Below are 144,179 nucleotides of genomic sequence, written 5' to 3' on the forward strand. Positions count from 1 at the left end.
ACGTGAAGTCATAGAAACTACTTTTAAAATAAAATTATCTGTAAAAGACTAATAGTAGGACATTCAGTGTAATAAATTAAATAACACATAGCTGAGAGGGTGATAGAGCAGATTGGTACCCATTGAAAAAGCATTGTCAACCTTGGCTTCGCCGCGGTTGACAATGTTTTCTCGGGGTAACAATCTGCTCTATCACCCTCTCAGCTATGTGTTATTTATATAATGATTATGTGTTGTGCAATCATAAATTAAAGTGATAAAGTGAAACAGTAATTCACAGTAGCAGCCAGGATAGTTCAAGCTTTGAATTTTTGAAATACTAAGGCTTTTCTACCTCAGGAATAGATTACCGTAGCTGTATTTGGCAAAAATTTTAGGAATTTTCGGTCATGAATGCTCTTCAACTTCGTACTTTATTTGGCCTTTTTAACGTGTTTTGATTCGAGCGTCACTGATGAATCTTTTGTAGACGAAACGCACGTCTATCGTTTATATAAAATTTAATCCTGGTATCTATGATGAGTTTATTTATTGTCAAAATAAGCTAAGAAACATCGCTGATAAGTGATGAAAGTGAATAATTCGACCTCTTTGAATCCGTATTTATGTGACCTCCAATTTAACCCATTAGCTAGAGATTTGTTAAGCATGTATAAGTCGTCTTCAGATATAAAAGAAAACAAAGTCAACATTGGAAGAAAACAAGAACCATTTCGTTAAAGGGGCATTAGCTTTCAAATTTATGTTCACCTACTAGTATGTAACTAAAATTCTCATATTTGATTTATAACATACTAAAACTTATATATAAGTCGGAAATAAACAGTAAGCAATGCATGTTCTCAATAATATATATCAGAATTTCATGTGTGTTTTAGTCTAGAGGCTATCTAATTAACTATCGAAATGAGCTCCGGAGACTACCAACGGTCACACAATCCGATATAAACAAACATATGAAAAGATAGCGATATGGTGCAATTGGATTGTTCTAGGTCTAATTGACTTCATGTTATAGGTTAACAAATAATTTAATTGTCGTTTTTATATGAATAAGAATACTATTTGTGGCTCCAATCAGTCAATGAAATGGTTTACCTTTGTTTACATTCTTTTCTTAAATTATATTGGCTGAACACGACTTAAGCATACATGAACAATCTCTAGCTAATGGATTGAACTGAAGGTCACATAAATATGAATTCAATAAGGTCGAAATATTCACTTGCAAGTGAATTATTCATCATAGATTTTTCTTGTCTTACATCTAGAAATTGACAATGAGGGTCGGTTGAAAACAAAACAAAACTTTACGACAAAAGAGATGATTTCAGCTTTCCAATTGTGAACTTTTCATTTCTAAGTAGCAACATTCCAGCAGCACCTGCATACGGGGTATATATCTCCCAATCATGATTTTCTTGATAGGGGTTTGCTGCTCACAAGGAAGCTATTAAACCAAGAGTTCCAAATGGTGAAGTTGAAATAATCCCTACGTAAATTTTACGGACACCAACACGAGTTGGCTGACCGTTATAGAATAATCGTTTCAAAAATGATATCGGATATGTTCCTTACGCCGTAACTACAATCCCCTTCCTTTTCATAAATGTGACCTACCGAATTAGACTATTTACCTGATTTGTTATCACATAAGCAACACGACGGGTGCCACATCGGCTTACTCTTCCGGAGCACCTGAGATCACCCCTAGTTTTTGGTGGGGTTCTTGTTGCTTATTCTTTAGTTTTTTTATGTTGTGTCATGTGTACTATTGTTTGTCTGTTTGTCTTTTTCATTTTTAGCGATGGCATTGTCAGTTTATTTTCCATTTATGAGTTTGACTGTCCCTTTGGCATCTTTCGTCCCTCTTTCATTGATTAGTTTGACAAAATTGAACCCAATTGACTGTTAAAAGCGGATTATAATTTCATTATTTCTCTTTTATAAATGATTGCAACAAACAAAATCATTTTTTTTTCATACCTCGTAGCTAGTGTCCCTTTAACTGATTCGATTTACCAAAATCATACTTATACAGGTAAAAACGATGATTAACTTATATTTAACCTAAAACATGAAATTAGCAGTGGTATAATGAAACAGACCTAGAAAAGTACAACTGTACGAGGTCATTATCCATTTATGTCTAGGTTTATTTTGGGTTATGTGACCATTGGAAGTCTTTAAAGGTCATCTTGATGGTTAATTAGATGGCATCTAGACTAAAATACACACCGGCGACATGCTCATGAAGTTTATTGAGTCTATGCATTCTTAGCTGTTTATTTCAGACTTGTTTTAATTTGGATATATATTTTAATATGTTATAAAAAATCAAATATGAAAATTTGAGTCAAATCGGTGAACATGAATTTGACAGCAAATGCTCCTTTAATAGATTTATGAGATTTCAATATCGATTCACAACTGTTAACTTCATATGTACAAATAAAAACTTAATGCTTACTGATGAACCATAAAAAAGGAAGACAGTTGACATCCTTCATGACAAACATTTACTGCATACAGAGTATATATCTCCAAATTGATACGATATTCCCGGCCTTGTATTTCCTATCATGATTTCCCTAATAGAGGATTGCTGCTCACAAGGAAGCTATTAAACCAAGATTCCAAATGGTGAAGTTGAACTCATCCCTTCGTAAATTTTACGGACGCCATCACGAGTTGGTTGACCGTTATAGAATAAATGTTTCACAGATGATATCGGATATGTTCCTTATGTCGTAACTACAATACCCTTCCCTTTTCATTATTGTGACCGAATCAGACTTTTTACCGGATTTGTAATAACATAAGAAACATGTTGGGTGCAACATGTGGAGCAGGATCTGCTTACCCTTCAGGAACACCTGAGATCACCCCAAGTTTTTGGTGTGGTTCGTGTTGCTTAGTCTTTGGTTTTCTATGTTTTGTCTTCTGTACTATTATTTGTCTGTTTATCTTTTTAATTTTTAGCCATGGCCTTGTCAGTTTATTTTCGATCTATGAGTTTGACTGTCCCTCTGGTATCTTTTGTCCCTCTTTTAATTAATAATTATTGAGATTTCAATATCGGTGCACCACTGTTAACTTCATATTTACATATCATGAAAACTTAATGTTAACTGATAAACCATGTAAAGGAAGTCAGTTGACATCCTTCATGACAAACATTTATGTCTTTTAATATTTTTGGGTATATAGGATCATTTCAATGTGTAAAGGTCCAGCTGACAGGGTTTACCTCAACTAAACCTCATTTCATTGTTTATTATTTAACAGTACATAAAGGGTCGATTCCTCAGTAAGAATAAGAAGTAGGTCTATAGAATAATCCCTATAGTGCATTGACAATGATTAAAATTTTAGTGTTTGTCATTCTATTTAGTCTCTTTGACCATAAAAATGCTTACAATATCTGACAGTAGTCTTTTTTAAGGGTTCTAGCATACTGTATACAATATAAGTTTTGCTAATCTTTTAAGACTGTATGTTGACGTGTAGGTGCTTCATCACTTAGCCTCATTGTCTCATTGGCAAACCACATCTTCTTTCTTTATATTATTTGTATAAGGAAGGTAGCATAGAACCAGCTACCTCTTTTGTTGTTAGTCACTTGAAAATAAAAGCAATAAAATGTTCTTTGAGATTCATATTTTATTACAATATTGATGTTCAGCATAAAGATATATATTTGTGTCAAGCCTTCCCAAGTTGATTATTTGTGACCATACTAATTTTACAGGACTGTCAAAATAACTGTGGCCTGCTGCTGCCATTTAAAGCAAAATACTTGTTCCTTCATAAAAAATTAAGTCTGTTTATCCTAAGTACATCACTTGTTTGCAACATCTTCATCCTGAATTAATTTCATGAAAAGTTCAGCAACTCTCATAGGATTCACTATGCTATTACTTGTTTTATGTTCTGGCTTCTTTATAGAAGTTAACTTACTTTTAATATCACTTTTATATTTTTGAAGAACACCATGTTTTTGAAGCCAACTTTGGAAACCAGACTTTTTAGAATCATCTCCATGAAACTTGCATGGAAATTTTTCAAAATTTAGAGCCATCCACACAGATAGAATTGCCCAATAGTTTACCTGCCCATTTGTATCAAAGATTGTCATTGGTTGATCCTGGACAAGTAATAAATCTTTTTCAACATTATAAAAATTTACATACAGATGTTTTGAAGATACAAAAAAAGATGGGATAAAACAATTTCTTAAGTCTTTGTTTAGTTTCACAGCCAAAAATGAATTTAAAATTGTCTGACTTATTGCTTGTACATAAATATTAGTCTCAAGAAGGTCAGCAGTCACTGAATTCTCCATTTCAGGTTTTATGTCTTCAGGATTATCCTCATCTATCAATTTTGATCTTTTTGATTCAGGTTCATCTTCATTCTCTTCAACATCTTCAGTAATAATTTGAACTATTTCCCGAAAAGAACCATTATTCCCTTCAATGACAATATCTGCCTTTCCATGCCACAAATCTGCACATCCTGAAACCAGAAAAGAACATTAATAAGAAAGAAAATTACTTTCCTATGCATTGAATGGTATAATAACAACAAACTGTTAAACCCTTTAAACAGTTTGTGATTGTTAAATGTATACCCTGCAATGCATTATCATAAAAATCACTTTACTCTATAAATCCATTTAAAATAAATCATTATCCATCCCTTGTTCCACTAGTCCATTCTGTGTCATGTTTAAGTTATAGTCTAAGGCATTTTACCCTCAAGTTCTGGTCTTGTCCAGTTGAAACTTAGTTCAAGAGGTTGGTCATTTAAAAACGTACCAACCATATCCTTTACGTTGAGGTATCCACATCTGCAGATTTATCAAAAAATATTATGTGATCCCGAGCTTAAAGTCATATGAAACGAGTGAGCCGATGTTTACCGATTGTCATCTTATAGTAAACAAATAACAAAAAGCATGGGTATTGAGCACATATTTAACATGTACAATCAGATAATTGTTTATTTTAATGACAGATCCATGCGTATTGTAACCACCAGATTTTTACGAGGAGGGTTACGCTCAGGTCACTATGCATACGGAAAATATGTTAGCGAATTGCTTCTCTTTTCTCAGAATTTCGTCATCTTTCTCAGATTTCTATTCTCTTTTCTCAGTTCTGTCATCCTTTACGTTCAAAACAATCAAACATTCACTTTCAAAATTTGCAAAAGTGGTGTTTTGTAAAAATAATAATAATGGGGTTTATCAACTACTTTTACATGCCCTTAAAAAAGAGCCAATTTAGGGCAGGCACACGAATATCGTACACAATCCTTTAATAATCTAGCTAAAAAATATTTCAAGATCTTACATGAATAAACACACACAATAAAACAAATGTACTACTTATAGACATGTAAGGAACTTTGAATATTGTTGATTTGAAATGTTATCATAAGCATGATAAGAGGTAATAGAAACACGAGTTATCTTCAGATGTCATACATGTATAAATACATTTAAAAAACACAGTACTGAGTATCACTCTATTTGTCAAATAACAGTTTGGTTCTACGTGAGCACAAGTTAGCACACCAATAAACGATTTTACAGTATTTACTCCTATCATGCCTGTAAACTGTTCCAACTATTCGGAATACATGTATCTTTAAAAGTCGGATTACATGTTCCACAAAAACTTGATATTTCCTAATTGTTTTGTTAATTTTTGCATTAGAAATTAATCAGTTGCTCATTAAAATTTGCATTATTGAAAGTACATAAAATTAAAGCTCGAGATCAAATACTGTTTTTTGGTATATCTGCAGATGCAGATACGTCAACGTAAACGATACGGTTGATAAATTTTTACGTCTTTAAATGACCTACCTCTTATACTATATATATGTTTATTTTTGTGTGAACTTAAATATATATGGATTGAAAATCTTTCAAAATTCACTGACATGGAAATATGATTATGAGCTTTATTGATTTATTCAGGAGATGCATTCACAAGGTGAGGGAATCAATACTATCTCAAAGAATGCTGGTAGTTACTGAAACCATGTTCATGATGAACTATATTTACCCTGCTGAAATGAAATGAATGCAATCTAATTAAATAACAAAAGAAATTGAGGAAGGATGATCTTGTCGTCAGGAGGGGTACTTTTTTTTATTTATCAAAATGAACTTTATAAAATAATGAAATGCAACTTTTTTTTAACTTTTAACTTCTTAATATATGTTCCAAAATTTCAGTGTTTCAAACTCATAATTATAATACTGCATGTTCAAAACATGAACTATGTCATAACTATTTTAAACGGGTACCATTCTATAAAAATGTCAAGACAATATGTTGAGTAGACCATTAGTTTAACCAATAGAAATGTACATAACACATAGTATTTGTTTTGTACCAAAAATTAAGAAATACGAAAAGGAGATAATGTTAAGACATTACCAAATTAAATATTTGACAAATTATAGAACAGATATACACAACTTAGATGTACATGTATTAAACTTGAAATTTTATAGAAATACACCTGATATACACAATACATGTAGGTGCATGTGGTATATTGAAAATCACCCTCTTCAAAATTTAATTTAATAAGTCTAATAAAAACATCATATAAGGTATTATGTACATGTATTTACCAAAATTAGTGTTGTCTGCTTTTACGCTAGTCTGTTTACAGAATGGACAATTAACCTCTAATACACTGCTTTTTGACCTAGATCTGGAATCATCATTATCACCATTAGTAGCTTCCTGGGAAGTATCCTTGAAGTTCCCATTTGTATGATCAACAAATACTTTGCCATCAGATAACAGAGGAGCAAAAAGATGACATGCTAAAACTGTCTGAATGGTTTCTTTATCTTGATGATCCAATTTACCAAGACATTGGACATGTTTTTTACCTGAAAAATAAGTAAATTATAGTTTGCAAGTAATTATTTTTGCGCAATGTGGTTTGGATGTATGCCCCTCCACCTTGATTGGTAAACATGGTAAATGTATCATTTGTAACATGAATTCATCCACAAAAAAATACTTCGACATGCTCTACTTGTTGAAATTGTTTGCCTTCTTTAGAATTACATACAACTTTGAAAAAAAAACCAGGATAATCACATGACACTGCAGATTTTGAAGATTTTTGTTCTCTGTTTAAGTTTTTTTTCTTATCAGGGATAGTTACTTATTTCATGTATTTGGGGAACTATTTCCAAATTTGTGATTGTCCCCAAACTGTAACACAAAGTTCAATAAAGATTAAAAAAAAAATTTCGGTTCAGAAGAACATGTACATGTACATGTACCAGTCAGGGGACTTACTGAAATAAGTGATTTTTAAATCACTTATTTGAGTAGAAATTTGAGGTTTTGTCACAAATTGGGATTTTGTAGTTTTTTCAAAATTTTCAACACATAGGTTTAAATAATATCTTTTAATTAGTAAAATTCAAAAATATGAACTTTTTGCTTCTTTAAAGTAGCAAGGTTTATGCCTTTGATGCTATCATTTAGCTGGAAATTCTATTTTAGTTGAAAAAATGCTATAATAATGGCTTTACATAATGAACTGATACTTTCTTAAAAGATTTTTCACAGCAGTGGGAGTATTTTTCCTGTGAAGTTCAAGGTTTCATCTTTCAGATTATGTAATAAAATTCTACCGTTCCCGATAAAAATTTCAGTTTGGGGGTGTTGAAATTGGCTGTTTCAGAATCTAAAGCATCATGGGTAATTTCATTGTTCGTACCCCAAAGTGAAAATAACGTTACGTCATTGGTTGAATTTCGATTGTTTATGACGTTTTAAACCAATCAAAACGCTTTGGTGTACGCTATTGAAAATATTACCCAGGATGCATTAGATTCTGAAACGACGAATTAGTGGGGGTTATTAAAAGAATAATACTTAAAGAAGTGATTTTTGGGAAGGAAATTGAGGTCTGATACTTAAACAAGTGATTTTATGTCATTATCCTAGATTCAGTACAAGGTCATCGCCTGAAATGACCTGGTCATCCTAGACAACACAGATGTTGGTTCTGATAAGTTTAGAAACATAATTAGTCCCTGGATCATTAGTATTCTATATTTAAAGCTACAATAAAATTAAATCACTTCTTCTAGTGATTAATTTGTATTACTTAAATAGGTGATTATTAAAGTAAGACTAACTTTCAACCTTTATGGAAATAATGTTACTTGAATCAGTGATTTAAAAAATCACTTGTTTAAGTAAGTCCCCTGACTGTGAACCAAACTTTTTGGCCAAATTGACAAGATGTCTAGTTGACAAGGAGCCACATTTGTCTTTTTTTAAATACAGGTTTTACTTTTCATGCTTATAGTATAATTAGATGACTTTCACATTCAAGTACATGTACTTTCCTGTACAAGCTGAATAACAATGCAAACAAACTATATGTTTTAAACAGACACAGGTACATGTAATAATCAATTCTTTAATGACATGAATGATGTCAAATGCCTATACATTACGCTGGGGCCTTTTAAATCTGACTATGCAGTATGGGCATTGCTCATTATTGAAGGCCGCACGGTGACCTATAGTTGTTGATTTCTGTGTCATTTTGGTCACTTGTAGAGAGTTGTCTCATTGGCAATCATACATGTCATACCACATCTTTTTTTTTATATATATACATGTATGTAGCTTGTTGTTCGGTGTGAGCCAAGGCTCCGTGTTGAAGGCTGTACATTGACCTATAATAGTTTACTTTTTTTTAAATATTGGCAATCATACATGTCATACCACATCTTTTTTTTTTATATATATACATGTATGTAGCTTGTTGTTCTGTGTGAGACAAGGCTCCGTGTTGAAGGCTGTACATTGACCTATAATAGTTTACATTTTTTAAAATTGTTATCTGGATGGAGAGTTGTCTCATTGGCACTCACACCACATCTTCCTATATCTATGTACATGTATATGCCGATTGACCACATACAATGTATCAATTGTGGAAACTCTTTTACGTTATTATAATTACATTAAATGTATGTTTCACTATAATACGTTATTCTGATTGGCTAACTGTACAACACATGTTATTCCTTAAGCAGTTGTATCACACTATAAAACTTTTCATTCATGATGACACGAGGTCCCACAATAAAGTGCACAGGTAAATGAAATAAAAACTTGATAAAAGGTGTGTTTTCATGATCCTATAGGTAAAAATGTAATTATAAGTATTGAATGCTTTTTTTTGTAACTTTGTAGGGTTGTAAAAGCGTTGACCGTGCGCACATTTTTAGTATGAAGCGCTTCCTACAAAATGTACTTCGGTCAACGCTTTTACACCCCAATAAATTTACAAAAAAGAGCATTCAATTCTTAACATAAAATGTTGATATTGGTGTATGGTTGACATCATGTGATCTTGTATTACAGGTCTCTGATCTCATTTACAGATAAAGACTGTAACCTACCCTCCTCTATGTTGATAACATATTCATTTAGTTTTTCTACTGCTTTTCTTTGACCTTCATTTACAATAGATCTAACATCCCCATTAGATTTCATTAGTACTTCTGATGTTCCTTGATAAATGTCAAATAATGGGTCTCCGACATAGAGGTTATTTTGAAGTTTATCAGACAGAGTGTGCAATGCTAAAATTAGGTTTTTCGAAAAGGATTTATTTAAATGGGCATTGCAATAAGTTAGTCCAAGATAAATAAAAGGCTTATTCCACACATCCCCATAAGGAACACGTTGGCGTTTCTGTTCAAGTAAGTGATTCATTTCGATTCTGTTCAAGACAACCAGACCAACAATTACATCAATAATAAAATTTCTGTTGTCCAAAATAAAGGGGGTTACACTAAAGACCTGAAAGTGGACCTGAAAAGACCTGAAAAGACCTGAAAAGACCTGAAAATATACGACTGAAATTATTCAAATTGCAATAACTTTTTTATTATTGGATGGAATTTCTTCAAGTTGGAATTTTATTAATTGTAAATATCCTTATTTCATTAAAATTAAAATGTTTTAAATTAAAAACAAGTTTTTGATGCCAAAAGTTGGACCTGAACGGAGAAATGAAAAGACCTGAAGGGACCTGAAAATCTATGGTCGGACTAATTCTAACTTCAATAACTTTTTTAATATTCAGTGGATATCTTTCAACTTTTGATTTTGTGAAACAAAAAGTTCAATATAATGATAATATGAAAAAAAAATATATAAAAAAAATCGTTGGGGTGTCAAACATGTCAAAACTCGGACCTGAACGGAAAATTAAAAATCTGAATGAGCCAAAAATTCCGCTAATATTTTTTAAAATAGAAAATAATAAACATAGAAGAAAAATATGGTTGTTTACTTTTCATGTTCGATGTCATTTGGTCTCTTTTTGAGATCTGTCTCATTGGGATCACACCACATCTTTTTTCTATTTTTTTTTATTGACGGGTACCAAAGATGATAATCAAAACTTGCATGCCAAAACTTATAAGTCAAAGAGACATAATATACCATAGAAATAAATAATTCAGAAAAAGGTTTGGTGCCTTTAAACTATGATAACCCCGTCACATTCTTTATACGTGTCCCAAGTCTAGAACCTGCACTTTGTGACAAACGTCGGACCTGATGAATTAAAAATGAAGTCCTGAATGAACCTGGATATATAATAGTTAATACAACATAGCTTATAAATCATTTGCATTTATTTTCATTCAAGAAGAGTCCAAACCAACTTGTGAAAAAAAAAATTATTTAAGTTTAACGATTAGCATGAAAAGTTTATAGTTGAATTTGTTTAGTTACTGCGTCTGAGTTTGATTAATAAAGTTTGAAGTTTTGTTACAAGATATAGTGATAATCCAATTAAAAGATTAAAGTGAAATGTTTATTTAGACTAATGATCCAATTATCACCTTATATCAATACAAGGTGTGAATTACAACCAGCACACGTTCATGTAGTTAAAACATTCCAATCGCCGGACGAACACGCGTCTTTAAATTACATATGATTTATGGGGAAGCAATACTATCATTTTCATTTTATAAATAAAACAGTTTAAGACCTGCTTTAATATTTATTAATAGAGATTAAGCAAGTTGAATAGTTTGGATAAATTTAACGGGGATCTTCTTTTTTTTCAAGTCTCTTTAGGTCCAGGATTCATCATCAACAAGGTATTTTGTATTCAAATATGTTCCTGTATAAATATAAAGTCATACGTTCTCTTCAATAGACGCTTGTCTAAAATAAAAACAAATAGAAAAAAAAACCAATGTTGTGAGAGTTTGAATACATCTACCCCTATAATTCATGTCTTTTATTTCCCTGACAAGGTCCGAATTTTCTAACTCACCCATTATATTTTCGATAAAAATCTTTATCATTTCAATGATCTATTATACCTTTCCTATAACAAAATTCATATTTCAAGGAGATTGATTGAAAAAAGTTAAAGAACTTAAATAAATCTGACCGCAGTCTTTTCAAGCTTTATATTATTTAATTTTCCGTTCAGGTCTGAGTTTTCACACCCCAACGATATTTTTCATATATTTTTTTTAATTTTTATCATTATATTGAAATTTTTGTTTCACAAAATCAAAAGTTGAAAGATATCCACTGAATATTAAAAAAGTTATTGAAGTTAGAATTAGTCCGACCATAGATTTTCAGGTCCCTTCAGGTCTTTTCATTTCTCCGTTCAGGTCCAACTTTTGGCATCAAAAACTTGTTTTTAATTTAAAACATTTTAATTTAAATGAAATAGGGATATTTACAATTAATAAAATTCCAACTTGAAGAAATTCCATCCAATAATAAAAAAGTTATTGCAATTTGAATAATTTCAGTCGTATATTTTCAGGTCTTTTCAGGTCTTTTCAGGTCCACTTTCAGGTCTTTAGTGTAACCCAAATAAAGGGCCTAAAAAGTAGGGGACGGTAACGACAAAATTGGCAATCTAGCTCTCTGTTCCATATGAGCACGATAAAAAGTTATGTTTGATTTATGGTAATCATACTTTTGCAAAAAATAAAGCAAGCCATTAGAACACAATTTGAAATATTAGCTAAAAATTAACAAACACAGTACGAGAAAATAGACATAAGCAGGCTTAAAATTAAAATTAGAAATGCTTGTCCGTCATCGGTTTTCTACTTATGTTATAATTTTTCAACGATGTAAGCGATTTAAATTCGTCTGCAATGCGTTGTGCATGATTAGTGTCAAGTGTGACTGTATTAGCAGATCAGGTGGCTGTAAAAGCAACGATATTTAAAATGGCAACTCACCTCGGTGATGTTATTATGTCTGCAAAGCCTTATGTTCACACTTTAAGTCAGAGTAATCGAACAGTAAACTGTAGTTCATGTGTAAAAAGGTAAAAGAAGCTGTGCATTTTGTATGTCTTACATTTGTACATGTCGTTATGAGGTCTATAGATACATTCCTTCTCCATTTAACACATGGTTATTCTTAAATAATCATATTAATATGTATGTTTCATGCAATTCTATGAAAGCAATCAAACAAAAACATTTGTTTTTCTTACAGGCACTCATCTCAGAAAAAAAAATTCCTACATGTTTATACATATACCTTTATATGGTAACAAGACATATCGGCACCCAAGTGCGAAGACATTTCGGCACCCATTTGGACACTTTGGTATCCAGACATTTCCGTACCAAGACAATCTGGCACCTCGTTTTTAAAAATAAATTTATTACATGTATTATGAAAAATTCAAGAATTGTTGCATAGATATTTTAAGTTGTATATGAAATATGCATTACAAAAAGAATAATCACAATTAAGGTATATATTTATTTATATTATTAAATTATGAAACATCAGATACTTTTAACATAAGAATTAAATGTGGAGGTGAGGTATGGTTACCATGAGACACTCACCATAGGCCAAATAGCATAACAACTTTAGGTCATTGTACTGCCTTCAACAATGAGCATATCCTATACTGCATAGTCGGCTATAAGAAAGTATCTGCTATTATTAACTTTTATTGCGATTGTGTATATGTCAATGGAACAGCAACAGAGTATCGAAGTGACTTTAAGTGTTAGAACTTATGGTGCTTGCTTTCTGTATAAATGTTATATGTTATGTTATACATGTAATTATAGTATTTAAACTTTGTGTTCATACCTATAGTATGCTTTTGGCTTTAACATCTAGCTTATCATGCTTATGTAACCAGAGAGCACGAATTTCATTACAAAATTGCTTGTCTCCACCGGGACTCGAACCCGGGACTTCTACAAGGCAGCGCGTATACCGACTGAGCTAAAGAAGTACTTCCTTAGCTCAACCGCTTACGGCTGACTAAGTATCTACCAAATGTTCTAAGGGAAGCAATCCCGTCACACTTATTACAACAATGAACCATGCTTTTAGTGCTTCATTTTGTGCTGATGATTTATTGCATGTGTATTAAGTGTCTAAATATTAAAACTTATTCACCCGGCCACCATCATTTTTATGAAGCCCAGGTGGTTGTGTGGTCTAGCGGGACGGCTACAGTGCAGGCGATTTGGTGTCATGATATCTCAGTAGCATGGGTTCGAACCCCGGTGAGGGAAGAACAAAAAAATTGCGAAAGCAAATTTACAGATCTAACATTATTGGGTTGATGTTTAGACGAGTTGTATATGTATATATATATATATATATATATAAAGTGCCTAGAAAATCAACTTAACGATGTCGGCGCCGTGGCTGGAACCTTTACTTTTTATTTCTGACTTCTACAACAACACTGCCTAGCATTGCGCAGAGACCTTAAGTATCCCCTCCTCTAACTCTAACTTATTTTGATGACACAAGATCCAACAATATTAAGAGTGCACAGGTAAATTAAATAAAAAATAAAAAAATTGATAAAAATCGTGTTTTCATGATCCTAGCTAAAAAATGTAATTATAAGTATTGAATGCTTCTTTTTGTAACTTCATAGGGTTGTAAAATCGTTGACAGTGCACACATTTTTAGAATGAAGCACTTCCGGGCTTTATACAAAATGTAATTGGGTCAATGCTTGTACACCCCAATTAAGTTACAATTAAAAAGCATTCAATTCTTAAATGTTCTTACCAACTATATCATGTATGTCTGAAAATAATTATAACTCTAATTAACATCTTTTTGTGGTTTTTAATAACATACTAATATTCAGTAATTTCACTTATTATTTTAAAAATTTCAGCTGTGATGCTTTAAAGAAATGCTCTAAATGTGGTGTGTTGAAATACTGTAGTGTCTCATGTCAGGTGAGAATTTTAGTGTATTTTTATATAAACAATATTTCCACTGATTAAATCTCTATTTTGTTGGTGCCTGCTTTAATGCTGACATTTCTTTTCACATTTATATAACATTTCATTAGTAATGTCTGAAAATATTTTAAAAAAATCAATGCTGATCAACTATTTTTACAAATTACAGGAGTAATTTCCCTTGGAAATTTGAATTACATGGAACATTTTAATGTGCAATGTACATGTATGTGCTCTCATATATTAAATAAGAAGATGGGATGTGATTGCCAATGAGAGAACTCTCCACAAGAGTCTAAATGACACAGAAATAAACAACTACAGTTCACCCACAGGCTTCAACAATGATTTACCCATACTGCATAGTCAGCTATTAAAGGCCCCAAATGACAAATGTAAAACAATTCAAACTTCTTATTTTTATATTGTTCTAAATGTCAATTTGTTTTTTAGCATCTATACTTTTAAACGAGAAGACCTCATTTTGTGTGTCACTTCTCTCCCTCCCACAATAAATTAATCATTGTGCCTCTGTGTCCTATAGGTACCATGTAAAGTTGCATTTGTCATCCATTCTTATTCACGTTTTTTGATTGAGTTAGGCCTGCCAATTGATATTTTATCGTGTGTTTTTCTATGTTGTGATGTTATGCAATTGTTTTCGGAAAAAGGGAAAAGGTTTGGATCCATTAAAACGTTTAATCCCGCTGCAAATGTTTGCACCTGTCCTAAGTCAGGAATCTAATGTACAGTAGTTGTCGTTTGTTTATGTAATTTATACGTGTTTCTAGTTTCTCGTTTTTTTATATAGATTAGACTGTTGGTTTTCCCGTTTGAATGGTTTTACACTGGTAATTTTGGGGCCCTTTTTAGCTTGTTGTTCGGTGTGAGCCAAGGCTCCGTGTTGAAGGCCGTACATTGACCTATAATGGTTTACTTTTTTTGAAAATTGCTATTTGGATGGAGAGTTGTCTCATTGGAACTCACACCACATCTTCCTATATCTATTATGATTTTTTAATTTGGGTTATTTTGGGAGTCAGACTAGACTTCCGGTTTGCGTTTTTCTGTACTTTGAACATACAAATAATCATGATAATATGACCTATAATGGTCTACTTTTATAAATTGTTATTTGGATGGAGAGTTATCTCATTGGTACTCATACCATATCTTCATATATCTATCTAAAGACTATGAATTAGTGTATTTGCTATCTGCTATCATTTTCAAGTTTACTATCCATGGCGGTCACAGAGTTTATTAAATAGAGAGGGGGGATAGGACCCTTATCGGGACTCCGGGATCGGATGTTTTGAAGCTCGGGATTTTTCGGGATTGACCCTTTCAGGATCCGGGAATTCTTTTTTTGAATTTTCGGGATGTCGGGATTTTAATTTATATAATATCGGGACCTCAGGATTTCTAGTATTTAAGATCATTAAAGCATGGGATTTCGGGATCAGGACCCCTCCTACCCTCCCCCTCTATATAATATGTCAATGACCGCCATGATCGATTAGTAAACTGAAAATTGATAGTAAAAAGCAAATACACTTTATTTTTAGTAATGAATGTTCATAATATTCAGATAAACGCTAACATTATTGAAATGAATAAAAAACAAAAAAATGGGAATTTTTGAGGAAAAAAAATGAGGAACCGGACTATAAAAAACAATTTTCATGTTCCAAAGTACCTATGACTTTTGATACCCTTTCTGAAATTCTCCAGTCATAAAATCTTTTACAAAACTTCATCAGGTTTATTAAATAGAGAGGGTCTATATAATACATGAATGACTGCTGTGGATTGATTAGTAAACTGAGAATTGATAGTAAAAAGCAAACACACTTTAATTATAGTAATGAATGTTCATAGTATACTAAACATATGTTCATAATGAAATAAATAGAAAACAAAAAAATTGAGAATTTTTGGGAAAAAAGGAAGAGGGGTTGTAAAACAATTATCCTGTCCCCAAGTACCTATAACTTTTGATACCTTTCCTATAAATTCCAATGGTTTACTGGGGGGCTCTTTACTATTCACGGCGGTCACTGATAATAAATATACAAATATATCAGTGACCGTTTATAGTAATTATAGTAAATATGTATGTTCAGAGTATACAGAAAAACAGAAGGAATAAAATTCAGTATTTGGAAAAAAGGGGGAGGGCAAAAAAAATGTGGCAAGTCCCCAAGTACCTTTGACTTTTGATAACTCTCCTGAAATTCTCCAGTTATAATTAATTTTTTTTCAGTTTACATATATGCTATTTCCACGCGATTTCGCGGGTGTGTTCTAGTTTGATTTAAATGTTTATTTACATGTTATTTGTTTTACATGTACAGTTTTATATACATTTTATCACAGAGAGAAGATTGGACTGTTCACAAAGAAGAATGTAGCTATTTACAGCGTGTGTCTCCTAATATTCCAGTGGATAGTGTAATGTTGATGTTAAGACTGATAATTAAACACAAGGTAATTTTTACTAAAATAAAACTGTGGTCAAACATTTTCTAGTGTCAAATTTGCTAAAGCCGTGATTATTTATCTTTGATATTAACAGATTTCTGCTTATAAGAACCACTCTTTTTTGGAAAGAACTTTGGAGTGATGTTAAAATTCTTGGGAAAATTCAGTATTCTAAGTTAATAATAATAGTAACTTGTTATTAGAATTGATTCCTGCTTTCTATTTGAAAACATAATTGATCCATACGTTGCTATAAAGGTTATGTTCATTAAATCATTTAAAAATAGCACCAACTAGTTCCATTTTATAGATTGTAAACTTTACCATTTCTTCTCTGAAACTCCTAACTGTTTAGAAGTGATGATTGGGGAATATGTGCAAATTAATTTTTTTCTGTCAATATGGACAAATTAATTTTGAAAATTTATAAGCAAAATTTTTCAAAAGAAATTGATTTCCTGATTGAACTTGTTTTTATACAACGTGTCAGCTGGTAATCCTATTTCATCCTTTCTCTGTAACATTGATGTCAATACATGTATTGTAATTTATTTTAATATGGTCCTTTTTAAAAAGTTGTTTGTTTTTAAAAAGCAAAGAAAAAGCATGGTTGTATGAGGCAATTCTTGAATCTGAATATTCAGTTTTGAAATTATATATTCTAAAATTGCAAGGCCAAAACATTACAGGATTAATAATTGTGATTTATTTGCTTAATAACTTTACTATAGTCAAAAGGTGTAAATGGTGGCTAATATAGCACTTTTCATATTTTTAGCTCACCTGGCCTAAAAGGCCATGTGAGCTTTTCTCATCACTTGGCGTCTGTCGTCGTCGTCGTTGTCGTCGTCGTTAACAATTTTTCAAACATCTTCTCCTCTGAAACTACTGAATGGATTTGGATGAAACTTAGCATGATAGTTCCTTAGATTATCCTGCACAAAGTGTGTGCTTCGATTTTTGATCCGTCAAAAAACATGGCCGCCCTTACTTTAAATAGAACATAGGGGTCAAATGCAGTTTTTGGCTTATATCTCAAAAACGAAAGCATTTAGAGCAAATCTGACAGGGGTAAAAATGTTCATTAGGTCAAAATCTATCAGCCCTGAAATTTTCAGACGAATCAAACAAACTATTGTTGGGTTGCTGCCACTTAATTGGTAATTTTAAGGAAATTTTGCAGTTTTTGGTCATTATCTTGAATATCATTATAGATAAAGATAAACTGTAAACAGCAAAAATGATCAGCAAAGTAAGATCTACAAATAGGTTAATATGACCAAAATTGTCAATTGACCCCTTAAGGGGTAAATGTCCTTTAATGACAATTTTTCACAATTTGTTCATCATATTTGCTAACTTTAAAAAATCTTCTCCTCTGAAACTACTGAATGGATTTGGATGAAACTTAGCATGATAGTTCCTTAGATTATCCTGCACAAAGTGTGTGCTTCGATTTTTGATCCGTCAAAAACATGGCTGCCCTTGCTTTAAATAGAACATAGGGGTCAAATGCAGTTTTTGGCTTATATCTCAAAAACGAAAGCATTTAGAGCAAATCTGACATGGGGTAAAAATGTTCATTAGGTCAAAATCTATCAGCCCTGAAATTTTCAGACGAATCAAACAAACCATTGTTGGGTTGCTGCCACTTAATTGGTAATTTTAAGGAAATTTTGCAGTTTTTGGTCATTATCGTGAATATCATTATAGATAAAGATAAACTGTAAACAGCAAAAATGATCAGCAAAGTAAGATCTACAAATAAGTTAAATATGACCAAAATTGTCAATTGACCCCTTAAGGGGTTATTGTCCTTTAATGACAATTTTTCACAATTTGTTCATCATATTTGCTAACTTTAAAAAATCTTCTTCTCTTAAACTACTCAACCAAATTCAACCAAACTTCAACTGAATGATCAGTAGGGTGTATAAAATAAAGTTTGTGTTTTATTTTCTATTTTGTCTAAAAACATGGCCATCATGGCTAAAAATAGAACACAGGGTAAAATGCAGTTTTTGGCTTATATCTAAAAAACTCCAGCATTTAGAGCAAATAAGACTAGAAGTGAAAATATTTATTAGGTCAAGGTCTACCTGTCCTGAAATTTTCAATTTGCAATTTGCAAAAAAAATAATTTGTTGTGCTACTTCCAAAAAATAGAAAATATTCTGACCAGAAAAAAACCCATGTCCCCCTACAAGTTAAATGGTCCATGCCTAACTGTTATTAATGAAATCATTTAACTGTTTTGCTGTTATTGGAGCCCCTTGCCCCTTCTCAGCAGTGGAATAAATCCAAATCATGAATGAAGAAATTCGAAAGAATAACAATTTAATAATGTAACAATAACAATTTTATTGTTAAAATTCTTTTATTGTAACCATAATGTAATAAAAATAACGTCCTGCCGCTCTTCTTGTATGCATATTATATTAGAAGGAAACGTGTATACATGGTAGAACTTGTATTTCTCTCCGGCGCTCTCGGACGCGTCCGGGTTGTTTTTAGTGTGACCGACCGTTCTTTATTTATAAACAGTAAGTCATATATATTTGTAATATTGAAGAATTGTTAGCTGTACATGTTTGCCTGGCATGGTTCAATATGTTCAATAAGGCATTGTTTACCAGGTGAGCGATTGAGGCTGTTGAGAGCCTCTTGTTGATATTTAGGAAAAAAGTGCTGACTTCATAAAAAATCACATGATGAATTTAATCCTTATAAGCAAGGTCAGATTTTTTATTGTTATGTACAAGTCTAAACTCTTGGGTTACAAAAGTTGTTTGGGTATAGTAGAAGAAAACATATTACAAATTTATCTTTGTGTTAATATTTAATAACTTGTATATTTTGTTTAACTTTCCAGCAAAGAGATTTTGGAAAACCTGATAGCTCTAATGATACTTGGAAGAGAAATTTTGTAGATTTTAAAACTCGTAAGTGGAAAAGTATATGCCTTTAATGTATCCTAAAAGGAAAACAGGTAAAGTATTTAATTATTGTTATCAAATAACAAAGTTAATAAACACTTAAACTGATAATGAGGGCCAGCCAGCTTTTTACATACTCAGCAGGAATTGTTAAACTATTTTTTTTTTTCACTAAAAGTTTTGTATATATTTTTATTTTTCTAAGATTTGTTCAGTACCAAAACCAGAAAACCTTGCCATACTTAAATACTGGACTTTACTATCATTAATTAACACATCTTTTCACAGATATTGATAACTTGCACAAAAAAATACAATTACACTTTTATATAGTACTTACTCTTCCAAGAAATTAAGAGCCGAACCCATTAGCAAACAAATTTCTTTTTCTGACATTAAAATAGATATAATAATTAAAAACTGGTTTAAAAAATGTTCATAAACTGGAAGAAGAAAAACATGAACCCTTTTACTAAGAAAGGGTGGTCAATATAGTAACAGAAGAACTTTCTAATTCATAGCAATCAACTGACAACAGGGTTAAAAAATCTTATACATACAAAGAAATGTGATTCTTGGAGAAGGTAAAATTTAGTAATTTCTTGTTGATTGATTGATAGCATCTAAATATTTTAATTACAGATAAGAAGGAGACACAACAAGATCCTGAAAGGATGTCCCAGTTTTCACAGATAATGTTCACCTTACAAAAGCTTGTAGGAAATAGCTTACCACCAGCCACTGAGATATTTGATATCTTTTGCAAGGTAGTGTCTATTATGCCTATAAGTTAAAAGAGCATGGAGCATAACATAAATATTTCTGTCGTGGCCACATGACTCATAGTATCGACAGTAGTCAATACATTAGTAAATGTTATTACAATGCTCCTACCATAATAGAGGGTCCTTTTCTGGTGACGTCTGTGTGTCTATCTGTTTGTTTGTCTTGTATCTGGTTTGAGGTAAAGTTACAGTAAATGGCTTTCTGATATAGATTTCACAGTTTTGCTGATGGAAATATGACAGTATGCACATAGCATGGTTTCTTAGACACATATTATTGTTAACAAGGAGATATGTCTTTTTCGAAATAAGTATTTGGAGGTTGGCAAGTTATGTTTGGAACACACATTCAATTCAATCAATGCACCTGAACTTCAGTATAATTTGAAGTTTTTATTCTAAGTCAGGTCAAATAACTTGTATATAACTATGGTAAGATTGGCATGCTTATGGAGTAAGACATAAGTGTTTCTATTCAGGCCACTTCATTGACTGTAGTTGCAATACATATACAGTGAAACCTGGTTAAACATAATCCTGTATAAACAGAAAACTTGTATTAACCAAACATGTTCTTAAGCTCCATTGTATCAAATTGTATGCGTTGTGAACCTGATTAAACCGGACATCAGCCAAAACCAAACAAAATATTAAGTCCTGAAGAGGTTCCGCTTTAACAGGTTTCACTGTACATGTATCATGTATATATTGATATGTTTTATCTGATCAGGAGACAGTAATACAAATACGTATAATGCATTGACCAACTGGCTTTTTATATTCCAGAAGGCAGTTAACAGTTTTACTATTTGTCATTATGATCATAACATTTTATATTCCAAATGGCAGTTAACAGTTTTACTATTTGTCATTATAATAGTTACATTTTATATTCCAAATGGCAGTTAACAGTTTTACTATTTGTCATTATAATCATAACATTTTATATTCCAAATGGCAGTTAACAGTTTTACTATTTGTCATTATAATAGTTACATTTTATATTCCAGATGGCAGTTAACAGTTTTACTATTTGTGATGGAGAATTAAATCCTGTTGGTGTTGGTATTTTTATCAGGTAAGTCATACAAAAGGAATAGGTCCGGTAAGGGCAGATTTTGGCCTCAAATTTCAGGTTCATCTGACGATAGATTTTGGACACTTTTTAAACACTTAAAAGTGTCTATTTCAATTGATTCAATTATTTTATTTAAAAGATGTTAACTGATTTTGTCATTAAAACGATCCGATTTAAGCCTAAATATGAAAAATCTATCAAATATGCCAAACAATGTCACTTTTCAGATTGTTTTTGTCAAAAATGAAAGTGGCGCATCCGTGTTCATCCTCAACCTTTATATATGTTATTTATTATCATCAAATACAACTTACATTTCAATTTTATGAATGAACACAAATGCGGCCACTTTCATTTAAGACGAAAACCGTCCAAAATTTAACTTAAATGCTAAAATTGTGAAGATTTCAATAATTTAGCATTCTTTATGATGCTAGTACCCAATATATGTGCATTGTATTGTCAAAAACAGCACATATTTATGTAGCAGAACCATTCTTCTTTCCAATAGATAACTAGAAGTTTACATTTTAACAATTTTGTAAAACTGCTATATTTTGGGGCCAAATAACGGTCTTACCGGACCTACTCCTTTGTTCATTTAAATATATTTTTAATTATTGATAACCATAAAGTCTCCTTTTAAAACTCAGAAATACAAGAGTGACATTATATAATTGATAAAATTTTATGAGCTGCAAATTTACAAATCTTTCTGACGATGAAGACGACAGAATGTAGGATTGCTATGTCTCGCTTTTTCCACTAAAGTGGAAGGCTCGACAAAAATCAATCTTAATTTTTCCATGTTAAAGAAGACTCAGTGTAACTGTTATGTAACTTTGCTTCTTTCATTTACAAAAAGTGATATTTTGTCCAACATTAATTGATGCACCATAATCTATCTTTTTCAGTATATTAGAGTCTCTCATTATAATGAAATAAATTTTATTATGAAACAAAAGTTATATGTTTTTTACTATAGCCCATCTTTGATTGACCATAGCTGTGAACCTAATGCTGTTGTAACATTCTCTGGGAAGACATTATACCTCAGGGCATTAGAAGAGATAAAAGACCCCAATCCTGAAAATGTAAGTTTTTATACACTTAGTGGTGATAATTATGTTCTGTCAGTGTGTCTATTTGTTTGTTCATTCTTCCCATGTCAGCTTAAAGTTTTACCATAGTTTAAGGTATTTTACTAAGTAGCTGTAGTCACATTAACTTGTAACTTGGTAGATATATTCATTATGGTGTGAACTTTTAGTACTGTAAATTCAGAAGTTTTGCGATATTGTTATTTATGCAAAACATTTGACAGAAACTCGTCATTTATGCATACCTTTATGACGTCATTTACCAGATAGAGGGGATCTTCTGTATCCCTGCACACGTTCATCAAGTGTCTTAGTGATTGTCATTGTGCAGGATAAACTAGAAATGATATTTGTTCTGTAGGTACTAAATCATAATTTCCTAATGACAGCAGTGTTGAAAGACTATTATGAGAATTCAATTTGCTGAATGATTTGTGCAATATAGCTTTATAGTTTTCCAACCACTAGCTCAACATTGGAACAGAAATGACGACCCCCCCTAAACACATGAGTTTTTGACGGAAATGCATCGAACTCGAGAGTTGTCTATTGGGTTATATCTGTGTATTGAAGAATACGTGAATGATTGATTGCATGGTGAATTTTTAGTGTAAAGTGACATAATTTGTGTTATAATGGTGTTCTTCTTATGTTATGTTCTATTATCTTTATCTTTTAGATTAGAATAAGTTACATAGATCAGTTGGCCTTGACCTCAGACAGACAGGATCAGCTTTATAAACAGTATTATTTTACCTGTGTTTGTACAAGGTGTTCTGATGAGAAAAAGGTAAGCATCATATGATGATAAAACAATGTGGGAATATTTTTAGAGACTTTCCTTTTTAGAGTATTCACTTCAACATTTCACACAAAAAATAAGATATTGATATGATTTAGTCACTATTGCTTTCAAACAAGCTAAAATATTGACAATACAAAAAAGTTTATGATGCTGCTTTCATTGGAAGTAGTAATCTGTTTAGTTATATTGAACATGCTCTTCATTATTATTAACACGATTAACTTTATGTTTTGAATTCCAATAAAATTTCATTAAATTCTTATAGGAGCAGTAGGTACGAGATATATAAAAAATCTAAAATATAATATATTTTTTTAAATCATTAATGAAATTGAAATAGTGAAATAATAATTCGCTTTTAGCAGCCAGTATGGGTTTATTTTGTCAAAATAAGGGAAAAAATATTGATTATGTATTATTCACTTGCAAGTGAATAATTCGACCTCATTAAATCTGTATTCATGTGAACCTCAATTGAACCCCTTAGCTAGTGATGGATAACACCTGAATTGTGTGTGTATAGTTATTTAAAAGAATGTCAACATTGAAAGTGGAACAAATGTAAATTATTTAATTAACTTATTCGATCCACAAAAACTCATTCTTTTACAGTTAAAAACGATGATTAACTTATATTTTTAATCTATAATTTAAAATTAAACAGACATAGAAAAATCCAATTACACAAGTTTGCTTTATCTATTTATATCTTTATTTATGTTTATATCACTTATATGGTCTTCGGAAGTATTCGGAGGCCAACTCGATAATTGATTAGATGGCGTCTAGACTAAAATACACACGAAACGAAGCTGCATATTCTCAACCCTATGCCATGCAAATTGCTTATTTTAGACTTTTTATGATTTGGATAAATGTTTTACAATGTTATTAATCAAATACTAGAATTTGAATCAAATCGGTGACTATGAATTTGACAGCTAGTGCCCCTTTAAAGTAACAAAATGTATTAGAATGCTATTGAATGAAATGTGTTCATATCTAATTCTTATTACTTTTGAAATGTTTTAATTTAGGATAAGAAAATGAGAAGTGTTAAATGTCAGAACTGTTGCCTTGGTAACCTGGAAAAGGATGAAGATGGTTAGTAGTAATTTGTGAATTGAAAGTTTCTTTAGATAAAGATGAATCACACTTAAAAGCATAAACCTTTTTATATGACCGCAATATGATGTATTTAAATGAGTAGTTATTGTTGCAAACACCATTAGTAATTTGAATTGAGATGAGTTTTTGAATAAGGGAAAGGGGGATGTGAAATAAAATTGGGGGGGGGGGGGGGGGGTAAATTTTTCTCATTTCAAATTTCATCAATAAAAAGAAAATTTCTTCAAACATTTTTTTGAGAGGATTAATATTCAACAGCATAGTGAATTGCTCAAAGGCAAAAACACAAATTTTAAGTTTATTAGACCACATTCATTCTGTGTCAGAAACCTATGCTGTGTCAACTATTTAATCACAATCCAAATTTAGAGCTGAATCCAGCTTGAATGTTGTGTCCATACTTGCCCCAACTGTTCAGGGTTCAACCTCTGCAGTCGTATAAAGCTGCACCCTGCAGAGCATCTGGTTATTTAAGGGATAAAATAAAATAATTAATATTTCATCTGCAAATGGCCCTTGATAGCTTGCTGTTCAGTGTGATCCAAGGCTTCGTAATGAAGGCTGTAATTTGACCTATGATTGTTGATTTTTTATTCTTTGTGACTTGGATGGAGAGTTGTCTCAATAGCACTCATACCACATCTGCTTATTTATATTGTTTGATATAAAGTTAGTAAATATAAACTTGATGTATAGTCAGGGCCGTAACTACCTAACTAAACCGAAAATTTTATTTTGAAGTAATAAATTGAAATATTGACAATATGTACACAAAGAACTTGAATTAAAATTATTAACAACAGAAGTTTACAATTTCAACAGTGTTATCAGGATACGTGATATATGTCATTTTCCGGATTGTTTATTGATAGTGTTTGTTTTTGGTTTTTTTGTGTGGCCGTCTGTCTGTTATTCAGTATTCGTACGAGCATGACGAGAACACATATGAAACTTTGCTTTTGGCAATTTTGAATAAAATTTAACTGCTCACATTTATTAAGGGGCTCAATTAAGCAGAGGAAGTTCCCTTTGTATTGTGAATCTTCTATGATATATAGGAAATTCGTTACCGGCTGAATCAGCTGTTGGATCTTTTTTTTTTAATGTGACTAGTCAGATGGTACGAGAACATTATGGGCAATGCCTTAGTAGTAAAACACTCCCATTTGTTGTAGCAGGGACTTTCTATACTAAGTATATACTAGTATAGAAGGTCCCTGGTTGTAGTTATATACATGTTTGTTCAGCTTTCAACAATATTGAAATTCACGGTTCTCGATAAAAAAAAAAATATCTTGCGTTCTATGATCTTGCTTTATATCTTTTTTAACATGCCAGTTTGATTTCTAACCAAAATATCTTTAAATACAGATAATAATATTAATTGTTTGCATAAAAATTGCTTCCAGGATCCAGCAATACTGATGTTTCTTAAAGTAAGGAAATCGAAGAAAACGGGTAATTTTTAGCCACTGATTTTATTGAGAAAAAAATCTGCGGTCACAATGTATTTAATGTTGATAATTATAGTTCAAGGTACAGCCTTCAAGACGGAGCCTTGGCTCACCCCAAACAGCAATCTCAGCTTTTTTTGGCATAAAAGTTGCTTCCAGGTTCAAGCAATACTGATGTTTCTTAAAGCAAGGAAATCGAAGGAAAAAGGGTCACTTTTAGCCATTTTACTGAGAGAAAAAAATCGAACCCTAGTTACGGACCTGATAGTGATACTGTGAAAGGTCATTTTTATGATTAAAGTTTGCGGGACCATCTATAATCATTCATCTAGAATGTGACGGAAAAAAATACATGTTACTTTAGTCTTAGCCATGATGTGCTTATTTATGTTTGCTTGGTCTTCATTGGTTCTTATTCAATTATGTTGTATTTTTTTTTTCATTCCTCTAATTTTGCTCTTGTTCTATAAAGAAAGCAAAAGGAGACCATGCTTTATGGACACCACAGAGAAAGAACATAAATTTTTGCACCTAATTGAAAAAGAATAAAGTTTAGCTATTTATTGCCAAGAAATATATTTCACCACTATATCTTGTGTGATAAGTCTTTAGAACCATCTATGGAGGAGAATATGTTATCATACTTGATGCAGTTGTAGAATGTAAGGTATATGTATATTTCTTTCTATTTTTTAGGTTTTCCTCCCTGTAAAGAATGTGGTTGTACTTTGAACAGTACAGATTTACCTAGAATTAACAAATATGAAAATTATATATGCAGGTCATTAGAAAGTTTAAAGTTGGAGAAAAAGTTCCAAGGTAAACAGAAGTGAACCTTGCATGTATTGTAAAACGTACAGTTTTAAATGATAGTTGTGTGTCATCATTTCATATGATTGTTAATGCTTCTTTGATAAACAGTTTGTTACTTCAGTTACATGTTTTTTTTTAGGTGAACCACTAGTAGTCCTTTTAGCTGTTGGCAATCCCCCATAAGTCATAGTCTATTGACCTTGAAACTTTAGCATAGTTTGTTTGTTGAAGTTTGTGATTTGGTTAGTTTCAGGGAACTACTTGTGATAAGTCAATGATACTTGGTGTTCAGTTGTATTTACATTAGCACATCTCATTTTCAAGGAGTTTATTTGACCATCAACCTTTAGTCGATGGTTCAATGACTAGAAGTTCTGCATAGTTTTCATGTTAAGGTATTGCGATTTAAATATCAATATACTGTATGCATTTTACTATCATGATAACATACAGAGAGACATATTTACATAAACATATCAATGTTCAAATCATGTATAATATTAATTAATAAAACCAAGAAGTTTAAGATGAAGAAAAATACCAAGAAAATAAAATTGATACTTTAAAGAGGCAAGATTACATAAATCTCTATTTTTATTTAAGATGCTGCAAAACTGCTCCAGAGTTGTATTGACTGCCAACAAAAACAAAAAGATTATTTTTCTTCATACAACATTCACTGCCTACAGATATTAGATCTGGGACTAGATGCCAGTATAGATTGTGAAAACTGGTCCCAAGCTTTGTCTTACACCAGTTTACTTATCGCACCGTACAGGTAGGTTGGAAACTATATAAAAATAAGGAGATGTGGTATGATTGCCATTAGACAACTATCCACCAGAGTTCAAATGAGAAAGATATTAGCAATTCAAGGTCACTGTACTGCCTTCAACAATGAGATAAACCCATACGATAGAGTCCTCGAAACAGGCCCTGACATAACTTGAAATAAATTGAGAAAATAATGATCAAATAAAAAACAATACAACTTACAAAAAACAAATATGACTGTCAGGAACCTTTGATAGCCACTGAATTACAGACTCCTGACTTGGAACAGGCACATACAAAAATGTGGGTTGCTTAAACATGTTTGTTAGTTCTCAATCCTCTGTGTAGCCTGGGACAGTGGTGTAGCAGGACAACATAGGGACAAACTGTAAAATCAGTAGCATAAAAACAATAGACACAAAGCAATGATATTAGAGTACTTGCAGTAACCAACAGCTAGTTCAAAGCCAATTACAACTAACAAAAAAAGGCACTTATATAAGAATATTCACATTTACAGACAGCTAGTTCAAGGCCAATTACAACTTTTAAATAAACAATGTTCTCACGGACATAAGTATCAATCAGTACAGATTTAGTGTAAAGATGTCATAAAAAGTCTGAGACAAGTTTTATGCATACAGCATGCTTTTTGCAGCTGGATGTCAGGTACCCATTAATTCTTTATTAAAAATTTAAATCTTGTTGTTTTTATTTTCAGATTGTATTATCCACATCAAAGCCCTCAGATTGGTCTACTGTTAATGAAGCAAGGAAAAATACAACTGTTTTTAAAACTGTTAAAGGAAGCTCTGACATCTTTACAGCAATCAGGGGAGATAATACAGATAACACATGGACAAGACCATCCATTATATAGAGATTTAAAAGATTTATTAGAACAGTGCATGGAGGAGATGAGAATGACATTAGAATTTAGTAACAGTTAATGGAGATCAATAAAAATGAAAGAATATAGAACATTTTTTAATATTTTTTCCTACCTTTAATCTCAAAAATGTCTTGAGAAGAAAGGTGGCAGATACCAAACTCATAAGTCAAAAACAAATTGACAAGGCCCCAGTAAAACAAAAAACAACAACAAAAAACAACAAAAAAATATGCCAAACACAACATATAAAACTAAAGACTATTTAACACAACAAAAAAACCCACCAAGAACTGGGTTGGTCTCAGGTGCTCCTGAAGATGTGTTGGAAAATCTATGTTTAAGTGTTTTGCATGTGCCCATCCAGACCAATTTCCCAGAAACTGTATTACATATACCATTAGTGTATAGTTTAATGTATTTTTGCTGAATTGACCTTGCACTAAAAGATAAGGTAGATATGTCTGATATCTGTTCAATAGCTTATCACATTGACTTACAAAAGTGAATTTATAAGATTTTACATAATAAGTTATTTTTATTTACATACTCAATAAAAAAAAGAAAGATCAGCAATGTAAAAGTAAAATAAAGTAAAATAAGGCAAGTAAATTGAAGATTACTTCTAGAGCTCCTGAGATAACTATGTTTTTGATTTGGGTTCGTGTGTTTGGATATGTCACATGGGGAAAGTGATCTGAAGGCATTAGAGAACCTCTTAAAAGCTTAATGTTTTAGTAGGTAGAAGACGATCCTTCACTTTGAATAGAGATGTCTTATGTTATGAAGATTCGGTCTGTCGTATGTCCATTGTCCTTGACCTCATTTTCATGGTTTAGTGACTACTTAGTTTGCTTAACTTCTCTCTTATGTGTAAATAGGATAACAATATTTAGTATGTGCGTACCTTGCAAGGTCCTCATGCCTGGCATGCAGTTTCACTTGACCTCAACCTCATTCATGGATCAGTGAAAAAGGTTAAGTTTTCATGGTTAAGTCCATATCTCAGATACTATAAGTAGTAGATCTACTATATATTTGGTGTATGGAATGATTGTAAGGTGTACATGTCCAACTGGCAGGTCATCTGACATTGACCTCTTTTTCATGGTTCAGTAGTTGAAGTTTTTGTGTTTTGGTCTTTTTTTTTTAATACTCTATGCAAATGGTCTACTATATCTGGTGTAAGGTATGGAATGATTGTAATGTGTACATGTACATCTGGAAGGTATAATCTGACCTTCATCTAATTTTCATGGTTCAGTGGTTATAGTTTTTTGTGTTTTGGTCTGTTGTTCATCTACTGCATGCAATAGGTCAACTATATTTGATGTTTCCTGGTGTGATGTGTAATAGGTCAACTATATTTAAAGCATATTTGGTGTATGGAATGATTGTAAGGTATACGTATTTCCAGTTTTGTTTACCTGACCTTGACCTAATTTTCATGGATCATGTTATGTTGATGAGCTTTATATTTAGGACTATCGGTTAACAACCAAGGATCGACATTTCAGCACTCTTGTTTTCTTTTTTTTGTTTTTACGTTTTGTTTTTGTCATGGCTAAGTTTGTATGTATGAACATAAATTTAAAGCTGTGTAGCAGGTCACTCAGGCATGCTTCTGTGTCTGGCTTCTAGACCTAGTTTTGAGCATACCTAAAGATGCAATTCAAGACATTTGAGACACCAAAGATATCAGAAGATGGGGTTTGATATCAAATGAGAACTTTTCACTATAAATGAAATGGTATACATCTTAGCAACTACAGACAGGTCACTTCACAGCCTTCTACAATTAGCAAATCCAAACTCAATAGCAAGCAAGGCTCTGACAAGAAAAATGTAAAACAACTCAAACGAGAAAACTAACAGCCAGATTCATGTTCAAAACTATAAACAGAAAAAAAACCAAATATGATATACAGCAACAAATAACACCCACTACATTACAGGCTCCCGACTCAAGACAAGTACATACAAACAAGTTTGTTCATCAGAGTTTGTAATCAATAGAGAATGTCTTAAGCAAACAGGGTATCATTAACTTTACTGTGATAAATGGGGATATATCATATATATAACACAGGCAACAGTCTAACAATTAAACCATTTGACATCTAAAGGTCATCATAATGTTCTAAACAAATGACCTATGCCAAGACCTGCTAACCCAATGCAACCATGTTTTGAATAAATTTTGAGAACTAATAAATCTGTAACAACTAGTAAAATCAAATGTTTACAAAGAGAACATGATACAAACAGAACATTGTTGAGGTGATTCCATTACAAAGCTGATATCATATAAATGACATAAACACACATGTGACAGGTCTTATATCCTAGACTTAAAGCCATGAAAAGTTTAGGTTTCAAAAAGCTTGGCATACCTATGAAAGGAAATACAAGTTTTAAATTTATATTTTTTTATTTTTGTCATGAAATTTAGTAAATGTTTTATGAAGCAATTGTGAATAGTTTACATAAATATTTTGGTATAACTTATACCAGTACATTTTTTTTTATATAAGTTCTTATATTTTCATGCATGCCAAAAATAATAACAATCATTGTAAAGAACTCACTATAGTATTTTCACAACAAACATTATAAAACAATTCAGTATAAATAAGTTTGTTTGCTTAGTGATAAATGGGATATTTGGCTCTATGGCCTAGTAAGCTAAGTTTTAACTTTCTGTTTGTTAACTTTTTTAAGTTTATAAAATTTGCAAATACATGTATTTTAAGATAAACAAATGTGTCTCACACAAAACTAGGTATTTACTTGAAAATGAAAATTCATTACAAATAATAATAAATTTACCCTGTAACTTTTAACCACATTATAACATAATTCATGTAAAAAAGTAGTTTGAAAGAAGAATATGGGATATGTATAAATAAGAAAAAAGTCATAACATACATGTGATTGGTTTAAAAGATCCTAAACTGTGGAAATTCAACCAATGACATAACATTAATTTTATTTTGGTGTAGGATAAATCAGATTACCCATAGTTCTGTAGATTCTGAATATGGCAAATTAATACCTAGGGGTACAACCCTTTTCAAACTGAAATCAGTAAAATAGAAATTATCTCCGACTCAATGCATAGGAATTTAAACTAAGGCTGTAAGGACTAAAATATTTAAATAATGTATAATAATGTTAATACCATTTTGTGTCAGATTTAAAGAGTTTCCATTACATTAAAATGTACAATGAGAGTAAACAAGATATTTAAACTCTCTTATGACTGTATATAAGAGGTGTGAATGTCACACACAAAACAAATAGGTTATGATTATTAAAAGACAATATTGCACATAATAAGCAATAAATTATAAAACCTTATAAACAAAATAAAAATACAGAATAACAAAAGCAGACATGGTTTTAACCGGTCTCATTTAGAATGGTGTATTTCCAATTCATTTTTCTCAAGCTGACCTATGAACTTTCAAGACTTATATCTGTAACAGAGGCCATAAAAAGATTAGATCTATTAAAACTTCACTGTTAATATCATAGTTCCTATACTTGGAACAGCTGGATCTGGGTTCTCTTACAATGAACTACTTCATGAAGGTTACATAAACTTAAGTGTCCCTTGAGCAATTAGGGTTTCAAGAGCTCTTTTTTTAAGAGCACCAATAACTATTTGAATAAAAATGTTTTATTTCACTTTTAATAAAAAAATAGATTAAAAGAAACTTTCATTTTTATTCTTGATTTAACAAACTATTTGGTTTTTTTTTCCACAGATATTTTGTTTAACTATTTCAAGAGCCTTTACAAAACACTCACTACATTAAGCACACAATAATAGCACTAAAATCTCAGCAGAAATCCATTTAAAAAGCACCATCTTTAAAATAACGAGTATTTCAAAATGTAACCTCTAGAAAGTGACCGGAAGGCATTTTTTTTTCTAAATTTTGCTACTAAAAAAGCCCTGCATAATGAAACCATGAAGTTGTAAGCAAATGTTTCAATTCATTAATTTTGCACTTGAACCCGTATTTCAAATGAATTTTCTATAATCATGTTTTTGTTTTAAAATGAAAAAAAAACCAAACATAAGTTTTCTTTACATCAACATAAAAAATACTGTGTTTACATTAATTACTCATAAGATGTTGTACATCCCAATATATTTGTACTTATATTCATATATCTCAGTAAAATAATTAAACTTATAGTTTTTGTTATTTAATGAATAGTTTATAAAAGAAATACAGATTTTCTACTAAACATGATATACAATGTCATTAAAAAAATACACCCAACAGCAGACGTCAACAAATTAAGTGTAGTCGCCCCAAACTATGGCAAGTCTACTCATTACAAGCAAGATGGCAAAAATCCTGACAATCCCAAGCATCATATTGCATAGCATATTAATGTACCATATAGTAAAAGACAAGTCATTTAAGCGTCTTTTGAAAATATTGTTTCCTTCATTTAGTATGAATGCTTAGGGAGGACAGTGGCCAATTAGGTCATCAAATCTGACATGAATAGGGAAAAGATAAACATACGTGTTAAAAATAGTTACTGCATAAAATTGTCAACTAACAATTGCATATCGAAATAACGTATGAATAAATTTATCAGATCTAAATAATATTTATTCTGCAAAAATCGAAATTCCCAAATATGGAATGCTTTATATTAAAATAATTCTAACTGGTCACAGTTTTTCTTCTTCATTTGAATGTCAAGCACAGTACTGTCACACACCTCTTAGGCTGATACAAAACTATAAACAGTTTAAAACAAGAATGTGTCCAAAGTACCCGGATGCCCCACTGGCACTATCATTTTCCATGTTCCATGGACCGTGAAATTGGGTCAAAAGTCTAATTTGGCTTTAAAATTAGAAAGATCATATCATAAGCAGCAAGTGTATTAAGTTTCAATTTGATTGGACTTCAGCTTCATCAAAAACTACTTTGACCAAAAACTTTAACCTGAAACTCCCATTTTCATTTTCTATGTTCAGTTGACCGTGAAATTGGGGTCAAAAGTCTAATTTGGCTTTAAAATTAGAAAGATCATATCATAAGCAACAAGTGTACTAAGTTTCTAGTTGATTGGACTTCAGCTTCATCAAAAACTACCTTGACCAAAAACTTTAACCTGCGGACGAACGAACGAACGAACGAACGAAGGAACAGAGCCACAGACCAGAAAACATAATGCCCCTCGACTATCGTAGGTGGGGCATAAAAATATATTTCAAACTGTGACCACAGTAGCAGCTGAAAAATGACGGTCAGCCTAAAAATAGATGATATTTGATCAGGATTCCATGGCATAAGCTGACAATCAAAATTATTATCAGAGAAATCCATAACATTGTTAAAATGGAAAAAGTGAAAAAAAAAGTCAAATATTGAAACTGTAACCATAGAAATATAGACATTTGACATTATTTACTTCTGAAAACTAATAAAGAATATTCATTGTTTAAAACTGTCGATATCTTTAGAGGATTTTTTTTTATTTCAAACGTTCACAACAGCACATGTGCTGTTTTCTCAGTTCACAATTTCACCCATTTGATAAAGTACCTGTCATGTTTTTTTTTATAGTAATAAAGGAATTAAGTCATTTTACAAAGATAACATTTTCAGTAATGTCACATTCAACCTTATGGTAAAGCGTTGATATATATTATGCTATATTTATCACATGATCCAGAAACATAAGAATTAGATTAACAGAATTAAATAATAACTGGCATTAAAATACTGTTTATTATGACTGGTTCCCTTAAAGAGATAATACACTCCCACTAAAGTATATGTCCATATATGGTTACAATGACCATATTTAGATCACAAGAGTGCAATGCAATCACTGCCATTGTTTATTATGACAGAAGGGACTGAGTATTGTCACTATGGCAACCCTGACATCTTCCTTCATCACATTTTTTGGCAAACATTTGGCACAATGTTCGGTAAAGGTACCTCTACATCAACTTCCCACCATTTGTAAATCAGAATTCTCAATCAAATGACATCAAATTGGCAGGAGTCTGAAATTGAAAACAAATTATATATGAAAAATGAAAAAAATGTCTATCTTCAGAATACTGACTCAACCAAATTATGACTAAAATTAATTAGGAAAGTGTCCATGGGACTCAGATGAAGCCCCCGTATATAACGTTATAAAGAGAAATGACTTCAAAATAGTAAAGTGACACTACCAAATTCATACTTGATCTGAGTTTTGTGGTTATAAGCATTGTGAATAAGTTTCATAACATTTGGTTGAGCCAAATTTAAGTAGGAGTACTTAAATTTCAGCAATAGTAGATGTACTAGGGTAAAACATTAAATTCCCCTCTGCAAGAGAACAGAAAATAGCTTGTATATTGAAAAGCTATGTAAGAATCAAGCAATGAAAAGAGAATTCGATGAAGTCTATAACAACGAGTTTAAAGTAAACAAGAGCCAAGAGACCTATGGTAAGTACATTATGGTAGACTCGGCATTAGCCTTTATGACCATGTGTACAGAAAAAGTAATGGTAACCTATCTTACATTATTCAGGTTAAATTTTGTGCAATTACATCTTATGTCTTCACTGATTGACAATAAACAAATTACCTGTGGTTGGAACCTGTTTTTGGCGTTGACAATAAACAAATAACCTGTGGTTGGAATCTGTTTGTGGCATTGACAATAAACAAATAACCTGTGGTTGGAATCTGTTTGTGGCATTGACAATAAACAAATTACCTGTGGTTGGAACCTGTTTGTGGCATTGACAATAAACAAATTACCTGTGGTTGGAACCTGTTTGTGGCATTGACAATAAACAAATAACCTGTCGTTGGAACCTGTTTGTGGCATTGACAATAAACAAATAACCTGTGGTTGGAACCTGTTTTTGGCATTGATAATAAACAAATTACCTGTGGTTGGAACCTGTTTGTGGCCTCACTTAAATGTCTGCACCATTGTAAAGCCTGGGCCTGACTGCCACATCGAAACTTGTAAACATTGCCTATAAAAAATACTGATCTGTAAGTTTATGGAGCTAAATATCAATTGAAATATATACATGTATCTATAATTGATTTAAATATGTGTTCTTCTATTTATTTTCCTGGTTCACATTAAGATTAACTTGCAAAAACAACTGAATATTTAAAGTTTTATCATATTTTATTTCCTTAAATCTGCAAAAGGGATGAGACACAATTTGATCAAACTTTAATGGTTTTCTCCTAAGTGAATATTTAAAACTCATCAGTTGAAAAAAACTGACAAATCCATTGCAAAAAAAAAAGAAAGAAAAAAAGATGATGAAAACACAAATAAGTCCAATTAACACTACATAGATATAAGTAAAAACTGTGCAACACAAACCCCACAATTATCTGGGGATGATCTTATATGCTCTGTAAGGGTTAGCAACACAAACCCCACAATTATCTGGGGATGATCTTATATGCTCTGTAAGGGTTAGCAAGGCCTGCAACTTTGATTTAATATCTTCTACTCATCATATCTCATGTTCATTATACTCAATTCTCCTTTTATTTCATTTTCGAATATGTTTCAGTTCTATTGTACACTTAAAGAATACTTTAGGAAAACATATACTAGAATACTTAGAAATAATCCAAAACATTATGAATGTATACAAATGCCATGCAGTTTAATAAAGAGATTTTTTTTTACGATTTTACCTTTCATTGGATCTGTAAGCTGGAATGCATCAGGTTGAAGTGGATTATCTCCCATTACTACCATCCATCCCACTATTGATGTCATCTTTGTGGGACTGGTTTTAAACTGTAATAATTATAATTATAGTTTACAAGCATTTGCCAGGTTGTAGTTGTAAGTTAATTTATTTAAATTATGTGCATGTGTCCTCACATTACAATTACAATTCTGCCAACAAAATTCAATTTTATAATTTTTTTTAAACTGGATTAGACTCCAAAATTATGTTTATACATTTTGAACATTTTCACAAAAAATGAAAAAAATATGGAAAAAAAAAACCCACTTTTATTTCATATTAAAATAATAATTTATTGTTACAGTAAACTTACACATGATCTCTCTGACCCTCGTAATGTCTTGGCAGGATAATATAATAACGACGTTCCCCATAAGGCTACCCAGTATCTTGTCCACGATGAAACCTGAAAGAAGCATTCAATACAATCAGCACAAGTGTTTTAACATAGTTTCTTCTTCAATTTAACATTTAGTAATATATCTTAAACTTGACAAATTGTGCAAAGGTTTTTTATTTGAATAATGCAGATGGTAAAAAAACTTTATCTGAAGTAAAATCAGATTTTATTTTTACTAAATTTATTAAATCATTCCAATAATGGAGAATAAATTTCTGATAGTTAAATGTACTTACAGTTGGTTTTTTGCCATCTTTTAAAATAGTTCTTCTCCGTAAACAGCCTTCACAGGTGAAGTTTTGTCGGTAATTGTTCTGTATGTCGTCAGATTCTCTCCATTGCCTGACAAAATGAAACACAAACATAATGACTAAAACAGAAACAATCTCAATCTGTCAGGATTCTCATAATTAGGTATAGTTAGTTTTAACATGAAGAAAATATAAAAAGCTTCAAGAATGGGCACTGGATACTGTCATTGTTCAAAATTCAAATTTAAAGTACATACATACATAAACAAATAAATCATAAGTCATATTAAAGTTTTTAAGTAACTATGATTCTATAATTCATAAATTACAGAATATTTTCAGATGACATTAACTGCTCTGTTTGATGAATATCAATAATTAAAGTATTTTTTAAAGTAACAAAGACACATTTAGTGGTCTTATGTCAGCTGTACAATGATTTGAGTAGGCATTTGTGAATGTCAGTTAAGCAATGCTTAAAAGAGGGCATCTGCTGATAGCAATTCCACAGTTATATATGCTATTTCAAAATATCTCATTGGTTGGTTTTCTTGATCAAAGAACCAGTCTACTTACTGACTTCTCAATGGCCAAAAAGTCTCCTGATCTGTTGAACTGGTATCTGCTGTATCAGCACTTTCTATAAAAAGCATAAAAATAGAGTATTAATATCAAAAGCTTTATCAATCAATAAATTAACATTAGAAGCTCTATCAATCAGTCTATACCAATAAAAGTTGTGTCAATCAATAGATTAACTTTGTCTATATAAAAATTAATGGTGAATGTGTCCATGCAACACAGAAGATGCCACTGCTTGCATAAAACTTTATAAAGGAACAAACTCAAGAACTGTTTAAAGTGAAGCTACCCAAATTCACACTTGATTTGAGTTCGGATAATAAATATGTATAAGATTCAAAACTTTTGGGTGAGACAAACTTAAGTTATCAAAAGGAAATGAAGAATTCTGGACATTTGTTTAATTTCTAGTGCATATCTTGAAATACCAGAACAGGAAAAGTAAACCATCATACATTTTAAACCTAAATTTTTGAGTGGGTTTTGTTAGTCACGTTTTCTTGATTCCAAGTTAGACTGCTTGATTCTAAGGTAGAGATTGTTTTGTCACTAAGCTATTACTTACCTGAGATTCTACCACAAATTGAGCCATCACTTGAGGCACATGGTGATTCCTCCAGAACACTGTCGTCCAGAAGATGTCTAATGCCTTGAATATAAGGTGCCGTTGCTTTACTAGGTAAACTATAGGTTTTATCTGCTGCAGGTTTATGACAACTTAGAAAGCTATAAAATAATTTATAGACATGTTTAATTTAATTTTATATAAACAGCGGATAACAAGCATGCAGGTTGAGTAAATATAGTCTTTTATTCAGAAAATATTTAAAGCAAAGCAATTGTAGCCTGTACATAGGTACAGCAATATGTAAGGGTAAGTACCAAAACATTCATATTTCAGGTCTTGTATCATCATCATTGTTAAAAGGCTTGTTTCTTTACAACTTATCGCATAATTTCTTAATTTTCAAGTAATTTGTATAATGCTTCAAAACCATAACATCATAATAAAGATGTTTAAAAACACCAATTTCTATAACTTACTTTGCACTTAAACTTTTAGTTTTTCTGTGTGAGGGACCATTTTTTGTAAGACCAGCACATGACGTCAACACATTACGGGGTTCTGTAGCAGGAGATGGGGGCGCCACCATTATCTGTATATCTTCTTTCGATGACGAGAGGTTTTCACTCATTGGCTGTTCAACTTTTAATGAAAGTCTGAAAAGACATAAATAAAATAAAATTAGCAAGAAAGCATATGCCTTACTATAATATTGGATTTCAAGTTTTTTGAAAATAAAAATAATACATCTTGTTTAACTAGACAATAGAAAGAATTATTCGTCATTTCATAGATATGATACTAGATTTGGCAATGACCTGGTTGAACATCTTTTCCTTAGAATAGCATGACGTTATAAAGAAGTAATTGAGTTTTCCAATTATTCAATTCAATCACATATGTATAAAGAACATCAAGTTAATTCCTGTCTTTATCCTTCTTTTCTTCATATATTCCACGTTTGTGTGCAGATAAAACCAAATATGTAAAATTTCTATAAAAACAAACTTAAAAAGCTCATAAGAGCATAAATGATCCATATGTAAAAAGCTTCAATAATATGATTGCTAACTTTGTTCAAAATACATAACATACAGATTTTATACATACTTGTAATTATCGTCTTCTACAAACTTTTGTAATTCCTCTATGTAACGGACAGATTTTAAATAATTCTGAATATGATCTAATACTTGTACATTATCTGAAAATAAATAAATAGAACTAGTATTAGGAAACAAATTTCTGTTGTAATGGATTTTCATTTCCTTTTTTCAAAAAAACATAATATATTTAATTTTTTAATAAAGAAAATTGTATAAGTGTGTTTCTTATGATATTTTTCTTTAGTAACTGAAATTTAAGTTTCTGATACAACATTAACATTTTTCATTGTTGATCATTATAAAGAAATAAATGCATTTTTAGTATATTTATTCAAAATAGACTTTAAATTTCTAAATTACTACACATGTTCACAGAATTATAAGCACTTATATTTACCATAACTGGATTGTTGAAAGTCAGCTATAACTCTCAATATATTATTCATCTGTAATCTCCTTGGGTGGCTCTCTAGGCCTCCAGAGTGAGGATGTGCCACATCGATGTAGATCAAATCAGATAAATATAAACCTGAAACACAAAACAATAACAAGTTAATAGAGGTTTAATTATGAACAGCCTAATCACTGAGTTTCAGGGGAAAGTTTCTGCAGTGTAAGAAAAAATATGTTTGGATATAGAAATTCTTGCTAAGTGGTTACTATCTATGAGAAAAAAACACACTTTCTATTAAAGCTGAATTGATGATCAGGAGTTTTGACATGAATTCTTGTAGTTGTCAAGTTAAATATGCTTTATAACTATTGAAGAGCAATGGACTATTCCATGTAATTGCTAAGATGCCCAATCTCTTTCACAAGCACCTGGTCAAAGCATTAATAACTTAACTAAGATATGGACAACATTGTAGTTACCTCCCTTAGATTAGTTTTCCTTGTTTTTGGTGTGTTGTGATGCATGACATTATAATTATCTAACAATCTGGCAGAAACAATTGACCAAGTTTCTAAGGAATGTTAATGTATCCAACAGTATTTCACTTTTTTGTTGTTATTGTCATGTTTTATTAATTTTCACATTAAGGCAAACATGTGTACCACCAACAAATACCACACATTCTAGAACAGGAGTTTGTTTAAAATAAATGCTGCTATATTGCAAAATTTAGGTATTTTCTTCTACATGTCTTATTGTAATTGTCTCTCTTTGTCATGTTTTCTTCTTCTTTTTTTGAAGGGTGGGAGTTGTTCTTTTATAATTTTTTCAATGCATGTAGTATTCTCTGTAACACAAGGGAATAGCTTTATAGAATATAAAATTCTGACCTAAATATGGGATACATGGCAATTTAACACTGTCCATGTAATCTCGTAATCGTTGTCTGTTGTTGTTTTCAGAAAATAAATCAGCAATTTTTTCGTATACAGCTTTATCTTTTCTGGAAAGTTTCTGAAATAATAAAGTACTTTGTCATAACATGAACATCTAACAGTGTATTTGCCTGTATAGGAGAAACTTATTTGAAATAATTTTAACATTTTGAAGCAGAGCAAGATAATAATATGCATGTAAACAAACACATAACATTATTTAGATTTGTGTAACAAATGATATTTTAATTTGGTTTTGAAAATTTCTTTTGAACAAGCTACAAACTCCAAAATTTTGAATGTTAAACAAAGAAAAAAAACTGGTGAAGACTTTTGGTTTGCATGGACTTATCAAACTAATATACATGTATAGTCAATAATTTCTATATTGCATTTTTCTTTTTGTATTAACCCTGTGCAATACATAACTTTTTTACATGTTGCATTTTATTACTGTTCATCTGTTTCTTCGTTATAAGTGATCACTGTTTATAGTTAAATGCTTTCTATTTTCCAGTTATATGTTCAATTTCTCAATTAGTTTGCTCAGATTATGTGAACATATTCTACAAATTTAAGATTATGTGAAGAATTTGTGATTTCTTATTGTCTGTTTTAATGTGTAATACTGCATGCAAACCTTAATGAACCTATTTAAGCTAGATGTTTATATCTTTTTTTTTTTACAATTGGTGAACTTAATCAAAGGATGCAGACATAAAAATACGACACCTTCAAGTATGAAAAGTTAAAGTCCTAAAAACTTTCTTACCATCCAGGTCTTGGACAATCTAAAAATAGCAGCACTCTGTAAAGCTGATATCACGGCCATAACAGCATGTAAATTGTTTAATTCTAATAATCTCTGAAAAAGACAATGTATATAAAATTATATTCTTTGCTTTAAAACATTATTTCACATCAATATATGCTAGCTAATACTTATTGGAATTATTAAACCAAAGTATGTAAATGTTAAATCTCAATATTTTTGATGGCCATGATAATTCATTCATCAATAAAGAATGATATAATGTGCATGTTTTTGGTCTTTCAAGTTCTTCTTCAATTCTATTGCAAAAACATTTCAAATATATGGATCATTTTGCTGTAATGGTTGATGAAGTTTAAGCATTTATTATCTCTTGTGATTGTAGTTCAGAACACATATTTCATAAAAGGCGTTTTGATGTAATTATTGCTTCTTTGTGCAAGGTATGTTTGAAAGCTGTTTGCCATAACTTATAAAAGAAAACCATGTCCAATGTCTGAAGAAAGCAATGTGGTTCTATTTTTGTTGTTGTTGATGTAGACTTCACAACTTACCTTTGAAATTTTTATAAAATGAGCCAAAACTTCAGCTCTGGTATTCAGTGTCTGACAATTTAAAATCTCTCGTTGAACCCAAAAATTTACCTGCAAGAAACAAAACAGTATGTTTATTAAGACATTATTGTTAGAAATATGTTTGTAAGCATAGGCGGATCCAGGGGGGGGGGGGAATTTGGTTGATTATATAGGGAATCACTGATGCATGACTGGAGTGCCCCCCTCCCACTTAGGTCAGTCAGCGGGCCCCCCCCCCCCCTTAGGAAAAGTTCTGGATCCGCCACTGGTAAGGAGATGCTAAATATACTATTAAATATTCATTTTTAGCTGCTTAGGAATGGTAGTTTTGTACAATGTAGTACATATATTTGTACTGTGTACGATAAAACTCTTCATTCTGTGATGCTCTTTTTTATTACTGACAGTAAGAATAACACACAAGAAAAAAATTCTACTCCAATAGTAAAATTTCAAATTTGCCACGTGCCACCTTTTAAATGTGCTTGCAGTGTGAGCTTAATGTTACCCCCCCCCCCCCCCCCCCACAGTGAATTGGACATCCCATTATATGTTAGCTGGTTAGCTGTTTATTTTCAATGTCACATCAGTAGGACACAAACATATTATTCTCATAAATAAACTTACATGATTAAATCTCCTAGTAAAAGCAACAACATTTGGGGCTTTAATCAATTTCTCTTTTGTTGTCCATGCACATGATGTTAGTTCCTAAAATAAACACAATTCATTATACTCCATGTACTAACTCAAATTAACTTCAAAATTAATGAACATAAAATGTTGTTTGTTTCATATGCTTACTGAAAAATGTACTGTGATATACACTGTATTTGTTGTCATTTTTTAAACTTTTTTTTAATTTTTGGGTTATCATCTCTTGATCTCTCCTTTTGTATGTCTTTTTTGTACATTTACTTATTTTGTGTCATAAATGGATACCCCATATCCTCTATAATATCTCTTAAATTTTTACTCAATTGAATAAATCTTTTTTGACAAAATACAAATACGAATGCTTTTTTTTTTTTTTTTTTTTTAACAAATATGATTGATTGATTTTTGGTGTTTTAACGCCACTTCTAAGCACCACATTTAGGCTATGTCATGGCAGCCAGTATTTATTGGTGGAGGAAGCAGGAGTGCTCAGAGAAAACCACTGACATTCGATAGGAAAACTGACATCCTAGTCAATTAAGAATGGAGTCGAGTGCACCTGCACAAGTGTGGTTTGAACTCACAACCTCAGTGTCGACTGTCTACTGATTACAGTAGTAACTACTTAGACCATTTGGCCACTGAGGCCCCCTTTAAGAAATATGAATGCTTTTATCATTTTTTAAAACTGTAATGCTTTCTTTCTTTTTTTTACTTGTTTTACTTCTATAAATTCTGCACTCTCTTAACCAGCAGATATTTTATGTAACATTTTAAACAATCATCAATGGTGAACATGTTAAAACAATAAATTTAACTGATTCATGTATGTACCAGATGCAAATTTTGGTCACTATGTCACATTTGACATGTTGACCTATTTTAATCTTGACATTTGACAGATAGTTGTTGACACGGAATCCTCTTTTCCCTGTCTCATCTCCTACACACAAATAATTGTTTAGATGAATAAGATAACACGTTATACCTTGTCTTAATATGACACCCCAACAAATCAGATGAAATTATAAGATAAACATGCAACATAGAAAAGGTTATATTGGTTCGTACGTACGTGTTAAAAAATGTATATAAGTTCGTAGAGGAAGGAATTCATTTACGTATGAAACAAATTGAGTTTGGGTTTGACATATTTCAGATTTTGACCTTCTAGTATAGTAAGTCAATAACAGCCTTGTCATACCATCCTCCATTCAAAGATAAGTCACTTTAATACCCTAAAATTTCCTCCAAATAAGTTATTTTCAAAATTAATGTGTCCATTTATTGAACACTACACAAACAATTTAGATTTGCCATTGTAGAAAATTATGCATGAGGATATTGAGGATACTTGGCAGCTGAATTATGCTCATTGAAATGTTACAGTTTACAGCAGCTAGGTAAATGGTGGTTTTGACAACTTACATCAGGTAATATGTCCTGGAACACAGGTAAATCCATCAAGGTAATCTGACTCTGTAAACAAATAGAAAATAGGTTTATAAAAATAAAGTCAAAGTTCATTTAAGTTCAGCAACAGAATTTGTTCTTCACATCTTGCTACTTTTAACAGTTGCTTCCCTTGTTTTTTTGGTTTGTTGATTGGCAGACAGGAAAGACAACAAAATTGACTAAAATAAAACTACGGTATGCTTTTATATATTTTGTAGACTGGACTAGCAGGACAGCCATACATAAGTACTGACACACATATGCAAATAAGTAATCCATATGTACATAAAACTGAAAAAGTGAATCACATTTAGGAAAATAACACATATATCGTATTACTGTTTACTTCAGTTAATAATACCCTTATAACAATTCCAGTGTGTCAAACGCAGTAAAATTGGGTTACTTCCAAATAAATATCAGTTTGAATGAAAACAACTTGCCACCTCCTAATAACCATGTCACTTTCATGAACTTTTTTTTAACCTTGGAAATTTGAAACCTTAAATTTTCATTTTTAGTTGTTATTTGTAAAAATTTCCTGTTGATTGAGCGTTAGTTTTTTGACATAATGGTCAAATTGAGACATTGAACTTTTCTATTTGTCCTTGTGAACCATATTGGGTGGTCTCAAGATCAGCCTCCTACTAAATGAGTGTGCCACCAGGAGAGTGCCACCAGTGATGATTTTTCTCATAGAAATTGAAAGTACCAGAAGCAAATCATTGTGTACAATCAAGTATCATAGAATTAATTCAAATTGACATCAGCTAAAATTATCAGAAAGCAGAAATGACATTGGAAAACCAAGTGATTGAAAAAGTGAAAAAATTATGCTTTTTAATATACTGCAAGATCTGATATCTAGTATGTTAACCTCAGTTCAATTTTTATTTCACTAGGATAACTTGTATTTTTCACGATTTTTTATAAAACTTTGTTTTAAGCCTTACAGCATAATCATCTGGTGAGACCCGTAATACATCGAAAACTACAGCATCAAACTTTTTGGTTGTCTGTGACTGTTTGTCAAGTGATTCCTGGCTTCCTTGACTGGTTCCCTGTAATATAGAAAAATAACAGTTTAATAGATTGGAACCAAATGAAAAACATTGAAACAGAGTTCATAGATTGCAATGCAATATTATAGGGATGTCAATGAGTACTCGAATACTCAGATATCCCTGGCCAGGACTGAGTATCGATTACAAAAATGATACTTGACTAATCGATCTCCTGTTAAAATGTTGTTGCTTTCTTAAGTTTAACCAAAAAATATTTTCATCGAGAGCACCTCCCGGGACATTATATATTATTCATTATTCAAATTTGTTAAAACTTTGAATACGATTCGAATGTCTGTGTTGAACTGTCATTTAGAATTCCTCAAAACAGAGATATATGTAGGATATGTATATGAACAAGAGCATTTTCCAAGGCTGACACTTTTAGCTAACCTTAGTCATTCCTCCACCTCTCTCAAACCATATATTTTCATCTGCAGGACCGTTAGTTACCTAAAATATCGCTACGTCCCAGAATAGGTTGACAAGATAATATTTTTAAATAAGAAGAAATTCGTTACACCCTGTATCAACCTTCAGGAAATGATTAACGGGATAAGTAAGTTATAATTATCACCCCTTTGATTATCATTGAATTTGTTTTTTTACTGTTTACTGTTATTTGAGTAATAATTTTTTTTTCTATAGATATAATTAATTTATTACTTGATAAGATTACTACCAGTTTATATAATTTGTAAATGTAGTAAATGAGCTAGTTATTAATTAATATAGCATAGAATTCCTTGGACTATGATCTAGTCCTATCCTGACCTATGTAATAATGTTGAGGGTTTTACAACTAACAATACATAAAATGGTATATTTTTGTGTTTTTATTTTGTGAATGTTTTACCGAGCGAGTACTCGAGTATCACTCGGTAAATTCAACGAGTAATCGATTAGTAAATCTTCACTAAGATGACACATCCCTACAATATACTGATGTCTGGTGCTTTTGTCATCTTTAGATAGAATCAAACTAGAGTTTTTTAAAGCTGCCATTACACATTTTTTTTAATGAATTTATTTGTCCAAAATGTGACTAACAAATTGCGCAGGAATCAGAATGATAAAAATTCTTTTTTTACTGCTATTGACCATAAAAGTATTATCTGAGATATTATATGGTCAGACTGCCCATTTAAGGAGGTCCCCTGGGAGGCTTTACAGGAACATTTTAATATCATATACTAAACTGGTCAATGCAGTAATTACTTGAGTGGAACCTAATCATATTTACTGAATCATTCAGTTACAAGATGTTGTGTCAGAGAGTCCAGACTAGTCAATCACTTGGGGAATTACTCTATGCATACATTGTACTTTATCTATATTATGTCCAGTTTTAGTAGCAATATCTTTTAACCATTTATCATGTGTGTATTATACAGTTTTATCCCTTTGATTCCAAAGAATCTTTCCACACTTTTACTTTCCTATTGCCTTTTGTGTGTAATGTTTTAGAACCAGATAAATAGCCAAATAAGCTTAGAAATGGTGTTCCAGATAGAATAAGCTTAGAAATGGGGTTCTAGATAGAAACAGAATAAAACATTTAATCTTATTCAACCTGAATCTAAAGATGTAATTAATAGATATAGGAAGATAAGGCCTTTACTGTTAAAGAATTACCTTTGCATTATGCTTTTATTTTTTATTTCATAGAGCAAACCTTATTGTGGAAGAAACTTGTTTGTGTGGCATGAGATATAGTCTCTAACATGTCATTGTGTGGCATGAGATATAGTCTATAACATGTCATTGTGTGCAAATTTAGACTATATTTTTGGTAAGAGATATCTTTAAGTTTCTCACACGGTTGAACCCCCATCCCCACCTAAAAAAAGCTCAAAACTTGAAGCATGATAAATATGAATCATTCCATGAAGCCAAAATTTAATTTATTTCAAACTTACAAATGATATCAAACAGAATCAAAATATATAATAGTCATATCATTTAGAACATATACGGTACAGTATGTATAATAAGTATTTGCTTATCAACACAAATATTCAGAATATGTCTAGATGTAATGCCCTTACAATATTTGTGGGCGATCATCCATCCCTTATAATGTTTAATATCAGTGTCAACACATATATTACTTTTAAACATTGTTAGTAGATCTTAATATGGATAAAAAGAAACTCATTCTACTCATAAAGGTTATTTTATTCAAATTATATTTTTAATTTTTCCAGTTGACCACTTTTACAAATGTTTACCTTATACCGACATGACATAATTAATATCAAATGATAATAAATCTCAGTCAAGGTAACAAGATGAATAATTTAGACTTTTGTAAAGATATTCCAGTATATTTTACTTATGATTGAAATTAATAAGTTATATACCATGCAGTAAGCAATACATGTATATCAAATTCATTAGATTTCCTATCCCTTTCCCAAATCTGTATTGCTTTACACAAATGAGTTCAATACAAATTTAAAAATACTTTTTTTTTGCTTGGTATGACCATCATTACATCAAAAACCCTTATAAATAGGTACTCTTTTATTATTATATACAAAATCATTGTATATCAAAAACCACATTACATCAAAAACCCAAGGAAATATAAAACCCCTCATAAATAGGCATGCTTTTATCATTGTAAAAGATTCATTTATTTACAATATAAATAATTTAAGATTGGAAATAAACTTCTTTTTAAACATAAGATATATAGTGAATAGCAATCTGTTAAATAAAATCGGACATTTAGCTAATAGTTTAAGTGCTTGTAACATTAACACCATATTTGACGTTTGCCCAGACATATTGATCTATCTCGTCAATCCAAGGTGATAGACTAATTTAGTACAATTACTCCATTTATAGGTTTCCTAGATTTTTATTACACTATTAACTCTCCTATAAACTATTTATCCATTAAATGAATCCCATATGTTTTAATTAGGTTGATGGTGATTCCTTTTCCCATGATATTCTGTCTTATTTACTACAGCCATATTACCAATCACTTAATCTCAGAAAATCAAAGCTTTACAATGTACCTGTATCATGTTCACCATCAGAATATAAATTGTCACTTTCATCCTTACATTTTGTTTTAATAAAGACTTTTGTTTTAATAAAGACTTATATATCTATTTCTAGACAGCCAACATATCACATTCGTATAGATATACACCTAATAAATATCATATGTACAGAAATACAAAAGTTAGACCCAAGACAGATAAACAAATGTAAGACGGGGACAATTCCGAAAAAATTTGGTAGAGGCTAAGCACTTGAATTTCAAGGACTTTAAAATCTCTTAATCATTAAAGCATACAACAATAAGAAGTGAGAGCAATTTACATTAAGATGGTCAAATACCAGTCGATTTGATTTTGATTTTTGGTGTTTTAACGCCACTTTTAAGCACTGCATTTAGGCTATTTCTTGGCGGCCAGTTTTTATTGGGGGAGGAAGCCGGAGTGCCAGGAGAAGTCCACCGACCTTCAAATACCAGTCGAGAATAGCTGTTCAGCTAAGATGATGTAGTTTATGATGACAAAAATTTAGCTCACTCAGTGTGTCAACATCCTAAATATAGATTATCAAGTGGATGCAAACTTTTTAAACAATTCAGAATGCTGCACAATTTCCTTAAATGTCAAGAAAATGTGAAATTGAATAGTGATCTCCTTGGGTAATTCCTTCTTTCTTACATCTGAATATTGGCAAATCATACTTGTATCTAATAAATTGATATTTTTTCCTTCTTTCATAATCTTACAACAATAAGATTAAATTACTTTTTGTAAATTTGGGAATCTATGATTTAGTTTTCTTTTTTAAAACTGTTAAATACATTTCCTTTATTTTTTTCTACTTAACAAAGATCAGAAAAAGACAAAATCTGATTTGTATGAAATTAGAACTAATTTAAATAACATGCAAGTTAACATGTACCCATATCTAGATTTACAAAGGTATCAGTTAAATCTCAAATATGTTTGATCATCAAAAGGTAAGCAGGTACTTATACATGAAAATACATTAATTGTTAGACCACAAATGTTTGTACATGTACATGTATTAAACATATATACCATCCTATTAGGTGTTGTCGTGTTCACTGATGTAGCATTACTTAATATTTAATTAATGACTTCATCAATTTAATCTCTTTGATGTTGACAAAGATTGTAACAATTTCCATGTTTCACTAAAGATTAATGTTCAATTACTACACTATCAATGGTTAAGTTTTATTTGCCAAATGAATTACCCTGTACAATTTTGTAATTTATTTATCAATAGATTTTATTGGTGATGTTATTGGAAATCAGCATCAGTTTTATAGAAAAGTCCATTTTGAAATGAAATATTGACAAATAAGAATAGCATCAAGGGGCCCATACACAAAGGTAACAGGTTGTCAAATACAATTACAATATTGAGGCATGGAGCAGCTGGGTTTCTGGGAAATACAATGCATCAAATAAATTTGTAGGTCATGATGCATGCATGATTATTTTAATACAAGTACTGAACATAACTTTTTATAACCACATTTGTTTACATTTTAAGATTATAAGAAAGCACAGGAAAAGTTGTCACTGGAAATTTGACATTTGCCAGTAAAAAATTTGCCAGTAAAATTAAATTTGAGACTGTCAAATGTCCAATAGATAGTGGCAAATTTCAATTACTGGTACTATCAACTGTGGAACTGATTGCAAAGAATCAAAAGTGGCCATGCATTTCATATTGTTATTATGATTGTAATTTTCATCTCTTTCATACAATTTATCAAGGGATTATATCTCTATGTCCTACAGTATAGTAATTGAAAATAAGTGTATTCTTGCTTTCACTTTTTACTTGTAAATAAAAATTATATTCAGTACATAAAGGATAAACCTTTTAGTTGATAGTGAATATATTATATCCTGAAGAAAAAAAACTATTAACAAGTCAATGACATTATCGACATTCTATCAAATGTTACACCATCAAATCTAAATCTGTTAAGATTTAATGATCCATGTTAGAATGACATAGTGGGACTTACACATGGTGACATGTTCAATGTAACCTTGGCTGACAAATAATTTTCTCAACATGCTACAAAATAAGTGAGAAAGGACAATTTCATTCCTTGAGTCAGACCCTACTTGAACAACATACTGACATTTATTGGAACAGCAATGCAAAAACCCTCAGAAAGTTCACAGGGATATCCTAATCACCTGGTCATAATACATACATGTATAACCACAAATGCTACCCTCATTTTGCAAGGGGATATCTTTAAACCAAATGACTATACTAAATTTTACGTCAAACTATAGAAAACCCTGAAAATACATATATAGGGATATCGGAATCAAACACCCCATCATATAGTTGACAAAAAAACCCAACAGAATATCCAGAAAATGCATATGGATATATCTGAAACATAAAAAACATTATATAGCTGACCAAACAACCAATGTATGTCATGTAATAAGCATGGCTGTTTCTGATCATATCAAGCATCCCTAGTCTGTGTTGCTAAATAGTTGACACAAATATCAATCTAACATTGTCATCTAACCTCAATTCAACACCAATATTGACATTAAATATTCAAAGCGATTTCCACACAACCTGGCTTCAAATATCTTTAAAAAAAACACAGAAACCCATGAAATTCCACTTGGTCATGTTACAACTGAAGGTGATGATTAGAATGTAGTTCTGACATAATAATCCTGGAAAACCAGTGAATCTGACATCAAAATCCTGGAAAACCAGATACATCTAGATTGGAAATCAGAAAGAAAATAAACACAAGGAGATTCTACTGTAAAACCCAGATGTTTTCTTAATCTGTTTATATATATACACTGTATCATGAGATAGTTATAATCTACCCCTCTATAAACAAAACCAAAACAATCACAATGAAGGAAACATTTCAACACATATATACCTAAGAAACTGATCTTATCATGTGTATGTACTAAAGAAACCAAACAATAAACTATCAAACATTTATAAACATTGATAAAATGTAAGACATACCATGTAAGCTTCCATAACAGTTCTGCTTGTTTGGATGATTTTGAGATTATCTATTTTTAGATTATCACAAGTATTGTTGGTAGAGTTCCCAACTGACAGATAAACAAAAACCTTTGTTACTATTAATAACAGGATCAAATTTTCCTTGAAGATCGCGAATCGTTACTGAGTTTGAAATCATATGCATCTAACAAATGTTACCATAATCGTCCTTGGGATAGACTTAGTCACTGTTGTTCAATTTATTCTATTGTCCATTTTTTATATTGTTAGTTTCACTTTATCCTTATTTTCATTCCAAAAATCTATTTATAAACACATATTTCATCACATATATTATTTCTTTGTCCCATATTCAAGATGTAAACAATCTTACAGATTTCTTTGTTCCATATTAAAGACAACTGTAAGTCCCGAAAAATCTAAATAAATAACGATCCAAAATAAAAAAATATAACTGAACTAAATGTTGTCATTGCTAATATCCCTCCAAAATTTAAAACGGAATTTAAATTTAAATATTCAATAATCAATAAAAGATCAATTTCAAAGTTCAAGGACAAGCTTGATACCTTTATGTGCTTTGATCTGCTTTGAACAGGTTAAATTCACCTTAAGTAATCTCACCTTTTGTTGATTTAAACATTATAAGCTTTTAACAAAGGTTAGGTCATTTTTATGTAAATTTCCACCTATTTTGAGTTTGGGAAGTTTATTAACTCCTTTAATTATACTGCCTTTTAGGAAATTTTTTTAAAATTAATTATTTTTGGTTTAATAAACGTCTACCTGACAAGCCTCAGTACCACACAAAAATGGTAAAAAATTACATCAATGCATGGTCACCAGCAATAAAGGAGAAAAAATCTGCCAATGCTCATTAAAGAAGTCAAACAATTTCAACAAAAAAATGTATTTACAAATTTTGGGAGAGATCCATTTGCGCCAAAAATGCGTCCTTTTGCGCCACAACCTTTTTTCTCCAATGCTACATTTGCGCCACCTACATGGTATCATTTGCGCCAAAAATAAAACATACGATTGTGCCAATTAGAAGAAAAATGACTTCCCCCCTCCTTTATTTCCAACTTGGAAACAGTAGTTTACACAGCAAATGTTTCCTTTTCTGAAACATACTTTCTTCTTACTGCTGCTGCATGGGTACTTCCCAATTTAATATATGTAGTAGCTTGTAAATTCACTTTATTGTCCAAAAAGACAAAAAAAATGAAGGATGATATGCATATAACAGTTCATAATAATTCCTATGGAATGCGTCTGCTTCATTACCGGTACATCAACATATGTAGCTAAAACATAATCAGCAAATACTTCTATTTCTTCTCTTTTGGCATATCTTGTATTAAATATTCAGCTAGCAATAAGTTTTCTTCTCTCTCTGTACATGGACTGTCTAATGCATTTCAAGTCAGTTCTCTCCAGATGCTTACATCTTCATGGTGAAATATCTCCTAACATATGATACTTTTTTAAGCCATAAATAAGAATAAATATTAATCATTAATATTTATGATAGAATGTGTATGTACAGGTAAATTGGTGCAAAAGAGTTTTGAATATTGGCGCAATTGATACATTTGGAAAACAAACTTTGGCGCAAATGATACCCCTGAAAAACAGTAATTGGCGCAAAAGGGCTGCTGCCCAAATTTTAATGCACTTTAAATTTTGAGATTATAGCATGCATTTATTTCTATAATTTGTAAAGAATGGACTAAGCTGTGTGATTTTAAATTATTGAAATTTCAGAAAAATGTGCATACAGGGTCCAATTTGTATCAGCTATCAGACAGATATATCAGAATGTTAGATCTCGTTATTGAAATAAATGACAAATTCTGATTATTCACATTAATAAAAGCCTATCAATAAATCCTGAATTTTCAGTAAATGAAAAAAAATCATTCATGTACCAAAATACCTAAAAAATTATGTAATAATTCCTTTCTGATTGAATATTTTGTAAGAATAAATTAGATTTTGAGGTCTAGAAATTCAGGAAATCATTTTCAGAGTTCCATCCACTGATTTCAATGATTAAATAACGAAAGTTTAATAGTATTCAAATTTCAAATATTTCTTTAATAAGAGTAACAACTTCAAGTATAATTCATATAAAAATGTATTTTAATGTATTTTCAGTTCAAGCCTAGAGACACTCCTGGACAATTTTTAACTTCTAATTATTTATTTAACTAATATAAAGATAATGTTTGTTACATTTGATCTATGCCGTAATGGATGGTCACCTCAAGATCAGGTGTAAATGTTAGAAATTAACTCACCTCAATAATATAATTTAATCCCATCGAGAAAATATAAACTTATGCATGTAAATCCTTCAATATATTAAATTATCGAAACACTAAACCATAACATATACACAAAACATGATATAAATGTGCAAGCTGTTTACAGCACACCTTGACCAGGTAAATGTGAGGTAAATCTCAGGTAAACATTAAACCATGTATGACCTACAATTGTCCTAAGGGGTAGATAACAATAACAGATGGGTTGGACAGACAAGTAAAGGGACAAAGACAAGATAATTATAAAATGCCATCAGTAATAAATTATAATGAATTATAATTCAATAGAAATCTTGTCATGTTTATCTATATTCTTGATAGGGCAATAATCTAAGGCTTTAGATGGTATTATTAAACTTCAATAGTGTTAATGACTGCAGGAAACTGGGTTAGACATTGACATGCTTGGCTGAAGGTAGAAATCATTTAAGTCATTATTTGGACAATTATATTTAGTGTACACAATTGTTCAAAGATGATAATGTGTCTTTGGTGATTTTTTTCAATAAAACATCATTAGAAAAAATGTTTTATATCAATGCTTTTTTTTTTTACTATATAACAGTTTCATTAGTACTAAGCCACATGTATGTGGCTACAATCTGTAAGCAAATACTAAGTAATTAGGCAAATGAGAACTATTTCAAGTCCTCTGTTATCTGGACATATGTAAAAAATTTGCAATAAATTAACCATTTTGAATGTTTTCTGACTAACAACAGGACAGTGCCATGGTTATGAATCCAAAATCTTACAGACCTCATAATGATATTTCTACATTAACCTTGCTCAGTATTTGGCAAGAATAAAATCAGGTACAAACCAATAACTTAAGTATTTAATTTACATTTGTGTGATCAGTGATGCACATGAGTCAACTATTCTGAATTACATTAACATTTCAATCTGTATCATATGATAGATTGATCTTTAATGTGAACTGTGCAGGTAATTTGTTTCTGATACTGTGTAGTGAAGAAGTTATAAGTGGGTACTGGTTTGTAGTACAGAGCAACACTCTTGAAAAAACTTATTCAGAAAAAATGTTTTAAAATTTTAAAATTGTAACACAATTGCGCTTTGAGGGCAGGTATCTACAAATGTACTATGAAATATAACCATTAACATTTTTATCTCAGGCTAATATTTATACCATAATTATAGTTCATTTACCACATGTAGTTATCTAATCAAAAATTAAATAAACACCTGTTAACTATAAATGATTACAAAACTGATCAAACAGTTGTCGTCACTGCGTCACTGTCACCGTCACTGTCACCTTATACTACCATTCACTGAGGTCATTACATGTACAAATTGTTCTCATTAAGAAATATAATCTTGTCAACTATTTCAGGGGAGAGTTGTTTTTGCAACTTTGCAACAAACAGTTGTCTGTCCAGATAAATTTACCAATACAAAGTTTGTAATATTGCCAGTTTCTTAGCAAAATGTTGACCTTTCATGAAATCCTTGCAAAATGGTAATAAAGTATGTGGATCAATTACGTGAATGTTGATATTGCCTTATAATGAGTGGATCAATAAAAGATGTTAAAGAAAATAGTTGTCTAATAGTGTGTGGATCAATTCAGTGAAAGTTGTTGTCTTAAAGTGTGTGGATCAATTCAGTGAAAGTCGTTGTCTTATAGTTTGTGGATCAATTCAGTCAAAGTTATTGCCTAATAGTGTGTGGATCAATTCAGTGAAAGTTGTTGTCTTATAGTGTGTGGATCAATTCTGTGAAAGTTGTTGTCTTAAAGTGTGTGGATCAATTCTGTGAAAGTTGTTGTCTTAAAGTGTGTGGATCAATTTAGTGAAAGTTATTGTCTTATATTGTGTGGGTCAATTCAGTGAAAGTTGTTGTCTTAAAGTGTGTGGATCAATTCAGTCAAAGTTGTTGTCTTATAGTGTGTGGATCAATTCTGTGAAAGTCGTTGTCTTATAGTTTGTGGATCAATTCAGTGAAAGTTGTTGTCTAATAGTGTGTGGATCAGTTCAGTCAAAGTCGTTGTCTTAAAGTGTGTGGATCAATTCAGTGAAAGTTGTTGTCTTATAGTTTTGTGGATCAATTCAGTCAAAGTTGTTGTCTTATAGTGTGTGGATCAATTCTGTGAAAGTCGTTGTCTTATAGTTTGTGGATCAATTCAGTGAAAGTTGTTGTCTAATAGTGTGTGGATCAGTTCAGTCAAAGTCGTTGTCTTAAAGTGTGTGGATCAATTCTGTGAAAGTCGTTGTCTTATAGTTTGTGGATCAATTCAGTGAAAGTTGTTGTCTAATAGTGTGTGGATCAGTTCAGTCAAAGTCATTGTCTTAAAGTGTGTGGATCAATTCAGTGAAAGTTGTTGTCTTATAGTTTTGTGGATCAATTCAGTGAAAGTTGTTGTCTTATAGTTTGTGGATAAGTTCAGTCAAAGTCTTTGTCTTAAAGTGTGTGGATCAATTCAGTGAAAGTTGTTGTCTTATAGTTTGTGGATCGATTCAGTGAAAGTTGTTGTCTTAGAGTGTGTGGATCAATTCAGTCCAAGTTGTTTTTGCCTTATAGTTTATACATGCGAAAAACTTGGTCTGTGAAAGTTTTGGTTTAGAAAACTCTTGCTCTCAATTTTAAACATAAATATTAAAGTTGTGTAAAATAAGACCTTGAGGTTTCATCACATAAGTCTAAAGTATAAAGGGTCATTTTAAATTCATTTTAATACTATCCAATCTTCTTAAACACTAATCCCTAGCAGTTCACAAACAATCCTTGGAAAGATTTAAGTGGACTTATGTCAACAATGTTCATGATCTAGTCAACTTTTTGTACTGTGGACAATAACTGACCATTCAATGTCAAAACCTTGGCACATTTTATGATTAGTATATATTAAACATATAAATTACATACATAAAGTCAATATCTAACTTGTCTTATAGGTATATCACAAGACAATGCTAGAAAGTTTGGTGAAAAAATAGAGAACGAATGATATGCAGTTAGACTTGCATATGCAAGACAGTTCTTTTCAACTGGAGAAGGGGTGTAGTGAAGAATTATGTCTTCTAGAGTTTTCATTGCTGGGGAAGGCTAACACTTTCAAAAGAGTTCATATCAACCAGTATCTGGAGAAGGGGTGTAATGAAGTCTTCAGTCTGCCAGAGAGTTCTGTGTTAGGGGAAGGGTGGTGCGCTTAAAACTTCTACAACAAAGTTTTTGTTTGGGAAGGGGAATGTAGTGACCACTTACATCTCAAAGAGAGTTCTGTGTTGGGAGGAGAGTGTAGTGTATACTTACGTCTGCCAGAGAGTTATGTGCTGTAACAAATTCTGTACTGCTGTCACTCTCCAGAGTCTTACTGAATGTTTTATCTTCATCTGGGGTCAAGATACGATGAGGGATGTTCATTTTACTGCTATCCCTTCTGAAAATACAAATATACATTAGAATAAACCTGAGAAGGGTCACTCTCTCTTACAATAAAATATCCAATTATAATCCAGGGTCAAACTGCTCAAAAAGCTCTTCAGTTAATACATAACAAAACTTGTCTACAGTAAATGACATATTTCACTCCTTACAAACTGCACGTGTCTACTACCAAGAGAAAGAGAAGGATTTTATCTCCCTTCCTTAGAAAAAACATAATATACTAGTATATCAAAGTTTACAATCCTCTTGGATATTAATTAAGTTAATGAAATCTTTTTGTAATGGTTGGAAACAAATTAAAGTTAGGTAACACTGGTATGGGGTTATGAATTGATGTCTATTAGAAGCAACGTAACAACAAAACAAAGTTTAAAAAGAATGTGTCCCAAGTACATAGATGCCCCATCTGCACTATCATTTTCTATGTTCAGTGGACCGTGACAATGGGATAAAAGCTCTAATTTGGCATTAAAATTAGAAAGATCATATCATAGGGAACCTGTTTACTAAGTTTCAAGTTGATTGTACTTCAAGTAAATCAAAAACTTCTTCGACCAAAAACTTTAACCTGAAGCAGGACAGACGAACAAACGGGCAGGCCGATGAACATACGAATGAATGAACGAACAGACAGACGCACAGACCAGAAAACATAATGCCCATAAATTGAGCATAAAAATATACTTGTCAACCTTCTACTACAAATGTTCTAGCCTGCATATCTGAATATATTAGACCCACAATATAATTTTAGTTACTGCATTTCAGTTAAAGACTAATTAAAATCTTATAAAGTGAAGAAAAAAAAACAGTAAACCATTATGGTTCAATAGCCTTAACTATCCCTATACCCATAACCTTGAATTTTTCAAGAACAACAGTATACAAAGTTGTATTTAGATAGCAATAAGCCTCCAACCAGACAGATAAAATGGAGATAAACAATAAACACTTTTCAGCGTCTATTGTGTTTGTTTATCCAATAATCAGGTGTAAACCTATAAAATTGTCTTGATCCTTAACAGGAAGGTCAACACTTAATGTCATACTTTATGGACATACAATAGGGGAATTAATTTTTACAAATTAAAGTATTCATCTTTCTGCTTAACTTTACAGTACACACATCAGACATGAAATCAAATCTTAGCTTTTGAGGTCACAGAGGAAAAGGTTGATTGTTTATATGTTAATATGTTACATGATTCTATTTAATGAATCTAAGAAAAAGTCTTTGGTCAAAATAATTACTAAATCTGCATGAATGCACAATTGAACATTTTTACACAGAACTTTGTTTAAAAAACTAAACAATTGTTGAGGTGTTATAAAAGATAGTTATATTCCTTTGTTGGTATCAATTTGTTCTTTGATAGCTTAATTAAAAAGAACAATTGGAAATGTGAAGTATACATCGAAATATGTACAGCAACCCAATCATACAAGAATAACAAGAGACAATCAACCAGTTCCATAGATCATGTAAAGATCTAGATCTAAATCTAACAGAGTCTAGAAAAGCAGTTTGACATTAACTACAGATTTCCATTCCCCACCAGGACCCCCAGAAAACAAAAATATAAAAAAAGAAAACTATTGATTTATCTTCTAGCAATCTTGGTTCTAGACATGAGGCAGGCATGTGAAGATGTGGATGGTTTTAAATCTCAACCCTAAACTGTTTTAGAAAAGATGCTTGAAACTGTACAGCCCTAGAGTTGAGACTATTTTTCACTATTCCAACTTTGAATATAAATATCAAGGGTAGCATAACAATTGACCAACTTCTTCTAAGTCTGGTACCTATAATTACAGCACACAAATACTGTAAACCAGATCAGAACATAAGTATCTATATAAACCATTAGAATAAGATGCATAAGAGGATATCTTTTGATGTCAGATTTTAATTGATGCAGGTAACAAAGCAGACATGATACATTTCTTTTCATGTTACTTTATTTCTCAACCTGTATATACCTCTACCTCGTAAATTGTACACCTACATCATGTACATCTTGGAAATATTTCAACTAAATTCAATTAAATTGTGGACATTAAATCATGGTCAGATAGTACACTTCATCAGGACATTTGACAGAATATTGATGTATCATATAACTTTGTCTGGTCTAAGATATAAATATTTATAATTATCAATAAATTCTTTGTTTTGTCTCGAAAGTTAGTGAATTTTCAAAATCATTTACATATTTCCACAAATATATTATTTGTATTCTCTCCTAGAGCACATATAATTCATGATTTATTAATAAAATTGTGACCTATGTGTCAGTAAAACACTGCCTTCAAACATAATATTAAGTACAAAAGATATAAAACTTTGAATAAATTACATAACACCATTATATCAGTATAAATATATAATCAATTCTGGTGAAATCAAACAAGCCTTTATCCTGTATATTTGATGGAGAAATAAAACTGTATCAAATACCAGCAGGCTTTTAAACCTGATGACATAAACTTGTACATGCCTAGACTGAAATGTCAATGTTTCACAAGCATTCTTTACCTCCTAAGACAGCCTACTGTAACTCCCTAGATTCATGGGAATAGGCAACTAGTGTGTAAAGTCAATCATAATTTAAAATTATTGGACCCTAAATTATATTAAATTCAATATCTTAGATTTGTCTTCAAGTTAAGGTTGTCTAGCGTCTATACCATGTGTTGTTTGTTGTTGTCTTTGTTGTTGTCTTTGTTAATGAATGTCTGTTTTCAGGGGAGGAGTGTAGTGTTTGGTAATGGAGGTATTATCTGTGATTCATAAAACCCCTTTTAAAGTACATCATTGTATCATTATCTTTACTAACATATTTGTTCAAAATTTCTTTTGTCAATACATGTGCAGATAAATCTTTGTAATTTTGAAAATATCAAAATCATGGCACAATTTTACAAATAATGCATTTTTTTTTAAATATGATCTTCCATGTATCAGTTCTTTTGGTCTTTATTTATACTATATAAAATATTTGTGAAATGAAAGGAAGAAAAGATAAATTCAAGTCAATTTTGTTTCCTACATCTCAATCACCTGATACAAAAACATGGGCACCTTTTCCCATTTTCATATTTCTCATTTTAATCAATATTTCAACTCATATAAGATTTCTAGGTACAAAAATGTACTTAAACATTTATATCAACTTTTGAGCAGTTAAAATATTATTTGTAATTTTCTCCACTTTATTTTGAACCAAGGAATAATATTGAGAATTGAACATGTATTATGTTGTAATTTCAAGGTCGGGCCACTTAATCTGTGTTGTAATAATAATGCAACGGGCAGGTGTACCAATTTAAGCTAAGGGGGCAAAACTGACACAGTTTAATAGGTCAAAAATAGGTCAATTACATACCACTCAGATATAATAACTGGTCACTTTAATACTGTTCAACCCTTCCATTCTTAATTTTTGGTATTTATAATTTAAGTCAATTATAATAAATTTTAGATTTGTTTTCTTTATAAATCTAATTGTTCGAATCTGTTTAACCTTTTCATCGTATAAATTTGATCCAATTGTATAATTTACAACTATAAATTAACTGGCTGCTGAGAAGTTAACTAAAAACTTTAACCTGAAGCAGAACAGACAAACAGATGAACAGAACGTAAAACATAAAGCCCATAAATGGGGCATAAAAATGCCTGTACTAAGTCAGCAATAATTATATGACAGTTGTTTTCTATTCGTTTGATGTGTTTGAGCTTTTGATTTTGCCATTTAATTAGGGACTTGCCATTTTGGATTTTCCTCAAATTCATTTTTTTGTGATTTTACTTTTCTCTATCTCTATGCCTACCTTAAAGGATAGAAGGAATCAGACAATCGCCTTATGAACCCTTCATGTTTGATCTGTAACCAGCTCACACCATCTGTAAATGATGCATTTCTCTTTACACTCTGAAAAATAAAGTATTTGGTAAAAATATCATTTTTGAAGGCGATTACATATTTTGGTATTTCTTGATCAAATAATTGCTGATTGAATTGTTGAAACAAATAAATTATTCATTTCAAATTCATGACAATGAAACATATATATCCCTGAAACTTGGAAACATTCATTGCCAATCTAATAAATATTATTGCAAATCATTCTCATTGATTTGTATAAAAAAGGGCATCATATAATTACTTCTATTTTTATTTCACATATATATATATATATATATAAATAGAAGATTCATGAAATAATCTGTTTATTACAATTCTTTTATTGTAAGTTAAAGTCAAACTTGGTCACAATTGAAATTAAAAACATTTTAGAAAATTTACCTTAGACTTCATGATTGTGTTCAATAGAGATGTAATAATTCCCAAATCTGTTTAATATTAAGCCTGTACATGTACTTCCCTTTAGATATACATGTATATATATACATTTGTATATAATATAGCATCCTGTCACATCTCACACCTTATTAATATTTTAATCTCCCAATCACACATCTACATAAAACTTCCTTTGATATACTAATTGTCATGTAAACAAACTGGCTTCCTGATAACAATTTATCAATATTATCCAAGCTCAAAGAAGAAGCCATTCTATCCTAGTTATCTTAATCATTATTTATAATCAGGGTTTCAATCATCGAAAAACTTGAGAAGAAGAAATGTTTTTCTTTTGTTATCTTTTCACTATATTTTTTTTTATTATAATTTTTTATTGTTTGAGGTCTTGTAAACTTTTGTTTTAATCTTTCATCTGTATTATTTAACTAATTTTTCATGTGTATTATTAAACTAATTTTTCATCTGCATTATAAAACTATTTTTTCATCTGTATTATTAAACTAATTTTTCATCTGCATTATTAAACTAATTTTTCATCTGTATTATTAAACTAATTTTTCATCTGTATTATTAAACTAACATTTATATTGAACATTACAACTGTGTACATGTACATTTCATTACCATTTAGTTTATTCAAATTTTTAATTTCATACATGTATGTTCCAAAATTAAACATCTTTGAAAGTAAATTTTAAAATTGTGTACATTGCAATGTATGTACATGATTCTGTCCATTACTGCATAAACAATGTATGTGATCGTTTGTGTCCATCTATTTTACATTTACAGTTACATACATACATTTGTACATGAAATTATTTTCATCAACACGAAAAAAAATCTTGAATTGTAACTTTTATACTTTGTACATACCATATTTACACAAACAATGTATTCAACCTTAATGATTCAGATTAAAATAAAAATTATATATATTGTTACAAATCTGTGTTATTTTTATCTATTTCCTTATTATAATTCTCATTTCAAATATGACCTTTGACTAAAATAACCCTTGTTGTTTCAATGTCTATAATATATATTCATACTAGGGCAATAAAGTTCTCAAAATTTAATCTGCAATTAAGCAAATTGTATCTGAGTTAGAATTGTATTATTATTTCTATATAAATCGATGTATGAAATGGACATTCACAGCAGGATATATAATTTGACATTTACATTGCAGGATACTAACAACATCAGATCTATAATTGCCTTGTCTGAAATATACATTAAATCTTTATTTCTGGAAATGTACCAAAATTTGTAGCTTAGGATTCTGTAAAAAAACCCAGTTATTTCTGTCCATCTTCTATATATCTATACTGTACATTGTACCATTGAGGTTATAACCTCCTTGATTGTACATACTATCTATCTTCTGATTGTGCATTCTGTTGACTATGTTTTAAAAAGTTGAGTGCTGAAGATCATTGTCTTAGAAATGGGTCTTTTTTTATTTGAGGTGGTGAGGAAGTTTAAAAATATTCTTGTTTGCTTCATTTATGTCATTTATGATATTTAACCTGCTGTATTGTTTCAATTATTTATAAAATGACCAATAACTAATTTATAAGTAATACAAATAATTCTCTTGTGGGTTCTTGTCATAAAGTCTTTATTACTAATAATTGTATAGGTGTGTGGTTCATACAATGATACATACTTTGTACATGTATCATACATGATCTAAACAGCAACATGTAGGAGGTTAAGGAGCTCTAGCCTTGTTACACTGACCAACTAAGTTGCACATGATATACTTTAGATGGGTTTGAAAAATATATGTTAATGGAAGAATCCCTCCGTTTTCATTGATACAACAAATCATTATAGCAATGGTAAAAAAAACATACACTCTTATGAATAGCTTGATGACAATTTTTGTTCAAGGACCTCTTCATCACTACTCAGTATATAGATTTTATAACAAAGTCTAACACTGAATAGTAAAGATATTTGCAAACTTTGCAAAACAATAAGACATCATGTAAATCTTTCTCAACAGATCTTCTAGATCTATTATCAAACTATTAAAATTCACATGTTTACAACTCAGGGCCAGCATATATATTGTATATAAAAGTGAACTTTGTTTCAAAAACCCAGAAGTTTCAAATCTTTTATGTACCAAGTCATGTAAATGTTACTAAATTTATTTTCAAAAGGTTGAATGAACTCTATTATAAAACAGACATATTCGAACCTACATTAAACAGTAAAGTTTTCATCACATAAAGGTTGAACTTCATTATTAACTAAAAGCAGTCACACCCACATCCTTGAAAAAGGGGAAATAAATCATACAATCTTACCTCAATCTAAAACAAAATAAATCACTATCATGATACTGATTATTGTATATATCTAATGTTGAAGCAAGTACTGTATTTAACCTAACAAATGCCCATAACTATTTTGGTTCAATAAAAGTAAAATTAATTGTTAATTTGGCCATTAACTATATATAGAACACTAAGGACTGAACCAAAAATGCAGTTTTATAATAAAAAATAATGTTGAAGATAAAAAAAACATTATTTCTTCAATTATTTGAAGTTTCAGAATGTAATGTTTTTTTATCATCATCTCAAATCATTGTTTTTTTAAGAAGAATAGATTATGATGATGATAGAGCTGAAACCTTATCTAATACAAGTAACATTGAGACTGAGTATGGTCATCATGAAGTCAATGGCTTGTGAAACTTTGTTTCATTCTGACAGGTGCCAATATAACCTTCCTAGGTATATTAAAATACAAACCAGGTGCTCCGCAGGGCGCAGCTTTATACGACCGCAGAGGTCGAACCCTGAACAGTTGGGGCAAGTATGGACAAAACATTCAAGCATGATACAGCTCTGAATTTGGATTGTGATCAAATTTTTGACATTACATGGTTTTTTTTTACACAAAACAAATGCCAAGATTTTACAAATCAATTAAAGATTTCTTCTTCAAACTTTTTAAATCTAAAATTAAATAGTTGACACAGCATAGGTTTCTGACACAGAATGAATGTGGTCTAATGAACTTAAAAGGGTTTTTTTTGCCTTTGAGCAATTCACTATGCTGTTGAATATTAATCCTCTCAAAAAAATGTTTGAAGAAATTTTCTTTTTATTTATGAAATCTGAAATGAGAAAAATTTAACCCCCCCCCCCCCCCTTTTTTTTCACATCCCCGTTTCCCTTTTTCAAAACTGATATCAATTCAAATTTCTAATGGAGTTTGCAACAATAACTACTCATTTAAATACATCATAAAATATTAAGATGTAAAAAAACTGCTTGTTATCACTGAATGGTAAAGATTATTTAAATTTATCAGTTGGTAGTAAAAAGTGTATATACATTGTATATTGTATATAACAAAGATTTAAGTTGATTCTGGACAAAGAAAGATAACTCCAATTAAAAAAAATTCTTGCTATTGCACAATATTGTGCAATAGGATATTTCTTGCTTACTATTCTGGACAAAGAAAGATAACTCTAATTAAAAAAAAATTAGCTATTTCACAATATTGTGCAATTAGATATTTCTTGCCATTGCGCAATACTGTGCAATTGAAAAGACTTGCTATTGCACAATACTTAATATAATAATTTTAGATCCTGATTTGGACCCAATTAAAAAAAATTCTTGCTATTGCACAATATTGTGCAATAGGATATTTCTTGCTTACTATTCTGGACAAAGAAAGATAACTCTAATTAAAAAAAAATTAGCTATTTCACAATATTGTGCAATTAGACATTTCTTGCCATTGCGCAATACTGTGCAATTGAAAAGACTTGCTATTGCACAATACTTAATATAATAATTTTAGATCCTGATTTGGACCAACTTGAAAACTGGGCCCATAATAAAAAATCTAAGTACATTTTTGGATTCAGCATATCAAAGAACTTCAAGATTTCAATTTTTGTTAAAATCAGACTAAGTTTAATTTTGGACCCTTTGGACTTTAGTGTAGACCAATTTGAAAACAGGACCAAAAATGAAGAATCTACATACACAGTTAGATTTGGTATATCAAAGAACCCCATTTATTCAATTTTTGATGAAATCAAACAAAGTTTAATTTTGGACCCCGATTTGGACCAACTTGAAAACTGGGCCAATAATCAAGAATCTAAGTACATTTTTAGATTCAGCATATCAAAGAACCTAACTGATTCATTTTTTGTAAAAATCAAACTAAGTTTAATTTTGGACCCTTTGGACCTTAATGTAGACCAATTTGAAAACGGGACCAAAAGTTAAGAATCTACATACACAGTCATGACAGTTAGATTCAGCATATCAAAGAACCCCAATTATTCAATTTTGATGAAATCAAACAAAAGTTTAATTTTGGACCCTTTGGGCCCCTTATTATGTTGGGACCAAAACTCCCAAAATCAAACCCAACCTTTCTTTTATGGTCATAAACCTTGTGTTTAAATTTCATAGATTTCTATTTACTTATACTAACGTTATGGTGCGAAAACCAAGAAAAATGCTTATTTGGGTCCCTTTTTGGCCCCTAATTCCTAAACTGTTGGGACCTAAACTCCCAAAATCAATACCAACCTTCCTTTTGTAGTCATTAACATTGTGTTTAAATTTCATTGATTTCTATTTACTTAAACTAATGTTATTGTGCGAAAACCAAGAATAATGCTTATTTGGGCCCTTTTTTGGCCCCTAATTCCTAAAATGTTGAGACCAAAACTCCCAAAATCAATCCCAACCGTTCTTTTGTGGTCATAAACCTTGTGTCAAAATTTCATAGATTTCTATTAACTTAAACTAAAGTTATAGTGCGAAAACCAAGAAAATGCTTATTTGGGCCCTTTTTGGCCCCTAATTCCTAAAATGTTGGGACCAAAACTCCCAAAATCAATACCAACCTTCCTTTTGTGGTCATAAACCTTGTGTTAAAATTTCATAGATTTCCATTCACTTTTACTAAAGTTAGAGTGCGAAAACTAAAAGTATTCGGACGCCGGACGCCGACGACGACGACGACGCCGACGCCAACGTGATAGCAATATACGACGAAAATTTTTTCAAAATTTGCGGTCGTATAAAAACGCTTGGTAATATTGTGTGCATTTATTAGAATAGATATATTAATTATTAGATTTGAATGTGGTATAAGTAGGTACTTGAATCAAGTGTAATACTTATCTTTCCAATGATGAAGTTCTATGATGTTCAGGAAATATTACATAGATATATTAGATAACATATGTTTTCACAAAATTATAGTCTTACTCATTGATGTTACAAGAACTAAATATGAAATGTATTCCCCCCACTTTGCTCTCAAGGCTGGTATGAACAGCTGACTGAATGTAAGTCTCTCACTTTGAGTGGAACATAAAAAGACTTACATTCAAAATATTTAGTCTAGGGGCAACACCCAACGATAACAAACATGTACATTAAATGTATTACACTCAAACAAAAAAATTATGTACATTGATGAAATGTTAATGTAACAGAATTTGTCAAGGTCATAAAAATATGTGGCACATACATAATAATTAGCTAGACCAGTGTAATGAAAATTTGCATGATCAGAATCATGTATCTGATAATCATATGCATGATAACAATAAATTGATAAATAAGAGACACTTTTAATATTCAACTGGACCAAACATCATCTCATGCTGAGTTCACACGTAATTCAAATTCGATTCGCATTAACTAATTCGAATTAGTTTAAAATTGCATTCAAAACGTTTTACGTCCTAACGTCAATTCTAATTAGAATTACAATGGGCGTCAAATTCCCTTTACTGTCCAAACAACGTTAACTTTCAATTCGTATTAACAAAAATGTATTTCTAATTCGAATTAGCCAATTCGAATCAATTCAAATTAAAAAAAGAAGAGTGGGTGAACGAGATTATCGAATTCGATTAGCATTCGATTCGAATTCAATTTGAATTAAATGTCTGTGTGAAAGAGGCATAAACATCTAAATGACAATGGGAGAAAACTTCATAAAATTTAGGGTTTTCAATTTGAATAAACTGTCAAAACCAGTTTTTTTTTTCTGTCTGGTAGTAAAAATCAGTTTGAATTGGAATGTGAGTGAAATCACAAATGAGTCTATATATACGAGTCTAAATTGAAAACTACGTTCAAACCTATGATTGCGTTGGATAAAAACCACAATTTTTATATGTGTGCATGTAAAACAAATTTCGTTGTAGAAGGGTCTAAAAACAGCACAAACAACATTTTCCAAAAGACCAAAAAAGTGAAAAAGTATATTTAAACACATTTGACTAACAGGTCGAACAACTGATGTTCTTTAACCCTGCTGACTGCCATTGGCGATTGCCAAATAAAATTGATCACAAGATGTAACAAAACGGATCTTAATAATAATTTAATACTAAACAGAAAAAAATGTTTAACTTGTGGCCACGATGTTATGCCACAAACATACGGTGTCAATATTTTTTTAGTACACCAGATCCAGATTTCGCCAATAAATGTCTCTTCAGTGATGTTAGGGATCGAAACGGTATTTGGAAGGCCACATAAAAAGTACCCTCATTTTTAGATAGACTTGAATTTTAAGAGTCAATACAGGATGAACGGAACATATAAACCAGAGGGAAAATATGATACAAGTCCAAACGAAAAAATATAAACGAGTCTAAATTGAAAACTACGTTCAAACCAATGATTGCGTTGGATAAAAACCGCAATTTTTATACGTGTGCAAGTCTATCTAAAAATGAGGGTACTTTTTATGTGGCCTTCCAAATACCGTTTCTAACTGGCCACCCCAACAACACTTTGCATAGTTATTGTCCTCAGCTCCATTGCAGGTTTGAGAAATTTGTTCAGATATAAACTGTTTTATTAATCCTGATCATATATAAACAGTTTTTAAAATATGAAGCCTGATGAAAATTTTGAAGAAAAACAAGAGGCTCTGAAGAGCCTGAATCGCTCACCTTAATTCTTTTGGTTAAATCTCTCATCAATGATTATTTTGGCTTTTCAATTTATTTAAATGTTTTTTGGATCGTCCTATTTTCTTCAAAAGCCAAAAAAAATAATCATTTTCTCCTATGTTCTATTTTAGCCATAGGAGCTATGTTTCTTGACATACAAGGAAATAAAATATAAAATTTATACTAGATACTCTGAAACTCATTTAGCCTAAGCTTGGCTGAAATTGATACAGCAGTTTCAAAGGAGAAGATTTTTTAAAGTAAGTCAACATGATGAACAAATTGTGAAAAAAGTCTTTAAAGGGCAATAACTCCTTAAGGGGTCAATTGACAATTTTGGTCAAATAAACTTAATTGAAGATCTTACTTTGCTGAACATTATTGCTGTTTACAGTTTATTTCTATCTATAATTATATTCAAGATAATAAACAAAAACAGCAAAATTTCCTTAAAATTATCAATTCAGGGGCAGCAACCCAACAACAGGTTGTCTGATTCATCTGAAAATTTCAGGGCAGATAGATCTTGACCTGATAAACAATATTACCCAACGTCAGATTTGCTCTAAATGCTTTGGTTTTTGAGTTATAAGCCAAAAACTGCATTTGACCCCTATGTTCTATTTTTAGCAATGGCGACCATGTTTGTTGATAGATCATAACTTCGGATACAATTTACAAACTAGATACCCTAAGAAACATTCAGTTAAAGTTTGGAAGTATTTGGCCCAGTAGTTTCAGAGGAGAAGATTTTTGTAAAAGATTATTAAGATTTACAAAAAATGGTTAAAAATTGACTATAAAGCGCAATAACTCCTAAAGGGGTCAACTGACCATTTCCGTCATGTTGACTTATTTGTAAATCTTACTTTGCTGAACATTATTCCTGTTTACAGTTTATCTCTATCTATAATAATATTCAAGATAATAACCAAAAACAGCAAAATTTCCTTAAAATTACCAATTCAGGGGCAGCAACCCAACAACAGGTTGTCTGATTCATCTGAAAATTTCAGGGCAGATAGATCTTGACCTGTTACAATATTATCCCCATGTCAGATTTGCTCTAAATGCTTTGGTTTTTGAGTTATAAGCCAAAAACTGCATTTGACCCCTATGTTCTATTTTTAGCAATGGCGACCATGGTTGTTGATAGATCATAATTTCGGATACAATTTACAAACTAGATACCCCAAGGAACATTCAATTAAAGTTTGGAAGTATTTGGCCCAGTAGTTTCAGAGGAGAAGATTTTTGTAAAAGATTATTAAGATTTACGAAAAATGGTTAAAAATTGACTATAAAGCGCAATAACTCCTAAAGGGGTCAACTGACCATTTCCGTCATGTTGACTTATTTGTAAATCTTACTTTGCTGAACATTATTCCTGTTTACAGTTTATCTCTATCTATAATAATATTCAAGATAATAACCAAAAACAGCAAAATTTCCTTAATATTACCAATTCAGGGGCAGCAACCCAACAACGGGTTGTCTGATTCATCTGAAAATTTCAGGGCAGATAGATCTTGACCTGATAAACAATATTACCCCATGTCAGATTTGCTCTAAATGCTTTGGTTTTTGAGTTATATGCCAAAAACTGCATTTGACCCCTATGTTCTATTTTTAGCAATGGCGACCATGTTTGTAGATAGATCAAAACTTCGGATACAATTTATAAATTAGATACCCTAAGGAACATTCAGTTAAAGTTTGAAAGTATTTGGCCCAGTAGTTTCAGAGGAGAAGATTCTTGAAATAGTTTACGACGACAGACGACGGACGCCAAGTGATGGCATAAGCTCACTTGTCCCTTCGGGACAGGTGAGCTAAAAATGAAAGTTACATGTACATGTACATGTGTATTTAGACAATACTGCATTTTATTGGTTAATAAAGGTTAATTGCTTATGTTAATAAAGGTTAATTGCTTATGATCTTTATAACAAACAAAACCTACCTGAGATCGTGACCGTCTGAGAGATGGGGGCATTCTTATTATTTACAACCTTGTCCTATCTTAACATCATTCTCATTTACCCAAAGCCAAGTTATAAATGTCACATCTCATCAGTCTGGTCACAAATGAAAAAGATCCTAGATGTCAAATCTCATTACTTTGGTCTAAAATGTATAATATCTGATGTCCAACTAATCATGAACACGGTCAGGTTATAAAAAGTTACACTTTATTATTCCTTGACATTTAATTTTGGACTAAAATATCACAAAAATCAATCTGTATACAGCCTCAGTTCTATAACGATCTGTTATCATATAAAATGTCACATCTTTTCTTTCAATGGTGGACTGACTGTTATTATTCAGACACTAAATTTCTATTAATTCTTTGTTTCCAAGCTAGAATTTTCCACTTATTACTTTTTAATTATCACAACACATGTATACATCAAGAGTTCATATTTTCTTAAACAGGTAGAAAATTAAATCCTCTTTTGAAGTAATGCTATTGGCAAGAATTAATAAGAACCAATGAAAATATTATTCACTTTTAAACAAATATAAATTAGAAAAGACGATACTAATCCATACCATCCACCTTACAGATAATAAAGATCAGAGAATTTATAAATTTCACATTTATAGCTGTTAGTACCACATCTCAACTCATCTAAAAACAATCTAGCTTTAGTCTCTGCATGATTGTTCTTAAAATAGCAGAAATGTTTTTGATTATGAAGTCAACACCTTTTTCATTATGAAGTTTTACATCCAAAACAATAACAGACACTTTCAATGTTTACTTTTTTGTACTGGATCAATATCTGATGTTTTTAATTACAAACACTGGCAAGCACAAGTCCAATAAAGCGAGAAGAAAGCTAGCAAGTATCTTTCATCTGATGTCCCATGTGCAATGAAAATGAAATCGTAATAATGAAATACATGGGAAAAAAAGGGCTAGAAGGCATTTAACCTTAATTAACATTAAATCAATGTGTCTGTCAGACAAATTGTGAATATAACTTTATCATAAGATCCATTTCCTAAATCAGTCAACCACGGTGATGAAATAGTATTTATTTGATAATAAAGAGCCAGCGTGAGGCAATATCACAATGATAATAAAGAGCCAGCGTGAGGCAATACCACAATGATACTTTATTGATTTTTCTATTTCTAATGTGTTTAACATTTTTAATTAAATTTTCACAATTTTTTTTCCTTCTAATATAAACAGCAGAAACAGAAGAAAGCTAAAGGGGACTGATTTTTATTTATACATTGTAATAGTACTGAGTGCATCTATTACTAGTATGGGACATTGTCATAACGAATATTATATATAGTCTACTTAATTCCAGAATAAAATGTATAAAATATTAATATTGACTCCAGTAGGGTATCCTCATATGTCTCATTATGTCATAAGTCCCATTCTAAATTTGCTTCATATGACATCAGCTCATTTACTTTCAAGCAAACTATACAGTTCTAATCTGATCTAGTTTGGAGTTTTATACATTTTTAAAGTTACTTCCAACCTCAGGTTGTAAGGTTGCCTACAGCTCTACAAAACCCCCAATCATTTGATCTTATTATCTATAGTGAAACCACAAAAATTGTTTGCAAGCAAAAGCTTTTTTTCGTGGGAGCAGAAAGTACACATCAACTGATTTGTATTATGGCTATAATGTGTTCATATATTTTTCTTACCCAGCAGTTTAAAATGGACATTTTTCCAAGGAATACATTTAGGTATTGTTCAATTGTGCAAATTTTAAATTTTAAAAGAAGGCAAAACCATAATAAAACCAATATTCAACTTGATTTCTTGAGGCAAATTATTCAGTAATCTAGTTCTTGCTTAAAAAACCAAATTCAATCTGCATTTCCCTTAGCAAAAATACATTTTAATATTTATCTAATATATCTAGTAGACTTAATTAACTAACAACTGATTCTGAGGATAGATATTTCCATGATTAAAACAAATAGCACAGCTTGAAATGTACAACATTTTATAAATTAAAGCAGATAAGATACATACTACAAGTACATTACATTTGAAAAACAAACCTTAGCCAACTTACAATACATTTTTTTTTAATTTAGTACATTTTTGAAATAGTCAATCTTGTTTTAACATAATGCACTGTATGCATTGATACATTAGTAAGTACAAAAAAAAAATGTACATTATATATATATAATTAGTCCATCTAGAAATTGGGGCCAGAGGAGGGCAGGACACTTTTTATGGGTGGGACTTCTCAAATGTTTTTAATATTTTTTGTCTACGTTACCGTAGCTACATTTTTTCGTACATGTACATAATTGATTCTTATGATACAAACAGGTGAATGTAACTTAATAAAACAGGAATCTGGCCTCCCCTTACATTGTTTTCCCTCTCATTGAAAATGGTGCACTCTGAGGCATTTTTAGACTATTTACAAGTGCATAAAACATTTTTGTAAAAGGGTTTCAAAGAAATGTTATCTCTTTATCAGCTTGCAAGATCAATCTTTTTCTTGTGAAATTGCTTATCAAAATAAGACAAAAGTTAATGAATGATAAAAACCTTGAATAACTTAAATGTTGATGCAGCTGCAAACAACGCATTGTAGTATTGATCACTACATGTACATTGTACATGTAATGATGTATCTTTTGCTTTCACCACAAAAAGATACGTTACAATTACATGTAATTAAATATAGATGGCTACACTTGACAAATGCTTGAAAGACCTGGAGGTACATGTAGAATATATAATATTCATAATAAATATTGGATATATATACATGTCATGTACATTGTAGAATAAAATTCTGAACAGGTTTCAAGGAAAACCAGTTAGGAACAATTGCAAGTCTTTGAAAAAATGCATATACAAATGTATGTGTGACTGTCCTATGGATGAATGAAGGAATTCTCTCCCATACAGGTTATAATACATTTTGAACATATATTTTGAAAGCTAAGCAAGTTATTCCTCTTTGTCGCTATTTTGGGGAGTCAAATTTCAAAAATTCATCCATAATACGCAGGATTTAGGAAAAATTGTCAGTCCTCATCGCCCCAAAAAGAAGGCTTGGACCAGTATTTTGATTGCTAACGGCGGTCTTGATGACCGATGGAACAACAGCCTTTGAAATAATCTTGCTGTGTCAGTCCTAAATACTGATAAGGGTAAAAAAAAGGATAAAAAAAAGAAAAGTTGAGAACACATCAAAACCAGGCATAATGGGCATTAAATACTGATAGTTTTATAGGACCAGCTGAAGCATGCCTTCTGTGCAGGATTTTCTCTGTGTGTTAAAGACCAATTAATGGTGGCCTTCAGTTGATTTTTGCTCCCTGGTCCGGTCGGGTTGTTGTCTCTTTGACACATTCACCAAAAAACTCCAATTCTCAATTTTATGAGTATACATACATGTACAATGTATCTCTAATTATTACATCCCAGCTACTTTGTTCTAACAGGGGTGATCTGAGCCGGATCACCCCTACCAGATCACCCCAGTTTGAGTTTCTTTGTTATGCATGCTTTCCTTTGTTCTGTAACATTTTGGAGGGAATTTCAAATCCACTACAAAACTTATAATCAATTATACAGTAAAGACTTTCTATCAAAATTCACGTAGAAAAAATCCAGTGTATATGCTGGGATTTGAACTCAAGACCTTTAGCATATCAAGCCATGACACATACCACTACACTAGGACGACTTGATACGAACTGACAGTAGTTTAACATACTTAAAGGAAGCAAGATTGTTAGTGGGGCGAGTTGTCTGACCTTTATTCAGTGGGGTTTAAACCTTTTTCGTTAATAAGTGAGTTCTCAGACTGATTGTTCAATTTGATTTTACACTTTTTCAAAAGTGGGTCAAGTCGGTAAACAAGACTTGGGTGATTTTTTTTATAAAGTGGCGATATACATGTAGTGTGGGCCGATTGGCAAGTGGGGCAAGTTGACATTGTTTGATATCTACTCATTGTGTTTGGGGGTCATAAAGGGTATACATTATATAATAATATAAAGTATATTATAATGGTTGTATGGCGTTCTAAACTAGATTTTATGAATTGTAACAGCTGGGATGTAAAATAGTTATCCCACTCGGACTTGGTGTGTCAGTGTTAGATCACCCTCTGGCCTCTGGCCATCGGGGTGATCTTACACTGACACTACACGTTCTTGTGGGATAACTATTAAAGATCACATATTTGAATTCGTACACCAAGTACCTGCCAACTTTTGAAAGTGCCCACAGGGGTTTCAGTGCGCGACAATAATTTCAAAGGTTACAATTCTTTGCGACGTTTTTTGCACGTGCTGTTTTGTGGTCTAGAAAAAGTGTCATATTTGTATGATGAGCTTTCAAGCCTTTTTATTAAGTTTATTTGCATGATTCTAGTTATTATATCAGTAGAAAAGATGAACATGATTGTTGACTTTTCCAAATTAAAATTATGCACAAAGGACCTTTATCAGGTTGGGAACAACACCTAGGGTAACCCCTCAATGTAAGGACATTAAAACCCACTTTTTAAGTACAAATGAGCACATATTCATACTATTTGAAGAAATCGTTTCCCAAAGAACTATACATCTTATGATCTATCTGGTATTATATGGTCAACACATGCACAAGAATTTTGAAGTGTTCTTGGACTTTAACTTCTTTATTTTTCAAAATAATTGGACCCCTTATTTAGAAAAGTTGTTCCTAATAAAAATTATGATGAATTTATCCATTTTTAAGTTAAAAAGTCTTAATTATTCTTTTTTTTTTACAATAGTAAAAAGACCCCTTGTCTTAGGGACAGTCCCTCAATTAAGGGATACCACTCATGTGGGGGGGTTGTTAAAAAAAAATAGAACATTGTACTTTACATGATTTGGTAATTAAATTTAATACATAAATAACAGATGTTACAGCAAGTGTAATGTACTATTTATTATCTTTATGGTAGTACTGCATCATTGAATTTTGTAAATCAGCCATGCTGTAATTCTTAATTTGTGTACATGTAAGAACCTCTTTGAAGATGAAAAATCACCTGCCATGTTCACGATTTTACAATTCTGACTATCATACAGAGGAATAGAACACAAGTTCAAAATCTAGCATGTTAGAAAAAAAGTTTTTGATTGGCTCATTAATTTGATCACGAGAAACACAGAATTTGATTGGTTGAACTTATTTGTCTGCCCTTGGACACAGTTCAAAATCAGGAACAATCAAAATTTTTGTTTAGATTTTCACAATATCATGTTTTAGATGTTTTTTCATGATCACGATCGATCGTGCAATCCTGACAAAGGGTCAAAATCATGTAGTACATATGTACACGCCTAAATCGTGAAAGTTTGCAGGTATGCATACATAACCAATATTTTCATACCAGAGGACATGACCATCCCTTTAATGGCTTTCTTGCCATAAAGATAAGGTACAATTTGATTGCCTATGAGCTGACATGAATCCTTCTTATTTTGCTAATCAAAAATGAAAATACATGGTGTCACTCCAAAAATGGTGTAGTATCCGGAGGGTTAGTTTTAGGTCATCAGACAGACCATCTAGAGATGTCAAAAGCACTACCCAGAAACCATCCTCTTCCGGTTGAAGCTAATGGCTATATGCAGACGTCTATTATCACCAGAAGAGCAATCGGCCGTTCCTGACTGCAGGAACGACCATCCAAGGTATATATTGGTCTTAAGATATACTCGGGATCACAACATTGGCGCTGCGAGCAATCAGCGGGCAGTGTTATGACTTTAAGAGACATTTTTTTATGTTTTTGCCGTGCAGGTAGTGTACGGCAAAAAATAGTAAGACAGGAGGGGAAAGGTGATTTGGTTTATTCCAGCGCGGGAATAAGTCATTTCAGGCACTCGTGGAGTATTTTAGAGGAATACTTCACGGTTGTTTAGGAGAAAGGATTGTGCAAGTAGACGCCAGGTTACCTTGCTGACCCTGAAGGGACAGCTGGGTACCAGTCACCGGTAACTGCAAACCAGAAGGACGGGTTACCAGTCGACAAGTTATTGTTTTGTTTAATTCTGTTAACCGCAGACCAGAAGGACGGGTTACCAGTCGTATTGTTATTGTTTTGTTTTGTTTACTTCTGATAATCCCAGACCAGAAGGACGGGTTACCAGTCGTATTGTCATTGTCTTGTTCACTTCGATAACCGCAGACCAGAAGGACGGGTTACCCGAAGCAGAAGTACATATATCTGTGTTATTAAATAAAAAAAATTGTGGTATTAAGTGTGTTGTTTGTTGTTGTTTATTCTTTAAATAAATAAACTTTGTTACAAATTGTTGTTCAGTTATTCACAGTTACAAATGTCGGTTGTAAACCTAAACACTTGTAGCTTTCAAGAGTTACTCCAGCTCCCAGGTACATGTATAGGCATAAAAACTGGGGAGCAAATAATGGACATTAGGGAGAGCAAGGGCTTTGTGACCGAGTCAGACTTGGCCACTATCTCCCACCTACGAGTAACAAGGGGCCTCTTATCCAGGCTGGACTTCAGCCCAAATGGAGGTGGCCACAATATTGGGCCACCACCTCAGGCCCAAGGCAGGCATGGTGAGATGTTAGACATGGGACACATTGCCCCACAGGGCACACCATCCCAAGTACAAGGCCAAGCTGCATTTAGGCAAGAAGCATGGCACAAGAGGCAAAGTCCCGGGCCCTTGGAAGGGCCCAGCCAGATGGACTCTGCCTTCCTTGAATATAATTCAAACCCTGGGGATGCTAATGCTAGACCTGAACCCACAGGGAATTGGGATGGGGGCTACAGGGAACAGTTACAGAAAAAAAAGTGGAGTCATCATGATATTGGTGACCCAAACCAAGGTAGTCCCTCTCACCACATGTACAGGGGTAGTATTTGGAACAAGCTGTATTGGCCAGGTAAAGACAGTGCGTGGGACAAACTTACCCCTAACTATTGGGGCACACCTTCACACCCCATTGGTCACGCAAGCAACTATGCAGGTCAGGGGTCAGCACCCTGTACCCAACCAGCTTACACTGGTGGGGACAGTACGAGATGGCCTGCAGTAAGTATGGCAAGGGGCAAGACAATAGGGGTGCGGACACAAGGCAGACCCCATCTCATGACAATGGGGATAGGCAACCCAAGAACCAGTATAATCAAGGGTATACAGCGGTGCTCCCACAAAGGGTCACCGCAGGGGTGGGCTATGGACAACAGGCCTACCCAGTACCATATAATGAGGATAGGCCTATAGAAAACACAAGGGGACCTGACAACAGAGGTGGGGCACAAGGAACTTTAGGTGGCATCTCTAAAGTTACCAATGCCCCAAAAAATATTAAGTACGACGGGAAGGGCAACTGGCAGGCCTTTTTCACAAAATTTGCAAGGTATGCGGAAGTTTGTGAATGGGGTCCCCAGGAATGCAAGGACCAACTTTGCTGGTGTCTTGAAGGAAAAGCCAGTGAATATTATGCCCTCATACCAGAAAGAGACAGGGAGGTGAGTTATAGGGAGCTTGTGGAGAAGCTTCACAAGCGGTTTGGTGTCAAGGCGCTCCCTGAGACTGCCCAGGTCCAGTTTAACAATGCCCGGCAAGCCCCTGAGGAGTCTCTCGAGGACTGGGCTGATCGGGTGTTGTCCTTAGCCACCAGGGCATTTAGAAACCTCCCTGACGATTACATGTAAGAGCAAGCCGTAATGCGACTGTGCCAGGGCATTGAAAACAAACAGTTGGGAGTGCAAATCTCTAACCTTAAGCCCCAAAGTATTGAGGAGGCCATAGATAAAATACGGCTATTCCAACATAACACACAGGCAATATATGGTAAGCCAAATAGGCGTGAGGTTAGACAGGTAACTGATGGGCAGTATGGAGACCACCATGAGGCCTTCCGTGAGTATCAGGGGCCCCATGCAAGGGATACCATGGCCCTTGAGAGGGCCCCAGTCAGTACATGGAAAGTGGAGTTAGAAAAGTCTGATAAGAAGTTTGAAAACAAACTTGGTCAAGTCCATGAAAAATTAGAAGACATGATGGACCAATTCAAGCAACTCCTCACAAGCCCCATTGCAGGAAGCTGCTTACCTGGCAGACAGACAGGGACAGAAAGTTGCCACCACTGTGGGGAGAGGGGCCATTCCAAAATGGAATGCCCAAACTATAGAGATAAGTCCGTCTCAGGGGGTCCCTCCACTGATAGAGGGCCTCCATGGGAGGGAGTGTGCTACCATTGTCTTAAGCCTGGACATATTAAGAAGGACTGTCTGGATTTACAGGAGAGGAATAGAACTGTTACCTCCACAATTCAGTCAAGCAGAACAGCAACAGGACCATTAAACTTAAACGGGTCTACTCAGGAGGCCGGAGTGAGTCCCAGCAAATGAAGTTTGGCCTCTCAGTAGTTGAGTCTGTACCCCAAGGCATAGTAGCGGAGGTAGATATAGTGGGCCCAGAGGTAGGTACCAGGGACAGAGAGGGAAACAGAGAACCTAAAGTGTTGGTGAGGGTTAGAGCAGAGATGGAGTCAGAGCAGTGCTCCAATTCTGACAAAGAGGCAACTCCTTCAGGCAGATTGGACTGCTACCTATTAAAATGTCTCTGGAACATATTGGGGCATGGTGCCCAGGAGTTGGACCACAGCCTTCTCCCAGGTGGGTATTTGCTGGTTGAAGAAATCCTTAAAGGGGACCCAGGCTTTGATGGGTACTCCTTACCTGATATTCATAAACTGATCAAGGTTGATGTGGACAGAAGGTTCACTTTAATAAAGGACTCCGACAGTGGTTGTTGGAAAATAGGGCCAACCAGGGGTATTCCTTGATGGCGGATACCCGAGCCATACCATTAGAAGAGAAATGTGAGGTGCCCCAAGGCAACTTATTTACTGCAGCATTGCTCACAGGCGACCAGGAGGGTTCAGTAGCCAATATTATGAGGGAACCCATAGGAGCTATTTTGGCAGTTGAGAATCACAGTAGCATTCAAAAGGTTGCTGCCACAACAGAGACAACTTTGGCAAGTGATGAGGAGGCCCAAGAAAGTTGGAACTCCACCTCAGACAGTGAGGCACATACCACTTTGGTAGAAGGGGCCAGTGATGAGAAAATAGTCAGTGTTTCCTACTCCTGTTGTTGACAGAGGAATGACTAACAATACTGAAAACAGTCATACATCACTCACTTTTGAGGACCCTTTCTCAACGGGAGAAACTGACAGAAAAGCCGCAACAGAAAGCAACAGTCTGCTCTACAATAAACAAGAGGCTCTCAAGAGCCTGAATCGCTCACCTTAATTCTTTTGGTTAAATCTCTCATCAATGATTATTTTGGCTTTTCATTTTATTTAAATGTTTTTTGGATCGTCCTATTTTCTTCAAAAGCCAAAAAAAATAATCATTTTCTCCTATGTTCTATTTTAGCCATAGGAGCTATGTTTCTTGACATACAAGGAAATAAAATATAAAATTTATACTAGATACTCTGAAACTCATTTAGCCTAAGTTTGGCTGAAATTTATACAGCAGTTTCAAAGGAGAAGATTTTTTAAAGTAAGTCAACATGATGAACAAATTGTGAAAAAAGTCTTTAAAGGGCAATAACTCCTTAAGGGGTCAATTGACAATTTTGGTCACATTGACTTAATTGAAGATCTTACTTTGCTGAACATTATTGCTGTTTACAGTTTATTTCTATCTATAATTATATTCAAGATAATAAACAAAAACAGCAAAATTTCCTTAAAATTATCAATTCAGGGGCAGCAACCCAACAACAGGTTGTCTGATTCATCTGAAAATTTCAGGGCAGATAGATCTTGACCTGATAAACAATATTAGATAACGTCAGATTTGCTCTAAATGCTTTGGTTTTTGAGTTATAAGCCAAAAACTGCATTTGACCCCTATGTTCTATTTTTAGCAATGGCAGTGATATTGTTGTCTTTTTTCAAAACTACCTCTACCGTTTTTTATTGGGAAAAATGCATATTTTTTATTGAAATTGGGAAATTTGTATTTTTTATTCTTAACACATCTCCGATATTTTGCTGACCTTTGCTGTCTTTTTTACACTATTTTTTCATGTATATTTTGGTTGTCAGACATTTTCAACCAGAAAGGTACTTTTCATAGAGGGGAAAGAAACCAAAACAATGATGGTACTTAATGCATTGAAAACCACATGGGTTACAAACACCATGATGATTCTGATCAGAAAACTGGATCTCAAAAGTGCTTTCTAATATCAAAATAATAACATGAATACGGTATTTACAAACATTACTACCAATGCCATCACTGTTTTGGGAAAATGTAAAACTTTTTGGGAGGAATTTTAAGACATTTTTTTTAGTAATTGGGAATTTTCTCTAGGGGAAAAGGCCGAATTTCGGCTGTAATTTGAGGCAAACAATATCACTGAATGGCGACCATGTTTGTTGATAGATCATAACTTCGGATACAATTTACAAACTAGATACCCTAAGGAACATTCAGTTAAAGTTTGGAAGTATTTGGCTCAGTAGTTTCAGAGGAGAAGATTTTTGTAAAAGATTACTAAGATTTACGAAAAATGGTTAAAAATTGACTATAAAGGGCAATAACTCCTAAAGGGGTCAACTGACCATTTCCGTCATGTTGACTTATTTGTAAATCTTACTTTGCTGAACATTATTGCTGTTTACAGTTTATCTCTATCTATAATAATATTCAAGATAATAACCAAAAACAGCAAAATTTCTTTAAAATTACCAATTCAGGGGCAGTAACCCAACAACAGGTTGTCTGATTCATCTGAAAATTTCAGGGCACCTGATAAACAATATTACCCATGTCAGATTTGCTCTAAATGCTTTGGTTTTTGAGTTATAAGCCAAAAACTGCATTTGACCCCTATGTTCTATTTTTAGCAATGGCGACCATGTTTGCTGATAGATCATAACTTCGGATACAATTTACAAATTAGATACCCTAAGGAACATTCAATTAAAGTTTGGAAGTATTTGGCCCAGTAGTTTCAGAGGAGAAGATTTTTGTAAAAGATTACTAAGATTTACGAAAAATGGTTAAAAATTGACTATAAAGGGCAATAACTCCTAAAGGGTTCAACTGACCATTTCCGTCATGTTGACTTATTTGTAAATCTTACTTTGCTGAACATTATTCCTGTTTACAGTTTATCTCTATCTATAATAATATTCAAGATAATAACCAAAAACAGCAAAATTTCCTTAAAATTACCAATTCAGGGGCAGCAACCCAACAACGGGTTGTCTGATTCATCTGAAAATTTCAGGGCAGATAGATCTTGACCTGATAAACAATATGACCCCATGTTAGATTTGCTCTAAATGCTTTGATTTTTGAGTTATAAGCCAAAAACTGCATTTGACCCCTATGTTCTTTTTTTAGCAATGGCGACCATGTTTGTTGATAGATCAAAACTTCGGATACAATTTATAAATTAGATACCCTAAGGAACATTCAGTTAAAGTTTGAAAGTATTTTGCCCAGTAGTTTCAGAGGAGAAGATTCTTGAAATAGTTTACGACGACAGACGACGACAGACGACGACGGACGCCAAGTGATGGCATTAGCTCACTTGTCCCTTCGGGACAGGTGAGCTAAAAAGTTATATTAAACTTTCAAATCGCCTGTCAACCAGGAATCTGTATACATTAATCCAGAAAGCCCCGATTTGGGATTGGGGCTACTTTTCAAAACAGATAATGTTGGCACTAGGAATTTCAACCAGCAGCAGCTGCCACCAGTAGACAGTGGAATGTCAGTCTTGTGTGTGAGCACAGTTAGATCGGGTCCCAACAGAAGACAGTGGGACCCTGGAATTCCTTATCTAAACAAAGGTATAAATACAGTGCAAGTGAGGAAAAATGAGAACAGATTCTTCACGACAGAGAATGGATCAGCACAACCACCTGGGTCCAACTATATAGTGGACATGCAACCACTAAATGGACCGGTCCTAGTTTGTATAAAGACGGGGAAGAGTTGGCATACGATCCAGACAAGAACAATTCACAGTTGTCTGGGTTCCCAATTTGTTGGGAACCCATTGTAGTATCTTTTAGTTAATCAGTAGACCCATGGATACAAAGGGTTCGTTTTTGGGGGATAGGTTTTACACTTTTTAAAAATTGTTAGGGGGATAGGGTATATATACTTTTTTAAATTGATGCATATTTTCCCTAAATTTGGTATTATTTCCGTATTTTATTGGTTTTTGGGTAGATTTCTCAGTAGAGGGGGCCTTATTAATAAAACTGGGGGGAGTGTAGTATCCGGAGGGTTAGTTTTAGGTCATCAGACAGACCATCTAGAGATGTCAAAAGCACTACCCAGAAACCATCCTCTTCCGGTTGAAACTAATGGCTATATGCAGACATCTATTATCACCAGAAGAGCAATCGGCCGTTCCTGACTGTAGGAGTATATATTGGTCTTAAGATATACTCGGGATCACAATGCCAAAAGGAGGTCAAAGGGGAATAACTCTAACTCAAATTCATCATTATTATAAAAGAAAAAAATCATTATTTTGACCAGAACCAGAGGTTACTAATCTTAATAAATATGTTGTACATGAGACGGATCTGCAATTCATCTACACAGGATAATTAAAGAATTGGGTGTTGTTCCAGTAAAAAGTAATTGCATTATATTATTGCAGCTTCAGTCTCAGACTTCAGTTGCAGAGCCAGGGCAGAGGCATGGTGATAAACATGATGATGTGCGTGAATGTTCTAGAGTAGAGCAGATTAAATGATTCTTACTACTTACTGTATGATATTGATTATGTCAGAAAGAAAAAATCTGCCTAAAACCTATATTATTCTAAGAAAATCTGTGATGCTGGTCTAGTCTGATCTAGTCTAGTTTTGCGAAAATGGCGAATGTGTCAACAAAGTGTGACGTCATCGAAAGATGAGTAAAATATTTAGAGACTCGTTTTCAGTTTTTAAAAATGTACTTTCATTTTCGTTTTGTCTGAAGTGTCATTTTCCGTAAACTACCAAAAGGACACTACCGAAACCGTTTCGAAGTGCATTTATAAGCACAATTTCGGTGTCTTTTCGTTTTAATAACAAGTTTGGAAAATTTAGTCTTTGGGATATTTTAATCATTCGATTTTAGTGATAGACTATAGGTAACAGATAGAAATTATTTGGAAAAACGGAAGTAAAATAGTGTAGAGTAGAGAACATTCACAAACACAATGTGATTAGATCTTACGGTATGGCTTGTAATGTGCAGTTATCGAAAGCTCTTGTCAAATTGTTAAGACATGATGCTATGACCAGAGGGTTGCACCTCACGAAAGGTGAGTTATTGAAAGCAACGTTTGGTTATCTGCCTTAGTCCAGCATTTGCCATTTACCAGGTAGCTTTATTTTTATTCTTTCGAGTGTTTTTTTCTTATTTATAGCAGTAAAAGCTACCATCTTGAATATGGTTTTTGTTAACTAAGATCTGTCAGCTGATGCAAAATATATTCTCTCCGGTCAAAAGGGGCTGGTTTAAGGGTGTTTTTTCGAGTTTTTTTTTCACCTTTTAACACTGAGAAGTTTGTACCTTAATAAAGCAAAATGTTGTTTTCAAAACAGATACATGCAAAGAATAAGGATCCTGAATTTCGGAAGAAAAAAAGTCGGTTGCCACCGGTAAGACACCGTTCTGACATACTGAGTAGGATTTGTGAAAAGGAGTCTATGCAGTAACCTTACCATGAAGTAACTACATAAGGGGACCCGGACCTCGAGTCGTCCACCCCTCCCATCAATCTGCCTCTAAATAAAAGCTTCATGAGTATCAAACGATTATTTTGACGTGATCAAATTTGCTAAGAGTTGCAATTGGTAGATATTGATTGCAAAACGTTCTTTGGCAAACGGTCGAGTCATTTATTTTCAGGGCAAGATTACTGAAATTTACAATAAATCTAAAAGATAAGCAAGACCAAGATCGTAAGGATGTCCATAAATCTACATCCTAGTCAACTCTTGTAGCGAAGTAGATCGATCATCGATTTTTTTCGGGTGCGGCGATAACCTTTAGTATTTCAACTTCTCTTTGAGATTACAGAAAGTATGTAGAGATTATACAATACCTGTTAAATAAATAATCAGTTTATTTTACACATACAATGCAAAAAATATTACAATAATTTACATCCAGCACTTGTCTGCGCGGATCATTAATTCACAGCCACGTAGGAATAGGGAAATGAAGAACAAGAGTGAGGTGAGGGTTGGCACTGGTTGGAGAGTTTTCCATCACAAACCAACAAATATATACATAGACATTGAATTTTATTAGTATATACCTTGAAATTTGTGATTTTGTTCCCTTGGCTTTAAGATACCGTTACTGGTGATATGAGTATGAACAACAACAAAATTTGATGTAGCTTATTTCGAATTCAAGTGATGTCAATCTATACTTGAAAGAAAAGATGCTTTTGTTCATTTTCTTTGGTTACATCTTCTGACATCAGACTCGGACTTCTCTTGAACTAATTTTTAATGTGCGTATTGTTATGCGTTTACTTTTCTGCATTGGCTAGAGGTATAGGGGGAGGGTTGAGATCTCACAAACATGTTTAACCCCGCCGCATTTTTGCGCCTATCCAAAGTCAGGAGCCTCTGGCCTTTGTTAGTCTTGTATTATTTTAACTTTTAGTTTCTTGTGTACAATTTGGAGTTTAGTATGGCGTTCATTATCACTGAACTAGTATATATTTGTTATGGGGCCAGCTGAAGGACGCCTCCGAGTGCGGGAATTTCTCGTTGCATTGAAGACCTGTTGGTGACCTTCTGCTGTTGTCTGCTCTATGGTCGGGTTGTTGTCTCTTTGGCACATTCCCCATTTCCATTCTCAATTTTATTTTGTTTTACTCTTAAAAATAAATACCCCTGTTTACCAATTGAGGAATGGGTTATTTGCCATACCGGCATTTGAACAAGAAATTTAGTCTATAAATTCAAGTCAGAAACCTCTCACGGAATATATTGGCAACCTTGTTTATGACATCGTGTATTTAGAAAAAATATTGTGCTGAAACTGAGAGAATGGCGACACACCATGATTGGAAATACCAAACACATCCCATAAACACAGATGTGAGACGATTAAAAAAAACATATATAGATATGTATTATTTTCAGCATATACATATTTTTTTATTCTAGTCTCCGTGTACTTCCACCGTAGATAGACAATGTGATAGATATAAGAATAAGAGGTATGAGTGCCAATGAGACACCTCTCCATCCAAGTCGCAATTTGTAGAAGTAAACTATTAAAGGTCAAATAACGGGATATAAAACCATTCAAACAAGAAAATCAACGGTCTAATCAGTCAATTATCACTGTTCTAGTATACATATTTTTAGGGGCCAGCTGAAGGACACCTACGGGTGCGGGAATTCTCGCTACATTGAAGACCCATTGGTGGCCTTCGGCTGTTGTCTGCTTTATGGTCGGGTTGTTGTCGCTTTGACACATTCCCCATTTCCTTTCTCAATTTTATAATATAAAAAAACACATTAACACCAGGCCTGACTTTAATAGGACAGGTGCAAAGAAATGTACCAGGTATATGAAAGATCAGCGATAGATCCAATAAGAAGTTTTGAAGATCGATCAAAATTGAATTTTTACATACAAGGTGATAACGCGCATTGTGCTTTTGAAATATTACAATTAATTGTCAATTGCACATACTATATATATCGTTCATCATTTGCATGTACATATGGGATTATCGGACCTGGTTCTGTTTAGGTATTTTTCTTATAATTTATTTCATTGCAGAAGGGTATGCAAATGTTGATGACATACTTGAACTCTCATTCTTCAATAGTTTTGACGAGGACGACATAGAAAGACTAGTAGATAGGGATAATAAAGGGAGGTTTGCCAAACGAAGAAACGGAGGACAACTCCAAGTCAAAGCAACACAAGGACATAGTATTCGGGCAAGCTTTTACAAAATTGGAAAACATGTTTTTTTTTTAGATTTAGACAGAATTTTACAATACTATATAATTATATATGCCTTCAATTGTGTCAATCTAATTAAAATATTGATCTCTGATTACGTTATACTACATATGTAGTACAACGTAATCAGAGATCAATATTTTAATTAGATTGTCAATTGTGTATGGTAATTTTAAGTTAAAATTTAATAAAAGCAGAAGTGCACAGTGGAATATATACGTTATTTGGACATAAACACAAACAAATATTTTATTCAGTGATACAGTTTTCTATGATCACAATTTTAAGACACCATTGAAAATGTGGCATGTTCATGTTAAGTGAAAGAAAGAGAATGGTTTTATAATTCCATAAAACTTGGACAGAAGCTTTCTCAAAATCAGTCAGGTGGATTCAGGGGGAGGGGGTTTCGGGAGTTGGAACCCTCTTTTTGAGGCAAACAATACTTTTGAATAGGGACACATGGTTGGAACCTCCTTTTAAAAAATAGTTGGATCCGTCCCTGAAAATTTTAAAACTATTTTTGTTTTAATTTGTCCGTATGTCTAATAAATGGACTTAGTGTTTTGCCTTTAAACATTTGAATTCAGTCTAATGTTAAAGTTTATTTTTGACATCATACAATAATTTTGTGTAAAACCTTCATGGAATTTTATAAAAATTGAAGAGAAGCTTCTTAATGTACATTGTGTATGACCAAGTGATAGCATCTAACCGTGCGGAGGCAATTACTAAGCAGTGACACAGGGTTCCATTGGAACTGATCTCAATTTACTAAATAAATGCCAAATCTCATTATTTTTTTCTATCGCAGCTTTCTGATCCTGAGTTAGAGCCAATTACCCATTCTAGTCAAGCAAGGGTCGTTCTTCATGGAACAAGACGACGAAACATAGACAGTATTCGGCAAAGAGTGAGTATTTGAAAGTTAATAATTATTTGACCGAGCAAAAGTTTCTGGGGTTGGAACCCCCTTTTACGCTCAATGCGTTTGAATGGGACCCTTTATCATGCCTGGGATTGGAATCCCTCTTTTAAAAACTGCTTTAAACCAATGATTTAAGCAGAATGTCGCGTCCTACTATGTGGTGACTATGAGCTACTATTTACTTAAAGTGAACTTTATATAACTGAGATATTGAGAATCAATGTAATAAATAGTAAATTAACTCACTAGAAGATGAACTGGACTGTCCGAAGGAGTGTGGGACAGCAAGCCATCCCATGATGCACTCTTCTTCTGTGTTATTTTATTGAATAACGATCTCATCTCTCTGGGTGTGTCCTCCTGATTCTTTCGCCTGCTTGTTGATTTGTTGTCATTTGTAAATAATTTCAGGAAATGACACTTATAAAGTAAAAGTGTTTTTACGTGTGTCAGATATAAGTTTTATGTATCAACTTATAAACAAGTAGACACACTTGCAGATGAGTTTGATTTGGGTATACATGCATTCATGGTGCACTCAAAAAGTGAACAAAAAATACACATGTGTTATACCGGTATCATAGTACTGATTTCTATTGCTTATTTTGTATGTATTTTTGTTATGCCACTGATTTAAATAAAATGTGTATACCAAAATAGAAATTGTTGTTGTAGTGGTCCAATATGTATCCTACGAGATATCTAAATAAACTCATCATATATACCAGGATTGAAATTTTTTATTTACTCCAGACGCGCGTTTCGTCTACAAAAGTCTCATCCGTGACGCTCAAATCAAAATATGTTAAAAAAAAACAAATAAAGTGCGAAGTTGAAGATCATTGAGGACCAAAAATACCTAAAAGTTTTGCCAAATACATCTACGGTAATATATTCCCGAGGTAGAAAATCCTTAGTATTTCAGATTTTCAAATTTTTGTTAACAGTTAATTTATAATTGGGAACATATCAATGACAAGTGCTGACTACTGGGCTGGTGATACCCTCGGGAAATTAAAACTCCACCAGCAGTGGTATCGACCCAGTAGTTGTAAATAAACTAATCATAGATACCAGGATTGAAAATTTGTATTTACTCCTGACGCGCGTTTCGTCTCTAAAAGACTTATCACTGACGCTCGAAAAAAAAGTGGTATAGTCGTCGCAACAGACTTATGATTTGGACAAGAAAAGTTCATTCTTAAGTCGAGTTAAACTTATTTAAGTTTTTCGTTTGTTTTCTCTCTCCTTCCATTCACATTTTTTATGTGTGGGTCGGTTCACACAATCAATCTTTATATTGAAAGAGATCCTATGTCCAGTCTTCGAGCTTAAAATCAAAGCGTGGACACCGGTAATGCATTCAAATCGGATTTTGATAAAATCAGTCCACATGTTATGTCGCCTACACTTTGGAATACATTTGTTATTCTAAATATCTTGATAAAGCGAACATTGGAGTGACAAATCAGTTTATATGAAATGGACAAATAAAAGTTTGGAACTTCCAATTGAGGTTTGCACTTTGTTGATGTATCTTAGTAATTTGTGGTTGCTGTTTCATTGACTGAATTAAACCCAAGCTATCTTTTATTCGTCAGAATATATCAATATATTGGTAACATCTACCCTTATCCTGAAGATTTTAATTATTTTACAGGGTATAAGTCGCATGAATAGAGACCATATTCATTTTGCTCCTGCTGAACATGGTGCTATGAGTGGTATGTTTTTTAAAACGACAGAGAATTGTTCACAAAATAATTGTTTCTATAAAAGAAAGAAAGATTCGTAACTTCCAAATAAAGACATGTGAAGACAAGAATTACTTCAATATTGTAATTTCGGATGCGTGCAAACTTTTAACTCGAATTGTAATCATGTAGGAACTTTGAATATGTAATGGTAAGGACGGGATCTCTATTCCATTAAGGGGACCTCGGTGACAAATTTGTACATGAAGTCTTACTACTGTTTCACTAGACCGTCAACACCGAGGTTGTGAGTTCGTGTTCTAAACGTTCCACTTCAATTTTTATTGACTAAGATTGTCAATTTTACTTCTGGAAGTCAGTGCACTGTTCTTTCTGAGCAATCCGACTTACTCCACTGGCCAACACGTATTAGCCAAAATTGCTGAAAGTGGCGTTAACACTAATCAATCAATCAATTCATATTAACATATCAGTAACACGACGTGTGTCATTAGTTGATGAGTATCTGCTTACACTTTCGGAGCACCTCAGATCAACCACATTTTTGGGTGGGATTCTTGTTGTTCAGTCTTTTGTTTTCTATGTAGGGGTTTATGGACTTGTATGACTTGTCCTCTTGATATCTTCTGCCTTTTCTTTTTTTTAAATACACTTAAGTAAAAACAAACAAAGAAAGGATCGTGTGTTTTTATTCGGCAACAATTGCCTCACCAGGCTGTCGGAGATAATGGAAAGAGTAAATGTAAATTTTGTTATATTTTGGCCTTGGTTTTAAAAAAATCTCACAAATGTGAATGTATATCAAATGTAGTTGTGTAAGTAAGAAGCAGGATAATTTCCTGTCGTAATTGAACGGGATTATCATTTTGCGAGCACAATTAATGTTCATCTTCATGGGAAATAAATCTTAGCACTGATGTGTACATCTTTCCATCTTCATTTTCATATACACCGACCTTGTCAAGGAATGTAGCAGAACATTTTCTTGGTTCGAGAGAATACGTTTAACTTAATATGATTTATTAATGAAAAATGTTTGCCCATTTTAGGTATGCCAGCTAAGTGTGAAATGGCAATAGAAATAGACATCGAGAAAGCTCTGAGAGGTATGCTTAATTTATTTGGTTTTACAATATCTTGAAGAATTGGATATGAGTTTGTAAAACCTTGGATTTGTTCTCAAATAGAAATACATAAATGATAAAAACACATCAACGATAAATAAAATTTGTAGAGACGCGGAAGGGAGCGGGGAAAAAAAACGATTTCGCTTTCGGCAATCCATGAAATCAGACCTTATACAAAACTTGCCTTTTAAAGGTTGTAGGAAATGTTGTATGCATGAGTGGAATTCATTTCCGTGTAGTTGAATTAGTTCGTTGAAGCTATTTTTAAGTAAATCGCTGTCTGGATTGTTTTGACTATGCAATGATGTCATTATTTCTGAATACAATTGAGAGCCAGTCTCTGAATGCGGGATAACACCAATTGTTAATAAAACTGTGTTGATATTTTACAGTCTTTAGATGTTCTAGTTATGTAATTGAAAGTATTGGAATGATTTCATTATATCAACTTGTACTCATTAAATTAATAACAATGATTGTAGTGTTACCATTTAATATATGTTATATCACATCTTCAGATAGAATAAAATTTTACAAGTCTGAGAATGGAGTAATACTTAGTCCTGGAGATAGAAATGGCTGTATCCCAACAAAATATTTCAAGAAAGCCTATGACCTCAAGACAAGTAAGTCATCCATCATGGCCTGCACCAAATCGTAACTCATAAACATTTTTTAAGACTTTGTAAATTGTGATGTCTTGTCAGATATTGACATAATACTGATTTTAAAATAACAGTATTTTGTCGAAGCAACTCATCAAAGATACCAGGCCCCAGCGCCATAAAACTTTGTGTTGATATTAATGTTAACCATACAATCTTTAATAACAATTCCCTAAATGTGATATCGATGTGATTAGCTCTAAATAAACTCATCATAGATACCAGGACTAAATTTTATATATACGCCAGACGCGGGTTTCGTCTACAAAAGACTCATCAGTGACGCTCGAATCCAAAAAAGTTAAAAAGGCCAAATAAAGTACGAAGTTGAAGAGCATTGAGGACCAAAATTCCTAAAAGTTTTGCCAAATACAGATAAGGTAATCTATGCCTGAGGTAGAAAAGCCTTAGTATTTCAAAAAAATCCAAATTTTGTAAACAGTTAATTTATAAATATAACAATATCAATGATAATTCATGTCAGCACAAACAGTAATTTCATGTGAAATAATACAGGATGTTATATATTTTATAGACTGGTTTTGGTGGTCTGAAGCTATCGTGCATACGGTTAAACCTCCTTTTTTATATTTAAAATGTTTGTTCTATTGCTCTATTAATTTTTCCCTGACAGTTGTTAGACTAAGATAAGGAGACAAGAAAGTACAGATCATAATTGCACCATGAAGCCATAAATAACGGAAAAACAATGTGGATAGTTCGAATAACAATTTCAGAATTTTAAGATTACAAACATAGTCAATCTCATACAATTTAAGAATTGCAAAGTTGGAATGATGAAACCTTTGACTTTCCTTAGACGACAACTTTTTGAGTTTTTTTTATCATCTTTTGTATGTAAATTAAATAGAAAGTAATGGTTATAGTAATAAAATTAAGTTCTGAATCAAATAAACGCAATTTTGATATAATCACTCATTCTTTTCAGGAGAGGCGATAGAGTTCTAAAGCAAACTGCAGATAGCAGATATATCAGTCTTCAACCTTCGACAATTGTATTTTAACCTTTTTTACCTTGTGTTAAGTTTATAATTAATTTATATGTGATTTGATATGTGATATGTTAGATTTTCATTACATTTTATTGCTTGTTCAAATGGTTGATTAATTGTTGGTATTTAACGCCACTTCCAGCACTATAGGCTATATCGGGTGATCAGTTTTCATTGGTGGAAAAAGACCTTTGTCAGGGAAACGGACAATCGAAGTTAAATAAGGGAACTTCAATTTAAAACTTCATAAAGGGGGGGGGGGGGGGGCTATATTTTCCCTAAAAAACATTCTGATCCCCAGTTTAATGAAGAAACAAAATCTTATGGTCAATCAGATGACAAAAGAAATATTTTGAATCCAGATTTCTCCATACCTTACAGTGTCAAAGTTTGAAGAAAAAAATTGATTGGTTGTGTCGAAATATTTTGACTCAGACAAATAACCACACCCTCCGTGAAGTTAAATGATGCCTAAGGAAAATCACCATCCAAAGTAGATGCTTTCTTCTTAACGTCATTGTACGTAAAAAGTAAAATCGCAAAAATACTGAACTCCGAGGAAAATTCAAAAAGGAAATTGTCTTATCTAATGGCAAAATCAAAAGCTCAAACACATCAAACGAATGGATAACAACCGTCATATTCCTGACTTGTTCTTATGAAGAAAATGGTGGATTAAACCTGGTTTTAGAGCTAGATAAACCTCTCACTTGTGTGACAGTCGCATCCAATTCATTATATTGACAACGATGTGTGAACAAAACGAACAGACATAATAGGTAAAAATATCAAAATAGGGGTACAGCAGTCAACATTGTGTTATAATCTTAATCACTATAAAAACAAACAAAAAAAGCACACAATGTCACATAAACCAAGCATATTAGCAAACATTAAATACAAGAATACGCAAATTTACCATAGTACAATAACACAATGTCGGGATATCATCATAATAATATCACTATTCAAAATTTCTGATTCGTTTCCTGACTGATTTGTTATACTATTTTCTAGATCCTGTTGGCCAATACATAGAATGTCTTCGTTGTACTACTCACTAACATTGAATAAATGTTCATACTTTCCATGTATTATATACTTTGTTTACATCTTTACCCACAGTACGTGCTGATGTTAATACTTTCATTGGTATTGAAGAACCTCTGTCATTAGCTATTCTTAACCTGCAAATGTTCTTCCAAATATCTCTTGTGGTATTCTCTGTTGAAAGATTAAATAACTCTTGGTGTTGGCATATTTGATAACTTCGTATTTTTTTTCTTTAAAGTTTATTGAACGTATTTCTCAATGTAAGAAATTGTTCTCGCACACATTCCTTTTTCGTACACATTTCTTTTTCGTACCATATCCATTCCCTTTCAGCCATATTTTTTCGTGTTCGCAGGTTTTATCCCAAAGCACATTGCAATTCTCATTCCAATATGGTTTGTATCTTGAGTTTCCGTTTTGCCTTCCTGCATTTATGATCTGCTTCTGACTCTAAAATTTGAATGTGAAAATAGAAATGATTTTTCCAAGTTTTTTTCTTCTAATTGGTGACCAGGTTCGAGAGAATAACTTGTATCTAGTAAATAACGGACGACGGACTCAAAATAAGGGTGAAAAGCTAACATTGGCTAACATTAACATTGGCGTGTTCTGATCAGGTACGCGAATTTCGATAATTCTAAATGAAAAGACCTGAAATAATATTTTTGTACCTATGTACTCATACTCTCTACTCATTATTGACTTACACTAGCTGGGAAAGGTAAAATATTGTAAAAAAAAAGTTCTAATACTACTTACTGACAATTACGATCTTGAAGTTGTATTCCCTAAACTAAACTGCTTGGCCTAGTTAAATAAAAAGTAAAGTTAAGTGTTGTGTCAAATTTTAAAATATTAAAACAAATCCAGAGTAAAGCAGAAAATAAAAGTGACATGCAACATTTTTAAACTCTGTATTATGATATATTAGCAAATATTTCATTAAAATACAAAAAAAGTATATTGTATTATCTAATGCTAATCGTCAATTCAAATAAGGACGCGACTTAACAGTTAGCGGTCTGCAGTCGGTGTTCATTGTATTTTATTAATACTGACAACTTTACCATCGTAGTTTTTGGACCTTTTGGATTATAGCTCTTCATCTTTTATATAAGCTTTGGATTTCAAATATTTTGGTCACGAGCATCACTGAAGAGACATGTATTGTCGAAATGCGCATCTGGTGCAAGGAAATTGGTACCGTTAATTTTATTACAACTAATAGTTCGTTCGTTTCACAATTGTAAGATAAATGTTCGGTTGATTGATACCATCGTCTACTGTCAGGACAATTTCATGTCCGCCATTAGATAATCTATGTATGTTGCTTGATATAAATCCTACTATATACACATTACCACGGTCATCTACCGCCACACCACGAGCACCTTACAGATGACGACTACTGTATATCACACGTTCTTTACCATCCGATGTAACGACGAAGACTTTATCACTAGCAAAGTCTATACAGTAGATGACATAACCATCTTTATTACTACATATATTATAAGGTTCAAATGTTGTTTGAATTGGTATTGTATTGAGAACTTTACCATTGATATCTATACTAATAAGAGTGTTGTCTTGGCTATTTACCCAGATCTTATTAGTGACATATTGTGCTAGTGACCTAATACGGTATATATGGGATGAGAGCAAAGCTCGAATCTCCATATGGAATTTACTGACCCCATCTATACCGTATTACGTCACTAGCACACTATGTAACGAATTTATCTTACCGACTATCTTAACGTGTAAACTTTAGACTAGTGACCTATTAAAATGAGCAAGTCTTCAATACAGTTAGCTTTAACATGATTAAGAAACTTCTTCCTTAAATCCTACAAAAACAGATGCCAACATTGACAACTTGTTAGATTTAAATGTGTTTTATGAATTTATTTCACTTTATCATCACTTTCTTCGTCTGTTGAAACCTTCAAGATTTTTTCTCAGTACTGTTTTTTCTTTCTAAAGGGACGTAACACCACTACTAACCGTGTATGAAATAAGCCCCGCCTCCTTATTACCTTATATGGAATATAAAGGGACGCTGCTCCACTACTAACCGTGTATAAAATAAGCCCCGCCTCCCAACTAACCTTATATCAAATATACACGGTTTCCACGAGGACTGGACGCTTAATCATATTCCTAGAAATGTATAGGAGGTAAGATAATATCCTTTACACTAGTGATACCAATAGAATTTCCATCCACTTTAATTATCCCACGGGGCTTTATTTTTTTCAGGTCAATAATTTGGAAACCTCTATTACCTAAAGGTACTAAAGCATGAAGGTTGTCATACAAGCTAAGTCGTTCTGCATTATAATCCAAATTAATTACTTTGGATTTGGATCCATCTAGTTTACAAGCATACGGTTTTCTTTTTAATTTATGACAAAGGAGTAACCTATCGCCAGGAATAAAACAACACCTAGTAATTTTTACTTCAGCAGCACTTAATGTCGATGTATTGAAGTAATGAGTCAAGGACAATTTTCTTTTTTCTCTAACAAGAAACTGACCTTGTTGATCCATATCTAGTACAGACATTGGTACTGAGACAGTTTGTACCGTTATTGTACCGAAGTGTTGGATTATTTCATTTTGTGTTCGACTCATACTCTGAAGGATGATATGTTAGAATAGGAACAGTCGCTGCTTGAATTTCTCTGATCTTCAATTTCTTTTCACGAGTTTTTGCATCTAGATATTTTACTGCCTGAAATAACTGGATTTCGGATGTGTGTTGCTTTAGTGATAAGATCTCTTTTCCATGTAGACAGCGAGTCAGATGTGACGCTATTTTTATTTCTTGATACCGTGTCATTATACAGTATTTATACTTGTTATCAATGTCTTTATGTATATCTGCTTCTATTTTATTTAAATGAGCAATAACTATCTGCTTGATATCAGACACTATTTTCTTGATGTTGTTTGGACTTTTCTTCAAATCGTCAAGTGCTATCTCAGTTTTACTTAGCATAATAATAATTCAAGTGTAAACGGGTAAGATCGAACTTCAATCGGACTTCAAAAATCTACGTCTAGAGGTCGTTTTAAAAAGATCGATCTTATTTGAATCGATATTTTTTTTGGTGTAATTAGTTATCAAAAGTACCAGGATTATAATTTAGTACGCCAGACGCGCGTTTCGTCTACATAAGACTCAGCAGTGACGCTCAAATCGAAATATTGATAAAGCCAAACATGTACAAAGTTGAAGAGCATTGAGGATCCAATATTCCAAAAAGTTGTGCCAAATACGGCTAAGGTAAACGCTTGGACCGATCGCGATCGATCTTTTTTCATGTGTTTGTAATATTTAGATAGGAAAATAAAGGTCAGACCGGTTCTTTTTAACGTTGTAGTGTAAAGGCACTGGATTAAATACGATCGATCTCGATCGATCTTTGCTTGTGCAATGTAAACGCGAACTGGTCTTTTTAAGATCGATTCAAATAAAGATCGATTCAATTTCGTTGCCATTGTAAACGGGGTCTTATAAGAGCTCAAAGCCAAATCATATTTATGCACCAAGGCAGACGGGTTATTAAAAACATGAACAGAATATTTTAAAACGAATTTGTATAGCAACTAGGCAATCCGTGTAACATTATTTTTTTTTTATATACAACTTACGATAACAAAATGACCTCATTAACGCCGAACAATAACAATGAAGGTAGAAGTCTGTCCTCCGACGTAACACTGTTTAGATTATTATATCAATATAAAGTTTTGAATATAAGGCATTACCAAAAGCGAAATAGACAAATTTACAACATAATTGAAGGTACACGTATATTTTTTAATGATGAAAAATAAACCAGGGCACTATATTAATAAATAAAAATAATGATTACTATGTTTTTACTGTTAAAGTACATTCCCATTGACCTTTTGTGGATTATCAAAAAAATTGAAATCAATAAAAAAGTACTACACCATCCTTTGACAATCATTTGTTTGTTCATAACAAATTCTTATGACATTTTTTTTCAAAGAGAATGCAAAAATCAGTTTACCTAATCTAAAACTTCTAAAGTTTAGATATTAAACGATATCGCTATAAATGAGAAATGCTCTCTTACAGACTATGGAATAAAACTTAACAGAAAGATGAAAATATAAACTACCCTTTGCAATTCTATTACTTTTCGTCATTAGTGTCCTATTGCAGTTTAAAAATTGATAAGCACTCATAAGAGCAGAATCATAATATAACTATGTTTAAACTTTTAATGTGTTTAAAACACCAAACATTTACAAGTTAATTGGAGAATATTATGATTCATTTCTATATAATTTCAAGTGTTTTTATTGGTTCTATTTACTACAAAAATGTGTTATACACGTTTTTAAGGGATCTTTATTTGATGATTTATTCGGTTGAAATATAAAACTGATGTAAACGAACTTCATACAATCTTGCTATATCAACACGTTTTGCTGTTTTCAAAGCATATACCAAGGCTAGATAAAAAGAGAACTGACATTTTTCTTTCAATCACTTTGATTAACATTAAAGTGACACACAAAATGTAAAAATCTGTCATTCTTCTCTTTAGTTAACAAAAGTTTTTTTATTGCATACAACATAAAACTTTTTGCCATAAATTACCTATTCTGAACGTCATCCACAACTCCTTGTATGAGTTGTTACATGGAACTTTTATAGAAAAGAAAGCACTATACACCTACCCATGCATTTGGTGTTTTTGGTATAAAAAACTTAAATATACTTACAAGTTATGTCAGAGAAAAATATAGACATTCACGTGTATAATTTGTAAATAAATTACGTGTTATCCGAAATCAATTAGTATACAACTAGACCTAAATAGAATGGAGGTTTAGACTCAATGATAACCTAGACATAAATAGTTTTGACTATGCACATTGACAATACAAATTCATTTTCTACCATTCATTTGTTCTTTGAGAACAGATCAGATCTGTAGGACTGACGGCACTTTATTGAGTTTATCTTCTGAATACAAGGCAATTGTTTAAATTTAATCAATGAATCAATGTTGATCACAAATTCGAAAGTTTCATACATTAAGACATCCCATTACTCAAACCCCCCATAACACTATTACTTTAGTTATCATATATATATCATAAACTTGACATATTCTCACTACATAATGATGTTGATTTTGTAGCCATTTGTAATTTGTAATATTTGTTAAACTTATATGAATATTCACAGCGATTGCTTTTGGATTCAATCAAAACATTTTAAATTCAGCCAACATTTGGAAAAAAAAAATTTCGTACCAATTAATTTAGAATTATCCCTTTTTGCACTGCTAACATAACCAACACACGCCGGAATGTGCGTTTCCCTTTTATGTACTCCCCATAACAACGCATTGTTGATTTAATCTGGGAAAGGTAAATATAGGCAACATAAGTAACGGTGGCACGGTAGAATTTCCTGGCCAGTAGGGATAATGATAGCCTATTAGAAATTTCACCAATTTCTAAAACTGCCCAAAATTTAACATATTATACAGTTAACTGAAGTACATTCATTACAATATTCAGAAATTTATTTGAATATGTATAATGACCGTTTACCTTTTTTGTTATCTTTAAAAACCTAAGTCCACTTTTGCTTTTATGTCTTTTATCATGCTGTGAAAACAAAATTTTACAGAATTCTCAAAAAATAATTTTTACCCTTTTGTAAAATTATTTCAAATTCTTCTACACCTAATGTATCCCTCAGTATTGGGGAAATTTGTTCAGTTTATACAGCATTTTTTGTCCAGTCACACTGTTCAGATTCATTGACATTAGTAGGTCCACAAAAGAGCAAGTTAAGTTCTGGAATGCAAATACTACCGTGACACATAGCATGCCTATACCGCTGTTCAAAAGTCCTAAATCATTTGAGAGAAAACAAATCCGGGTAACATATACATAGAAAAGAACTATTTGATAACAACTGCCATACTACTGACTTGGTACATGACGTTTTAAGAACAACTAGTGGCTTGAACTTGGTCTTATTGTTAGCCAAATATACCGCTTATATGGCAACGTTAAAACATATTGGTAAAATGTCATCATTGCGTGACAAAAATAAAGCACAAAAAAATGCAAGAACACTCAGCACAGAGAAACGCACAAATAAATAATAAAATTGTCGTTACAACATGCAAATCGCATATAAACATCGAACATCTTCCATTAACGACAGCAAAGTAATCAAAGATTCCAGGATTATAATTTAATATGCCAGACGGACGCGCGTTTCGTCTACATAAGACTTATCAAAATAGTTATCAAAGGTACCAGGATTATAATTTAGTACGCCAGACGCGCGTTTAGTCTACATAAGACTCACCAGTGACGCTCACATCAAAACACGTACAAAGTTGAAGAGCATTAAGGGCCCAAATTAAAAAAAAGTTGTGCCAAATATGGCTAAGGTAATCTATGTCTAGGATAAGAAAGTCCTTAGTATCACAAACAGTGACATATTTTTGTAACGAATGTATAATTTTGAAATGCATACAATTATTTTCACAATACTTGTTCAAACATTTTTTTTTATTATAACGGTATTGAAAGACTAATTTAGATAAATGCTGTGACGACGTCACAATTATTTTGATTAACATGTGCAATACTTGATCCATTGAACATGAAAATTTACTCGACAATACTTAGTCTTGGATACATGAGTTTTTTATTTAGTTTTAATGGCTTTGAACTATCTGTCAGTAACTATGAGTACTTTCAGATCTGTACGTAATGCTTTTTGTTGTTGGGATATATAAGTACCCGGCCACTTTCACTGTGAAGTATTTTTATTGGTATCCATCTGATGAGTTAACTGATTTTTATACTTCGCTTTTATGTTGTAATGTTACACCACTGTCCCGGTTTAGAGGGAGGGTAATCTCATCCCGCTAAAGTGTTCAACCCCGCCTCATTCTGTATGTATGTATTTGTCCAAAGTCAGGAGCCTGTAAGGCAGCAACCATTTATTTTCTGGGGGAAGGCTATGATTTTTTTGGCAACTAGTCGAAAACAATTTTTTCTTTCAAAATTAGCTTTACTTTTAAAAAAATTATAGTGGCAGCTGAGAGTGAAACAAACAAATTTTTTTTCTCAGGGTCAAAAACAAATAATTTTTCCCAAAAAAAACTGGAAACCAAAATAAATCCATACCCCCCCCCCCCCCCCCCCCCGAAAATCAAATGCTTGCTGCCTCATGCAGTGATCGCGTTTGTTGATGTGTTACATATTTGTGTTTCGTTCAAATTTTGTACAAAAAATATGCCGTTAGTTTTCTCGTTTGAATTGTTTTACATTTGTCATTTCGGGGGCTTTAATAGCTGACTATTCGGTATGGGCTTTGCTTATTGTTGAAGGCCATACGGTGACCTATAGTTGTTAATTTCTGTGTCATTTGGTCTCTTGTGGAGAGTTGTCTCATTGTGACAATTATACCACATCTTCTTATATATATATATATTGACAAGTAAAAAATTTATCGAAAATACATAATTTGAAAAAGCATGAACTATAAGACATAACACAACATCAAACCAAACCCACAAAAGAGACTTTATAAACAAAAACATGGACGTTGGATGCACATATATTGAGTCACGTCATATAGCAATGCAAATTCTCATTCGGCAAATTAGTCATATTTAACTAAGAAAAGATTATTTCATGCTATGGTCTTTTCACATTTTACCAATGGCAATCTACGTTAAAATGAGCATAAAACATGGCAATATAGAATTATGTCGATTCTAATAGGCTTATACTTCGAAGCGGACCTATTATACACGCTGGAAATGTCGCCATTTTGTTTTAATGAACCAAAAACGTTTTAGAAAATCAACAAATGCAAGTTTTTAACGACCTTGATGGCTATACAGTTTAGAAAATCAAATGTTTAACTGTAAAAAATAAAGAACAGACACACTTTAAGGGAGTTCGCTTCTCAGTTTCAAAATATTTAACTTTTTAAAACACTAGTTTATATTGATATGGGATTAATAAAGGAATTAAAAGAGCAAACAAATATATAGGTCAATTTCCTTGTTTTCGAGATATAAGCCAATGAAATGTTGGCGGGAAAATATTCTCTCTTGACTTTTTATAGCTTTATCATTGATAGGTTTTAGTTCTCAAAAACTATTCAAAAATAATTAAAATTGTATAAGACTTTTACAGATGGCTTATTATTATACAAGTAAAAGATTTATAAAAAGAAAAATGGGGGCCAATGGGCAAATTTGTTTAAGGCATACAAATAGATAAAGTCAAAGGATTCCAAACAAAAATCCCAAAACATGACGAGCGAATTTCGTTAACTTACTTTAGAACGTTTTTAGCGTCCTAGCGAGAAAAACCAGCACAAGTGTCTATTTTGATCTCTGACGTTGTTTAAAATTTATCTGACGTTGCAATTTCAATTGTGACGTCAATCAGGTGCAGCCCATGTTTTATTGGAATACGAACATGGCTTTTTATCCAATGCTAAGTTAGAACGTTATATTAGAATCGGTAAAAGGTAACATTCGGAACTTAGAAGAGAGACGACATAGATGTGAAACCACCATCTAAAACGTGGTAAAATGTCATTAGGTAGTTTAGGCACAAACACATCGTATAGATGTGGCGGATTCCATAAAATTTACAGAAAGTTTTGTATAAAAAGTTTACTACCGATTGACAATTCTGACCATGCATTAATGAAACTAGACTGCTAAAGTAAACTGAATAGTTTCTGTTAAATTTTGATAATGTTGAAAAAAGTCCAGTGTAAATTTGTCGAAAATAAATTTTTGCGCAACATATTCAAGTCCGTATTGTGATGCATTATCAATATTTTCATTAAATTACAAAAAAAAAAATATGTTTTGGCCGATATGCTAATCGATGTAAATCGTTAATGTAAATAAGAACGTTAATTAATAGCAATGATCCCCAGTCAGTGCTCATTGCACTTTATAAATATTGACTGAATCAAACCATTTGTTTATAACTAACAGTTCTCTCGTTTCACAATTGTAAGATAATCCAGTCGGTCCATTGATATCATCGGCTGCTGTCAGGACAATAGCATGTTCCTGTCCGTCATTAGATATTCTATGTATATTGTTTGAATCTCTCCCTGTTACGTACACATCACCACGATCATCTACAGCCACATCCATAGAACATATCAGGTCAGGACTACTGTATATCTCACGTTCTTTTCCATCCGATGTAACGACGTAGACTTTATTACTACCATGGTCTGTACAATATATACCACCTTCTTTCTTTGCACAAATATCATAAGGTTTAAATTTTGTTTTTATTGTTTTCAGAACTTTACCATTGATATCCATCATGGTTAGAGTGTTGAGTCGATTATTCACCCAGATCTTATCCTTTACACTGGTGATTCCTTTACAATCTCCTTCAACTTTAATTATCCGGTCAGGCTTTAATGTTGTCAAGTCGATGATCTGAATGCCATCCTTCCCTATAGATACTAAAGCATTGTTGTTGTTGTACAAGGTAATATATAGGGGTGAATAATCCAAATTAATTATCTTGGGTTTGGATCCATCAAGTTTAGAAATCAAAAGTCTGCTTTCGTACAAATGAGCAGAGAGTAACCTATTACCAGGGATAAAGCAACCTCTAGTAATTCTTACTTCATAACCTAATTTCGAGGTCTGAAAGGAATTTGTCAACGACAATTTTCCTTCATCTCTAACAAGAAACTGACATTGTTGATCAATATCTAGTACATGCACTGGTACTTGAACATTATCTACCATTATAGCACCCAAGTCCGGGATTAATTCCTTTATATTCGACTCGGACGGATGATATACAAGTATAGGAACAGTTGCTGTTTGAATTTCTCTGATGTCCAATTCTTTTTGGTGGGTTTTGGCATCTAGAAATTTTACTGCCTGAAATAATTGAATTTCAGATGTGTTTTTCTTAAGTGATTTAAGATCTCTTTTCCATGTAGACAACGAGTCAATGCTGGATTTGGCGCTATCTTTATTTCGGGATACCGTGTCATTACAGTATTTATACTTATCATCAATGTCTTTCTGTATATCTGCTTCTAATTTATCTAAATGTGCGATAACTCTTTGTTTAATTTCTGTCACTCTTTTCTTGATATTGTTTCGACTTTTCTTCAAATCTTCAAGTGTTATTTCAGTTTTACTCAGTATGTTGTCTGTTACTTTACTAAGATTGTCCATTCTTCTCTCTACGTCAGAAATAGCGGTGCCATCTTTCACACCTCTAGCAGCCTTTTCAATTGAAATGATAGACTTACAATGTAGATGTAATATAGGTACACATAAATCGCAGATCACTTTGTCATGTTGAGAACAAAACAGTACAATCTTTTGATCTGGGTGATTCTCGCAGTTGTTGGACAATTTAAGAAGCAAAGAACTAAGTTGTTGTATTTCATTCATTGGTACTACCTTGTGAGGCGGGGACATCGTTTCATGACCTCTGTTGCATGACTGACACACAAGTTCACTGCAGTCACTGCACCAATATTCGGCTTTTTTGTCTTTGTTTTGACGCTGACAACCAGCACATAGTTTACTGTCAGCCATACTGAAAGAATAGAAATATAAAACATATACAGTTAAAGGTTTTGCATACATCTTTTATCTAAAGTTTTGTGTAAAGGATTTTGAGTTTAATATAAGCATCAGTAATTCCGAATACATGTTCCCATGTTATAAAAGGAGACCTAAACAACGTTCGTGATCGAGATTTGAAATCATTCCTAAGTAAAGGAACTGGAATCGTCCCCCGTCAATTATTATTTAGAATGAGTGTCGTAATATTATTCAAGACTGACTCCGTATTCTCTGTTCGAAATGGATAAAACGAAAAAAAAAGCTGACAAGAAACCTTTGAAGTCTTTTTTTTAATACAGTAATGAACATAGTTGATATACGTATAAAACATTTTAAATACACATTTTACTCTTAAAGAAACAACCATAAAACCCCTATTTTTCGTATCAAACATAAACTAAAAGAACTCGCCAAGGAATTTGTTTTTGTCCCGGCTGACAAAGCTGCTACCAAAATTTATGATAAAAGAGATGATTTTTAAGTTCCTATCGTTATTTATCCATTTTTGGATGGTGGTGTTCCCTTTTCACCATCTTATGGTGTTTATATATCTCAACTTGTATGATTCGATGGTGTTTGTAAAAACGTATTAGATTTTTGCGAGAGAAATTTATGTAATACTGAAAAATTGTTACACCAGGGTTTTCGATATCACTCGTAAATATATTTCAACATGCAGACATCTTATACGTTCAGGTATTTCACATCCAATCTTTCATGGTAATAGTCCGATGTCAGAAGAGGTAACAAAAGAAAATAAACAAAATGACAATAATACATAAATAAAAACAGACTACTAGCAGTTGCTGGCAGTTAGGTGCGGGATTTTCTCGCTGCATCGGTGTCCTTCGGCTGTTCTCTGCTCTTTGGTCGGGTTGTTGTCTCTTTGATACATTCCCCATTTCCATTCTTAATTTTATCAATATTATTTCATTTGTAGGCATTTGTTTCCAATGACATAATTATTTAAAACATCTGCTATTGTTTAACCAACACTGTAATGTCTCTTCTGCGTATCCGAATTACCGACTAGCAGCAGACCAAAAGTAAAGTAATATCTCTAACCTTCATCTTCAGTAAGGAGAAGAAATCGTGAATGATTTTGATATTGATGTTAAATCTCAAGATGTACCTGTTAACAGGTTGTCGGCATATTGATATTGTAAAATATCAGCTGCGAGTCACTACATGACGCCTTATGTCGAGTGAGCGCAACGAACGAGAAAAAAAGCCTGCACATTGTGTCGAGCAGCTGATATTTTACAATATCATTATGCAGATAACCTGTTAATCTATTTATCGGGCTGTATTTGCTTCTTTTGGAAATGTTTTCTTTGTTTCGCCAGCAAACCGGACAATGACTTGATAAGTTGAAAGTTTAAACATTATGACGTCGCTGATATGTCTGGGTCAAAGATATTCAAGTCTGGTTAACGAAATGTACGACAAAGCCATGATATGCATTTTAATAAGAACTGAGCAGAGTGATAAAGACAGTTGGATGATCGATAATGCACAATATTAAGCCCAATTACCACTAGACCACGATCGCACCACGCTCACCGCGATCTAAAATAAATTCAGATCGTGGTGAATTCGCGGTATGAGCGGCTTGAAAATGTAAATTTTCGTTGCTTTCACGATGCTACTGCGTCCTGATTACGCTTCTACAACGATCCCGCTACGATTATACCGCGTTCTCGTCGCGCTTATTCTGCGACCTCACTACGCTTATCAAGTTCTTTCTACGCTCATCACGTTCTCGCTACGACAATACCACGAGTTATCCGATTGCAACACGATCTTACCACAATTCTGCTGCGATTATAGCACGTTCTTATACCGCAGTCCCACTAGGCCACGATCGCACTACGATCTGTGAAAAAAATGCAAATTTTAATGATCGTAGAACGATCGTGTAGATCGCAGTAAGGTCGTATCACGGTCGTAGTCAGGTCTTCAAGATCGTGATGAGCGTGGCCAACTTTGAACATGTTTAAAACAATCGTGGTGCGGTCGTGGCAAAATCAGGTCGCAGTAGAAGCGTAGTGAGAGCGCACTACGATTGCAAAGGTCGCTGTACCATCGTAGCGAGAGCGTAGCGAAAACGTGATTCTATTCGGAGAGACTGCGCTACGATCTCACAGCAACGTTATGCACATCAACATCAACATTAGATGATCTCATTGCGACGATATTACGACCTCACTACGACCATCACGTTCTCACCACCGACCAAACTACGCTTCCACTACGACTATACCACGCTGTTCACGACTATAGTACGATTCTAGCACGCCCTTGCCGTCCTCATCACGCTCTTCTTACGACCTGACTACGTTCACACTACGACCATCATTCTCATTGTCAGTTTCACATAAATTATATAAAAAAGCTCCCTACATTTTGTTTGTCTGTATGTAATTATCCATTTGCTCTAACGACTCAACCATGCTTCTCGTTTTTATATAAATTAGACCATTGGTTTTCCCGTTTAAATGGTTTTACACTTGTAATTTTGTGGGCCCTTTATAGCTTGCTGTTCGGTGTGAGCCTAGGCTCTATGTTGAAGGCCATACCTTGGCCTATAATGGTTTACTTTTATAAATTGTTACTTGGATGGAGAATTGTCACATTGGCACTCATACCACATCTTTCTATATCTATTGACACATCTGTGTCATCTCTGCTATCGTTCACTAAAATGTCGTCATTTGAGCTTTATGGACCAGCAATAGGTTGTTATTTAGGTTGGATTGGTCGATCCGACATCTCTGCTTGATCAGGATTCGTTACTTAGTTCCCATTGCCTCTAAATCAACCCCTACCACCACGCCCAAATCTTCTATTAGATTTTAATTGCATGACTGTATTGTTTCCGAGAAATCTACATATTAATCAGAAATAGAAGGAATGAAACTGTATTGATATGGAACACGATGTTGACGTTATTGATGAGAACGTAGTAAGATTGCGGTATGAACGTAGTATAATCGTGGTAAGAACGTGCTATAATCGCAGTAGAAGCGTGGTATGATCGTGTTGCAATCGGATAACTCGTGGTATGGTCGTAGTGAGCGTAGAAAGATCTTGGTAAGCGTAGTGAGGTCGCAGAATAAGCGCGATGAGAACGTACGTGGTATAATCGTAGCGGGGTCGTTGTAGAAGCGTAATGAGGACGTAGCAGCATCGTGAAAGCAACGAAAATTAACATTATCATGCCGCTCATACCGCGACCTCACCACGATCTGAATTTATTTTAGATCGCGGTGAGCGTGGTGCGATCGTGGTCTAGTGGGACTGGGGCTTTACCACTATTATAATACGTCCATACGGCGATCTTACTACGTTCTCAGCAAAAACGTCAACATTGTGTTCCATATCAATATTATACAGTTACATTCCTTTTATTTCTGATAAATACGTAGATTTCTCGGAAACAATACAGTCATACCACCAAAATCTACTAGAACACGTGGGCGTGGTGGTAGGTGTCGATGTAGAGACAGAGGGAGCTCTGATAGAACGAATCCTGATCAAGCAGAGATGTCGGACCGACCAATCCAACCTAAATTACATACTATTGCTAGTCCATCAAATGTCGATATTTTAGTGAACGATAGCAGAGATGAGATAGATGTGTCAATAGAAATAGGAAGATGTGGTATGAGGGCCAATGAGACTACTCTTCATCTAAGTAACAATTTATAAAAGTAAACCATTGTAGGCCAAGGTACGGCCTTCAACACGGAGCATTGGCTCACACCGAACAGCAAGCTATAAAGGGCCCCAAAAATTACTAGTGTAAAACCATTCAAACGGGACAACCAACTTTCAAAATTATATAAAAACGAAAAGCATGGATGACCCGTTACAGAAAATAGACAAGAAGTCCTATTTTCATACAGACAAACAAAACCTGGAGAGATTTGATATATTTTATGTGAAAATTACAATGAGAATGATGGTCGCATTATGAACGTAGTCAGGTCGTAAGAAGAGCGTGATGATGACGACAAGGGCGTGCTAGAATCGTACTTTGGTCGTGAACAGTGTGGTATAGTCGTAGTGGAAGCATAGTTGGGTCGCGGTTCGAACGTGATGGTTGTATTGAGGTCGTAATAACGTCGCTGTGAGATTGTAGCGCAGTCTCTCTGAATAGAATTACGCTTTCGCTACGCTCTCGCTCCGATGGTACAGCGACCTTTGCGATCTTACTACGATCTAAGTGCGTTCTCCCTACGCTTCTACTACGACCTTATTTCGCCACGACCGCACCACGATTGTTTTGAGCATGTTCAAAGTTGGCCACGCTCATCACGATCTTGAAGACCTCACCACGACCGTGATACGACCTTACTGCGATGTACACGATCGTACTACGATCATCAAAATATGCATTTTTTTCACAGATCGTATAGCGATCGTGGCCTAGTGGGACTGCGGTATTAGTGTACCAATATATCTTGCTTAATCAGATACTTGGTTGATTGATTGCAGTGGTGGGAAAAGTGGGTGAGCTTAATTTGACTGAAAATGATATCCTTTTTTAGTATGAAATCGTCAAAAATATTTTTTATATTTTGGGAGTTACGATATACTAGTATTTGGGGACCTGAAAGCTTCAGCAATACTTTGGACGCCACCTACGATACAAATATATCTACAACTATGATATGCCAAATATATCAAACCCCGGCCACCACACAACAATTTCTAGACCAGAGATTACGGCCAAAGTAATCAAATGCGAAAAACTGCTTTCAGTGAAAAATAACGTCATAAAAAAATCATCATTTAGAGGTTATGATTTTGTAATTGGCGATGCAGAAGAAAAGCGATAGAAACCCTAGGAACAATATGCGCATAATAAGTTTTTCTTTGTTGAAGAAATATCACAACTATTTCTATGTAGAATTTGAAGTATTTTAGTCCGATTATTAAAGATAAAAAAAAAATATAATCTTATGGACAATTGTGACCATTCTTTAACCTTCTTATTAACGAAAAGAGTTTGATAATCGTAATCCACATAAGGACAAAAGAATGTTGATCTATGATTCTTATTGTTTTTGTAGATTTATATAGATCCATATAGATAAAGGCAGATGTGGTGTGAGTGCCAATGAGACAACCATATGTATATAAGAAACATTAAAACATTTATAACTATGTTGATGTGTCTTATGTAGACGAAACGCGCGTCTGGCGTACTAAATTATAATCCTGGTACCTTTGCTAACTATTTACACCACTTGGTCGATGCCACTGCTGGTGGACATTTCGCCGGTCCCCGAGGGTATTACCAGCCCAGTACTCAGCACTTCGGTGTTTACAGGAATATCAATTATATGGTCATTTTCATAAATTTCCTGTTACAAAACTAAGGGTTTTCTAATCCCAGGAATAGATTACCTTAGCCGTATTTGGCACAATTTTTTGGAATTTTGGGTCCTCAATGCTCTTCTACTTTGTATTTGTTTAGCTTTATAACTGTTTTGATTTGAGCGTCAGTGATGAGTGTTATGTAGACGAAACATGTCTGTGTATTAAATGATAATCCTGGTACCTTTAATTTGATAACTATCATATAGTTCCGTACAGAAAGCAATACACGAGTTTAACATGTCATTCAAGGACAGTAACTCATACAAAGAGCCAATGGACAACATCTCGAATGTTTAATTTATTGCATTGAAGTTATAGTTTGTTTGCTCCGTTGAAGGTCTCATTGTGACTTTGAGATGAAAAACAGCATTGAAGCGCTGGTCGTTTGCTTTGTGTGGTTTTTTTGGCTCTGCATGTACAGGTTTGTTTTTCATGGAAGTTGTGCATATAAAGTAAAGTATGTGCATATGAAATTAACTAAGCGTTTAGATAGAAGTATATACATTGAAGAAAGGTATGTGCATATATATAGACAAAGTATGTGCATAAATAGAAAAGTATATGCATAAAAGATGTGTGTATACATTGAAAAGGATGTGCAGAAATTGAAAAATGTATGTGCAAATATTGACAAAGTATGTGCATGTATTGAAAATATTGAAAAGAATGTGTGTATATAAAGGTATATAAACATATCTTCACATCAGGCGGCTACAGCGTTCCAAATTAATTCGTTCAAAATGGTTTTTTTTCTTGGTTGTTGATGTTACTTACCTAATCAATTTGTTTTAATGAACTTTTGTTTCTTTTTTATATATGTATGGCAAATATTGACTACTTTCGTTTTCAGTCGGAATTCCTTTTTGATAAAAGGGAGACTATTTGAATATCCCAACGGTAATTTGACTAAATTTGCGCTAAAATTTAAATCCTTCACTTTATGTGTTTATATAAAGTGTATGTAAAGAGAAAAGAATTTAAAGCGGATGTATTGTTAAGAGCTCGAAGCCAAATCATTTTTCCAAACCAAGGCCCTGCGACGGGTTAGAAATATAAAAAAAATAATATGAAATAAAATTGAATATTTTTTGGTTTTGAAAAAGGAACCATTGCATCATCTTGATAAATAATAAAAAACACTATTTAAATTTGAAATAAAAAAAAAAATGACAATGCTATGTTCTTCTATATCATTCTCAACTTGTTGTCTGTGGGTCTGTCCATATTGTTTCGTTTAACCACAAAAACAAATCATTTTAAACTCTAAATATATATCCATTTAATATATGAATAATAAACTAGACGGAACTATTTTATGGATTTTTACATACATAGCAAAATTTTCATTTAGTTTAGTTTCTTTTGTTACCTATTCTGACATCGGACTCGAACTTCTGTTAAACTGAGTTTTACTGTGCGTATTGTTGTGTGTTTGGTTTTCTACATTGGATAGAGGTATAGGGTGAGGGTTGTTGAGATATTAAATAAACATGTTTAACCCCGCCGCATTTTTGCGCCTATTCCAAGTCAGGAGCCTCTTGCCTTTGTTAGTTTTGTATGATTCTTAATTTTAGTTCTTATATATTTTTTGGAGTTTAGTATGACGTCTATTATCACTGAACTAGTACACATTTGTGTTTACAGACCAGCCGAAGCACGCCTCCGTGTGCGGGATTTTCTCGTAATTTTTTGTAAATTTGTGTTGCTGATAATTTTTGCCTATGTATCTACTATAGTTTTCAAGTATTAAGCAAAAATGAAAACAATGGTAACATTTGTCATTTGAGGACATTGACTCGTATAAGAATTAGTTTTATCTCTAACAGTTTTGATGTAAATAGACAATAGGTAAATCTCATCAACTTTATCAGATGTTTCTCTATTTATTGAGGCATTGAAGATGATCTTGGCCATTGCATATAACATTTTACTTTCAGCTTAAATTTACATTGGGACATACTATCGATCACTTTTCGAATAATCGTTTGTTTGGGGGAGTGGGGTCCGTTTACTATTTTGATGAAACTACAATAAGGTGTTCAATCCTGACATATGTATGAAAGCTTCTTTACTATATATAAAACCAAAACTGAATTCCCTTCAAGTCAAATGATGAATTAAGAATAAAAATCCTTCATGACATACATAAGAAGAAAAAAAGTTAAATTTCTGTTGTTTTATAAGTCTTCATACAGCAAAAATCCGGAAAAATTTGCCAAGTCATCAAGTCCACAAGAATGGCCATGGTAGACTTTGTTGCGTACCCATACTTGGTCTCCCGTGTCTAAACGAACGACAGCAAATGATGTCTCGCTATCTTCTTGGCCACTAGGTGCTTCCATGTAGTTAGTTGCTATTGGCACCCCGTTTTTAACGGCATCTATCCAGCAGATCCTCCCTGGAAGTGTCCTTGTATCCAATACGAACGCGTAGTAGCCGCCAACTGGTGCGGTGAAAATTCCGGTTGATGTGCTGTAACTGTTAGATACGTCGGTCATTCGTCGGTCAAATTTGATAGTTTGGTCTGATCCTAGGCTACTGTGGTCGCTTGATGTCCTGTAGGTAAACGCTACTTTCTTTTGCACTGAAACTTAAGATGATTTGTCATTAAAAAACTTTGCAAACATATATTTTTTAAATGCGTTTTAGTGCTTTTTATCGACACGCAGTCAGATGTGAAGAATAGGTTTCTCTTATTTTCAAATATAAATAAAGTAGGATTAGAAGTATACATCAATGAAACAGTGACCCTACAATGTTTGTAATCAAAAGGATGTCTATGGATAATGCTGAGCATGTAAACATATCCTGGTATCGCATTTTAAAACAATGTTTGATACATAAGGTAAGTAAAAGAACGTCTGTATGTAGGCATATGCATTAAGTACGTAACCGTTATGAATAGACTATGCGTTCTCCTACCAAAAGATTAAGATATGAAAACAATTAGATTTCTCAAATTATCGTTATCACTCCACGTGTAATTTGAAAAAAATGATAGGTCTTATGTGTGGACCTGTGTTTTATTTTTGCGTTTTGATATATGAAATAGTGGTCTAAGTATCTGAAATTTTAAAAAGGTTATTATTTCAGTATTTCCACAGGTTAGTGCCATAAACAAAATTCATAAACACAAATGTCTCTTATCTGATTAACGGATGTTTTGACTGCTTATTATGATCTTGGCTGGTGTAAGGATAACAGTTGAAAATATGTTTCACTTTTATGTGCAGATCTAAGAAATGTAATAGGAGCATGGTTTTCGTGTCAATGTCTCAAAAACCGAATGGCTTATGTCTCGTTGTTGTTGAGGCAGAATGCTGCAGAGAGGTCAGAGAAATGGTATGTGGTGTAAAATATATGATATAATTTTATTAATTTAAAAATGTCTGAACATTTTTAATTACCATCTTTACAGCTCCGAAGTTATCTTTAAATTCATGGTTATGGTTAATGTATAAAATTTCAAATTAAAGCTTATATTTAAAGTTATAAACATTCAGTCGAATTCGTTATGTGTACTCAGTTCTCCAAACCAACCAATCCAAATATTGAATTTAAGATTTGGAGCACATTTTTTGTGCTCCGAGCACTGAGAAAAGTTATGTGCTGTGAAACGTTTATGTTGATAAAGTTAGGAAGTTACCTTGACGTGTATGCTTTTGGAGTTCTTGGTTTCCTTGTAGGCGTTCTATAAGTTCTTGTTGTTGGCGGATGATTTCATCTTGCTGCGATATTCTTTCCTCCATATTTGCTATTTTAGTATCTGTTTTCATAAATCTTGCCTCTGGAATATATAAGATGACGGTATTATATATGAATCTCATTAAAAAATCCAGTTGATTTCACCGAAGCTTGGTTTTAATGCATATCATTATACTGTTTAGAACTTCTCCACTGATCCATCAGAACATCAAAAATCTATTTTAGGTAAATTCTTAAAGATAATATATTAAGTTTTCTAAACCTTTATCTTCAATTCAAAAATAAAATAATGATAACATTTCATACATGTATAAAAGTATTCGACGCTCTAACAAAGGTATAAATAACCGTCAAGGACACTTATTTTGGATCATAAGATAGCTTACCATTTTCAAATTTCATAGATTCCAGATCCTGTTGTAGTTTTTGGTATACTTCATATTTGTTTTGCTGTTCTGCACTTATCAGATAGCTAAAAGAAACCAATATAACTAAAATGTTCTGAACAAGCAACATGTCCGTCACATTCACCTGCAATATCATGGGTCTTATCTTTTTATGTGTTATACACGTTGACGATAATTGTACGGTTCTTAGATAAGTTATAATTCTTGTAATTGACTTGTTGTTCGAAATCAGGATATTAAATCAAATAAAATGGAGGTTATCTTTTAAAACAATCAAACCTTCATTAGACATCATTGATATGTTAATTTTTTTGTAAATTTACAGTTCATAAAATGTTGGATAAACTTATCCAAAAATCGGCATTGACATGATCATGTTTATCTCAAAATGTTTATGATGTCTTTCCTTTCATTTATTGGACTTTTTGGTTATCAAGAAAAGTAAAACAAAATTACCGAACTCCATATTAAAAAAGAAAAGGAGAAATCTATAAGAGCAGCCAAAAGTGAGTCCAAGACTGTATTAACGTTTGGAAAACAATTAAAAAACAAGAATGTCCCCAGTACACGGATGCCCCACTCGCACTATCATTTTCCATGTTCAGTGGACCGTGACATTGGGGTCAAAACTCTTATATGGCATTAAAATTAGAAAGATCATGTCCTAAGGAACATGTGTACTAAGTTTTAAGTTGACTGGACTTCAACTTTGTCAAAAACTACCTTGATCAAAAACTTTAAACTGAAGCGGGACGAACGGACGTACGGACGAACGAACAGACAGACAGACGAACGTACAGACCAGAAAACATAATGCCCCTCTACTATCGTAGGATCGTAGGTGGGGCATAAAAATTGACTTTGAACTAGCTTTTAGAAACTGATGGTACATGTTTCGTTTGATTGCTTTTATTTGATCATGTCGGGGCCATTTACACCTATAACCTGAGTATGTTTGAAACCTAGCATACGCCTTTATTTTGTCAATATACAAAAAAAAAATAAGTGGTGTTTCAAAATTATGTTTTAATCGGATCAGACACATTGGACGAATTCGTCTATTCATTACCGAAGAAACAAAAATGTATAACGTTAGTATGGTCTCGAATTACCTTTCGATTGAATTATGGAAAGTCATTGCTTTATGGACTCCAATCAACTTTTATTTAAAGATTAGAGCGAGTCCAAAACACAGCAGAAAGAGATATTACAAAATTAAAGTAGGAGGAAGTACGACCACATTACACCAGTACATATGTCTCTCTATTGGCTGCCCTTAACGTATCGATGTCAATAAAAACTTCTTGTGTATTTAGTCTATGCTTTACATGAGGAGAAATTGGTCTACCTACAAGAACCCGTTATTAACATATATGTATATACAAATTGTCGCGAGCACTAAGATCTGAAAATGACATGAATTTGGAAAACGCCACGTGTAAGAACTAAAACATATAGGGAAATAAACTCATCATAGATACCAGGATTCAATTTTGTATTTACGCCAGACGCATTTTGTCTACAAAAGACTCATCAGTGAGGGAAACAATACCGCAATCGCACAACATATACCATTTTAAAGTTGTACTTGTTTTTTGTTGTTGATAAAATTGTTGACAGAACAAGTGCTGCCTGCATAGTTGAAAATAACTCCATAAACAACTTGAAAGTTTTATGGAATACAGTCAACTTGAGGTTTTTTTTGGATCTGATCAAATAGTAAATAGTGTGAATGCAATTGGAAAAAGAAGTGAGGTCATACAAATATTTTAGATGAGAAATTTTTAAAAATTGGCGCGATATAGCAATATCTGTCGGGTATAATAGTTATATGCTCGACATTTTAAAACTAGCTACGAAAACAGCATTATTATAGATAATTCAATCACCTTTATTGCTTAAAAATTTCCAGAATCTGCCAAACCCTCATTTTAATATGATTTTATCAATAGTTAGATAATAGAAAGGGCCTTCAAAAAACAATTTTAAAATATAATTTATTATATTAAGATGCGTATTGAATAAGGTTTTTGCTTACATATTATTAACTCTGTGCAAAATATTCATTGTATGTAAAATATTCCAACTATGTTAAGAACGTGCTGATCGTTACATAAAGGTTATACAAGTTATTAGATTGCTGTCTAAACAATAAATACCCAATATCCACATATTATTGACAAAGTGCTGTATTTTAGCCAAATAAACTAGGGGGGAAATCCTATCTGTACTCCTTGTTTCAGAACTAATCTATCACAAAAGTTTTAATAATGAATACAAAATCAATCATGTGATGGTGTTGTTCTTTTTCTTTCAAACCTTTGGTGTTTTTAGTATATATGTTATCAAAATCTCATATTGTTTTGTACACACATTGCTGTCAATATAATAGAATTTGATGTGACTGTCATACACGTGAGAGGTTTAGCTAGCTACAAAAATGGGTTTAACCCACCATTTTCTACATAAGAAAATGCCAGTACCAAGTCAGGATTATGATAGTTGTTATCCATTCATTTGATGTATTTGAGCTTTTGATTTTCCATTTAATTAGGGACTTTCTGTTTTGAATTTTCATCACAGTTCAGTATTTTTGTGATTTTACTTTTTTCTACTCAAACTTTATGATAGTATTCATCTTCCTTTGATCAACAATCTAATAAATGGATGAAACTTGAACATTTGAATTGGTAGTAGAACAAATACATACATCGGCTATTTCCTTTCGTTACTGGGAAAATGGACTAAGTAGGTGTGATGATCTTTTGTGGCTTGTGCTTTATTGGGAAGCTGTCTTATTGACATATAACGTACAACTATAACTCATATGAAAGGCTGAACTATGAAATAAGTACATATGTATATAATATATATATATATATATAAAATAATTTTATTTATATAACAGTAAAATCAAAGACAAATTTAACAAAAAAGTTGAGTGACAATCTTAAAACAATTAGATATCTGACCCTAGGGAAGTCGTCTTTATTTTGATACATCAACTTCTCTAAAGACTATGTTTACAAACAATGTGACCCCAAGGAATTCAGTACATTTGTGTACAAGTCAATATTTTCAGTCTTAATTTTTTCATTGATAATAGTCATTCAAGACAGTCTGAGTAAAAGTAGAGTATTAAAAAAATAATGCACAGCTATGTAATATTCAATTTTCATTGGCTTTTTGTTGTGACTGCTATATTTAAAAAGACAGGAATAACTCATGTAAGGCCTACTTAGAGGATTTTACAGAAACCATTAGCCATTGATAAAAAAATCCATTCACAGAAAACAGATGAATTAGCATTATAATGATTAAAATATATTTTTGTTCGATAACATAAAAGTGACAACTATAAAAAAAATAGTAGTATATGTAAAAGGAATGTCATGTTTTTATATCACATAATCTGTTAACAACACTTTGAAATCATCTGCTTTCAAAACATAGGGAAGAAAGAAAGTGGTTTTACTTTTAATTATATTATGCATTCATTTTAAATTTTTTTCTCCATTTCTAAATGGTTATCTTCTAAAACAAACATCATTTATCAAATTTTATGTGAATTGTCCCTACAATAAAGCAATTATGACATCAACCTGTTCATATGTACAACTCTATGAAGGGAGAAAAATGTGTACACTGCCATGTTGCCATTTTTTTCTAAATAATTTTGACATTTCTTGCCATATGCATGTTTCTAAGGTCTAGTATAAAATGTAAAATACATGAGGTAAAATAAATTGAGTTACAAATGTATATCAATTAAAAATTTAAAAGAATAAAAGAATCAATTAGAATTATAATAGTGCCAAAACCATTTCTATGTATTGCAACCTGGTATATTTGAGGACTAAGAAAAATTAATGGGTTAAATTCGTTATCATCAATGATTTCAATATATAATTCAACTAAGTATCTAAAGAAAAATACAAATTCTACCACTTATTTCTAAAACAATGCCTGAATACCAAAGCATCTATCTAATTTCTCCTATTAAAACTGCTATGGCATATATAAATGGGACACACAAAAGCATATCTAATACAAATGATGTATATTCATTATAAAATTCAATTTATACAATAACAACTTTTTTATAATAATCTGGCATAGTGTTGCCCAAGTGCTCCCAATATATAAAATATTTATGCTTAAAAATATATAAAATAAAAAATCTAAGTGGCTCACAATAAATAAATAAACAATGGTATGTTCATGACTTGATGTTATACTTGAAAACTGTATATTAGAAAATAAGAATGTAAACATTTTGTTTTTTTTAATTGAAATAGTTTTATATCTCAAGATCAATAAATCAGCAAGAGAAATATTTAGCAAAATTGTAAAAATAACAATAACCATCCTATATAAATATATTAATATATAGTAAAACTTTCAAATTGTACAATTCGAGAGGCCTGCCTAAAAGAGCATTTTCAGTTTGCCATTTTAAACTTTTGTTCAGAAATCTGTTGAACTGCCAATTTTAGTTTACATGTATGACATCTTTAAAACCCTTAAAATAAAATGCTTCACCCATATGACCAATCAATAGCTTTTTCTATAGATTACTACATCAATCTACAAAGAAAAAAACACTTTGAGCAATTTCTTCTAGGACAACAGGTCAGAGATCCCAAATATTTTAGGATTTTTACTAATGTTCTTATTTCGTTAAAATATTCCTAAAATATTGTATACAAATAATACAATTTTATTCTTGATGATTCAAATTATTGCAATAGAGCTTTTTGTTGTAAAATAATGAGATTCTTTTACAAAAAACCTTACTTTCCAACCACTTTAAACTGGTAAAAAAAGAAAGAAGTGACTCTTGCATGGCAAATCTGACCTGCTGCTTTTGGGGGTTTGAGGAGTGATTTTGAGACCTGAAATGTCATTTAAAAGGACCTGTGACCTCTTATGCATGTTTATCGTTCAAATTTTCTAAAATGTGACCTGAGGTAATTTTTTAAACATTACCTTATAGCCTAAGAAGGTTACTTAACTGGAACTCTCAAAAAACATTATTTAAAGAATGCACTTAATTTTTATTGCCCTGAATTTATAAAAAAATTCATGACTGTAATAAGGATATTACTTTGATGACTCTATATACAATTATTTTTGTGTTCGCAATATGCGAATCAACTAACTTAACATTTCTAATTTCCTGAGGCAAGGAAATTAACTGCAAATATCAACTAAAAATAACATTTCCATTCGAAAAACTTGAGGTTGTTCTAAAGCCAGGTTTGGAGAATTAAGATAACAAAACCTGCCCATAATGCCAATAGCTGGAAAACAGGTTATTTCTATAAGAATTTAAGAAATTTGCCATCTTCAATCTGAACATTCCAAAATAGACACATGATGTATATTTTTCAATTAATCATTTTCCACAAATTAGTGTCAAAAGGCACATAATTTTTTACTGAACAATAACGGTGTATCTAAAATAATATTTGTTTTATAATTCTTTTGGCATATAGTTATATATAAATATATATATACATATATTCACAACCCTTTTTACTGAATAATGGCACATTACATAAAATGTAAGTTTTGATTGTACAAATAAATAGTCATAATTTAGATATACATAGTTTAATATTGCATAAAAAAACTATTAAAAAAAAGGTCTTTTGCCTACTCCTAACAATGGTTTTGTTTATTTCATACAGATTTAAAAAAATATTAAAAATATTTCTGTCCTGATAAAAAAACTCCATTACTTCTTTTTGTTATTCATGTTCACTTTATACAAGTTTTTACTAATTCTTAAATTAGCTAGATTTTAAATTATACAGCCAAGTAATGAATTTAACTGAATGAATTCATATTATTAATTTGTACAACTTGGAAGGCAAAAAATATATCTTCACCTGAAATTGACAATGACGAAATATTGTTACAAATTTTCAAAAAAAAAAAAAAGAAAGTTTTCAGATCTTTTAACTTATAACACTTAGAATTCTCAGCCAAACCATGAGGTGCATCCCCAAACTTGTATGTAACATTACCAGGTAAACTCTTTAAATTTTTTTAAAACCTTAAAACTAATTCATTATGCAGTATTCTTGGAAAGCATTTTTCTGAATGAGCGTGACAATGTTTACGATGGACAGCATTTTGACCAATCTGTTTCTGGGTAGCCTTCATAAACTCCATTGAAAATCATGGAAAACCCAACAAAACAGAGGTATATTGATAGAGTAACGTAGCCAAGGGTTTTCTCCCAGGTTAAGATGTTCACATTTTTCAGGATAGGTATTCCAAGTAGTAAACCTGAAATAGAAATAAACTCTTTACACATTTGCAGAATTTTTAATGAAAAAATTACTTAAATCACAAATGACACCAGATTTTCTCCATTTTTCACAATTTTTTCTGCCTGTCTTTGCTATTGAGGTATCACTGACATTAACAAGATATATATGTCTTAAAAGGTTGTAACTGAAGCTGGAGAGTGCATATTAAACAGAACCAATGACTAGTTACTGATACTTCTTTAGTGGGCTTAAGATTGCTCTTTTTCCTCTCTGAGAACTAGTGTCTACTGCTTCTTCCTTTTTTTTTTCTTGTAACCATAACAATTTATTTCTGTCAGCAATGGCGTCCTGTTTCTTTATACAATTTATAAATATTGATTGTCCCCTTTGAATCTTTTTTTTATTACATATTCATACAATGTTAAAACGGGTGTCATTGCCATAACTATGCATCTTGCTTAAATTTTACCTTATACAAAAGGTGGACATAAAATTAGGTGGCATTCAGCTTTTTTCAGTTTTGTGTTTGCGGAAAATCATTGGTACATAATTTTTATGATGTATATTTTGGGATGAATATTTTAATAAGAGAAATAAAATATGCATTTGGTTGGATAAAATAATGACTGCATTAAAACATTTTGTTATGTGTAAATCTTCCATGTTTATACCTGCAATCATTCCTCCTATGTGAGCTGATATACCAACTTTTGTTACTTCTTCTTCAAAGTATCTTCTGTAGATAGCAAGACCTGTATCTCCTACAGCTGAAAGGTCAAATTAGCATAGTATTATATAAAACTAAATATTTGAGAAATACCACTATTTCTATAAAAAAAAATCTATTGCAAACTCATTACTCTGTTTTTTTCAGTTAGCTGTACGGTATAATGTATATAGGTGGTTTTCTGCTCTGTTATCGGGTTCTTGTCTCTTTGACTCATTCTGTAATTCCATTCTCAATTCTTTATTGTTAAAGAACAAATAGATACTGAATTTTAATGTGCGTATTGTTATGCGTTTACTTTTCTACATTGGCTAGAGGTATAGGGGGAGGGTTGAGATCTCACAAACATGTTTAACCCCGCCGCATTTTTGCGCCTGTCCCAAGTCAGGAGCCTCTGGCCTTTGTTAGTCTTGTATTATTTTAATTTTAGTTTCTTGTGTACAATTTGGAAATTAGTATGGCGTTCATTATCACTGAACTAGTATATATTTGTTTAGGGGCCAGCTGAAGGACGCCTCCGGGTGCGGGAATTTTTCGCTACATTGAAGACCTGTTGGTGACCTTCTGCTGTTGTTTTTTTTCTATGGTGGGGTTGTTGTCTCTTTGGCACATTCCCCATTTCCATTCTCAATTTTATTATATCTTTTCACACTACACATTTTTGTATTGTCATGTTTTTTGTACTCCTTTGTCTCCATATATATTTTTTCACATATATTACAGATACAGAAGGTTATGAAGATGTGTAAAGCATTTATATAAAATGACTGCACTGAGTCCAAATTGAGTTGTGTCTTTTATAAAATCATCATTCAGTAAGACGTGTATGCTTTATAGTTACTTACACAAAACAAGAAGCACTGTTAGTCGTATAGGTGCACTGCACAGAAACCTCAGTAATGACCCTTCAGTACACTGGTAATTCATTTCTTTCCAATTCTGAAAAATAATCAAACAATCAAGACAATTCATTATAAAAATATTAATATATCTGAGACTTATAAGCATCACAATATTCCTTAAATTAATGTTATTTTTTTCTTCATAAGATATCTTTTATTCATTAATATTATAATATAATAAGTTGATTAATGCTATCTTCACATTAGCTTCATTTATTGGATAAAGATAGAATCCCCAATCTTCCAAGGACCAAAACACTGAGCGATTTACCAGGCAATTCTACACTTTATAACTAATCTGTACTTACGACTATAACAGAGGCTATATGAGCACCAATAAGAGCATAACATCCACCACTGGCTCCAGCTAGAGCTACATCAACATCTGTTACAGAATGGGCAAGGGATCCTGAAAGTAGGGGTAAACATTTTTAACATGTAACTGCATTACAGAAGTGGCAAGTGAGCCGGAAATAACATTTAAACATGTAACAGAATGGGCAAGTGATCCTAAAACAACATTTACATATTTAATAATATGATTTTGTCAATTGTGTTCTTTTCAGAATTTGGAATGTATTGTTGGTGATACATGAATATCAAGAGATACCTAACCTGGTGACGTGCTTGATATTGCTCCTTTTTAAGTTGATTTAATTCCCTCATTTTTATTGTTGTTGTCTTGATTAGTTTTTTCTTTCTTGATTTTTATGAGATTAAATAGATTACTGTTGTTAACATTGTTTTGTAGAACCATAAATATGACTATATAGATATAGAAAGATGTGGTGTGAGTGCCAATGAGACAACTCTCCATCCAAATAACAATTTAAAAAAAGGAAACCATTATAGGCCAATGTACAGCCTTCAACACGGAGACTTGGCTCACACCAAACAACAAGCTATAAAGGGCCCAAAAATTACTAGTGTAAAAACATTCAAACAGGAAAACCAACGGTCTAATCTATATAAAATTTAAAAAAACGAGAAACGAGAAACATGTATAAATTACATAAACAAACGACAACAACTGTACATCAGATTCCTGACTTAGGACAGGTGCAAACATATGTATATTTTCTTTTGTTACACATGTAAATATGTGTCTGAGTATTTCCAAATAAAGTGTATTGTTATTTTTGTTGTCTACATGTTTAAAACACGTACCAGCTATAACTCCTAATACATAAATTAATAGAACTCTCCACCATTTATGTACCAGTTCTAATGGTAAACCTAATAACAGCTGGAATATCAGGTTAAATATGATGTGCATGTATCTGAAATAAACAATAACATACTTTCAAATATCAGCAATAAATCTATATTAAATCATACATAGATGTTATATCATCATGATTGTAAATAAATTAATTCAGCCATTTTTATTTACAAGTCATTGTTTTTCTCTTTATGCTTCATATCACAGATGTAGAGTTATGAACATCTAGTAATGCATTCTGTTCAAATTTGTGCAAGAGGCTGTGTTGAACTTATAGTGATTTGTTAGCTGTGTTGAACTTATAGTGATTTGTTAGCTGTGTTGAACTTATAGTGATTTGTTAGCTGTGTTGAGCTTATAGTGATTTGTTAGCTGTGTTGAACTTATAGTGATTTGTTAGCTGTGTTGAACTTATAGTGATTTGTTAGCTGTGTTGAACTTATAGTGATTTGTTAGCTTTGTTGAACTTATAGTGATTTGTTAGCTATGTTGAACTTATAGTGATTTGTTAGCTTTGTTGAACTTATAGTGATTTGTTAGCTTTGTTGATGGTTACACTGAGACTTATTGAGATGCCATTAAGGTGGTACCTAACACTACAGGGAGATAACTCTGTAAAATCAGCCAAACGTTTTAATAACGTTGTGTTGTAAAGGGAATATTAAGCTTCTCAATGATCAAAATTGGTGTTTGTCAATCTGCTATATAACCAGTGTAATTTTTCTGATAAAATGGTTGGTTCAAAATTTTTGATATTTATATATTTTGGTTAAAGGGTCAAAGTAAATACTTTGTCAAAATTTTATGAAAATTAAACGAGCCAAATTAATTTTAGTGAAAGTGTTTGGTACCACCTTAAAACAGTGTTCCTTGGCTTTTTGTTAAATCTACTACATGTACTGATTTTGTAATGATTTCATTATCTGATCCCTTCTTTCCTACCTTTATACTACCTCTGTAGGTAACAGAGAGATAAGAATATAAATAATAATAACATACCCTTGATGTATAAACATATAAGTTATATATCTCCAAGCCTCATAACGTCTCTTTGGTTTATAGAGTAACGGACTGTACAGTGGTACCCCTGAGGTAGCTGTAACTGGTGTTGTTGTGTCCGATAACTCAGCGGCATACACAGCAAATATTATGATCTAAAATATATATACCAGTATAGTGAAATAATGTACTTCATATTAAACAAATAAATGTGTGACTGACTGAAAAAAAATAGCAACATTAGAACTCATTCATCAAAAATAATCAAGTGTACCCCCACCTTTAGTAGCAGGGGTATTGAAGTATACCAGACATTAATAATACAGAAGGAACTGCATGAGAACCTGACTTCACTCCCATTCTTGAATAGGCTCAATCTTTGATTTTCAGTGAAGTGTTTTAGGAACTGTTGCCTTTATGTTTGTCTTATTGCCATTTCCTTCATGCAATGTTTTAGACTGCTCTTGTAGTATTTTTTTCCTCATTTGAAATAGATAGTGACAGTGCTAGCTATGTAATTGATCTTCTCAGAGGCCCTTTACTCAGAAGTACATTGCTTTCTACTAATATTACCCTCTCTGATGAATTTTGTAATGATATGGAACGTTTATTTAATTTTTGAACTTGTAATGCCAGTCTTCAAGATTGTTGGTGTTTAATACTACTGGTGTTGTCATTGGTTCTTCTATCTTGTAGTGTATGGCTTACTTCAAACAAAGAGCAAGTAGCACAATCAGTTAATGTAAAGGGGTATTTACTATGAGTTAAGACTGCATGACAAGACAGTTTCAGGTATAGAATTTGGAGGAATTCCTACCATTTACAATTGCACCCCATTCTGTTCAATGAGAAGGAATCCTATATTTTTAATGAGTTAAAGAGACCTTTATTTTATAAGATATTTAAGTGGGTAGATATTTTGTGATTTTTATGATTTGTATTCAAGTACATGTATTTTTTTTTAGTGCAGTTTACTTTTATTAATCTTTTTTTTTTCAGAATTGATGCTAATTTAAAACTTCAAAGTACAAGCTTATGATTTCTAAATTTAAAGGGACTTTTGTTGTAATACATGTTTATGAGTATGAGTGGGATGATATTTTGTGATGTCTTATTTAATCTGCATAGTAATTTGTTTCACCTTAACACTTTCAAGATTTATACTTAATATTATGTTTTCCTGATAATTTAACTTACTAAATAAAATTGAGAATGGAAATGGTGAATATGTCAGAGAGACAATGTAAGCCAAAAAAGTGTCCCATGAAATTGTGTCTTCTTGAACTATATTTCACAGTTCATCTGTGAAATTTGGTTCACAGGACAGAATATCACATTTGTAAACTATAAAATAGTGTCTACTTTAGTGAAAAATTGTCCCTAGTATTTGGATATAATTTCATGGATGTTTTATAAAGATATGTAACAACGGACAATTTTTCATACTGAAGCTAATTTTTTCTGTCCCTAAAGAAAGGAAATATTTTAGAAATCATTGAAATGTTTTAATCAATAAGATAAATCATAACTGAAATTAAAATTAAGACAACACAGATGGGTGAATACAAAATAAATGAGGCACAGCATATTTGACCAATTAACTTAGTTTACACAAATTGGAAAGTTGTGAATATAAACAGCTATATGACTTTTTGTGTGATGGTTAATGACATTACCCTCCAGAGTTTAATACATGTACCGGTAGTATAAAAGAAGATCATTTACATGATTAAGGAAGGCCAAGCAATTTGAAATTAAAAACAATGAAATGTTTTATATCCATGTTGACAAAAAAAACCACAGGAGAAAACATGTAAACTTGTTAAAAATGTCAATCCAAAAATATTAAAACAATTCATTGATTCCTACTGTATATTTAAAAACAAATGTTGAGTTGGTCTTATTATTTTGTGTAAATAAAATTATTTGGTATTCAACAAGACTTTTATGCAGTTTGGACATGATTTCACTATGAAACCAGATCCAACACAGGTTAAAACAGAATATCTTTTCAAGGGACACTTTTACACAGTAGTGGACAATATTTTATAATAAAATTCTGTCTTAGACAAAATTTCACTGGTCATTACTGTGAAATTTTGTACTTGGGACATCATTTCATGGGGGACACTATTAAATCCTATAACAACAACCCAACCAAAGAGCAGATAACAGTAGAAAATAAAGTCAAAATTGGATAACAAAACCAACACTTATTCAATTTAACATGTTGACTTTAAAGCAATATATATGCATAAATCTAAAAATGAACAGTAGAGAAATTTTGAAAATCAAGCGCAAAAAAAGGAGAAGTTCTCATCTATGTTTTTCCTTCATTTTTAAAAACCCATAATCAAATAAAACTGATATTATTAAGGCTTTTTGTAAAAACCCATGATTAAATAAAACGAAATGGGGCTGTTGTCAACAAAGCTACCAATTAATGTCACAATGTTACTAATAAAAGCACCTGAAAATACATGACATGGCATGAGAAAAGTAAACCCACATGTGGTCTAATTTATCTCTAACCACTGACTGAATGAAAAATAAAATTGCCTACGGAAAAAAACATTTTTCATTGACTACTGGATAATTACCTCAACTAAACTTATAAATATCATAAATATAGGTGGTGGTCTACAGGTGTAATTGGCAAGAAAATCTTCCCTCATACTCTTGGGTAAAATATCAGCGACAGCAGCACCAATAACACTCTGAAATGCTGATCTCTCTTCCTTTGTTACATCTGTCGTCATCTATAAATAGAACAATAACACATCACTTATACGATTCTTCTCCTGATTTTGTTTTTAACCCAAAATGAAATTTCTTTTAATAACCTTTACCATGCATGACATTTACTAAATTAACAATATTATACATGTTAAATGCAACTTCCAAGTTAGTGTAAAAATGATATGAGCCATTCCTACCAACTCTGTCCCTTATGAGTATCTTTTTAATCATGTTTGTTAATTCTTACTTAAAAGCAGTTGGATTGTCATGTTATTTTTTTACATTACTGTTTAATGATATACTGGTATATCAAACCAAACCTTTTGACAATTCAGCTCTTTTATCATTCATTATATATACATGTACTTACCATTTTCATGAATTCCACAAAATCAATTCTTTCATCTCCATCCCGATCGGCTCTATCCAGGATACGATGGAGCCTGGCCTCTGGGATATGATCTGTGATCCCTTCATCTTTTAACTCTTCTTTCAGGAGATTGAGAGGTACGCCATCAGGTTCATGCTAAAGTAAAAAATAAATTGTCAAGACACAGCAGTTGTTCTTTACTGTACTAAAGAAGGAATATGTCAATGACACAGCAACCAAATGAGAAGAATGAACTATTATAATATTTCAAACTTTTAACAACTAGAAGATGCCTGTGAAATTTCGGTACAATTTGGCAAGTGTTGAGACAAAGTGTTTTTAAATTTCGCAGACAGTACCCTGACTAAACATGCCTGAAAGCATATATGACACAGTTCGGTTTGAATTGGATTATTTTCTAAAAAAAAATGGTGGTCTCTTCCTTTTGTAGTATAAATGTCTTCCCCTTGATTATGAACTCCTGGTGATGGGCTTAAATATCTTAATCAACATAAACAAGAGATTAAAAACAGGGAGGGGAAAAGATGTTCAACTGACCCAATTTTTAGGCAAATTGGTATTTTTTTTTGAAACCCAGAATCAAAGAGTTTTTATTGAGATTCTGAAATGTTATAATTATTTTTATGACTAATGACTAGAGGTTGATTATAATGTTCTTCAGGACCTTTTTATCGCACCATCTGTATTGGTCTAAAGTATTTGTTTCTTTTTTAAAATAATTTGACACCAAAAAGCAAAGCAAACCTTTCCATGAACTTTTAAACATCTTTAAACACAGTAAACCTTGTATTTCACTATACAGTAAAACCTGTTAGAACTCAGACCTCTTACATTAATGACTATTACATAGGTAGTAATTTTTTGTGATTTAAACTTAGTAAACCATTAAATGTCTAATCAAAACAATAAAGATTGTCTGAGGAAGCAGTTCAATCAAAACAGATTTCACTGTATTTTAATGGGTTTTTTTTTTCTCTCCAGTGATTTTATACTATGTTAAGTTATGTTGTTGACACATTGGTTGAGTGGACTCAATAAATACAAATGAAAATACCAAAAAAAGAAATAGCTTTCCAAATTAAAAAAAAATCTTACTTAAACAATACCTTAACAGATTAGCCTTGAATGAATTGAATGTCACATGACAATTGGCAGACCAAATGCAGTGTGAATTTTTCTTTAGTTTGATTCTATACTCTGATAAACACACAAATTGTAAAGAATTTTATATTAAGAATTTGTTCACATGATGAGAAAAAAACAAGTTTTCACAATATAAAAGATAGATTGACAACTTAAAATGTTCTACAATTGTTGGTACAATTTGGAAACTAATCATCATGTTATACTTTGAATAATGTCAACAAACAATCACATGATATCTGTAAATATCTGGTCAAGTCCAGCCTCATTAAAGTAGTTAACCTAATTTTCACTTCTTTTAAGAATTTGGCAAAAATAAAGTTACTCACCCGATCAAATATTGGCTTGTATCTCTGTTGTGATCAAAATGAAAAAGAAGATAAAAATATAATTATAAGTAAAAATGTGTAAAGAAGAGAAATACATTTCATACTTGATTAAGTTGTATGGGGGTCATGGTTTATAATATCAATACAAAAAAAAAACCTCACTAATTTATGCAGAAACATAGTTGTAAGATGAACCTGATTTATTATTAACTTTATAATTGTTTCAAAGTCTTTAGACCTTGAACACATTAAAGTTACAAATGCTGCTTAAATGGTAATCAGATTTGTTGATCAGCAAATATATCATGTATAGTATATCAAGTACAGATGTATAATTTCAAATAAAAGATATATTTCTTAGTTATAACCAATTCATCATCTCAATTATGATGAACTCTTAAATAGCATATTAATTCATGTAAGCATTATTTCTCTGCATATTTTCAACATTAAAAAAAAAACAACAAATATAACACGCTTTTTAAATTTAATGGGAGATAACTCCTTAACACTGAAGATACTTTTTTAGAACAGGTGAGAAGGGAGATAACTCTTTAAACATTAAAATTTCTTTTTTAGAACAGGTGAGATGCAGGAGACTCTTAAAACATTGAAATTACTCTATTAATACAGTCAAAATGCTCTAAAAAAATCAGGGGAAATGGGACATAACTCTCTAGCATTTAAGGTACTCTATAAGAACATGTACATGTTAAATGGGAAATAACTCTTAAAAATTGGAGATAATCTGTAGTTAGAACATTAGGAAATGAATAATCACACATAAGTAATGAATTTGAGAAACACAAATATGAGATCAGGTAAAATGAGAGATAACTCTTTAACATTGAAGGTATTTTATGATCTTTTGTCAGAACGAGGACTTGTTATTAAAATTACAGGAAACCAGTCAACCAATCATATGCCTTCAACCTTTACGATTTCTTCTACCCTTTGGGTTCTTCTAGTTTCTGCATGCTTTTAAAAAAAGTTTCACATAACTCTATTTATTCAGCTTTGAATTCTTACTGTCTTATAGGAAACACATTATTATTACTACATACAATATCATTCATATTTGATCAAGGTATGCATACACATTCCAACATCCCACTAAATGCTTGTCTAATTATGATGAAAAGGGTTTTGGCATGACATTAGGCATATAAAGTCCAATACACCCACCCAGCAAGGGGCTATGCCATGTATAGAATTTGAAAGCAGATCATTTGTTCTTTCCTTTTTGCCAAGTCATCTTATATTTGTACTTTTCAATTTCTCTCAAAATTGGGTCAAAGGTAAGCGTTGAAAATTCCAGATTTTGCAAAATTTTTGAATAATTAATACTACTTTTTACTTTTTAAGTCACAAATAATATGTATCATCTTTTCTAAATATAAATGACAAATTTTCTTGATTAAAATTGACTTTTTTAGAATTGATGTAAGGATGCTATAGAAAGGCCTATAGTAAGCATTTTTTTTTCTTATGTCACTTGATCTATAATAAATTATTTACATATATGAAACCATTAATTATGAAATAAAATATTTGACAATATCACGAAAATCATTTCCATTTCACACAAAACAATCTTCATTTTACATTTCTATAACAACAGTAATCGTGCATCTCAAGTAAAATATGTAAACGTCACTGATGTCTTATATCTATGCCATTATCATTTATATTTTAATTCTCATTTTCAATAATGCATTCATAATTTTTGTCCAATGGTCCATTAAAAGAAAAACAATACACAAACTGAAAATTTTATTTTTTGCAACATATTCTCATCAGTTCATAGAGTATGAATTTGATTTTCAAAGAAATAAATAAGTGTCCTTTAATAATCATGATAATGATCGAACAGGATATTCTAAAAATAGAAATCCTTCCTGTTAACGGAAACAGTTGAAGCATATTCCTGGCCTTAGTTGTCCCATCTGGTACTAAAACCCATACTTTACAGAGGTTAGTTTGATTACAGATGGTATGAATATGCAGTCAGATCCATAAGAATCACAAAAGCTCAGTTAACCCAATGATTCCTGTAGATTGATAATCATTGTGATTGTAATTGAGGATCAATTATAACTCTTTGAGACTGGTCTTTTGGTGGTCTGTTGCAAGGCAGAATTTCCAACCCAAACTGTTTCAAGCTGTCTACATTCTAATAGAAGGTAAGGAGATATGATATGTTTGCCATTGAGACAAACATCCACAGGAGACAAAATGAAGCGGTAAATTCAAGCTGTTTTCAACCTGGTAAACCTATTTTGTAGAACCCATACATCACTATTGAAAAGTGGTTAATTTTTGCAAACTTTAAACTCATCTACAGTATTGATTTATCCTTCATTTCTACATCTGAATATGCCTGAAATATTTGCCACTGGATGTTAAGCAACCAGTAATCAATCAATCAACTTGGTTCACTTGGGCGTTTTTTTAACTGATGAGGAATTTATATTGTCATGATTGTGATAAAAATATCTTCAAGATCCAATTAGACAGTTTCTTTACTGTATCAAATTACAGATACTCCTTTATGTTTAGCCTAGGTAGGAATTTCCTCAAGGAAAGTTTGATAAATCTTTAATCATTATGTCTTATTAAAAAATCAAACTCATTTATCATTCAGTACCAATCTTTCTATACAATAAGATCCCTTAAAATGAAGATTTCATAACTCAAAGATTTCAGAAGTTTGTAAGAAGGTCAAATTAACACACATGTGAAAAAAAGTCCTCTTTGAAATTTGTCTTTACCTTTAATACTTAAAATGCTTTGTAAATGATAGATAGGTATTTCAGAAAACTGTATATAAAGTTAGATGAAAGAGAAATTGTTTTAAACGATTTTGTGCTAAAAAATCATAAGCATCCACAGGAACTCACAAGAAAATTTTAACAGACCTGTTACTTATAAATAATGTTCTGTACATTTCATTTTAAAGAGTTGTAGAAATAATATCTGAACATATCAAACAAAAATTAGTATTCAAAGTTTAATTTTAATTAAACTAATATTTCCTAAAAACTGAGCCTTATACACTGAAACTAGGGACATAATTGCATTTATGAATACATCATGACAATCTTGTTCAATGTATTAAAGAATTATTATTAAATGCGGTTCCTTCAACCAACATACGTAATGAATCTCAAGACTTATTATTATTGCGAACCCTATGATAGTTTTCCATAGATTCACCTGCAAGTTACCTGTCGATTTAAACTTTTGTAAGTTCTATTGTCCCATCTAACAAATACAACAGGTATTGTTCTCTGTATAGTTCATTCACCAAGACCTTTAAATTTCTTCTAGGAGAAATATATCACTCATTGATTAATTTACCTGACCAAAAAATTATCTGTTTTTTTATTGAAATACTTCTATAAACTCACATAAACTGTATGCAATATTGTATTTATTCAATATATCATTAATATATTTTCAATCTGTTCAATATAAAATCTGATTTAATAATAAAAAGTTTATTTTAGACACATTTTTTAGTATTTTCCAATGAATTTGCATGTTTTTTTTGTTGTTAATTTATAGACTATGTTTATGAAGACCTTAATTTAAAAATAATAATATTCAAATTTTTATTTATCAAACACACAAAAATATTTATTGAATATTTGATCAGAAATCAACTTTTAATTTTTAAATCATTATTAATATTGAACACATTAAAAATAATATTCAAATTTTTATTTATCAAACACACAAAAATATTTATTGAATATTTGATCAGAAATCAACTTTTAATTTTTAAATCATTATTAATATTGAACACATTAAAAACAAGTTTTTGGTTTTGAATAAATACAACACCACATGCAGTTTTGTGAGTCCTTTCTTAGTATTGGTATAAGTATTTTTCATCATTGACAGTTCAATTTTTTGTTCAGGTAAATTAATCAATGAGTGATATATTTCTCCTAGAAGAAATTTAAAGGTCCCAGTGAATAAACTACACAGAGAACAATACCTGTTGTATTTGTTAGATGGGACAATAGAACTGCCAAAAGTTTAAATCGACAGGTAACTTGCAGGTGAATCTATGGAAAACTATCATAGGGTTCGCTATAAATGCGGTTCCTTCAACCAACATACGTAATGAATCTCAAGACTTTATTATTAAATGCGGTTCCTTCAACCAACATACGTAATGAATCTCAAGACTTTACACTTTTTTTTTAAATTTCATATAATTAAAGTTTGTTGCCTATAATTAAAATAATAATTAACAGTGTTTCGGGATTTTTTGCTTATACTATTAAAGCATGGGTCCCTTTTCAAAAGTCTCCCAACTATTTCCTTGATTTAGCAAGGTATTCTTTGATATTTTTGTTACGTTTATACGCTATGATAGGCACTTGGGTGAAGATTTCACTACATTGTTTGTCTTTTTGCAGTTTGCTCCAATGTTTTCTTATAACCTTACTAAGGTTTTTTACCATTCTTTGGTTGAAGGAACCGCATTTAATAATAACAGAAAATATAGTATACCTTGTACATATCTAACTCCATTTCTGTAAGGGGCCTAGGTTGATATCTGCTTACATAACGTGTATTTCCATTTGACAGAAGAATATTTCTATCTTTTACAGCATATGGATTTTCTGATATGTATTGAGGTGAAATGGAGTCCCCATTAGTAATCATGTATGGTGACCTACTCCTTTTTCTGACCACATATTGCGGAGATTGACCGTTACTTATCATATATGGAGATCTACTCCTTTCTCTGACCACATATTGCGGAGATTGACCGTTACTTATCACATATGGTGACCTACTCCTTCCTCTGACCACATATTGCGGAGATTGACCGTTACTTATCATATATGGTGACCTACTCCTTTCTCTGACCACATATTGCGGAGATTGACCATTACTTATCGTATATGGTGACCTACTCCTTTCCCTGACCACATATTGTGGTGATAATTCCTCATTTTGTCTAACAATATATCTGGGTTGTTCCCTTGTAATGTACTGCACTGTTCTTTGCTGAGGTTGTCTGTAAGACCGACCAGAAACACGAATATCTGAACGAGGCTGGCGGTAATTACCTACTTCTGGTTGGAGATATATTTCAGATCTAGATTGGCGATATTCCATAATTTTGATTGAATGTGAGCACTTTTTATATAGAGCTACTAAATACGTAAAATTCTACTTTTGAAATCTTGCACAAAGATATCCCGACTCCATTGAAGAATAACAAAATAAATCTATTCTGACAATCTTCTGGAATGCTGTGTTCTATCTTCTGACACCAAAAAAAATGAAGGTATTGGTTAACAGAAATCAATTCAAGCTTAAAGTGAAATTCACTATTTTGACATTATTTCTCTTATAAATGTTAAGTTCTATATTTTTTCACCTATATCAAGTCTTCCGTGAACAATAAATTATTTATAAACATAGAACCCCTTAATCAAATTAAAAATAATATATTCCAATTAATCAATGAGCTGATGGATATAGACCTTGACTGTAAACAATATCTTTTTAGGTCAAAATTTAAATGTTTGTATTGTTAAAATAAAAAACTGACCAATACACTCAGGTAAAATAAAAATCTAGAGTGCCCATGATCAATTTACACCCTGAATATATTTAAATGCATTTTTATTGTAATTCTTTAGCACTTAACATTTCAGTAGATGAAGATTTTATTAACATATTTCTTCAAACAAAATTCATTCAAGTGTGGCAATAAAATCCTACCTTATTTCAAAGAAAAGTTCAAAATAAGCGAATTCCACTGTATGCTAAAATTGTCACGGCAGCCGATCAAACGTGGTCATACAAGAGAAATTCTAAAATGACCGGTAGTCCTAGCCTAATGTTGCAAAGTGGTCAAACAGGCATACATGTAATTGTATTATTGACCAGCAAATAAAACCTGTGGTCTCCGAAAGTTTAAATGAACAAATAAAGATTTAAAACACACAGGATTAAATACACAGAGAGAACAATGGGTGGGTACTGAGGCATAACCAATTCATGGTAGAGCAGATTATACTGTTAAAAATAATTATGTAACTCTAAACACTGATTGAAAGATACCAATTTTATATTCTTCACTTGCAATTTTTTACAGTTATGTAAGATTATTGTCACCTAATCAGATCAAGGATTTCTGTCTATAGATACAAATCCTTGATAAGAATAAAAGTAAATGCATTGTCATCTCAGGACTTGCCAGTAGTATTACTCCAGTTGTTAATGGACAACGAAGAAATATTCTGATTGGTGGCTACTTTTGTGTATAATAAAATTTCACACATGTTGAATTTAAAAAAAAACATCGAATAGTACATATGTACAGGTATATTGAAAGTAAAAGAGTACATTGGAAGGCCAATTTTGCAAATACTGTAGACTGATAGTAGCAATTTAGTTTTATAATGATAGAATACATATACATGTATACATGTACATATGATTGGCTTGGAAGTTGGCACACTGAACTACCTGAAAGTTTTACCGATTCCATAAAAAGACAGGTAAAAAAAGACAAGACTGTATGTATTGATCTTCAATATCTTATTTATATAAAGACAAACTCCTGTATAAATAAAAAATAAACTGTCCAGCGAAATGAAAATACAAATATATTTAAGTTCAATATATATATGAACATCATTATAAGCTAACATATATAATAACATGTCAATTCAGTGCAAATACCACACTACAAGCAGTGTAACACTAAATGTTATCATGGTTATAGCAGTTTAAATGTTTTTTTTATAAATTTCAGCTTCTATTCAGAACACAGACATGGATTGATACATAAGGAAACACACTGTTGACACACTAAACATTTAAAAGTCCTTGAAAACTTTTTTTTATTTCAGTAGGCGTTCTTCTTTTGATCAAATACTGAGAATTCTTTTCATCAATTTAAAACATATTCAATATACGTATACTATATATAGAAATACAAATTACCATAATGTCAATGAGACAATTATCCACAAGAGTTCAAATGACTGCATTTAAGCAGATATATGACACTGTACTGCCTTCAACAATGAACAAACCCATACATTTAAGTCAGCATGGTCAAAATGTAAAACAATTTAAACACAAAAAGGAGGATGACAAGAAACATTTATGACAGACAACAACCTTCTACTGCATTAACATTAAAGCTATATACATCAAGGTTTATATGTTGAGAAGAAGATAGGTAATGGGTTAATGGACGTCAATATGACCAATTGTATTGTTAAGTCTCATATGAATTATCCAGTTGATGTTATAAATAATGGCTGAGTTAAAAAAAAATGACTGGAAGCACAATCTATCAATTCTAATTCTTTTCTAGAACTCTCAAAACAGTAAATAATCTTACAGATGCATGTATGTAAGGGACATGTATGGTTGCTTATATAGGAAATCACTGAAGCATGAATGGAGACCCCCTTTTATGAAAAGTTCATGACCGACCACTGCCTACATGTAAAAGATCAGATAAACTGTAAAAAATCTGTTAGGTAATATATATAGCCACTTATAATTAGTTTACATATATTAGTACTTATTAATACCTAGAAAACAAAGAATTGACCTAATAATGAAACTTATTAAGAACAATACAATGATTAAATCATGATAATTAGGTCAAGGTAAGATGTGACACATCTAGTAGACATCTTACAACAGTTCAATTGATGAATCAAGTTAACATAATATTTAGACATGTATTTTTAATCAAAAGGTCACTTAATCAGGAAAAGTATTGATTTATATAGGCGACAGAATCATCAAAATGTGAAACGGTCATTTAAATCAGATGAAAACTTCATACAGAATGCATGAAATATTTGCCATTGGATTGTCGACATTGAACAAACAACCAATGACATAGATGTACAGGGCATCAACTATAATACAAACAAGTGATGGTCTAGATGACATATCTACAATTTAAAACCTAGATATATCTAAAACACACTACCGTTATTTAGCTTCCAGTTAAATTCTAAAGTGATGGTAGAGACAATTGCATTGTAGTACATTATCACTAGGATTGGCTGAACCAGAGGAGATCTTTCATGAACAATGACTACACCAGTGATAATATAACTGATTCTTGTTTTTTTGTAAATGAAATGTCAGCCAAAGAAATTGATAAAAGTAGAAGAAAAGAAGATTTGTTACTTAATTAAGCCAATATGGCTCACCAAACAGGATCATAATTTCATTTCAAGGGTCTATTGTCGTTGGTTTACGTCTGTTAACTAAAACTTTATATTACATGAATTATTTTGAAAAATATACCCCAAAAAATCATCAAATAAAATATTACTGATTCATTATTTTCACAATTTCCTATCATTATTAGAAACTTTTTGTGTTAACTGTACAAATTCTAAAATATAATCATGTGTGGTGAACCTTTATCCAAAACATTCAAATTAATTGTAAGCTCTTTGATAATACTACTACATGTATTAAATCATATTCTCACCCTCTCCAAGAAACCAACTGTATCAGTTTTCTCAAAATCATATTTGGCTGTATAAAAAATAAATTGATTTGTATTTTATCATTCTTTAGGCAGGGAGAAATATTTAGGTTAATGATGATATCAGTGTTGAATTCAAGGTACTTTCATTTTCAGTTTTGACATTCTCAAAATTGATCACGTCTAGACTCTAATATCAAATATCATGTAAAATAAGGTATTATTGTGACAGGAACAAAAGATTTATCTTTTTTTAAAACATTTCTAAGAACAAGGCTCTGTTTAAATGTCAGTGGGTTTTTAAATGGTGTGACCAAAAACCCAACACAGATATCAACATTTGATGAACACAGCATGCAATGTCACAAAATGTTTAAACTGTCACACTGTATTACCAATAAATATGTAAACCCAGTAGCATTCCATTCTAATGGCTTTAGTATTCCTAAGTTTGATTTCTTTTTAGTTTCATCTGTAAAAACATGAAAATGTTTAAGTAATTAATCATTTGACAGTAAGTGTGGACATTGGAAATGTCAATTAAAACTTAAATTATAAAAGTTAAAAACTAAAGAAGTAAGAAAAAAAGGTTTTATGGAGCAAAGTATTTTACCAATAAATTTATCATGAGGTTATTGTTGTTTGATCCAGATGATTTAAGTTGTTGAAAGTATTGGAATATTTCAGCTAAAATAAATGGGGAAATGCCCATGAAATATAACTTGGAAACATGTGAAAAATGTGACACCTTAACAGATATATGAAAATTTTGAAAACAATTATTTGGCTGAAATAAGCAAGCATTTTAATTTATAAATGTAACTATGTATAAAGTTTTTTTTATGCAAAGAACAAACTACTAACCCATGTTTTTTTGTAATAATCTAATTTGGTTTGAATATGTATCCAGTATTTTTCTTCCCAAAAAAGGGGCTTCAAATAGCTTCAAAATGCTTTAGCATGTTTACTTGCAATTTCGCTAAGGAAAATAATATAGTATTAAATATTGCATTTTCCAACAATTCAAGTATAAATATGGGTTAAAATCAAATGAACTGTATCAAGGGAATTATAAAGAGATTGCAAAGTAGAGCAAAAGAGACCGACATATTAGCATAAAAAAAGTGTTATTTTAAATATCCTAGTGTTAATATCTTATATTCTTATAGGACATGGCTATTAGAATGTTAAGATATATAGCCAGATACATACTAATATATAGGTCTTTGATATAGTTTATATGTTCCTATATGGTGTCAAACAATGGATGCAAATTATTTTAACTCTTCTTCAGGACAAATAATAAACATGCCTACAGATTTCCCCTACCAATAAATTTGAAAAAAATTAGCTTAAAGGCATGTAAACTATATGTTATAAATATGTCAATCTGGGTCATGTTGTAAAAATAATGTCAAAGCAATTATAAAAATATTGTTACACCATTAACAAAAGATCCAAAAGAATTTGAATTATATTTCAGTAATAATATTTACGATGTTAACTCCTTCTAGCCAATTTTAAGAACAACATAAAATGGCACAAAAGAGGGATAAAATTGACCATTACTTTTACTTACATGGTGAAATAGTGGTCATTGTGGCCAGTAGTCCATCAATTTTTAATGATAGAAAATAAAAAATATGTCCAGGTAAAAAACTACTTGTTTCCTAGGTGTAATACACAGAGGTGAAAATAGAGGGGACCTTGATTAAACTGATATGACATCTCAATGGGTGGATTGTTTTTATGATTAGCTATCAATAAATTTCATCTATACAGTATTTCTTTTAGTAATGAAAGGAAATATTGTTTGATCTTTATTCTTTCATTAAAATAATAAAAACAAAATGCGTAAGAATTTTAAACTCATATAAATTACAACCCCAATAGAACCCCTTATGAAATTAATGAATTTTAATGCATTAATCCTTATTAACAGTTTGACTATATTATGTTTGTAACACTCACTTTAAACAATGCTGTTCAAACCCATATCAAACTTAAATAAATTAGTTGAACTTTAAAAAATATATATCTGTAATATATTTCCAAAATTATAAATAAATGGTGAATATATGATTTTAAAGCCTTTTCTCCTTGATTAAATAAATGAAAATTAAACAAGCATTTTTATATCCCCTCAAAATATGTTTGGTAGACAAGAATAGGTGTTGATATTAACTCTTTCCTGCTTGCACTGTAAACATTTCCATGTTCAGCCTCAGTGCACTATGAATTCTGAGGCATAAACCTTCTTCAAACTTTTATTCAGTTGATGAGATCAAACAATTTTTATTATATAATCGAATTGCATTTCAATGCATAAATAATGCATCTTTTAAATTTACTTTTGTTATACAAAATTTCAATTGCTATGATAAGGGAAATAACTCTAGAACTTATTGTCCACTGATTTACAAGTTCCTCACAACACAGAACATGGACATCTTATGGGATGTAATTATGAATGAACTTTCTGACACACCAAATCAGCCTTCTTTTTTTTTTAACGTGGATTATATTTTATTGCACTCTATTGCTGTTAACAAATCAGCCTTCTTATGTTTTCTTTCATTTTTTTTAAATTGATTCTTTAATTTTTGTCCAATATTTTCCTGTATGACTCATAAAAGGGCAATACAACTGATGATCACATAATTAAATAAAAAACAATTTGCCTCATTGACAATTTCTTCCTTAATTCACAAATATATACGAAAAATTTCTCAACATAACAACTATTAACCTTTCCAATAGAATCAATTTTCTACTAGATTCCTACAAATCCAGTTTTAGTCATTCATGCATTTTATGTTAATAAGAAATACTCCTTTTCTATAAGTGTATTCAATGAAAGATTGTTGTAGGTGTAGATTCAGATCTTTAACAAAAAGTTATAAGATGATAAACTGTAAATACACATTTTTGTAGAAGTTAACAGACACCAATTAAACCCTATGCCATAGGTCAAACCAGTATCCAAGCAAAACCATTTTTTCTCAGATGTTTTAGGAATATGACAGTTGTTATCCATTTGTTTGTTGGATGCATTTCAGTCAAAAACTCTGGTTTAATTGAACATCATGTATGCATTTAAGGGTGTCGTCACTTCAGTTACTCTGTTGGAAGAAATTGTTTGGAAAACTATGATGCTGCAGCTATTTTGCACCAATAATTCAGCAAATCAAATTCTCATAAATGACAGTCAGCACTGCTGTCATTAGGGAATTGTGATTAAGTACCTACCGAACAAACATTATTTCTAGTTTATCCTGTAAAATAATGATCTCTAAGACGCTTGACGAATGTTAATAGTGCAGGGATACAGGTGATCCCCTCTATCTGGTAAATGTCCTCATAAAGGCGCGCATAATTGAAGAGTTTTTTCTGATGACAGACAAACTCAAAAGTGGTCTATTGAATAGATTTTTAATATTAAATATTTAATAATATTAATAAAGACAAATTTATTTACTATTGACCTTTGATTATAAAACTTACAATATTAATTATATACATGTATACAAAAGAACATTTTACAAGTTTTTGTTTTGAAGAATTCTTTATTACAGTCTTTACTCATCTAGTAAAATTGAAATGCATCAAAATCTTGTCAGAGATTATGCATCATGTGCATATATTTCAGTAAAACTAATTTAAATGAAAGTTATTTTTCTATAATCTTGATATCAACATGAAGTACATTGTAACACAAGATAAATAATACACAAAATAAAACCAAAACAAATTTTGCCTCCTGCAAAAAGAATGAATACAAGCACTGAATACAAGCATTGAGCTATCAAATTGACTTCAACCAGGTTTTTTTTCTGTATTTATTTTACATCTGACCATTGTTAAACCATAAATGCATGAGGGTTGTAATGGGGGTACCTTCTTGACATATAATGGCATGCTAAAAGGTTACAGTATTTTTTTGTGCAATATGACAAAATGTACACTTTCTTTTAGAAGATAAAAAAATCTACGGATTTTAACGAATAAAGTTAAAAATTTTCCAAAAAAATAAAGGTTATGATAGGATTTTAACCAATGTTACAGTAGCTAAAAATTGCTGTTTGACGCCTGATGGTGAAGGGATGCATAACTTTTACATCTATAACTACTGTAGAACTGAGGTCTTCTTCTTCTGATATTATCCAGTTATGATGATAACTAACAACTAGGTCTGTTCTAGTCCAAATAATTATGTTCCAAGATTGTGTCAAGGGAAATAACTCTTGCTTCTAAACATAATTAAGTTAATTGAAGTGTTATACTGCATATGTGAAGGGATATTTGTTAATACAAACCCTGTTGAATAAATGCTCTGATGCGTTGAAAACACTAAAACTACTACCTTTGATGAACATTTTAGATCATTGTAATTTTAAAGTTTACCTGTTCGATCAATCTTCGGTTTGACCGGAGCTCAACATCCTCAAAAGTTGGACTGTCACGTCGGACAAGTCGAGCATTTCCCCAGCGACCCATAGTTTTAACTCTTTCACAGCAGCACAAGTGCACCCACTTGTATTCCCGCTTGACGTTTGAGCGTAACGAGGTATGATTCCTCTTATGCTGTTTTTTACCTGTCACGTGACTAACTTAAAATGTTATTTTTAGATTACCGTAATTACCCATTTTATTTTTAAGAAACTGTTAATTCATATTGTTCGTATACACACTCATTATTAGACAGAATAAATTAAACGAATATGTTATGATTAGATAATGGTCAGAAAACAAATAAATTTACATCATGAAATGCATTTTTTTGGAAAAGGTAAATATTTTCTTTTTGGTTTTTAACTAAACCTGAAACCCGGAAGCTTACATGTGTTGTTTATAGAAAATGGTTGCCTCCAGTAAAAATAAAAATGCGTTTCTCAAGAAATAGAAAAATTAAGTTATTTAAGATCTTAGGAATTTTAACAACTGCCTTGATAGTAATTCTATACATACTAGCTGCATTAAAACCTAAAGTAACACCATTATATGCCAACGGTGTTGTTGAGGCGAACATTGGAGATGTCAGGTTTGACTTCTCTACAGGCGTGTTTACATTCATCAATAAAGAACAAAATGTGTATTTAAAGGGATTCGTGTCCGAAACTCTGAGATCAACATCAGCTTTATCATGTAAACCAAAGAGTAAAGCATCAGATAAGAACTATTTGTGCTTGGTTTGGATAAGATATGCAAAGTTAGAGGTAAGAAAACCAGGTAACCAGTAACAAGACACTTCAAAAACTAACAGGTTTGCTTTCTGGACGATTCTGCCATGAACCCGTTCTGCCTTATGTTGTTTCGGCCATACACTTGTTCGGCCTAACTTTTTATTTATGTCCTATCAACATGACCAATTTTTTGAATAATGAAATTAAAAAAAAAAAGTATTAAGGGAGCTACCATTTGATTTTTATGGGGGGGCTAGGATGAAAAATTTTGTCGTGGATTTTTTTTTAGTTGTAATCTCTGCCCTACCTTTTTATTTTTCACTCTATTCGGTCCTGCCTTTTTTTTTATTAGTTTATCCTGACTTTTTTTACCTAAATTGTCATCCTGTCTTTTTTGTTTGCAAAGTGTCTCATCCTGCCTTTTTTTTTTAACTCAAAACTCCTGTCCTGCCTATTTTTTTCAAATTTCATCCTAGCCTCTTGCAGGACTGTTCACTCATTGACAAATTTTTTTGAGCAATTGCAACTTATTAAATGTATTTTTTGGGATAAAACATGATGACTATAAAAGTGTAATAAGTTTTCTTTTTAAGTTATAATCGGTAAAATAAATGATAGTACATATATACAACAAAATCATTTTTAATATATAAAATAAATTTATGACATGTATGACTTATACATGTTAAACTACTTTAATTGCATGTTGAAGTGATACATGGCTGTAATAACCTTACCAAGGCCGAACTTGCTTCATGGCTAAAACATTTCGTTTGTACATGTACAGAACAAATGCAGAATGGCACAAGTCAGGAAAAGTGGGGTACATGTATTCTCTGTTTTAAAGGTCTACATTGTAGGAACACCCCAGTTTTCTGGCGTTAAAAAAAACCAAAGGGACATTCTTTTTGTATTTTTATTTATTGTATGAAATTTACAAAATGGCACATTTTTTCTACATCGATCAGAAATTTTTGAAAATACATAAAGTATTTCATGATCAGGAACAACAAAACAGGGAATAAGTTTTCAGGGAAGGGTAACACGATTGACCAAATAACCCTGTTATTATCTGAATAACGCTTGTAATGACCAAATAACACTTGAAATTTAATATTAGCAAATATTGGTGACTTTTAAACATTGATTATTAAATGATATTATATTATAAGTGTATTAAATGATAACTTAAAAATGATAAACAGCAAGCAGATAAGTTCATAAAGATCGTTATAAATATAGTGTAAATAATTGTGTACATCCAACATGGCGACCAATGACTGTCACATGGTATATGTGTTATCCCTGGTGGCCATGTTGGATGTCAACACTATATTTATAACTATCTTTATGAACTTAAAAATCTTTATTATATATTATTATTTTATAATCAATGTTTAAAAGTCTCCAATATGTGCTAATATTTAAATTCCAAAGGATATTCGGTCATTACAAGTGTAATTTGGATAATAACAGTGTTATTCGGTCATTGAAGGTACCGTTCAGGGAACACCCCATTTTTCTGGTGTTAAAAATAACTGCTCTCAGGGACATCCTTTTCTATTTTAATTTAGTGCATTAAATTTACAGTAAAGATTTTTTTTTACTGCATCAGTAGTTTTTGAAAATATACACTTAATTTAAAGTATTTCAGGAACAACAAAACATGACTATATAAGTGAAGCCTTGTTTTTTTTCCAAAATTCAAAAACATACAAATCTTTTGTTTAGGAATCAATTGACCAAGCTCCAGGTGCAACTGAAAATAACTGAATTAGTTCTCTTCTATAAACAAATTCCTATGTAAATGTATATAATTATATTTGTTCCTGACCATATTAGCAATGATTAGTAAAACAAAATATCTTGTATAAGTATTTTTTTTAAAGAAAGATCAAGGGGAGATGATTCACACCTAAAAAATAAAATAAAAAACTCACAAATTTTACCAGAATTTATTACTTATACCTTCAAGTATTACAATACAACATGTAGAAATTACTTGCATAAGTATTAATACCCCTGACTGAATTGATAAGATTTTTTTAGTAGGTAATCTTTCTTGTCCATGAAAAACAATTGCAAACTCTATTATCATGATTATTCCAAAAAAATATATGTGAATCACGCAAAAATGCCAAATGATACATGTAAGCTGATAAGATTATTAAAGTCTTATCCTTCATGCCATCCATGTCATTCTTTTAATCTACACTAGACAATTTAATGGTAATGCTTAACAAATATTATACTGAAGCATTTATAATTATGATACATGTAATTAAGTAATTAAACTTTTGTTGTACATGCACAATGCCATGTATATTCTAGTATTTAAGGATAGTTGATACTATGTATGTATCTTTTCTACATTGGCTAGAGGTATAGGGGGAGGGTTGAGATCTCACATACATGTTTAACCCCACCGCATTTTTGCGCCTGTCCCAAGTCTTTCTTGTGTACAATTTGGAAATTAGTATGGCGTTCATTATCACTGAACTAGCATATATTTGTTTAGGGGCCAGCTGAAGGACGCCTCCGGGTGCGGGAATTTCTCGCTACATTGAAGACCTGTTGGTGACCTTCTGCTGTTGTTTTTTTTTTTTTTTCTATGGTCGGGTTGTTGTCTCTTTGGCATATTCCCCATTTCCATTCTCAATTTTATTATAATGTCTTATTTGTTGCTCACAGCTCTCAAAAGTAACATTTTCTCAGTGGTTATGATACTTAATCTGTTGATCTTATATTTACAGGTGATTCAACACCAACATGATAGCTGCCATGATGTCTATTGGACATCAACAAGTCGTGACTTCACTCCACATGATTGCTTCACCTTACGTGGACCACACCATTGGTTCGGAGGTTCCTTACTGTCTAGTCAGTACATC

General features: G+C 32.0%; 8 protein-coding genes across 21 annotated transcripts in view; 3 read left to right on the forward strand and 5 right to left on the reverse strand.

Annotated features, from left to right (window-relative positions):
* Positions 1-3,645: 3,645 nt before the first annotated feature.
* Positions 3,646-9,854, reverse strand: LOC139511484 (uncharacterized). Its single transcript, XM_071298261.1, has 3 exons — positions 9,473-9,854; positions 6,656-6,922; positions 3,646-4,518 (listed from the first exon to the last, which is right to left on the reverse strand). Exons 1-3 carry the CDS (start codon positions 9,786-9,788, stop codon positions 3,842-3,844), a joined length of 1,260 nt encoding a protein of 419 aa, XP_071154362.1. The 5' UTR covers positions 9,789-9,854; the 3' UTR covers positions 3,646-3,841.
* Positions 9,855-12,175: 2,321 nt separating this feature from the next.
* LOC139511485 (histone-lysine N-methyltransferase SMYD3-like) lies at positions 12,176-28,649 on the forward strand. The gene is made up of 12 exons (XM_071298262.1): positions 12,176-12,396; positions 14,242-14,305; positions 16,691-16,801; positions 19,668-19,737; positions 20,374-20,498; positions 21,527-21,594; positions 22,580-22,688; positions 23,374-23,484; positions 24,537-24,603; positions 26,778-26,900; positions 27,498-27,672; positions 28,390-28,649. The coding sequence occupies exons 1-12, from the start codon at positions 12,296-12,298 to the stop codon at positions 28,616-28,618; spliced, it is 1,353 nt and encodes a 450-aa protein (XP_071154363.1). The 5' UTR covers positions 12,176-12,295; the 3' UTR covers positions 28,619-28,649.
* A 2,320-nt stretch (positions 28,650-30,969) lies between these two features.
* On the reverse strand, positions 30,970-87,536 carry LOC139511486 (ras-specific guanine nucleotide-releasing factor RalGPS2-like). 9 transcript variants are annotated; one of them, XR_011662032.1, is made up of 20 exons: positions 87,373-87,536; positions 60,710-60,810; positions 56,741-56,867; positions 44,979-45,086; positions 43,999-44,049; positions 42,541-42,624; positions 41,893-41,982; positions 41,339-41,431; positions 40,522-40,645; positions 39,635-39,766; positions 39,242-39,335; positions 38,611-38,787; positions 38,132-38,292; positions 37,561-37,624; positions 36,970-37,075; positions 36,647-36,739; positions 36,275-36,380; positions 35,495-35,586; positions 33,792-34,609; positions 30,970-33,325 (listed from the first exon to the last, which is right to left on the reverse strand). XR_011662032.1 is itself a non-coding variant. In XM_071298263.1 (19 exons), the coding sequence occupies exons 1-19, from the start codon at positions 87,466-87,468 to the stop codon at positions 34,580-34,582; spliced, it is 1,929 nt and encodes a 642-aa protein (XP_071154364.1). In that variant the 5' UTR covers positions 87,469-87,535; the 3' UTR covers positions 30,970-34,579. The 9 variants fall into 9 exon arrangements, 7 of the variants coding, with proteins under 7 accessions (XP_071154364.1, XP_071154368.1, XP_071154365.1 ...); XR_011662033.1 differs by lacking the exon at positions 87,373-87,536 and adding an exon at positions 82,977-83,126; XM_071298263.1 differs by having other exon boundaries at positions 30,970-34,609; positions 87,373-87,535.
* On the forward strand, positions 83,139-91,751 carry LOC139511487 (tRNA 2'-phosphotransferase 1-like). Of its 2 annotated transcripts, none has more exons than XM_071298273.1 (7): positions 83,139-83,517; positions 86,010-86,173; positions 87,013-87,111; positions 88,787-88,850; positions 89,891-89,947; positions 90,487-90,653; positions 91,595-91,751. In XM_071298273.1, the coding sequence occupies exons 1-6, from the start codon at positions 83,433-83,435 to the stop codon at positions 90,627-90,629; spliced, it is 612 nt and encodes a 203-aa protein (XP_071154374.1). In that variant the 5' UTR covers positions 83,139-83,432; the 3' UTR covers positions 90,630-90,653; positions 91,595-91,751. The 2 variants fall into 2 exon arrangements, with proteins under 2 accessions (XP_071154374.1, XP_071154375.1); XM_071298274.1 differs by having other exon boundaries at positions 83,150-83,517; positions 90,487-90,594; positions 91,583-91,751.
* Positions 91,752-101,566: 9,815 nt separating this feature from the next.
* On the reverse strand, positions 101,567-109,622 carry LOC139511488 (uncharacterized). Its single transcript, XM_071298275.1, has 2 exons — positions 109,532-109,622; positions 101,567-103,340 (listed from the first exon to the last, which is right to left on the reverse strand). Exon 2 carries the CDS (start codon positions 103,337-103,339, stop codon positions 101,696-101,698), a length of 1,644 nt encoding a protein of 547 aa, XP_071154376.1. The 5' UTR covers position 103,340; positions 109,532-109,622; the 3' UTR covers positions 101,567-101,695.
* A 1,296-nt stretch (positions 109,623-110,918) lies between these two features.
* LOC139511489 (complement C1q-like protein 2) lies at positions 110,919-113,020 on the reverse strand. Its single transcript, XM_071298276.1, has 3 exons — positions 112,849-113,020; positions 112,404-112,544; positions 110,919-111,347 (listed from the first exon to the last, which is right to left on the reverse strand). Exons 1-3 carry the CDS (start codon positions 113,003-113,005, stop codon positions 110,935-110,937), a joined length of 711 nt encoding a protein of 236 aa, XP_071154377.1. The 5' UTR covers positions 113,006-113,020; the 3' UTR covers positions 110,919-110,934.
* A 4,123-nt stretch (positions 113,021-117,143) lies between these two features.
* LOC139511497 (rhomboid-related protein 2-like) lies at positions 117,144-140,703 on the reverse strand. Of its 5 annotated transcripts, XM_071298283.1 has the most exons (12): positions 140,510-140,642; positions 136,109-136,155; positions 132,127-132,892; positions 127,603-127,626; positions 126,110-126,265; positions 125,601-125,759; positions 123,001-123,155; positions 121,947-122,059; positions 121,088-121,188; positions 120,723-120,816; positions 119,822-119,917; positions 117,144-119,166 (listed from the first exon to the last, which is right to left on the reverse strand). In XM_071298283.1, the coding sequence occupies exons 3-12, from the start codon at positions 132,739-132,741 to the stop codon at positions 118,994-118,996; spliced, it is 1,686 nt and encodes a 561-aa protein (XP_071154384.1). In that variant the 5' UTR covers positions 132,742-132,892; positions 136,109-136,155; positions 140,510-140,642; the 3' UTR covers positions 117,144-118,993. The 5 variants fall into 5 exon arrangements, with proteins under 5 accessions (XP_071154384.1, XP_071154387.1, XP_071154383.1 ...); XM_071298286.1 differs by lacking the exons at positions 132,127-132,892; positions 140,510-140,642 and adding an exon at positions 137,685-137,718; XM_071298282.1 differs by lacking the exons at positions 136,109-136,155; positions 140,510-140,642 and adding an exon at positions 133,354-133,593.
* Positions 140,704-140,933: 230 nt separating this feature from the next.
* The window catches only part of LOC139511496 (myogenesis-regulating glycosidase-like), an 8,937-nt gene continuing 5,691 nt past the window's right edge, over positions 140,934-144,179 (forward strand). The window contains exons 1-2 of the mRNA XM_071298281.1: positions 140,934-141,321; positions 144,042-144,179. The exon at positions 144,042-144,179 is cut by the window's right edge and continues 1,309 nt beyond it. Of these exons, the coding sequence (XP_071154382.1) occupies positions 140,989-141,321; positions 144,042-144,179 (471 nt within the window). The 5' untranslated portion in view covers positions 140,934-140,988. The remainder of the gene's footprint in view (positions 141,322-144,041) is intronic.

Source organism: Mytilus edulis, chromosome 2, assembly GCF_963676685.1.
Source record: "Mytilus edulis chromosome 2, xbMytEdul2.2, whole genome shotgun sequence".
In the NCBI taxonomy this organism is placed as follows: domain Eukaryota; kingdom Metazoa; phylum Mollusca; class Bivalvia; order Mytilida; family Mytilidae; genus Mytilus; species Mytilus edulis.

Excerpts from the sequence above, each read along its gene's own strand:
- LOC139511484 (XM_071298261.1), bottom strand. The coding sequence starts at position 9,788 with ATGAATCACTTACTTGAACAGAAACGCCAACGTGTTCCTTATGGGGAT. Across the intron at positions 6,923-9,472 it reads TGTTATCAACATAGAGGAGG|GTAAAAAACATGTCCAATGT; the intron begins GTAGGTTACAGT and ends CTTATTTTTCAG. Across the intron at positions 4,519-6,655 it reads AGCAGACAACACTAATTTTG|GATGTGCAGATTTGTGGCAT; the intron begins GTAAATACATGT and ends TTCTGGTTTCAG.
- LOC139511485 (XM_071298262.1), top strand. The coding sequence starts at position 12,296 with ATGGCAACTCACCTCGGTGATGTTATTATGTCTGCAAAGCCTTATGTT. Across the intron at positions 14,306-16,690 it reads ACTGTAGTGTCTCATGTCAG|AGAGAAGATTGGACTGTTCA; the intron begins GTGAGAATTTTA and ends ATTTTATCACAG. Across the intron at positions 21,595-22,579 it reads GGTGTTGGTATTTTTATCAG|CCCATCTTTGATTGACCATA; the intron begins GTAAGTCATACA and ends TTTTTACTATAG.
- LOC139511487 (XM_071298273.1), top strand. The coding sequence starts at position 83,433 with ATGGCTTGTAATGTGCAGTTATCGAAAGCTCTTGTCAAATTGTTAAGA. Across the intron at positions 87,112-88,786 it reads TAGACAGTATTCGGCAAAGA|GGTATAAGTCGCATGAATAG; the intron begins GTGAGTATTTGA and ends ATTATTTTACAG. Across the intron at positions 89,948-90,486 it reads CATCGAGAAAGCTCTGAGAG|ATAGAATAAAATTTTACAAG; the intron begins GTATGCTTAATT and ends TCACATCTTCAG.
- LOC139511486 (XM_071298263.1), bottom strand. The coding sequence starts at position 87,468 with ATGAGATCGTTATTCAATAAAATAACACAGAAGAAGAGTGCATCATGG. Across the intron at positions 45,087-56,740 it reads CACATAACTCTCTGGCAGAC|GGAACCAGTCAAGGAAGCCA; the intron begins GTAAGTATACAC and ends TCTATATTACAG. Across the intron at positions 37,625-38,131 it reads AATTTGTGGTAGAATCTCAG|AAAGTGCTGATACAGCAGAT; the intron begins GTAAGTAATAGC and ends TGCTTTTTATAG.
- LOC139511488 (XM_071298275.1), bottom strand. The coding sequence starts at position 103,339 with ATGGCTGACAGTAAACTATGTGCTGGTTGTCAGCGTCAAAACAAAGAC.
- LOC139511489 (XM_071298276.1), bottom strand. The coding sequence starts at position 113,005 with ATGATATTGCAGGTGAATGTGACGGACATGTTGCTTGTTCAGAACATT. Across the intron at positions 112,545-112,848 it reads ATCTATGAAATTTGAAAATG|AGGCAAGATTTATGAAAACA; the intron begins GTAAGCTATCTT and ends TATATATTCCAG. Across the intron at positions 111,348-112,403 it reads CCAAAAGCATACACGTCAAG|TTTCAGTGCAAAAGAAAGTA; the intron begins GTAACTTCCTAA and ends AATCATCTTAAG.
- LOC139511497 (XM_071298283.1), bottom strand. The coding sequence starts at position 132,741 with ATGGAATATCGCCAATCTAGATCTGAAATATATCTCCAACCAGAAGTA. Across the intron at positions 127,627-132,126 it reads TGGAGTTAGATATGTACAAG|AGATACAAGCCAATATTTGA; the intron begins GTATACTATATT and ends TGATCACAACAG. Across the intron at positions 120,817-121,087 it reads ATATAGCCTCTGTTATAGTC|AATTGGAAAGAAATGAATTA; the intron begins GTAAGTACAGAT and ends ATTATTTTTCAG.